The sequence below is a fragment of the Leptosomus discolor genome, chromosome 1 (assembly GCF_034619465.1).
Source record: "Leptosomus discolor isolate bLepDis1 chromosome 1, bLepDis1.hap2, whole genome shotgun sequence".
Lineage (NCBI taxonomy): Eukaryota > Metazoa > Chordata > Aves > Leptosomiformes > Leptosomidae > Leptosomus > Leptosomus discolor.
Window position 1 is genome coordinate 36,614,263 of NC_141391.1, and position 144,179 is coordinate 36,758,441.

Here is a 144,179-nt window from a genome sequence, read left to right on the forward strand (position 1 = left end):
TGTCCCAAAACAAACATAGTATTCAATCTAGAAAATGGAAGCAATGCTGTTCCCATTTGCAGAGAAGGAGTTGTTATTTATATGCAAATTAAAATTAGGCCCAGTAATTCTCTTCCACAAGCAAGTTGGATAAAATGTATAAAGTTTGGTATATTCACTGCCTTTGCCTAGCCCCATTCCTGGAATCATATTACTTGGGTCCTGCCAGATACGTCTGTACTGTTGAATAAAGGAGAGTCATGAAGCAAGCCTGACCCCTTAAGTCCACACTACCTAACTGTGAGCTCACTGCACAAGTCTATTTGGGAATGCTCCAACTTACACTCCTTAAGATGCTATCTGGACATTGTTAGGGAACAGTTTACTTCCTAAAATTCTCCAAAAGGCGATGAGGTGGACACTACACCATGTTTGGTACCTTGTAACCTCTGAAATGATCTGATGCTCCTTCAGAAGACAATCTTTGCAGTCTCAGTCGTCCCATGTTTTTTCGTGTGCATCCCAAGGCATGTAGCACATACTTCAAATTTTATTCTTCCAGTGTTGAGCGGAACAACATAAACCAAACTTTTTATTCCAGGCATACACATCTGATAAAATAGCATAAAAAACTAGGACATAGGGAAATCCCATTAGACTAAGAAGACCTAGGACAACAACGTAGGTAAATCCGTTTTAGAAAGGGCTTAATTAATGTGCCAAGGATTAGACCCTGGTCTTTTGTTTGACAGCATAAGTGTAGCCAAAGACTCCTAAACCAAAACTGCTGATCACAGAAACACTAATGAAGATACAAAGGAGATTTTAACTCACTTACTTGGATGACAAACATAAATTATAATCTTAGATTTTATCAAATGTAAATAATTCTGCATTACTTATTTAGTTACTAAGCTTATAAAGGACAATTGCATTCGAAGAAAAACTACTACTGCTTAACAAAGCCTAGCAAAAACTATCCCATCTAAACATCCCTGGAAACGTTCAAGGTCAGGTTGGATGGGGTTCTGAGCAACCTGATCTGGCTAAAGATGTCTCTGCTTACTGCAGGGCCATTGGACCAGGTGATCTTTAAAGGTCCCTTCCAGCCCAAACTGTTCTGATTCTATGATTCTGTAATTATCTTGTATATACTTCTTTTATATGGGGAAGAAGGACACTTCCTCTCTTTTTAATGACTTTTTTTCTGTAACAAATATTAGTAAAGATAAAAGTACAGTAAAACTTTTACCACCTTCTCTTTCAGTATTTAAACCTATAGAATCAGTTTTTTCAGCTTCTCTCAGTCAGCATGAAGATCCTACCTCCCGCTTTCATTGGATTTGAAAATTTACACTGATCCTCTAAATGCCTTGTCAGCTAATCTGTAGGATATTGGACTATTGTGTACCTAAATGAATAATAAGTTTCAAGAATTAATTACTTTTAAGAGTTGAAGAGTGTATTCTAAGAAATGTAGTGCTTTGCTGCACTACCATACCAAAGGCCTGATACTGTAGTGTACAACGAGGGACTCGGTCTTTATTTTTCAGTTTCCGCAATGATGTAACTTATTGTCTATATTCTGCCACTCTGTTGTCGTTTTTTTGGTCCACTTTTCAAACCCTTAGCGTGAAATATTTAACAGACATATGTAAGCACATCTATAAACTCCTTTGAAGATTTATGTGTCATGAGAGATTAAAATAAAGCAGCCTGTATCTTCTCTTGGGTGAGGACAGATGAAGCTGACGTTACAGTGGGTGCCTGCTATATATAGCCCATCTGACCAGGAAAAACAAGTGGATCAGGCCCTCTGCAAACAGACAGGAGCAGCCTCGTATTCACAGGCCCTGGTCCTCAAGGGGGACTTCAACCACCCCTGTATCCTACTGGAGTGACAGGAATGCAGGACATGAGCAATTGCAGGAGGTTCCTAGAGTGCATTGATGACAAATTCCTCCTCTTCAAAGGTCTGCTTGGAAGAGTCCCATGAGATAAGTGGAAGGAAGAGAGGCCCAAGAAAGCTGGTTAATATCCAAGGACCACTAACTCTATGCTTAAGAGTTGTCCATCCCAACAAATAGAAAGTTAGGTAAAAATGCCAGGCGGCCTATGTTGATGAACAAGAAGACCCTGGACAAACTCATACACAAAAATGAAGAATACAGAGGGTGGAAGCAAGGACAGGTAACTTGGGAGGAATATAGAAACACTGAGAATCCATTTAGGAAAGCTAAAGCCCAAATGGAATTTACTCTGTTCAGGGATGCCAAAAACAAGGTCTTCTGTAAATGCATAGGTGACAAAAGGAGGACCAGGGAAAATGTGGGATGACTGCTAAACAAGATGGGGGCCTTGGTTACATAGGACATGGAAAAGGCTGGGGTAACAAATGCCTTCTTTGCCTCAGTCTTTAGTAGCAAGACCAGCCTTCATGAATCCCAGGTCTCAGATACCACAGGGTAAATGTGGAGTAAGGAAGACATACCATTGCTGGAGTAGAATCAGGTTAGAGAATGCCTAAGCAAACCAGACATCCATAAGTCCATGTGCCATGACTGAATGAACCCACAAGTACTGAGGGAGCTGTCTGACGTCATTACAATGCCATTCACCGTATTCTTTGAACAAACATGTTGACTGGGAGAGGTGCATGAGGACTGGAGGAAAGTGTGTCACTGCTATCTTCAAAACGGGTAAGAAGGAGGACCTAGAGAACTACAGACCAGACAGACCCACCCTGATCTCTTGGAAGGTGATAGAACAAGTAGTCCTGGAAACCATTCAGAGATACACGAAGGACTAGAAAGCGCATGTTAGTCAGCATCGATTCATGAAGGAGATGCCATACTCGACTGACTGGATAAACTTCTAAGATGAAACGGTAGACAAGGCAAGAGCAGTGAATATTATCTACCTTGACTTCAGGAAGACTTTTTACATTATGTCTCCCAAGGTCTTCATAGAGAAGCTGGTGAAGTAAGGTCTAGATGAGCAGATAGTGAGGTGGATCGAAACCTAGTGAATGATGAGGACCAGAGGGTGGTGATCAGTTGCACTAATTCTGACTGGAGACCACTAGCCAGCAGTGTACCCCAGGGGTCTATATTGTTTCCAGTTCTGTTTAACATCATTATGAATGATCAGAAAGATAGGCAGAATGTACTCTCAGCAAGTTTGCAGATGACACCAAGCTGGAAAGAGTGGCTGATATGCCAGAGGGTCATGCTGTGGCGGTGTGGTCCACCCCTACTCCTCCCCTGCCTAAGCAGTAACAACCAGTGGGGGTTGTGACAGCTGCATCCAGCTTACTCTGAACTTTGCAGGACAAACAGCAACATGGTAGCCAAGGGCTGTTTGGAATGGTGAGCCACGCATCTTGCTGGTATGCAAATACGACTATAAGTCAATCATCTTATTTCATAAAGAGTGGATGGCCTAGGACTCGTTGAGCTACCCTCCACAGTAGCAGGCTGAATGCTAGGACCCCCCCTTGAGTAGGAATGCCTCTCAAGGTTACTCTTCGAGGTTTAGAGGAATCCTCACTGCAACAGGTTCTCAATTAATAGTGATTAATAACATGCTAAACCTTGAAATCTTAGCTAAGTGATGTAAAAGGATTGTTTGCACATACATAATCCTTTAGACATAAACCATTGACCAATTCTGGGACTAAGGTTGGATCCAGCTGCACCTAGACTCCAGTCTGAGAAGGCATTTAAAAAGCAAGATGTTCCTTTCTGAACCTTGTGACTCAATGGGAGGGTCTCCCTACCAGTTTTACCTGATCCTGTCCTCTATGCAGTAAATAATCAAGTGTATTTTGCCATCGAATCTTGTTAAACCACTGTCATATTTACCATTGAACTTTGTTAACTCACTGTTTTAGATCAATGAAGTACATTGTTGCTTCTCTTTTATAAGTGGAATGCATTACTCCATCCATGACATGTGCTGCCATCTAGAGGGACCTTCACAAGCTGGAGAAGTGGGCTAATGGGGATCTCACGAAGTTCAACAAGGGGAAGTGCAAAGTCCTGCAGCTGGGGAGGAGCAACCTCATGTATACACTGGGAGCTATCCTGCTGGAAAGCAGCTTTGCAGAAAAGGCTTTGTAGGTCCTGCTGGACACCAAGTGGAACAGTAGCCAGCAATGTGTCCTTGACACAAAAAAGGCCAATGGTATCCCATTCACTCATTACGAGTGTTGCCAGCAGATCAAGAAAGTTGATCCTTTCTCCCTACTTAGCACTGGTTAGGCTACAGGTGTAGTACTGCGCCCAGTCCTAGGCTTCTCGGTACAAGAGAGGCTTGGGCATACTGGAAAGAGTCCAACAAAGGGCCACGGAAATTATGAAGGGTCGGGAGTAACTCATATATGAGGAAAAGCTGAGGTGGCTGGGACTGTTTAACGTGGAGAAGAGAAGGCTCAGGGCGGTTCTTATCAATGTAGATAAATACCTGAAGGAAGGGTACAAAGAGGGTGGAGCCGGGCTCTTTTCAGTGGTGCCCTGTGACAGGACCAGAGGCAATGGGCACAAACTGAAATACAAGAGACTCCGTCTGAATGTCAGGAAACACCTTTATCCTGTGAGGGTGACTGAGCACTGGCACAGGTTGTCCAGAGAAGCTGTGAAATCTCTCACCTTGAAGATATTAAAAATGTGTTTAGACATGGTCCTGGGCACCCGGCTCTAGGTGGCCCTACTTGAGCAGAAGGGTTGGACAAAATGACCTGCAGAGGTTTCCATCCAAACTCAACCATTCTGTGATTCTGTCAATCTCAGCCATAAACACAGAACATATCACACACGTATTTTGTTTTTTTCATCATATTAAAGAATGAATAGTTTTCAATGAACCTACATTTTAAATGGTTACTATTTCAACTGCCTTGAAAATAATTCTGTTTTACAGACACACAGTGTCTGTTTTAGAGACACTCGGTGTCAAATCTCTTTAATTCACATAGCAGGGCATACTATTGATAGACAGTGACACTCCAAACACCTTGGCACTGTGTTGAAGTAAGACTCTCAAGTTACACACAAATACCTTTTCTTGGACTCTACAGTTCCAAGATGCATATTTTGTGTCTTGCATCCACTAATGTTAATCTGTTTGACATAAATAATTTGCATAGCATGTTGCTTAGGAGAGTCAAATATTAGCCATGTGGGACACCAGAGTACTACAATGCTGTCATGCAAAAAAAAATATGATCCATTTCTTTTAGTGTTACCTACAGTCTCAACGTTAGTACAAATATGAACTGTACAATACATTAGGCAATTCTTGATTGAGACTTTTAACAAGTCATATCACTGAGTGATCTCTGTTATAAAGTTTGCAGAACTAACCCAAATTTCCAGGATTGTCATATGTTGTAAAATCAGAGATGCCTAAATTAAACAATGTTTTGAGGTACCAGATGTAGTGCGGAGAAGAAATGTGACTGTCTAGCTTTTTTGATCAGTTTCCTCTCTGTAAATCTTTAGTCAATAATAATGCAATTAGCTTTAGAGTGGGGAAAGGAGAGGATAGGAAGGAAGACTGACAAAAAAGTTCTTCACTTTTTTGTTTATTTATTTATTTTTATATATATATTGCCTTCAGATAAGGATGCTCTTAGTTATATCAGACCTAAACAAAGCATTGAATTTGGCTAATAGTTCCTTAGGAAGCATAGAGTTTAAAACCAAGGCTGATCAAATTATGTTGGAGTTAGTAAGACTCGATGACCCTTATGGGTCCATTCCAGCTTAAGATACCCTGTCCTCTCCCCTCCTCTCCATAGAGTTGAAATGTTTTGTAATGACTGAAGTGGAAATGAATTGTGGGCAAAATTGAAAGAAATTATTCTCAAAATTCTAGGTACATAGCTTAAGAACTAATTATGTGTAACCTCTTAAATGGAGCTAGGGACTAGCTGGAAATGTTGTGCAGGTAATAAAGAAAGTTAAAAGACTGTAAAACAAAACTTCTGGTTTGGTAAAAATTACATCTCAGCTGAGAGGCTAGTGGTATTTTTCATTCATCTAGACTTATCATTTGACTACAGATCTATCAAAATCTCTTATTTTAAGTGTACATGAAATTTATGATTGCTAATATTTATTAAGCTGTTGATTTTTTAGGTTTGTCCCCTGAAACCTCGAATTTAAAGTAGGTAGCAAAAATGCATATGAAAAATCAAGCAACAAAAAAAGTGAGCTATCTTTATTGCTAGAATTAAAATTAATTGAAAAATTAGGCAAGCATTCTTGCGCTTGCCATTCTGCAAGACAGAAGCAAGATGAATAGCAGTTCTGACATCACCTTGAGAAAAAAGTCAAACAAGTAATTCTTTAATATGCTTTTTATCTTCAAATTGTCTAATTTGCATATTAATTAATTAAGTATAGATGGTGCATATTCCCCACAATAAACTTACTATACCATATTCCATTAGCTTAAGGTAGTTTTATTGGCATTTACACTAAAGTGGCATTAAATCATAACAATATTCAACAAGAACACATTTAAAAAATTGTCAAGCCTAAGCAACCATCCTTATAAAATATCTTATACTTTCCAAGTATTAAAATAAGCTTTCCCTCTGCTCAGTCAAAATACATTCTAGTCCTAGCAAACACACATCACATTTTTGTCCCACTACTTCATTAACGAATAACCTGAACACTTTCTATGCCAAGAAAAAAAAACATTTTCCATTGTGTTTGCCACAATTTTTAAAAGATTTTCTCCAATTTACATATCAAAATTATTTCCTTACTTTTAAAGTTTACTTTCCTTAATACTAAGTTACCAGTACACACAAAAGGATAAATATGGTGTGTATCTTCACCTGAGATATGGTATTTCCGAGCTGTATCTTTATACTTGTGACTCAAGGGGGATGCAATGCAGAAAAGAAAATTGTCATCTTCTAAATTACCAATGCCATTATTTTCATACCCAAATTCTTCCTGAAGACCTTTTTGGGGTACGTCTAATTTGGAACAACATCGTTTTAGTTGGTGGAATGCAATGAGGGTATAAACTTGTGTTATGGCTGAAGATGCAGAAATAAGGACATTAGCATATAGACGCAATAAATTTTACATCAAGGGCAAATCAGCTTTCAGATGGCTTTTTACCCTGTTAAAACATTCTCCCCAGGATCCAGATTACTCAATATTCTTGACACTTAATCAAGGTTGGCCAGCATACAGAGAGCAAACCTAAGTGAAATATGTATCCCAGCAATATTTTAGCTTAACACTATCTTCTGCTACCTTGAGCTTTTCAATCTCCCAGCTTTTCTAGGTTACAGGCAGTATTTGATCATTTTCAGCATATTTCCATATCCTATTCTGTTTTTTAAAACATTTTCATAGTAAATTAAATAAGGTATACCACTAAGTCCAACCAGAATATTTAAGAATAGAGCACAACCTGTCAAGAAACAGTAATTTTAAAAAACAAAGTGAAAGAAGATCCTGTCTATTGTGTGGAAATAAATCCCTTTGAACTAAAATAAAAAAGGAAGAAGAAAAGGCAAAAAATAAGAGTTTCATAATCTCCAGGTAAAAGACAATGTGCCTGTTACCACATAAAAAAACTCCAGAACACAGCAGAAACTAGAAATCAAGATAAAGGCTCATTGAGAAACCTGTATGAGTTTTAACTAGAATTAATGTTGCACAGAGACATTATGCATTTGCATGCTTTTTCATCACAATATGAATAAGAACTTCGCAATACCATGGGCATGTCTGTAGTATGCAATTTTCTATGGGGCTGCGGCTTTTGAGAGTGTGGTGTAACTTATGTTTACAAAGTGCAGCATGGTGTAAAGGTGATAACATAGTTGCCTACATCAGTGCAGTATTAATACCACTTTATTTACTTTGAGATTAAATAGCTCACCTATTCTGCTTCTAACTCTAGAAGTATTGGTGGCATTGCTTTTAGGATCTCCGCATTAGGATTGTGAAATATAGGCAGACATGCATCCCACTGCATTCAGCTACATTATTTTTATTTTTTTTTTTAAATTCAGTCAATGTCTCTAACTAGAAAGAGATCATTTCATGCCTGTTTATAAAGGCACATTTCTTTCTGTCGTTTCTCTAGGATTTCACTCAAGTTTACAGCTTTTCTATCTGTAACTTTCCTCATAGATGTTTTCTACATCTTGGCTGTATTTTGGTCACTCCCAGACCTGAGAAGCTCTTCCTGATCTTCATTTCCTTTTCCCACTTCAGAACAATTTAAAGAGGAAAAGGAACTTATACACCATTGTTGCTTTCACAGGTCAGTATTCTAGGTCAATATATTTGATGGTGATAGGAATGGTCAACTAAACAGTCAGACTGTAGAGAGAGTAATTTTTTATTGTGCTAACAATAAATGAAATTTATTTGGTCTGAAATGGTAAACAGATTTCATCGTTATTCATAAGAATTTTGCTTTAAATTTGATGTCTTAATTTTCCACATGGGAAGTTCCTCTTTATCAAAGTTTTAAGGTGTTTCAAAAAATGTTTACACTCCAAAATATGACTACAGAAAACAAAAGTTAACAGAAATTTTCTGCTGTTTCCCCAAGCTAATAAAAATCATGACCAAAATGATTCTCAATAAAATTTGAGACAGAAAAATGCGATGAAAACTTACATCCATTCAACAAGTCTAGAAGATAACTAAAAAAACCTGCAGTTAACAAGAAATCTTCATCCAAAATTACAATCTGGTTTAATTTCTTCCAAAGATAAAGATGGTGTTTCTTGACCAAAACCTCCTTTTTTGTTTTTACTTTTGTCCTCCAGTTCAAACGCATTAGATCTACAGAACCCAGAACTTAGCTTTCTCTCAAAGACTTTGTTTTTATCTCAAATCTATCTTGCTTAAAAGAAATTAAAAATTATGCATAGTGTAAATATTTAAATTGTACTTACAATTTAAGTTCTGATTTCATCACATTAATTCTTCCCAATAGAGACATCTGCTCTAAAGCTCTTCAAATGTCTCATTTTTCAGCCAGCAGAAAGAGGGATCAGGGTAGGAAATGGGCATTTAAGTTTTAAGACATAAAAAGAAGCGCAGAAAGATTAGTATTCAAGCTAAGGCCACAGTACTAGTTTCCATCTTCACATGTTTTTGTAAGAATGTATGTCTTCATACTCTATAATCAGTTTTGTGTAAATTTTTATTTAAGTGTAAAATCTTAGACAACTTTCAGCTTTGAAGTTACAAATGTTGAGATTACATACTTTTCAATTTTCATATGTGTTTTGATCCAACAGTCTTGCTAAAAAAAAAGAAAAAAAAAATCCAAAATGCAGTACTTTCTTTAAAATGTAGGCAACAAAAAAAAACCCACCAAACTGGCCTCTTGTTTTATAGGTAAGAGCCATACCACACATCTATAGCCAAATCTTTCTGAATCATTCAAAAAGGCCAGTAGTTTGCTATTAGGAACCATTATTGTGGTTGCAGACAGCAGTTGGTCTCTTCATTGGTGTCTTCATACTTTGTTGTGAGTTATCTTTACAACAAATCATGCTGAAAACATTTTAATATGGCTACATGTAACTCATGGTTTAATTTTGGCAGATAAAGGTGAAAAAATGTGATTCATAAACAATGTTCCAGCTGTTATCTCAGTGATGTTTCAAGTATATTCCTGTAAATTTATCTTTAGATTTTGAATGACAGCAAAAATTTTCACTGATGGCATAGGTCTGTTATTTCCCTCACCTTGTTTAAGATAAGATCTTAGATCTAGACATAAACCAGGTTAATCACTCTAGAAATAAGACACATATTTGCATGTGATTTAAAACATATTAACAGCCTTGGTTTGTACTGAAGTGACTTTTTTCAAAAGTCTTGCAGTTATTCCATGAGGGGACAGATTTCTCATCCATATCTCTGTCAAGATAGCACTAAAGTTTTATCTTTTAGGTCTTTTATCTTTTAATGGAATCTGTCACCCAGAGTTAAGTACTCAGAATCCCTGGACAAATTATAATTCCTAGTATTCAAGGCAGTAGCCAGAAAAACTGTGAGCAAAGGCATCACCAAAAGTAGATTAGGAGACTGGAGGAAAAATAATTGAAGATATTCTTGCAATCCAGCCCTCCTTCCCTGTCTCCCTTCAGGACTTCTGGGCAACCTTCTCCTAGTTCAGGACTTGTACCAGGCTAATGAAATAATTTCCAGTGCCACCTGAGGGTCTCACAGGGAACCCAAGAGGGCTACAGGATAGAGGTACATAGGACCTGTAAGAGACCTGAACAGTCAGTAAGAGGTGGGAGGAGTAATCTAGGGCATCTACAAGGGCAGCAGGCGTTGAGGTTTGGGCAAATGAATTTGCCTTTCAATGGTGAAGCAGAGATTCAGCTCCAGATTGTAAGTACCTACAACTTTTAAATGACTATTAAATTAACAGAGTTGAGCAGCAACACAGATTTAGACGCTTAAATGGCAGTCACATTGTGCAATTTGCCCTTGTTCTTAATGACAGTGTATGCCAGTAAAATAACATTCTTGGTGGCATTTCTGGCCCTGAGACTAGCTGGCACAGACTGCTGTATCTACACCGTGAAACTCTTGCGTTTCCCAACAGAGAAGGCTACATGCAAACTGCGTCTTGTGCTTAGTTCCTTGGAACCTTCTAAGTCTCAAACCATGTCCGGGATTTGTTTGGAAGAATGATGGTTGGCATGAGGTAAAAACAATTTAACATTATAAAAAACGGTTTTCCAGTTCCTAAGGTTATTTCCAGGCTTTTTTTTTTCTTTTTTCATTTTTTATTTTCTAGTTTGGATGGCACCTTGTAGTCTAAAAAATGAATAGTATTAAAAACATGTTACATTACTAATTAATATAAAAGAACAATTTTTTCAGTTAAGAGGACTGAAAGGTAAATAAGGATTTTGATGCAAATGCCATCTTCATTCTCTCTGATCTGAAAAAAAAAAAAAAAAAAAAGTTAAAATACTATCAGTAATATTACTGTAGAAAACACTTAGCTCATCTCAACATGGAAACATAGGTAACTGTGTGAATGTAGACAGAAAATTCTGTCCTACTTCCCAAAAAGACTGATTAGTACCTATTTGTGCTCAACAGCTCAACAGAGCACTGATTACAGCAAATTTTCATAGATATTTGCTAAGTTCTCCTGAAAAGAAAAAAATCAAAAGGGAAAAAAGAAAAGAACAGAAAATGGGAATCTTAGTATAAGTAGTGGCTCTAGGCAATCACTGGTATATACCAATTTTTTTCCAAACCTATTTCACTGCATTTTTCAGAAGATTCAGTTGTACCATAACATCTGCATCCTATCTGTATTCTGGCTCGATCGGTTTTAAAGATTTTTGGAGTTTACTTTCCCCCACATTGACCAAAGTTTGTAGTTTAAACTAAGGCTTCTGAAAAAGATACAACTTCTTTTTGAGACATTTTAGTTCCTTTTAGTGGTGGCTTTTTCCCATTATACTAACATATAAAACCTAGTCTCTCAACTGTTTTCATAATATTTACTGCTAGCACTCCTGATATTTCACCTGCTTAAATCTTTCCCTCTTTTTTCTGGTGTAACTCCTGGCATCAGTTTCTGGGACATTACATAGCAACAATTTGAAGGCCTGACTTTTCTGACTGGGAGACAAGTGACAAAAAGGTTAAACAGCAGGTGCTGCATAGTATAGCAGTAGACCCAGTGTCAATCCAAAGACCCTAAATACCAAAATATTCCAGTTCAGGAATGACAGATTCAAGGTCAACTCCTGTCCTAGCAAACCCAGGGTTAGACTGCAGCTGACAATGGAATTATGCTAGCCCAGAGGAACTGTGAGAGCAAACTTTGGTATTCAGTAGATCTCTTAAGTCAAACAAATGAGTGAATGAAAGATTTTCATGCAATGAGTCTGCATGTTTAGGAGGTTATGGCAATCTCTCTTATCCATCCCCCTCTCCCTGTGACTGAGCAATGGTGCAAAGAAATCCTTTTTGGATTTCAAAATTTTCACCTTAAGTGAAACGTATATTTCAATCATAATATATTGGAAATCAGCTTTGTGTAACTGATTCAAAATATAGTCTCAGGATACTTTTATGATCTTGGGAATTCACTTCATTGCTATGTGCTCTTTTTTATTATTTTTTTTTTTCATCTATAGAACAGGAAACATGGTCACCTTTCTCAAGGATTCTAATATCGAAAATCATGAAAAGTGCCAAATAAGCAATAAATATTCTTAGACCAATACTGTTTTGTGCAATCAGTGTAAAACAGTGTGAAAAAAAAAGAGGATCTATACTGTAATTTTTGTAATTTATACTTAGGCATCAATATGTTCTACAAGTCTTTAAAAATTACCATGATTATTTCTGTTCTGCAATCATGTCAACTAATAAATTTAATTACAGAATGTTAATATTCTTAATAATTTGCTATAAATAAAATCTTGGGTTTCAGTTGAAAACATTGCTTTATTTTACTGGAACTACAAGAAGTATTATTATTAATGTTAGTGCTTAAAGATATATAATCACATGTTTTTGCTTATAAGTGATGTGGCTTTGCTTAGGATTTTATATAAACTTTCTATGTTTCACTTTTTCTTTCACTTCTTTTTGTCATTATCAGTATGTCTAATTGTCATACTTACTACATATTGATGTTATTGATCAGTTAACTACATTAGATAATATAACTTGGTGACTTGTTCCACAAATGTTTGCAAAGACTTGTTCTACAGAATGCACTGTCTGTACCCTCTCTTAGGCTTTTTAAACTTTTAAAAATTTTTCCTGGAAGGGGTCAATTGCGGAAGGATATGAAGATGCAGAAGCTGGAATTGCATGTTGTATTTACATTTGTGTACATCTGAGCTTTGTTTCTGATAAGGTCAATAGACACAGATAAGAACTTCTAGGATATCGTTCCTCTCATTTTAACAAAGACATTTGGAGTAAGCCACATGAAATGTGTCTTAAATGTTTCCATTTCTTTACACAGAATATAGTGTGGAACTATTTCAGATACAAACATTTAGTTTCACAGGGTGAATTTTAAGGTATGATGTAGTCCTTAGCTTTTCTTACTAGTTAAGAAAGCTACTGCTTTCTACTATGTCTTGATTTTCTTTCATAATTCAGGCACATTATAGGGCATAGATTCTAACAGGAGTGTGAAGTACCTATGAAAATTCTATTCAGTTTACATTGTATTTCAGTTTAAAAAAAAAAAAAAAAAAATTGCACAGATCGTGGCAGTTCTGATGGCAGTAAAACAGTTAAAGAAAGCTTACATAACTTTTTTTGCTAAAAAAAATTCCATGTTATTAACTTCATTAGAATATTCAGTATTAGACTTCCATTTTATTATCTAAGGTAGAATCCATTGCAAAATAATTTCTTCCTGTGTAAAAGTGCATGTTGGAAAGTGCTGGTCTTACAGATTTTTGCTCATTGCTTCAGTTGGTGTTGGAAGAAAGGAGGGTCTACCATTTTTCAGTAGTCTGTGGAGCTTTACACTTACACAGATCAACAGTTTTTCTGATCATCTCTTTATGATAAGAAATTAACAGTTATTTTCAACATATTTGATCAGATGTTATTTCCAAGGTACTAAAGCAAGAGACAATTTAGTTCTAGTGAGGAAAAACAACTAAACAAATAAATAGAATTTTAATATTAACTGATTACTGACAGTATCAGGTCCCTTTCCTCTAAGTGTGCAACTCTGTATGAGTGTTCCTTATGTAAATGATTATGCAAAGTTATTGGAATTTATGGCCATAGTGGATGAGATGTTTCATCTCTGCCAGCATCTTGCTCCTCAGAAGTAGATGGCAACAGAAATGCAGAGAATGAAAATAAGAAATAGGTCAAGAAAATCCTACAATCCTACTGAAATAAACAGCATAGAGACTTCTATGTTGATACGTTCTTTCAAATTGTCATATTTATCTACTAATGAATGTAATTCCATAATTTTGTTAAACTTCCCTTTGAAACAATTTAATTGTAAATTTATGGCCTGTGCAATGATCTTTGGCAGTAAATCAGACTCTATTTAAGCATTTATTTTTTATTTTAGGTATTGTTGCCTGCAAAATTTATTAATGTTCTCTTTTCTTTCTTTAACAAGGAAGGATTACCAATTCTGAATTCAGTGTCTCCATAACATTCATGATTTTACAGATCTCTTGTATGTGCCTTTGCTTGCCTCAGTACCTTACTCTTGGGAGAGAAAACTTCACATTACTTATTGTATGAAAAGATACATTTCTGTCATTGAAATTTTCACTCTATGAAGTAAAATAGCACAAGAATTTTTTTCTCATATTATTTAACCCGGTAAAAGAAATTAAAATTACATTAACACACCTTCAATAAACTTGATTACTAGAGCTTGCCTACATATTCAGTAAGCAGAGATTAACTATAAATGGTTTTACATTTAACAATGGTTGACATATAGAAATAATTCAGAGCGGACAGAACTCTGTTCTTCTAAATTTGTTTTGTTAAAAAATGTATCCCTTTGTTTTCTGGAGAAGAACATTGCATTCCATCTCCAGTCCATCCACTTTCCATTCTCATTGTTTCCCACACAGATTCTTCCTTTAGTTTTTCAACCAGATATTCAGTTTTAGGTCCCAGGTGTAGGGGCAGGGGTGGGGGGAGTAGATCTTACAAATTGAACACTTGAGGGGATTTTTGAATAAAACATCTATTTGAGATTTCCAAAATCATCCAGTCAGGAAAGAGTGGAAAGATGATTGTTGAAAAACTGAAACACATCTTAAAGGTGAACTGGATGGATAAAAGACGGATAGAAGAAAATCCTCCTAGTGACTCTATCCCTCCCCACCATCCATCTTATTGCCCAAAGACAGTCTCAATAACCCTAGGAGGCAGGAATGAAGTGAGGAAAGGTCCCAGATCCTGAAATGTGTAAAACAGTCTCACCTATTTGTAGATGTCATGAGGCAGAATATAATACATTTAGAGTAGATTTTTTAATGGAGTATGCAATCAAGATACTTACATACAGCAAACTGTCCCTAATCAAGTAAAATTGCATAAATTATTTTCATGACTTAGTTATATGGAAAAAATGGAAATTATTTTATTGCAATTGATTGACCTTGTCCTAGAGTGTCACAAAAAATAGATCTTCGCTTCTAGACCACAGGTAAAGAACGTTCTCATGATCAAGAAAGCAAAAGAAAACAATGAAAATAGAAGGAGGCAAAGGATTGATAGATTAAAATGATAGTTGATAAATTTAATCATTAAGTATACATAAATTAATAACAACGATTAAGTACCACAGAGCATTTTCAATAAGAATAATAGTACATGCAAATTAGGAAGGAAAAAAGATGGTTCTGTTAAGAGCAGATGACAATTGTATGTCAAAAGAAAGGAAAGCAGTATAATCCAATCACTTTTCATTTAGTCTAACAAAATCAGAAGGGTATGCATTTAATTCAGCATTCCTTTTTTGTCAGAAGAGAATGAAAATACATGCATACCACTGCATAATTTTCATTACTTTTCATAAGGATAAGAACAATATTAATATTTGACTTGCATTGCAGAAGAAATGGCTCAACATTTAAATATTAACAGAAACAGTATGAAAATAAACTACAGACATGTCAAAAAATTAGTCATTAACATTTTAGGTATGAAAAGATACGTCTGGAAGAAACAGGTTGTATTACTTCTCCTGATAATAACCACTGTGTTGTCTGAAATCATGGTTTCCTAATGTTATAGTCTAATTTTCGAGCAATACTTCATATTTAGTGTAACTTCTATATCTGGATAATTAGCTGGCTACCTCCCTGATTCCTTTAGAGTTTTATTTCAGTGGTGCTTCTCAAGAGAGTCCGTTCTTTAATACTCTTCACAAAACTGGTGTTACGAAATTATAACATTTCCAGGCGGCTTTCCAGATTTGGCTTTCCTAGCTGATATGATTTGAACTTTGGGAAAGGTTCAATTTTATTTGAAAAGAAAGACAAATTAGTCAGAATGCCATAGTCCAGCTTCCACCTGGTCCATCAGTGGAAGGTACAAGGAAAATAGTGAGTGTCCTTATCCAGCAACAGAATGAGTTCGCAAATACCAATATATGAATTCCTGCTGACACAAATAATTTCATTCACTATAATAAAAAACTCCAGGTTTTTAAATTTCTTTCAGAAATGTATACCAAGAAAAAGAATGGTATATCAACAACAGTGTGATTTGAATTCAGAGAAAAAAATGTCTGACACATTTAGACAATGAGACTTCGTGAAATAAGCAAAACATGTTCTTAACATTTGTACAGAAATTTCATCATATTGGTCCAAACTAGCTAATTGGTTGAAATAGTCTAAATATAAAAGCACAATCATCAATTTGATAGAAAATCCAAAGAGAAACTGAAAATAAAGGATAATGATATAGCTTATCTTTTTTGTCAAAATATCAAAATAACTTCTGATGTAAAGGTAACATACTGCCTTACTTAACTAAATAAACAAAAGTTCTTACAAACATAGACTCTAAGAGAAAGTTTATTGAAACCATTTACACATACATGTACACTTAACTCTATAATTTTCCAATAAACAAGATACCACATTTTGAGCCTTTCTGCTAAGATGACAACGAGAGTGTTGTCAATTAACAACAGATTTTGGTTGTGCAGGTTATATCAATAAATGTTGATTGCTGTATGCTTTTGGTTTTTCTCTTTCCTATTACATTTGCTTTGTTTTCCTTCCTATGTTTTCCTTTTGGAATACAGTTAAACTTGCCAATGTGTTTTTTCTGCACTCGTTTTATTTTTTAACTCTGTTTTATAATGATGTAATGTCTCTTCGGTCAATTTGAAAATCTAGAAGTAATAGGAATGAAGATAAAAATGTTGACCATTAGGTATGTACTGTTAAGTACAATTTGAGAAATTAATGATGTCAGAAGTCAAATAGAAAAGGATGGATCTGTAAGTGCTAAGTGGGCAAAACTTTGGCATACTGATATAGACAAGACTTGAGCTTTATTGCTAGAAAAATATCTATGAGTACCTATACCCAGTCTCAAGGTTACAGTGAACAAGGTGAAGATGATGGACAGTGTTGTTAAAGAAATAGTATATAAATCCAGCAAGATGGTATAACTGTGATTGTATACTGCAGTATTTATATGTCACATTGAGTAGTGTGTATAATACTGGTTATCATACCAAAGCAAGAAATACAGTAGCTATGCTTGAAAGTGGCAGGTATTAAAAATTTATAAGAGGCTGAAGAAACTGATTCTGTTTTGATAGACAAAATGTCCTAAATGGAGTTATTAAGATTATGAACTGCTATGATGAAAAATAGCCCAGTAACATTTTAATAATACTGACAATGCATCTAGTATATAAATATATATTCTTATATATATGACTCCGAAAGTCATGATTTTACTGTCTACCAACTCCAGACAGCCTCATCTCTACTGCATCACACTGTTTCAATCTCAGTTCAGCCTTAAAACCTTTGCTCAACTATTGATCCATGTTGGCGCAAAATGAGAACTAATAAATTTAGCTGTCTCATCTGTTTGAATAGAAGACTTGCATTTGGATAAGTTTTATTTGATGCTTTTCTTTTTTGCCTCTATCAATGTATTTCCTATGTAATGATACCTTATAAGGAGTCCGAAAAGCAACATATAAAATTAGTAATTACTTTAATATTGTTGAAGTAGAATTTAGCAGAATTACTGTAAATTTATTTGTATAGTAAAAAAGACGATGGTATCAGATTAACAGAGAATATATAATTAACATACAATAGATGACAACATAGAAATAATATTTAATTAGATCATAGCTTCAAAATAATATTAGAAATGTAACAAGTACTATGAAAGATTTTATTAACATTGAAATAAATCATACTTTTCATGGGAAAATCTGAGATAAAATATTGTATTTCAGAAGTTTATTTAGGTATGTGAAGGAAATTGTCTCCACAGTAAATCAGTTCATGGAGTTAAAATTGAGGGGTTCACAACATTTTTCTTCTGAATATCTGGTTTAGATAGTTATTAGAGCACACAGTAAGCTAGCATTCATCTAATAACCAGCTGCATAAGTTTCAATTTCAGAGTTCCTTTATTTTAAGCTCTCCAGATTTTTAAGATTTGGGATTTCTTATTCAATGTCAAGCATTTTAGAACTTTTGTAGAACAGTATGCATAGCTACAGTGCTATATAACTAAACTATAAATTACATTTTTTTTATTAAATAAGGGAACATGAAATGCTCGTTTTAGAAAGTTTCATGTATTTTTAACCATAAAATTATAAATCCAGCAAATAAAAGGTGAAAAATGAGATATAGCCCTTCTCCCATAACAGGAAAGGGGAACAGATCCTTGCCCTTCTCATTATTTTTCACTGCTGTGACAGCAAAGGGCTTAGCCAGCCAATATCTTGAGAGGTAATACAATGCAGAAGGAAGGAATCCTTGAATAGAGAGCTGTTGAATCAATCAAAGCATCACCTCGCATCACTAATGAGATTATTGTCTAGAATTAATAAGTTTTTCTTCTTTTTAAAGGAGAGTAACCCATTTCACTGCAGACACCTAGGTCTTCTTTTCTTCTCTCTTAACATGAACATGGGGCTAGCTAGATGAAGTCAAGGGCTGACATTAATATTTTCCTTTGATGACTCCTATCTGGGAATTTGGGACTAGTAGCAATGACAATTTTCTAGCCCTTAGAGAGCTTCTGCCTTTCTGAAAGAACAAAAAGTTAATGAAATTAGAGTGTGTTCCTGTCTCATACCACACTAAACCCTCCTTTAGGGATAAAGATTCACAGAATCACAGAATGGTTGAGTTTGGATGGCAACCTCTGCAGGTCATTTTGTCCAACCCTTCTGCTCAAGTAGGGCCACCTAGAGCCGGGTGCCCAGGACCATGTCTAAACACATTTTTAATATCTTCAAGGTGGGAGACTTCACAACTTCTCTGGACAACCTGTGCCAGTGCTCAGTCACCCTCACAGGATAAAGGTGTTTCCTGACATTCAGACGGAGTCTCTTGTATTTCAGTTTGCGCCCATTGCCTCTGGTCCTGTCACAGGGCACCACTGAAAAGAGCCCGGCTCCACCCTCTTTGTACCCTTCCTTCAGGTATTTATCTACATTGATAAGAACCGCCCTAAGCCTTCTCTTCTCCAGGTTAAACAGTCCCAGCCACCTCAGCTTTTCCACGTATGTGAGCTGCTCCCGACTCTTCATCATCTCCATGGCCCTTTGTTGGATTCTCTCCAGCATGCCCAAGTCTCTCTTGAACTGAGAAGCCCAGGACTGGACACAGTATACAGATGTGTCCTCATCAGTGCTGAGTAGAGGGGAAGGATACTTATTTACTGGGATGGACCACTTTTGAGTTTGGAGGAGGTGATCCTTTAATATTAAGCAGCTTTCTTGGGTTCCTCTTCCTTCCAGGGCCGTATCCCATGGGACTGTTCCAAGCAGATCTTTGACCAGGCCAAAATCTGATCTCTTGAATTCCAGAGTTGTGAGCTTCACCCTTCTCCCTGCCCTCAATATCCTGGACTCCATTATCTAATGGTCACTGCAATCTAGGCTGCTTCCATCCTTGACATCCCAACAAGCCCTTCCTTGTTTGTGATTATGAGGTACAGCAGGGCATCTCTTCTCATCGGCTCCTCCATCACTTCGATGATGATCAATGAGCTCCGGGAACCACCTGGACTGCTTATGCCCTGCTGTGCTCTCCTTCCACCCAATAGTGGGGTGATTAAACTCCCCTATGAGGATCAGGGCCTGTGAACATGAGGCTAATCTTATCTGTCCATATAGGGTCTCACCCATTTGTTCTTCCTAGTCCGGTGTCCTATAGCAGATGCAAACTTCAATGTCATACATATTGGTCAGCTCTGTTCTACTATAATAACTGGAACTTCATTTCCATATGCAACTTGATGTATATCTCTCTTTGGGAACAGTGGCAGGAAACCGAATTGGGAGAGTTGTGGGAATAGTCCATTGTTGAATAAAATGAGTATTCAGGGTAAGGGAAGAGAAGTGTGGCTTAAAACCTATTGAGGAGTATTTAAAGCAAAATAGACAACTATAAGGGTATAATTTTCTTCTTGTTGTCAAATGAGAGTTTTCAGATTATTTAGTTCTTTGGCTGCATTTATCTGAGAAACAAATTCTAAGACATAAAAACTGTAAACAATATTCAGAGGCAGAAAGATCATTCCTTTCAACTCTCAGACACTATCAAGTTATAAATTTCTAAAATATATAAACTATAGGTGAATTCTCTAATTAGAATGATCATATAGATTCATCAGGTATTAATACTTATCTTCAAAATCTTTGTTTTTCTTAACTGTTATTTTGGAGTAAATGGTAAGTAACCCTACTATAAATCAATGAATCATAAAATCAGAAGAGTTTGCGCTGGAAAGAACCTTTAAAGAAAATCTAGTCCAACCCCTGGCAATAAGCAGGGACATCTTCAACTAGGTCCGGCTGCTCAGAGCCCCATCCAACCTCACCTTGACTGTTTCCAGGGATGAGGCTTCTATTGCCTCTCTGGGCAACCTGTTCTAGTATTTCACCATCCTCATCGTAAAAAATTTCTTCCTTATAGCTAGTCTAAATTTGCCCTCTTTCAGTTTAAAACCATTACTCCTTGTCCTATTACAACAGGTCCTGATAAAAAGATTTCCCTCATCTTTCTTATAGGCCCCCTTTAAGTACTGGAAGGCCACAGTGAGATCTTCTTGGAGCCTTCTTCTCTCCAGGCTGAACAACCCCAACTCTCTCATCCTTTCCTTATAGGGGAGGTGCTCCAGCCCCCTCATCATCTTTGTGGCCCTCCTCTGGACCCGCTCAAGGGTGTCCATGTCTTTCTTGTGCTGAGGACTCCAGAGCTGGACACAGTACTCCACATGGGGGTCTCATGAGAGTGGAATAGAGGGGGAGAATCACCACCTTTGACCTGCTGGTCATGCTTCTTTTGATGCAGCCCAGGATAGGGTTGGCTTTCTAGTCTGTGAGGGCACGTTGCTGGCTCATGTCCAGTTTTTCATCCACCAGTACCCCCAAGTCCTTTTGCGCAGAGCTGCTCTCAATCCCTTCATTCCCCAGCCTGTATTGATCCCAGCGATTGCCCTGACCCATTTGCAGGACCTTGCACTTGGCCTCGATGAATGTCATGAGGTTTAAACGGGCCCACTGCTCAAGTTTGTCCAGGTCCCTTTAGATGGCATCCTATTCCTCAGGCGTGTCAACTGCACCACTCAGCTTGGTGTCATCTGCAAACTTGCTGAGGGTGAACTCGATCCCACAATCTATGTCGTTGATGAAGGTATTATACAGCACTGATCCCAGTACAGACCCCTGAGGGATGCGACATGTTACTGATCTCCATCTGGACATCGGGCTTTTGACCACTACCCTCTGGATATGACCATCCAATCAATTCCTCACCCACCAAACAGCCTATCCATCAAATCCATCTCTCTCCAATTTAGAGAGAAGGATGTTGTGGGGTACTGTGTCGAAGGCCTTACAGAAGTCCAGATAGACAGTAGCTGTGGCTTTTCCCTTGTCCACTGCTGTAGTCATACCTGAGGAGTCTGTACTGTTATCTTTTAATTAAAAGTCAGTAAAAGGTGTTAATTGGTACCTGGTGACAGGTGCGTGAAATCCTCCTGGCTACCTCTCTGCTATATTGGAATGTAGCAAAAGATTTTTTTTTATTTATTATTTAAAAGATCCTGTAATAAATTTATGAAGGACTTAGCTATTCTTTTTTCACTCTTTCAAAGCCTTTTATGGTGAGAAAATAATTTCCATCCATGTAGCACCTTTTTCCTAGATCCATACCTTTACCCACTTACAGCCTGCTGTCATCAGAGTCACTACAGAGTAAGTGGATTTTCTCCTTTATTGTCTAATATAGAAAGAGGTTTAAGTTTTGGAAAAGACTTTCCATGGAAAGAAGACACTTTGCCAGAAGGTATATCAGGAGACACCACTGTAATGTAAGTTACTTTAAGTCTTATTATTGCAATAAATTTCTCCACAGCATCCCAAGTGAGTGCTTTATTCCTAAATATTCCTCCCAGTTCTCTTTTATTCAGAGAACAACAGCAGTGAATGAGTAAGTCAACTGAAGATCCTAAAATGACAGGCTTAGTCATTGATGCTAACCTTTATGAACCCTATAGACTCCTGTTTAAATATAGCTCCTTAAGGAAACATAAGCCAAAGTTACGATTCCTTTTAGAAGGGACTATTTACTACAGACATAGGAGACATACAGGAGACTATTTTTTTCAGTATTTGGGAATGTCTCATGTAATACTACTAGCTTAGACCTATTGAAAAATAAACACATTCATCAATTTTATTATCAAATGCATCAACCATATCAAAATACAGGCTTTTAAATATGCATATAGAAAAGAAATTAATTACTACAATTCCATTTGGCTTTGGAGTTAGCTTGGTTTTTGGTTGGTTGGTCGGTTGGTTCATTTTTTTCATTGTAAAGTTTTCTATACACAGAATATTTAGACTGGTATGCCCCTGTATAGATATCACGTGTCTAGCTTTCAGACAGAGGTTTGAAAGTCTTGCCCATCAGTCCATTACATCAGAGTCCATTCTCCATTCATATTTGCTTATAGATTTGCAGGTTTTTGCACTTCTGCATTTTTCTCGTCACATATGATTGCAAGAACCAATTATTTCATTAAAATACCATATAGACGGCTATAAACTTGTTCAGAGTTCACATTTAAAATTTTAAACTATGTTTAAACATATCAAGCAATAATTAATCTTTAAAGTCAACAAAAGGCTTTTCATTCATGTTGGTATCTGCTTCTAAAGAGCTAAATTACAGCTATTTCTCCATAGTTCATTGGCAGGATTTCTTTTTCTCAGTGTGAAATAGTAGTTCCTCCACACAGAAGTTTTACACATTTGCCATTAATTTAGGTTTAGATAGGACTGTCAAAGTTAGTTCATACAAATTTATTCATGAGTTGGAAACATAAACTTCTGAAACTATATCTTAAGTTAAAGATCTTTTCCCTGGAGAATCTATGGTAATCCATAACTAGTGTTATTCCTTCTACATAAATGAACTAAAATCCCAGTCAGCTACTGCAGATTTTTTATGTATCAACATCTTAATTTGAGGCAATGGCTATTTTCACCCTAAGAATTCCTTTAAACGTAGAGATAGAGATGACATGCTTCATTACTCAGTCAGGGAAACATGACAATGCTCTAGGACTTTATCTTTCTGTGATTACCTGCAGATACTTCCTGAGGTGATCTAAATGTTGTCACATTCATCCCTTTTCCAGAGATTTTTTTTCAGACTAACCCATGTTCTTTTATTCTTTCTTTCTATGTAGATCCCTTGGAGGAGTGGCTAGATAAGATGCCTGAATCTTTGCAGTGTGTTTGAACATAAGAAATTATTTCTGCCATATACATGTGATGAGTAAAACAACATATTTACAGTCCTTTACTTCTATGCAACCCTTCACCAATATAAAAACTATGTTAGTAAGCACTAGCTTAGATGCTTCTTTTAAAGCATCTATTTCCTTGGTAATAAGGAGTTATTACAGAAGGTATAAAAACCCATGGCATTACAGTAACATTGTGTATTTTGATACATCATTTATATGTGTCATTTGTTAAACTTGGAAATATGCTATATAACCTGGTTTTGATGCCATATGTATCAAGCCAACTCTGATAACTTAAACAGGAGTAATTTCAGGTTTATATTAGAGAAGAAAATTGGTAAGCCACAATAATCATGATATTTTCTAGTGCAGGAATAAGAATAATGAAGAAAGTATTTGGTGACAATTATGTAATCTCTTGTTTGATGAGATAACTTAGTTATTAGCAAAAAGATAAAATAGGATCAAGACACACTATGCTTATGTGACTTAAGCAGAAAAAATGTATAATTATAGCTATTGATTTCAAAGTTAATACATAAATTATTGCACATTATGTGAAACATTTGAGCTGAAGTTTTGCAGCATAACATGCTAAGAAAACTAGTTAATGAATTTAAGTCTTACTTTTATAAATTTCTGAATGCGTATGGTGATGCATATCCTAAAATTAATTACAATAATCAAATGACGTGGCCAAACTCACTATAAAAGTTCCACTTTAGGTAAGATCAAAATCTAGCCATGACAGTGGAGAATAAATAAATATAGTTTCAGCTCTTGAGAGACATTCATGAAAGAATATTGCAAGCTGATGAATAATGCTGAAATTTTATGATGATCTCACTTTAGAAAAAAAAAATCCTGAGAGGAAAAAGAATTACTTGCTGTTATCTTCTGTTCTCTGAACACACTGCCATACATACAATGTGGTTCTCTGGGGATGACTCTCTCTTATTTGTGGCTGACTAAAACAGCCCTCCAATTTTTTAGACACAGTTCTTTACAAGGGAAAAAAGCAAACATTGAGTCTTCCTCCCAACCACAACCACCATTCTCTGTTAATTTTCTATTGTACATGGAAACTACACTTAAAATAATGACACAGAATAGTAGGTGGGAGACGCAGAGTCAACAGATCTTCAGGAACTTCTATTTTTCAAATATAGTTAGAGGACAAAAATAAAAAAGTTTTAAGTAATCCATTTTTTTTACTTAAGAACATTTCTTCCAGAGAGCTTCACTTTTTACAACCAGACTGAAAACTCCCTGAGCAGACTGGTTGAATGAAGTGTATATTTAGTTGAATGCAGACTGAAGCCCTTGCTTTCCCAGTATTTCCCATTGGTACTGTGAGCACAGAGCAGGAGGAATTCATGAGGCTGTGCACTAAACTTCACGCAGAAATCCAAAGGTTTGCAAGAAATGTCATGGGGATTAGAGATCTGAAAAATGTGAGAAATTCAGCATCAACCAAGTGTGCAGATTTTACCTGGTTTGGATTAAACCACCTCAGGGTATTATTTATGAAATCAGACACTCTTCTTGGCATAACAGAATGGTATGGATGATACTTATTTGTTGTTTTAGCTGCTAGACACATCTAGGCTCACATACTGAAGATAGTTTCGATAGTTATAATAAAGACAGTGAAAGAAGTTGATTTTTTTCAATAATACATTGTATGTTTCTACTTAAGTCTCAAGACTACCTTAAATTTATCAATGACATTAAAAAGTGAGACATCTGTAATGCCTGTAGTGCAAAGCTCTCCTAATCAATACAAAGGTTATAACGACACTAGAAGGTGTAATCTTACAAATAGCAAGAACTGGTGGGGCAAGTTGGTCTCCCTATGAGTTTCTCTTAGCACAAACTCTTAGTGTGAAGGTCACCAGGTTCCTGGATGTAGGAGTACAAGTTTTGAAAGGACCTTCTGAACCTGTTTTGGAAGGAATAAAGACAGAAGAAACGCGCATTGTGCAGTATGTCATAAAGAAATGGCTAAAAGGCTAAATAACATAATCTGGACCACAGACCGGGAGCCTGACAGTTACAACCAGCAAAATTTTCTGAAGTAAAGGAGCTTTTACCATGACAGTATGAATCCCAGCACATACAAATTATCCCTATTATGATAGTTCATAGGTCATAAAACCAACTGCTACAAGGAAAAAAATACATTTATTTTGTAAATTTGAATATAAAAGATATTCTTAGAGTGTGCAAGACCCAATCAGACATGTAAACTCTGTTATAAGAGACCTATGGGTTCTAGTTTGTCAGTGGTGCAGAAGTCACAACATAACTAATAGCAGCAACCTGATCAAAGATTTAGTGTTTTTTCATAAACTTGAATAAAATAAAATGGGAACTTTATGGGACTTGTGACTAGCCTGAAAGGTAATAACTGTTATCAACATAATAATTTTCCACCTTCATTTGCAGAAATTTCATTCAAAAAGATGTAGGAGTCCTTCCTATTGACAGTAAAGACCAAAGATGATGCTGGGCAGAGAAAACATGCAGAGTCTGCCTTCTCTTAATTTAAAACACCAAGCTACAAAAAGAAGCATACTATAGGGGTCTACGACCATTTATAATTATGCCTTTGAACTCTTTATCAAAATGTTTACTGTTTCTTCAGCCCTGGAGATACCTTCTCCTCCATTTCTCTCATAATAAAAAATATAAATATTAAGAAATCCCAAGCAAGCTTTAAGTTCTGATTCTTTATTCTTTAAAATCTTACATTGTAGCAAATCTATACTTGATGCACCCTCCCACTAAGGTTACTCAGGAATAACTTTGATTAGTCTTTTTTTTTTAGCTCATTTGTTTTCTATCTCCTGTTTTCTTATGTTTTGCAAATATATTTAGATGAGCTAACTTCCACTTACAGTTTTAATTACAACTAGTACAGGGTCTGCTATTGTGTTTTAGGGTGTTTTTTGCTATAGGATACTATCATTGCAAATATTACATATTATGCAAAGAAAGGTTCTAAGAATTATTTTCTATTTTTAATTAAAAAAATGCACAGTTTGTATGCCACTTTTCCTAGTCCATTACAAGACCTATATTCAAAACTCTTATCAGGTTCTAATAGAAGCTGAAAATCAGGAGCAATACATATTTCCTTGACATTCTCTGACTCTCTTCCTTGCTTTGTTCTTCTCCTCATTCCTCCATCAATATTTAAGAACCACATAGAAGGAGTGAGTCAATAATTAAATAGAAAGGGTATCAAATGCAAGTTTCTGCATCTTCTAACTCTATTTGTGTTGCAGGAACTTTTATAAAATGAGAATTTTAACCAACATTGTTGGGAACATAGTTAAGTTTCAAACTGACTTTAAAATGGCTTCTTTTGTTCCAGCTTCCTCACTTCATTCTGGTTTACTCCATTCTTACTTTAAACTTAAATATTTATGTTACATTTGGATTGGTTGTATGCTTTAATGTTTATTTGTTCCTTTTTCCCCAGGTCTCTAAATGCTTGAAAACCCTTTTCATAGAAGGACAGAAATTTCATGCTAAAACCTTTGAAACCTGATCTTAAAATCATATAAATTAAAACAGGAAGAGATCCGTTGGGATAGATGTGAATTCCACTACTAGCAAAATCCAGATTAGCTTAAAAAACCCCTCACATTTGCTTCTACCTTCCAGACTAAATATCCAATTCAAATATATCTCACAAAAAATGTGGAAAGTGCATGAAGACCAGTTTGTTCCAGAGTCCTCGTGACACAGACATTTGGGGACATCACTTGTAAAGAACTGATGAGAGAAGGGAAGGCATGAAACTGTGCAGGTCAATATCCTTCAACATGAGGCAGTTCGCACTGTTCTGTACAGTGAGAAAGAACTGAATCTCCTTAAAGTTAATAGCCCTTCTGAAATTCTTTCTTGTGTAGCATATATCTGCTGTGCTTTCAGAACCATGTCTGTGCCAAAAGAGCTTAATCACAGAATCACAAAATCACAGAAAGGTAGGGGTTAGAAGGGACCTCTGGAGACCATATAGTCAAACCCACCTACTAAAACAGGTTTGCTTACAACAGGTTGCATAGGACTGCATCCAAGCAGGTTTTGAATATCTCCAGGGAAGGAGAATCCACAACCTCACTGGGCAGTTTGTTCCAGTGGTCTGTCACCCTCGATGTAAAAAAGTTTTTCCTCATGTTCAGGTTGAACTTCCTGTGCTCCAGTTTGTGCCCGTTGCCCCTTTCCCTGTCACTGGGCACCACTGAAAAAAGTCTGGCCCCATACTCTTGACAACAACCTTTTAGATACTTAGAAGTGTTGATAAGATCCAATCTCAGCCTTCTTTTCTCCAGGCTAAAGAAGCCCAGGTCTCTCAGAATTACCTCATAGGAGAGATGATCCAGCCCCCTAATCATCTTAGCAGCCCTCCGCTGGACTCTCTCCAGTAGTTCCCTGTCCCTCTTGAACTGGTGGCCCAGAACTGGACACAGTACTCCAGAAGTGGCCTCACCAGAGCAGAATAGAGGGGAAGAAGAACCTCCCTCGACCTCATGGCCACACTCTTCTTAATGCACCAGGATACCATTGGCCTTCTTGGCCACAAGGGCACATTGCTGGATCATGTGTAACTTGCTGTCCACCAGAACTCCCAGGTCCTTCTCTGCAGAGCTGCTCCCCAACAGGTCAACCCCCAGCCTGTACTGGTGCAGGGGTTTATTCCTCCCCCGATGAAGGATCCTACACTTGCCCTTGTTGAACCTCATCACGTTCCCCTCTGCCCAGCTCTCCAGCCTGTACAGGTCTCACTGAATGGAAGCACAGCCTTCTGGTGCGTCAACCACTCCTCCCAGTTTAGTATCGTCAGCAAATTTGCTGAGGGTGCCCTCTGTCCCTTCATCTAGGTCACTGATGAATATGTTGAATAAGACTGGATCCAGTACTGACCCCTGAGGAACACCACTAGTTGCAGGCCTCCAGCTGGACTCTACGCCGCTGATCGTAACCCTCTGAGCTCTGCCCTTCAACCAGTTCTCAGTCCACCTCACTGTCCCCTTATCTGTCCCACACTTCCTAAGCGTACCTATGAGGATGTGATGGGAGACAGTGTCAAAAGCCTTGTGAAAGTCAAGGTAGAGAACATCCGCTGCTTTCCCCTCATCCACCCATCCAGTCGTGTCGTCACAGAAGGCTATCAGATTGGTCAAACATGATTTCCCATTAATGAATCCTGTTAACTACTCCTGATAACCTTCTTTTTCTCCACATTCTTAGAGATGACATCACCTTTCCAGGGATGGAGGTGAGGCTGACTGGCCTGTAGTTTCCCAGATCCTCCTTCTTGCCCTTTTTGAAGATTGGAGTGACATTGGCTTTCCTCCAGTCCTCAGGCACAACTTCTGTCCTCCATGACCTGTCAAAGATCACAGAATCACAGAATGTTAGGGGTCCGAAGGGGCCTTGAAAGATCATCTAGTCCAACCCCCTCTGCATTAGCAGGATCACCTAGACTAGGTCACACAGGAATGCATCCAGGCAGGTTTTGAATGTCTCCAGAGAAGGAGACTCCACCATCTCTCTGGGCGGCCTGTTCCAGTGCTCGGTCACGTTCACAGGGAAAAAGTTTTTCCTTATGTTAATGTGGAACCTCCTATGCTTCAGCTTGCACCCGTTGCCCCTTGTCCTGTCATTGGACATCACCTTGAAGAGCCTGGCTCCATCCTCCTAACACTCGCCCTTCACATATTTATAAACATTGATGAGGTCACCCCTCAGTCTCCTCTTCTCCAAGCTAAAGAGACCCAGCTCCCTCAGCCTTTCACCATAAGGCAGATGTTCTACCCCCTTAATCATCTTTGTGGCTCTGTGCTAGACTTTCTCAAGCAGTTCCGTGTCCTTCTTGAACTGATAGGCCCAGAACTGGACACAATATTCCAGATGCGGTCTCACCAGGGCAGAGTAGAGGGGGAGGAGAATCTCTCTTGACCTACTGACCACACCTCTTCTAATAGACCCAAGGATGCCATTGGCCTTCTTGGCCATGAGGGCACATTGGTGCCTCATGATTATCCTGCTGTCCACCAGAATCCCCAGGCCTCTTTCCCCTACACTGTGTGAGCCACTCCTCCCAGGTTTATGTCATCAGCAAACTTGCTGACAGTGCACTCTGTTCCCTCATCTAGGCCACTGATGAATATTTTGAATAGTACTGGTCCCACTACTGACCCCTGAGGGACTCCACTAGATACAGGCCTCCAACTAGACTCTGTTCCATTGACCACAACTCTCTGACTTCTTTCCTTCAACCAATTCACAATCCACCTCATTACCCAATCATCCAGACCACATTTCCTCAGTTTAACTCTGAGGATTCTGTGGGAGACAGTGTCAAATGCTTTACTGAAACCAAGATAAACCACATCTACAAGATGATGGAAAGCAGCTTAGCAATAACATCTGCCAGCTCCCTCAATAGTCATGGGTGCACCCGATCTGAGCCCATGGATTTTTGAGTGTCCAGTCTGGCTAAGAGATCCCTAACTCAACCCTCCTCGATCAAGGGGCAGTCTTCCATCCTCCAGACTTCCTCTCCTACTTCCAAGGTCTGGGATTCCTGAGGACCAACCTTAGCAGTAAAGACTGAGGCAAAGAAGGAATTTAGTAACTCTGACTTCTCTGTATCCTCAGTCACCAAGGCACCTGCCTTATTCAGCAGGGGGTCACATTTTCTGTGGTCTTCCTTTTGCTACTGATGTATTTGAGGAATACATCATTAATATAACATAGGCTGTTCACCTCAGTCAATATTTAGTTAAGCTGTTCAGATTTAGATTTTTTAATCTTCACTTATAAATCAGCCTGGTTATATTTTGCGACTCATATATAAACTCCTTCCAATTTGTCAATATCTTTTTGGTAACTTGGTACCCAGAATTGAATATAAGAAGTTTTAAGAGCTTTCACATAACTGTATTATTATTATTATTATTATTATTATTATTATTATTATTAATAATAATAATAATAATAATAATAATAATAATAATAATAACAACAACAATAACCACAACAATAATAATAAATAATTATTATTATCATCACCATTACCATTACAAACATTTTATATTAAAATAAAAACATAGGGCCAAAGTTTTAATAATAGACTTTCATCTGGAATCCACAGTCAATTGCAAGACGAATCAATTGTAGATATATTTGAAACCATTAAATACTTTGTGCTGAGTTACCTTTGTCTAATTACCTGTAAATTAGGTATCTAGGTGAAACCTCTTTATGACAAATGTCCTCTGAGTTGATGCCTTGACACATCTGGATTACCTTTTGATTTGCATCAAATCAAACATGAGCAGAAGAACAGACTAGAAATGAGAAAGTCACAGCAGATAGTTTTAGAGCTGCCAGTCCTATTGTGAAACACAGCACTCAGAAAACGTCTACAAAAGTATTTTACAAAGGCATTTTTAACACCTTTCATACTAATATGTTTAGGATGTGACAGATGTGAAATCTCTTTGACTTAAAGAGTATTTCAGTCACTTTGTAAGTCCTTGAAGGCTGTAAGAATAGCCATGAGCCTGGCACGATTTAATTTTTCTATGCATCTGCTCTACAGGCAAGCTGCAGACAGCTTCTAGGAGTGCCTGGCAACACAATGAGTCTCCCATACATTGTCTAGCAAGTTCTTTAAAAACATTTAAGGCATTTTCTCTTTGTTCAAGAAAATTGTATTCTCATGACTCACCAATGCATTGTGTATACATTCTGGCTAACAGGCCTTCTAAAAACCTTCTATGAAAAATTCATGTGAGGTATGCAAAAGGCTGGTAGAACATTAGTTGGAAAGGGCATTTATAAGACAAGTATTGTTACTGCCTTTTTGTTTCTAAGATTTAAGCAAGAGATACAGCTGATCAGCATACTCCTCTAGGGAACCGTTGTGGTACTCCTATTCCAACAGTTTAGCAAAGTGTCATGGCACTAGCTGGTAAATGGGTAAATACCAAATGTGAGGGAGAGTCCTACAGGTCAATATGATATACAGCAATCCTCTGCAAGCAGTTAGCATGAGAAGTATTGCTATATAAGTATAGCAAAGGTACAACAATGAAGCCTGGCACTACCTAAACTGCTGGATGCTGCAGTAAGTCTTGAAAATGTTTCTGTAAGCATATAAGCTGACAATTCCTGAAGAAAGGTTTGCTGCAAGGCAATGAAGGTATAAACTGAATGAGTCTGTGAAAGTGAGATATGACAGAACATTACATTCTGAGAACAGTAGACACGGGTGGTCTTCGCATCACTAAGATCACCAAACAGAGGCTTCAAGACAAAGAACATTAAAACCACATGTATATAAAATCAGTGTTATTTGGAGAATTTCCAAAATAGTTGCTTCACAGATCCTCTGGTGTTCAATGTTCCATCAAAAAGGAAGAGAAAATTGCTTTGAACATTATTCAATGTGTGGTATGAAGAGTGCTTCTGGTTCTTTTCACAAACTCTTGTAAATCAAAAGCAAAGCTATTAAAGATGATGAAGCTAAACACTGATGAAAAGAAAACAAAAACTGTTTAATGAGAATCCAGCCCAAAGTATTGAGGTTTTTACAGAACCTTTATGGTATGCCTGTACCTAGAAAACATAATCAAATTTAACTGAGACAAAATCAATGACAGGACAGTAGGAATTTATGGAGCACATGATACAAAACAGTCATGGCATTCCTACCTGTTGATGTACACTGCAAGTAAAAGTGAAGTGAGTTTTCAGAACTGGCATTTTTTCAGGGTTGTAAAGCTGAATCTCAGAGATGAAAAAACACTTATCAAGATGTTCTGTTCTTCTGAATTTAAGCTGATCCTATTCCAAATAATCTAGATCAATCAAGATACGTACTGTTCCTGGAATTACAGATGGGATTTCGGTGAGACTTTTTCATTGGAAAAATATAGTTTGAACATTAGATGATCTGATATTAGCTAATCTGAAATGCAATTAGCATTTACTTGTAATTAGGTGCATATGTCAGCAGTAATGTCTCCAAGTTTGATTACTTTTCATGAAAAGTTGTGATTACATGTGGTTAACTACTATTATTTTCTAATGTAATGCATGAGGAATGCCTATAAAGGAATGTTATGCATGAGCTTACTCCTTCCTGCCCTGTATGTAGTCAAAAAGAAAAACTGTAGACAAAGCACACAAAGGAAGACTGCATTGACAAGGAAAAAATAATTTAAGATATTTCAAAATGTTAAAATCATCTCATAATCAGCTAACAATTTCTTCACACATTATTTACTGATGAGATTTTTTTCCCTCAGGATGACAATATTTATAAAACAAAAAGTATTGTAAAAGTTCATTTTTCACAGGTAAGTTTGATGGGATCAACAACAAAAAAATCTGAAGATATTTATCCCTTTTTCTAATGAATACTTCAAATTTTATTCTTATTTATTCAAAAGTCAAGACAAACACTGTTTAACTTGAAGCATGTGAATGCTCCCTTTGATGTGAGTGCATGAAGTTAATCACATGCTCTATTGGATTAGATCATGAATATATATTAACTTCACTGGGTTTCCGGAAAAGGAAAGAAGTTGCAGTTAAAGCCAAGTGGTATAGCTTTATGCTTGTGTATGAGTTCTTTGTGGCAATGTATATAAACCTGAGTGGAAAGTATATTAACCTGGCATATTGCAGTGATGGAATGATATCAGAGGAGTTAATGACATGTTCAAGAATATATACATCTCTTCTGTAGTCTTGCAAACTGTAAGCAGACCTGTAACATCACAAGATCATTAAGAAATCATTAAAATGGGTTAACCAAATTTTTATACATGAAGTCACTGAATGTCAGTGATTTTCTGTTTCTAGATCCAGTGCTATATATTAAAATAAGTTTCATATTGCTTTACTTTTGTTGTTGGACTTTAATATCAATCCTCAATGAACCAATTCCATTAGCTAGAACTAATACATGCATTTAAGTAAGATTTAAGGTTAGAAGGTATTTAGGAGCTTATAATTTTCTTTTTTCTTAAATTCTTAAAAACACATACATCTTTCTGACCCATGGTCAGGTTTGTAGTGATCTCACCATAGGAATACCTCTGTCTTATCAAAATCCAGATAAGCGAAAGGGCTTTCTAAAAACAGCCTTACAATTGGATAAAGCCAATGTTTATAATAAAGTCAATGTTTATATGAAAATGAAAATACAGGAATTTTTTTCACATTTCTACTTGCTCACTGTCTTGCCACCCTTTGAAATTTCTCAGGCAGTTTAAAAACAATTTCTGTAGTATAAATCATCTCCTGTGACTGAGGTTACAAAGTAACACGTAGCTCAGGATTACTATTTGCAGATTTAACAGTTGATAACATACTAATAGAGTTGTGGAAATTAAACCTGTAGCCTCGAAGACCAAATCCATGGTATGGACTTAATCTTCACGTATAGAAGAGACCAAACAACAAAGAACAAATTGTATCTCTTAATGTGGTCTGGAGAGTGTTGTACTCTATACTGACTGCAATGCTGAAAACAAAATTAAAAAATTAGGTTGTATAAGATTATGCAGAAAGGTATCTCAGATGAAGTGCAAATATATACAAGTTGTTGTTCCAAGAAGGAATAAAGTATTTTTTTCTAAACAGTTTAAATAATTTCTTTATTTTACAGTTTTGATCTTCAAATACAGTTTCTGTGTTTTTATTTTCTTGTAGAACGAGCAGAGATGTTTGTGTGTACTCCTTCTTTGTGCCATCATGAGACAACTGCCAGAAAAAAGGCCCAACATTAAAGGTTGAAGTTATATGGTACCTCTGCTTCACAAATAAATATATATATACATTAAAAGAATTCATATATATGCATGTATTTCTGTGTTAATAAGCAGTATCTCACTGATAAGCAGGACATTGTTACAGATGACAGGAGGCTTTGTTGTGACATACACTGCATGCTTTTTTTTTGAATGATACAGAAAATGTAACAGAGTCCAGAGATAAAGAACATCCTCAGTATGTTTAAAAAGATAAGAGTAAACAAGAAACAAATTTCTAAATTGCACTATGTTGTCATTTAATGCTTCCCTCAGACTAAAAAATATTGCAGTCTCATGTATAACAACTTGTAGCCATTGGTAAATGGTCATTGCAGTGTTTCTTCACAGTCTGCCCTTCTGACAGCCCTGTAAAATACATTGTTGAGGCTAGAGAAGTAAAAATCCAAACACTAGCTACATCACTGGCCTAAGACTACACGTCATAAGCAAAAAAGAAAAGTTATCATCCCAATGATTATGACTTCCTTATGTAACATGCACAGTGCAGAAAATTATAGATATATTTGAAAAAAACCCATGGTGTTTAAATGCAGTGTGTAGCTTTTTCCTGTAAGTAGAACTAACTGAACAGAAAGCAATAGCTTTCATACAGTTTTTAGTAAGCCATCCTGTAGAATGTCATGAACTGCTTAAAAACCTTAAATTAGTCTATAGAAAGACAGTAATTCCTTATAATTTCTGTAACTTCTAAATAGATTTCCTATAAACATTTAGTACATTGTTGTTAAATTGTGCCTGATATGTCTGCAAACATGTGCTCCAGAGAGCATACATTTGTGACATTGTTATCTAGATAGAGAAATTACATGAGAAAGGGCAAAAGCATAAGAAACTGGATCAGCTTTTAAAAGTCTATTCTTTGTTTGTCATCAGATAACTAAAACTTAGCATCTGAAATGGACAGAGTTTCCACAGTGCCTAGCTTCAGTAGTCCCCCAATCAAGAGATAATATGAAAGATTTCTAAACCAGAAAATTGTATAAACAAAACTAGAAAGTTTTTAGCAGCCGTTATTGACTACTGTCCTTCAAAAACACAGCCTAGCTTGCTCGGGAGAGTGGACTGACCAAGCTAATAGGGACTGATCAGAGTTATTTCCCTGCGATACCTGAAAATGAGAATTCTGATTCTGTGCAGCAGCTCTTCCGAAAACTTAATGGTCAGTTCTTAGTCCCCAGAATAGAGAGAGTTTATGTTTAATATGGCGATGTCTTAAGCTGTCAATATAGTTCATGAGCGTACTACTCATATTTGCTTTAACTATGATTTTTTTATTTTTGTTTTGTAAATACATAGTGACATACAGTCTGTGTTTTACTGTCTTTCCTATCCTCTGCTGGAAGTTTTTAAAAAAATAAGCCAGCAAGAATTTATGTTCTCTCTTCCATAGGAGATGGGTTTCAGTGACAAATTCACTAATTGGACACAAACCTTATATTTGTAAATTTTATTTTTCTGGAATCAATTCATTAATTATCATGACTTTATGCTATAGCATGTCAAGAAAGAATGTAATAAAAGAGATAGAAAATAAGAGTTTTGAACCTTTTAAATGGTTCATTCCTGAGGCTGTTCAGCTCTTTTCCTCATAAACAGTGCACCATGTTTGCTTTGGTGTATTATCTCTCAGACTCTTTTATTGTTTAGTGCAGTCATTTATTTAAAGGTACTTTTTATATAAGAATTGTTATTGGAGTTTCGCTTCATATGGCTGACTCATGCAGTAATGTGCATGTTTAAAATCGTTGTAGAATATTTCAGGTTTAAAGATGATATTGCATGTCTGTTCTTTGATATGTGACTCTGAGTTCCTCTTTAAAAGTCTTACTTCCCTAGTGACAGGTTTTCAAAGGTGGGTTCGGTTTCTAGTGACATAATTTTGCACATGGAAGTAAACTACATCTGCTTTTTCCACCTTCACAAACCTATTTCTTGTTTTCCAAAAGTCATAGAATCATAAAATCATAGAATGGTTTGGGTTGGAAGGGACCTCAAAGATCATCTAGTTCCAAACCCACTGTCATGGCAGGGACCTCCCATTACACCAGGTTGCTCAAGGCTCCATCCAACCTGTTCTTGAGCAGTTCCAGGGATGGAGCATCAACAACTTCCTTAGACAACCAGTTCCACTGTCTCACCACCCTCAGGGTGAAGAACTTCTTCCTTGTATATAGTCTAAACCTGCCCTCTCCCAATTTCCAACCATTACCCCTCATCCTATCACTACATGCCCTTGTAAAAAGTCCCTCCCCAGCCTTCTTGTAGGCCCCATTCAGGTGCTGGAAGGACACTAGAAGGTGTCCCCAGAGCCTTTTCTTTCCCAAGCTGAACAAGCCCAGCTCTCTCAGCCTGTCCTCATAGTGAAGGTGTTCCAACCCTCTGGCCATCTTGTTAGTCCTCCTCTGGACTTGCTCCAACAGCTCGTTGTCTTTCTTGTGTTGGAGGCTCCTAAGCTGGATGCGGCACTCCAGGTGGGGTCTCACAAGGGCAGAGTAGAGGGGCAGAATCACCTCCCTCGACCTGCTGGCCACACATCTATTTTATGCAGTCCAGGATACAGTTGGCTTGCTGGGCTGCAAGCACACACTGTTGGCTCATGTTCATCCTATCATCCACCAGCACTCCCAAGTCCTTCTCCCCAGGACCGCTCTCAATTCACTCATTGCCCAGCCTGTGTCTGTGCTTAGGATTGCCTTGACCAGGTGCAGGACCTTGCACTTGGCCTTATTAAACTTCATGAGGTTGGTCTGGGCCCACCTTTCCAGCTGGCCAAGGTCCCTCTGAATGGCATCCCTTCCCTCCAGCGTGTTGACCTCACCACAAAACTTGGTGTCAGCAGCAAACTGGCTGAGGGTGCACTCGATGCCACTGTCCATGTCGCTGACAAAGACGTTAAATAACACCGGTCGCAGCACTGATCCCTGTGGAACACCACTTGTCACTGGTCTCCACTCAGACATCGAGCAATTGATCGCAACTCTTTGAGTGTGAACTTCCAGCCAATTTCTTATCGACCGAGTGGTCCATCCAGCAAATCCATGTCTTTCCAATTTGGAGAGCAGGATGTCATGAGGGACAGTGTTGAAGGCTGTGCACAAGTCCAGATAGATGACATCAGTTTCTCTTGCTTTGTCAATTGATGCTGTTACTCCATCATAAAAGGCCACCAGATTAGTCAGGCAGGATATTCTCTTTGTGGAGCTATATTGGTTGCCACCAATCACCCCCACATCTTCCATATGCCATAGCACAGCGTTCAGGAGGATCTGCTCCATATTCTTGCCAGGCATAGGAGTGAGACTGACAGGCCTGTAGTTTCCCGGCTCTTTTTTGCTTTTTTGAAAATGGGGGTGAAGTTTCCCCTTTCCAGTCAGTGAGCATATCACCAGACTGTCATGACTTCTCAAATATGATGGAAAGTGGCCTAGCAACTTGGTCTGCTAGTTCTCTCAGGACCCATGGACTGATCTCATCAGGTCCCATGGACTTGTACAACTTCAGGTTCTTTAGATAGTCACAAACCTGATCTTCACTTACAGTGGGCTGATCTTCCTTCTCCCAGTCCCTGCCTTTGGCTTCTTCAACTTGGACAGTGTGGCTAGAGCCCTTGCCGATGAAGACTGAGGCAAAGAAGTCATTGAGAACCTCAGCCTTCTCCATATCCCTTGTGACCAGTTCTTCTGTTTCTTTCTGGAAAGAGCCCACAGCTTCCCTAGTCTTCCTTTTATCACTGACATATCTATAAAAGCTTTTCTTGTTACCCCTGATGTCTCTGGCCAAATTTAATTCTGTCTGGGCTGTAGCTTTCCTTACCTGATCCCTGGCTGCTCGGACAACTTTATTAAATTCTTCTCAGTCTACTTGTCCTTTCTTCCAGTTTCTGTAACTTCTCTTTTTGTCTTTAAGTGTGTCCAGGAGTTTCTTGTTCATCCACGCAGGCCTCCTGGCATTCTAGCCTGCCGCCTTCTTTTTTGGAACACATTGCTTCTGGACTCAGAGGAGGTAGTCCTTGAATATGGACCAGCTTTCTTTGGCCCTCTCCCCTTCAGGGCTTCATCCCATGATATTTCACTAAGCAGATCCCTGAAGAGGTCAAAGTCTGCTCTCCTGAAGTCCAGGGCAGTGAGCTTGCTGTGCACTCTCCTTGTTGCCCTGAGGATCTTGAATTCTAACATTTCATGGGCGCTGCAGCCAAGCCTTCCCTTGAGCTTCATGTCCCTCCTTGTTGGTGAGAATAAGGTCCAGCATGGCATCCCTTCTCGTTGGTTCCTCTACCACCTGGAGAAGGAAATTGTCATCAATGCATTCCAGGAACCTCCTGGATTACTGGTGTCCTGCTGTGCCTTCCTTCCAACAGATATCCGGGTGATGGAAGTCCCCCATGAGGACGAGGACTTGTGAACATGAAGCTGCTCCTATCTGTCTGTAGAGGACCTCATCTGCTTGGTCATCCTGGTCAGGTGGCCTGTAGCAGACCCCCACTATGATATCACCTTCCCTTGCCTTTCCTCTAACCCTGACCCATAAACTCTCGGTCAGCTCTTCATCCATCCCCAGGCCAAGCTCCATGGACTCCAGCTGGTCATTGACTTAAAGGGTGACACCCCCTCTTCTCTCCTGCCTGTCTTTCCTAAAGGGCCTATACCCATCTATTCCTACACTCCAGTCATAGGAGCTATCCCACCACGTCTCAGTGATGCCTATAGCATCACAGTCTTGTAGACGTGCACACATCTCTAACTCTCCTTGTTTGTTCCCCATGCTCCGTGTGTTTGCATAGAAGTATTTAAGTGGACACCCCATTGAAGCAGACTTACCAGCTGGAATGCTTGCTGGCTGGAATTCATTATCTTGCACTTCATGTGCTTTCTCGCTGGCCTGCGATCCATCTCCGGGGCCAGGGCATTTATTTCCAGCACTACTCTCAAAGTGGGATGGATTGAGGATCCCCTGCCCTTGCAAATCTAGTTTGAAGCCCTCCTTACTACATTGGCTGGCCTTTGTCCAAAGCTGTTCTCCCACCTGCTCTGAGAGATGTACGCCATCAACCCACAGGAGACCAGGTTTCTCAAAGTGAGTCCAGTAGCCCAAGTAGCCAAAGCCCAGGCTGTGGCACCACTCCTTCAGCCATTCATTGGTTTTCCTGATTTTGTCAGCTCTTTCAAGCCCTTTCCCTTTGAATGAGAGGATTGATGAAAAGATTACCTGGTCACTCGAGTCCTTCACTGCTGCTCCTAGGGGTCTGTAATCCCACTTGATGCTCTTTAGATCGCTTCTGGCTGTGTTACTGGTGCCCACATGAAACAGCAGCAATGGACAGCAGTCTGTGGGATGTACTAGGTTTGGTAGTCTCTCTGTGACATCCTTAATCCTAGCCCCTGGTAAGCAGCAAACCTCTCCAGACAGCAGGTGAGGTCAGCAAATGGCCGCCTCAGTACCCCTCAAAAGAGAGACTCTCACTACTGTTACCAATCACTTTTTCTTGGTTGTGCTTGTTGTAATTCAGGTAGCTGATCTAACTGCCTTCCCCAACTCTGAGGCATTGTCTATTTCATCCTTTTTTCCCTCTTCATTCTGCAGAGCCATCAAATGATTCTGCAGGGGCACCTCAGGCTTTAAGGATTCTTCCTCCTTCTGAATCATACCTGCACAAGTGCCCATTCTGCAGCAATGCTGTCTGCCCCCTTTTTTGGGTGTGCCTTTGGAAGAGGTTTTGGCCTTTTGGCCGGAGGTAGTGTTTTTCGGTGTGATGGGTACTGGTTTTGGGTGTGCCAAAACCATTTGATAAAACATACTAGTAAACTCAAACATAAAAAAAACTCATTATAAGTGAAGTGGAAAAGTGGAGGTCAGCTTGAGGGAACAACATTAAGATATATACTGTTAAAATTCAGAATGAATAAATCATTTGTTCAAAGACAAAACACACTGAAGAGTTTAAAGAGGACAATTATAGTCCGCATTCCTCTATCTGGGGAGGGAAGAAAAGAGATTTTATTTTGCCATAATGAAGACAAATGATTTTTTAAATTTAATTCAAATTCTTATAGATACTTTCATTAACTTTAGCTCCTAACTTCAGATTATATAGTATAGCAGGCATTCCAGTCTTCCTTTTTCAGTCTTGAACAGCTTGAGCCAGTATCTTTTAGAAGTTTTCAGAGCTAATGGAACTATGTTGAATTACGACAGTTCAGCCTCCTGCTTTTTTTATTTCATTAACTATTATCGTTGAAATTATTATTGTTTTTATTTAAGAGAGTAGAGAGTTTATGTGTTGGCAATAGCTTGAGTTGAAAGGAATCTCAAATTCCTGGGATTTGTTATGACACTGTGATTTTACTTGGGGCTGACTACGGACTTAAATATTTTTATACATTTGGTCTGTGGTGGTTGGTCCCATGATTCAGAAGGAAACTTAATACTGAAAACATTGCAGTTTTTTCATCTATTCTCTGTATTTACTTTATTCTGAAGAATCTGTGCTGATTTTTCCATTACACACTCACTGACAATTTCACCCACTTTTATTCAATATCAAACCAGTTTTTACAAACACAAGACAAAACAAGTAAGCCAGCGAGATGAGTAATAAGAAAGAATTAAGTGGTTTGCGGGAATAAAAGCCTTCACTTGAAGTGAGGCCTGAAAAGTGAGGATTCATCTACCTCTCTGAAACCTGAGACAGAGCATGAGTACTTGCTGCACATGCACCATGCATCATGTAAGAACCATGTACATTTCCTTGTGTCCACACGTTCCTTCCTCCTTTTCTTTACCCTCCTTTCTCCTCCTGTGACCCAGAATTCGCACTCTTCTTCCCATCGCCCTGAATCAGAATCATTCCCCACTTCAGAAAGCCCTATCTATGCTACTGAAAAAGGTATTACCAATAAAAAACTATGACAACAACCATACCTATAACAATGCCAAACTTGGCCTTTTTGGAAGTTACCCCTTCCAGTCATTTCCTTCTTCATGGAGATGTTTCCCTTTTTTATTTTTTTCTTCTGTTTATGCTGCTTCTCTTCTTTTCTAGAAATATTTTCATCAAACCTGCCTTATTTATATAATATCACTTAAAGTAGGAAGTATCTTTTATCTAATTCTACAAACACTCTGCAATTGGCATATTTCTCTCATATGATTTAAGACATCTGTCATCCTATGCTATAATACCCTTATTTCCATAGTTTCCTTTCTGGGTCTTGATAATTCTTGATCTGTCCCTCTGTCAATCTCTTACAAAAGATTACCATAAGCATTGTGAAATTACCCGTGGATATGTTTGTATTGTAGTTCCTCTACATACTTCTGAGACACTTTAGAAGCATTTATGACAGTGTCAGCCACCCATTGTCCAAACTATTCATCCAGAAGTATGCCTAACTACTTCGCTAATTAGGTAGTTACACAGAAATTCCTTCTGCCTAGTCAGGGTCAATGCTTCAAATGCTGGTTTTAACTCTAAAGCTAAAGTGTTTCCCAGAATAGGGACATTATATTAAGATATACCCCTGCCACCACAGGCAGGAGTCTATGTGGCTCTTTCCTCAGTCAGATATCTGTCTCTCTTTAAGGCCTGACATTTCTTTTGTTTATTCCTTCAGACTCTCTAGACTCCTTTTTTGACTTTCTCATATCACTCTCCCTAACATAAAGTTGCTTTTTTTCTGGAGAAACACAGAATGTCCATGAGATATTGTGACTTTGAAATTGATTTTGTGATAATAATATTGCATTGCATAGAAAAATAGTCTTATAAACAGATTCATTTGAGAATCAAGTATAGTCCATACCAGTACAAAATAAAAGCACTCTGCTCCCCTTTTTCTCTCTATAGCATACAGTCTGGGTAGCAGGAGGCAGGCTGCCACATACAATGTAGACAGACAAATGATTGACAGCATATTTTTAAGCTGATCACCTCAAACACTAGAGCAAAACAATGTTTTTTTCTTTTTTCTTTTTTTTTTTTTTTCTTGCAGTCCTCTCCCATAGGGTATTTTTGAGGTAGTAGAGGATGATTGCAGTAAAATCAGCCAACAGCAATTTCTGTTCAGACTGTGGCTGCTTCTAAGCTTCTCTGAATACCAAAGCAGTTAGCATGGTTTGGATGGAAAATTAGAATAGAGAGCAAAGGGACACCAGCTGCTGAGAAAAGTGCAAGAAACTGGAACTGGCACTCAATTATCTTTGAGACCTCTACTACTCTGTCAAATCTGGATAAAATCAATACATTCAAATGCTACAGGAGTAGGGAAGAGACATACATGCACAGGCAAATGCACACATGGACCTTGCTCCCACAGTGAATATTGCTACAAAGCCAATTTGGCTTATGTGTGCAAGGGATCTTCCATGCTGCTCAAAGGGACAGCACACACAGTGATGAGTGGCCACATCTGTGTTGAAGCCGTAAGGATGTTCACTAGGGTTACATTGAGACATACCTCATTTGTAGTCTGGATGCTGTGAAATTGGTGAAAAAATCAGACAGAAATAAGTTGAAAGGAGTGAACAGTGTAAATTTCATGTATAAGGCAGAATAGATGCAAGGGCAGTAAGGGGAGAAAGACAGATGGAAACAGTCTTTGTTTAAATGTTCATCAAGTACCTGACCAAGAACTGGACGTAGATTTTCAGGCTTATTGAAATCATGTCTAACAGCTCAAAACATGACAAATTACCATTCCTGTACTGAAAACCCTTTTCATCACACCTATATATATATATATATATTATATATATGTATGCATGTGTGCACGTATATTTTGCCAGTTTAAGTTTTGTCTGAGTTTAAAACAATCCTTTCATGGCATTCAATTTTATCTCTAACTTCATACAAAAAGGATTAGATTGACCTGGGTCCAGATCTTCAGAGAATTTTTCTTTCCATTTTAACCTATACCAAGGTGAAAGAAAGTACTATTTTCTCCTTCTTCTCTCACTGTGTTCTTCTCTCACTCTTTTATGTTAAAAAGATTTCCCTTTTCAAATGTTTCCTCCCTGAAATTTAAGACTTGAATAATCTCATTAGCATCTCTAACTGAACCCAGCAATGTAACATTAAAGAAATACTTTGAAGGGTTGGATTTAACTTCTCTGCGTCTGTGTCAAAATTGAAACTCCATTTATTATATGATATGTTGATGATGATGACGATGATGATAATAATTGTGATAATGATTATATCACTTTTTCGTGGTTATCCCTGTGTCCATTTTCCTGTACACTGGAATGGGGTTTCTAGAGCATATCAATAGACAGTTGGAAAAGTACTTAAAGTCTCCTATTCAAAACAAGACTATACCATGAGAGATGAACTACTAATGTCCATTTTAACAGTTCATCCAGTAACTAAGCAATCGATCACTTCAAACTATTTATTTTGCACCACCACCACGACTCCTGAATGCATTTTTTTAAAGCAAGGTTCTTTTGTGAGCTGACTCAAGGATGGACGGGTCAATTTGTCTAACTATTCATCCAAGTGAATAATCCTGAGATGAGAAATATAGTGTGTAATACAGCAAAAGAAGCAGTATCTTCGGTCTGAGGAGACACTGAGCATATTTCAATGGGGTCTTCAATAACAACTGATGAATGCAGATTTTATTTTTATTTTTCCAGAAGTGTTTTCTGCTGTTTAAAATGAAAGGATTTTTTTTTTCTGAATTCTGTCTACTCTGCTTTTCTTTTGCTATGACAGATGCCATAAGCAAGATGTGGAGGGGTGCAGAGTGGAAATAAACATTCCTAGAAGTGAGAAATTATTCAAGAAGCAGCAAGGGAGGACTATACTGTTTCAGTGGATAAGCAATTGGATACTTCTACAATGAAGGCAGAAGACAGAAACAGGGTCATATCTAAACCTTGCCCTGACACATCTCTCAACAGAGGCAGGGATATACAAGTCACGGATCCAATATAAAATTCCTGGTGACTATTCACCAAAGCTAAGTGATCTGTAGTTGTAAAGAACATATTTTTAGAGTTATTTTTATACACATACAGATTAATGTACATAATGAGTAGATACTGCTTTATCCATAACTCTGGGTTCCTGTGGTCCTTATGTTTGCTATTTATTTACTTGTTTATTTGCCTGATGGAAAATTCTAGTTATTTTTCATAAAAAACCTTTTTAATGCATACCCTGGAAAATACAGCACTGATGTATACAGTCTGATGGCTATGAAAATGTGATTATCAACTTATTTTCTTCATAGAAAATAAAATGATATTTCAAAAGATTAATGCTCAGAGTATTGTGAATGTGTACTGTTATAATAAACAATCAATGTTAAACTAATTACCCATTAATGTGTGCTTATAAAATGTATGTGTGCCTCTGTGAATTACAAAACAGTTACTTAAAGTGGTGTCACTGTATTAGTTGCTCAGTTCTGAGCTGGTCTATCATCAGTTAGACTTGGCTAACAGCCACACTCCCTCTCAGCTGTTCACTCACTCCGCATACCCCGAGTGGGACATGAGGACAAAACAGGAAGAACAAGAATGAGAAAGTTCATGGGTCAAGATAAAGACATGACAATCACTTACCGGTTACTGTTGTGGGAAAAAGAAGTCTTGACTTGGAGAAAACTAACTTAATGTATTATCAGTTAAAATAAATGTAATGACTAATTCAGGTAGTCGGAAAGAAAAAAGACAAACATTAAAGCAACACCTTTCCTCCCCCTTTCCCAGGCTTTCCCAGGCTTCACTCCTGCATGTCAGATTCCTCTCCCTCCAACCCAAGGGGTGCAGAGGATCGGGCAATGCGGGGTTGTGGTCAGTGCAGAACAGGTCCTTTGCCTCTCCTTCCTCCTTACACTTTTCACCTGCTCCTGTGTGAGTCTTTCCACAGGTTGTAGGGCAATCTCTGCTCCACTGCCACAGAACATCTCCTTCTCCTCCTCTTCTGACCTTTGTGTTTCCCTTGCTGTTTTTCATTATTTTTTTTTTTTCCCCCTTCTCTGCCTGTGTGGCATTTTTTACTCTTTCTTAACTGTGTTTTCCCTGAGGAACCACCATCTTGGCTGAGGGACTCAGCTGTGCTCTGCAGTGGGTCTGTTGGAGCTAGCTGGAACCATCTGGCACGGGACAGCCCTTGGCCTCTCCTCACAGATGCCACCCCTGTAGGCCACACACACACACTGCTAAAACTTTACCACATAAACCCATGCACTACATATGATAGTGAATAGCATCTACGGCACTGTAAAAAAAAGAGGTATGTTTGCAAGTCTGACACACACGAACTGATGGCATCTGTTCTGTGCAGTCCTCTGAAAGCTCTGCAAACATGATTCTTAATATACACTCCTCAAGGATGCTTTTTACCAGAAAAATAAACGAAAACAAGTAAAGTCATGTCTTTTTTCATTTGCACACATCTACTTTCCCTGTTTATAAGGCATATATTGACAAAGGGTTACATAATAAAGGAATTAAGCCTGACTTAGTGATTTTCAGGAACTATGGAACTATTCAGGGTTGTGTAATCGTATCGAGTATTTTTCATCTTATGTAAAAAAAAAGGAAAGGAAAAATTGTGACACATTGATATATTCTTATTGCTAAAGGATAGGACAGTGTAAAGATTGTAACTAATTGTTCATTTTAATAAGTAGATATATCTGCAATAGAAATCTGCAATTTGTTTTTCAGTTGTACTTGTATTTTCAGTTGTTTTATCAAACAGAAATTCCTGACTAGCAAAAGTCAGGTATTGAAATGTAAATGTTGGTTTAAGCACATACTAATTGTATGTGTCAACATATAGGTAGTCTTTAATTTGTCCATTGTATACAATAGATCCTTGACCAAGTTTCATAATTTTTCACTCAAAAAATTTCACAGCAAAAAGGAAGTAGGAGGAGGAGAGGAAGGTGAATAGGAAAGGCGAGGAAAAGTGTCTCAACTGCTTTTAGAAGCTGTTTGCAATCCTCTGCAAGCACTGAGGCAATCTACATCTATCACCTGTCCAAAAGTACAGGTTATCTATAATCCTATATGAGCCTGATAATGCTAGCTTCCTTTATACAGAAAACTCTCTGGCTGATATAAAATTACTAGAACATATTCCTAGAAAAAAAAAACAAAACAAATGTTTTTTCCCTCTTTCACCATCATTATAGAGGCATGGGTTGGCATCAAGCTCAGAGATCCTAACATACAGAGATAAGTTAACATACTTCTAAGAGTGTGCACACCAGTAGGGAAACCAAACTTTGGTACATTGTAATTATACATATGTAGCAAGAACCAAGGACGAATAGAAGATGATCTCTAAAGCCAAAGAATTGGTGCTGAGAAACTAATGTTTACACAATGCCCGTACAGGGTGGGTCCCCCCCCCGCCTCTCCTTTTCTTTCATTTGAGTAAAAACTAGCTTCAGTTTGCAGTCTGGTCCCTGAGAGGGAATGTTCATCTGCAGCTGGAAGGAAGTAGGTGTGTCCCTGAAGGACATCCTCCAACAGTTTAATCTGAAAGAAATCCAGCTCTGCTCCAACAGTTTTGCTGATACGAACCAAATCAAAATGAGTGGAAACCATTGAGAAATTAATTGAAAAGCACATTTCTGATCTAAACTAAAACAAAAAGTTTAGACGAAAGTTCAGCCTGTAAAATACCTCTACTTGCTTGCACTAAATAAAAGAAAGTTATTTACTTACCAACATGCAAAATCATGTTACAGTGACATGTTACAAAAAGCAAACACAGAGACAGAAATGGTCTGTTTCATGACTTTTAATCTAACTAAGAATTCTAACCATTTCTTTGCAAATTTTGATTATTATTTCTCAGCGTATAAACAGTTCTTCATTGGTATTAACACTGTTCCTTGGTGTTAACACTGTGAACTTCTGAAGCCCATTCATATGTGTAATGATATCTGGGATATAATCCAAAATTTCTAACCTAATTGTTGTAATTATGATGAGGAAAAAAGAAGAGAAGGAAGATAGAAAGCAGACAATAATAATTCTTTTTTCCCCACCCTTTGTCTCTCTAGATTGCCAGTTTTTCGGAGGCTGACTCTTTTTAAATCTGTGAACTGTAATTAGCACAACTGAGCCCTGATCTCAGGTCTCTACTTCCATAACACCAGCAGGAGCAGGCAAGCAAAAGACTTCTTTGGTACTACTCCTACACTTAAACTTATGGACGTACTTAAGTGCTTTGCTGATTTTGACCTAGATGAGGAGCTGGGAGGGAACTTGGTACTTGAGCCGTGTACAGCAGTTGTTGAGTGTCTGTAAATTCCACCTCATTGATCAGCTTATTTCAAGTAGTCATATTATCTCACCATTTACTAATTGATATTCACCCTCCAGTGATGGAGAAAAAAGCTTTAGATGCAGTTTTGTTGTTGTTGCTGTTGAGAATTTTTTATCAATTTTGCTAATTATTCTTCACCATATTTTAGATAGCTACATTACAATAAATGTTGATCAGCCTAGACATTTGGCTGATAAACTCTTGTAACTGTTTCCTCCAGCAACTGAATTTTGTTAAAGTTTAGTAAATTGGGTGTATATTTAAGATGGTCAGCACTCAAACACTTCATTAATAGAGTTGCATGCTTTACTGATCTTAACAGTTGAATGGTATATTTCATTTGTGTTCATTTGCATAATTTGCTGATAAAACTACATGTTTAATCTGTTGACCTTTACTCTGCCCTTATCCCACATTTCAGAGATGTAATCAATGTGCAGATTTTAATGAATGTAGCTGACATCTCAAAGTTTACTTACCCCTTCAAAATCCATTTAAAGCTAACAGCACACTGTCTCATTGCTGTTTGCTGGTGTTCCTTCTCTTCCTGAGATGGTAGACAACAAGTTGCCCATAAGCCAGCAATGCACCATTGTAGCCAAGAAGGCCAATGGTATGCTAGGGTGCATTAAGAGGAGTGTGGCCATGTGGTCGAGGGAGGTTATTCTCCACCTCTACTCTGCCCTGGTGAGGCCACCTCTAGAGTACTGTGTCCAATTCTGGGTCTCCCAGTTCACAAGAGACAGGGAACTACTGGAGACAGTCCAGCGGAGGGCTACTAAGATGATTAGGGGACTGGAGCATCTCTCCTATTAGGAAAGGCTGAGAGACCTGTGCTTCTTTAGCCTAGAGAAAAAAAAGGCTGAGATTGGATCTTATCAACACTTATAAATATCTAAAAGGTTGGTGTCAAGAGTACGGGGCCAGACTCTTTTCAGTGGTGTCCAGTGATAGGACAAGGGGCAACAAGCACAAACTTGATCGCAGGAAGTTCTGCCTCAACATGAGGAAAAACTTCTTTACATTAAGGTTGACAGAGCACTGGAACAGGCTGCCCAGGGAGACTGTGGAATCTCGTTCCCTGGAGATATTCAAAACCCACCTGGATGCAGTCCCGTGCAGCCTTCTGTAGGTGAACCTGTTCTAGCAGAGGGGTTGGACTAGATGATCTCCAGAGGTTCCTTCCAACCCCTACCATTCTGTCATTCTGTGATGCTGAGATTCCTCCCTAAGGGTCACTGTTCGGAACATCAAAATAATCCACATAGATAATAAAGAAGCAATATCCGTATTTACCACAGACTACATCTAGTCCTGGAGTGAAGCATGCAAAAACACTGAGACCCAAATTGCGAAGTAAGGTTGTAAAATCAGCAAAACCAGATCCAATGAGGAAAGAGTGAACAGACATGTGTTGTTATCTTGTGAGGGAGAAAAGGGAATATAAGGTTAAAACAATCATGTGATCGGGGCTTTTTGGGGGCAGCTATTGAGCCGACTGGCATCCGATCAAACCAATCTGAAGCAGGAAAATAAACCTGCTGTTGTTAACACACCAAGGATGCCTGACTCACTTCTGTCAGCACTGGCTCCTGAAATGCTTCCCTTAACGCTGATGATGAGACATCTTGGAGGGGACAGGAGCTGGACGAAGCATCCCTTACAATTTACTTGCTGAGAAAGAACTAGAGTTCACTTGAAAAATGAGTCCTGGCAGAAAGCCCTGCATCAGTGCTCCCTCCCTCCCTTCATCCCTCTCTCTTATTTCAGTCTCCATCTGGGACCAAAATGCAAGAGCAAGAAAGAAATTTTTGGCAAGAGCTATATCCAAACCACTGTCTGTGTTTCAGTCAGGGAGTGATTTTTTTTACAAAATAACTATTTCATCCTCAACACACTTTGTTATCTTCTTTTGGTATCTTCCTATAACCAAAGATTGAAATGTTCAGAGGTCTCCATTCTCAACACCAGTTAGTCCCCTTGCCATTTTTTTCCCTGCTATTTATCACTTATTAAGAGAGGAAGCACTTCTTGATGCTGAAGGCCAGATTAATTCAGAGAGAAAACAGTGAGCATCTGGGAACTGCCTAGTATTAAAAAGCAGCATGAATCACATTCTTGGTACATCTGAGATGACGAGTCATGTTCTACATGGCTCAGAGGAGCTCTGGCTGCAGTGGAAACAGATCCTCAGGGATTTCATTGATTTCCTGAAGACTGGGTCATGGAGCTAGGTCCAGGACAACCGTGTTGTGTTATCTTCAGAATGTCTTCTGTCAGTCTGCTGACCAGTACTATCCTGCTGCAGGTCATATAATTAGTTCTGGTGTGGGAGTCATAAATGTTAGCGAGCTGCCTGTGGCTGGAAAGCCACAAACTACCTACCACTAAGTGTAAGAATGAAACTTTTTGTCAGTTATGGTGGGCATAATGACATTGTTGATGAGATTTATCCCTTTCATTAGTCAGTTTGAATCATGACCTCTCACTGACACCAGTGAGAATTTGCTTTTCTGTTCAAGTAGAGAAATTGCTAGCATAAAATACAAGCTTATGGCTCTTTCAGAGAATCAGGTGGACATTTGCAGAAGAAAGCCACAGTAAATGTTTCATTTTGTTTAGCTGGAGAATCCACTTTGGTTTTTGCACATCTGTATTCCCTCTGAGAAGAAAGTTGTATAGGGAATACTATAAACCAGGAAGCAGATACTGCAAGCCCATCTGAAAAAGTCAATCTAGCCTGTGGTGAGATTTTTGAGAATTTAGTGGAAGTGCATATAAAGAGTTTTGAGAGAGAAGCATACACTGCATTAGAGAAAATCTCAGGAAATTCCTATCATAGCCGAAGCAGCATGATCAGGGGAAAAAGAGGTTGCTGACACAAATTCAGTCCCAGATGGGCAGCCCAAGCCTGGCCTAGCGAGTAGTAATCTGGCTACCCAAGGGCACAAATCGCAACGTAACAAAAGCAACGGGATTTAAAGCTGAAGACACAGAATCAGAGGCTGGCCCCAAAAAAATATCTGAAAGTTGCTGAAATGGAGACACAGAAGCAGCCAAAATTGATGAAAATGGAAAATGTGCTTCAACTGCTATGGAGGCAAGGCAGTGAACAAGGTCCCAGTAGCCTCCACCAGCTGCAGTCACCATCTTTGACAAATTCCATCCACCTTTAGAAGAGGTTTCATATCTAAGTATTTTTTTTGTGCCTACTGAAAGTCTTTGCAATTGACATAAAGCAGCAAAAGACTGTAAAGTATCCTTTTAACTGTGCAGGCAGGAGGGACAAAGCCTATCTGTTTTCAGCACCCTATTTCCACATGAACTTTTTATATTACTATCTGCATAGGGAAAGCTTTATTTGTTCAGTATCACTGATACTGTATCACCAGCTTTAGGAAAATATCTGTTAATTATACACTTTGATGCCATAAAAGGGAGGAATCAGTGGTCAATGGTGAATTACTGATTTTTTCACCTCTTACGTAGTTCTGTACTGTGACAAAAATGAAAGAAGGGAGTATAAGGAACTCACAAAAACTGCATAAGTAAATACAAAGCCTGTCTTACCTATAAACACTTCAAAACTAATTTTCAGAAACAGAAAAAGGGGGGAAAAAATAGAAACTTCATTATGTATAAAGAAAGAGAAGAAAACTAAAACTAATCAGATATAAGCTTAGCTTTCATCTGTAAAATCATATAATACCCAGCATTTATGCGGATCAGCAAAGCTTCTGGAGCCATGATGCCCTATGTTGGCAAAAAGTAAATCTGAACCTCATATTGTCCAGTGAAATGCACAACAGAAACCGCAGTAAATTTTAAGTATGCTTAAGGTGGAGCAAGCCAGGTATTACTTATCAGAAGAGATGTAATCCCAAGTGAAGTAGTAAGAGTTGTTGCTCTGAAAGAAATAGAAAAGCCAGTATTGACAGAAGGATAGCAAGAAGGTATAAAAAGCCCCTTCAAAGTAAGAAAACTGACTGTGAACTATGTGGTGTGGTAAATTACAGTGATAACTGTGTGAATTTCATAAGCTGCAGTGGCAGAAATATTCAGTTAAATTAAAGATAAGGAGGTTTTTGGAAGAAATTAGAAAGAAAAAAAGTTGAAAGTTGGTGAGTTTTATTCATTTGGTGAGACAGTAAAAAAAGATCCTGTGATGAGTGACCGAACTTGATCTTACTAATCTATTTCGTAACTTTTGCTTAAAGTATCTTAAAGGAACTGCTTTTTGAAAACAGGAGTCTGTAGAGAGACATTCGCATGAGGAAAGTTGGGTTGCCAGTAGAGATCCATGAATTGTACGTGCTAAGCACTGAGCTGAGCTAAAGTGCACCTGTCCTTCCACAGAGCCTCTTGGGCTACAGCAAATTTATTATTAGAAATGTTAAGAAACATTTTTACTAATCTAATAGACAAAGTGAAGTAAAGGACTATTGCAGACTGCGGTACATTTCAGAAGCAGAAAAGGACTGTGGAGATTTGTTTCTTTTTATTAAGGAACAGTTCTCTGGAACCAAAATAGATATACTCGATCCATTCTTAAGTGCGACCAAAGCAGGGAAATGTTCATGTCTCTACTTCCTTTTTCTGTATTTATGTATGTCTCCCATATAACATTTACACTGATATTGTCTGTATGTGAATTGTAAAAACATACAGCATACTGTAAATATATATTCCATTTAAACATGTGGTAATTCTTAAAAAAGAAACACTTAGATCACTGTTGTAGTGCACAATATTCCAATACAATAGGATTCCTAAACAGAAAAGGGAATTTTCTCCATTAATGGGATATTTAAAAGACACCATTAATATATATAGGATATGTTAAACAAATCTATAAAAGTCTTGTAATTCTGTGCTTAAGAAAGACCAGAAAATCTTCTGGTAGCATGAATTACCTACAAAATGCTTGGCAAAGTGCAGCACACTAGGCAGCTTGCCTGAATCCATATGCCTCCCAACATATTTATGACAAAGTGATGCACTGTTGTCATTGCGTTTTCATTACAACTAAGAAAATTTGCTTAACTTACCTAAAACCTGTGGGTGTAGTATTCCATATTAGGAAAAAAGAATCCTAAGTTTTAAATTTGAGGTCTTTTTAGTTTGTTTCCTCAAACTGATTATCAAAATACTGTAATCAGTTTAATTATCATACAACATAGTGTGACTACCAATTTTATTGAAAATCCAGAATCCAACTGGATTACCAAAGTGTGCAGCTGGATCCATAAAATATCTAATTGGAACATCAGACTACGTACTGCAACACATAGGCTATATTTGTACATTTTGAGGCACTAAAATCTGCAGCTGAATCAATAAAATATTGTTTATCAGGAGGGGATATGAAAAAAAAAAAACACAAGAAAAATGTGCAAATTAATCATGAAGATGTTTAATGTGAACGGTAAAAAAGGTCAGGCATTATGTAAACACTGTACTGTAAGTACTATAGCATAAATTGAGTAACAAGATATGTGAAAGCAAAACTAACAACATTTGTAAAATAGTGTTTCAGAACACTATGCCAAGCAAAAAATAGCCTAGCAGAAATTTAACTTTGAATCACAGTCACAGAATCACAGAATGTTAAGGGTTAGAAGGCACCTCGAAAGATCTTCTAGTCCAACTCCCCTGCAAGAGCAGGACCACTTAGAGTAGAATGGCACTCCTTTGCTGAATGTCTGTGAAGCATGGCTGCAATGATGCTTTTTGGCCATTGTTAATAAAAATCATAAAGAGAAGGTAAAGAAAAGGATGACTCTTTTTAATGGAAACTTTAGTGATGCCATGTGTTATGTTTGGTTTTCATGGCATAGCTACTTTGTCTTGGCAGCTCACGAGCACAGTCATTATTTAGCAAAATGATGACGAGAAGTGACAACCGGTTTTGAGTTATGTTTCTACTAGACACTGCTGTTGACTGTCATTGGTACGTTGTCTCTATTCATAATTTTGCAACCTAGGATCTGAGGCTAGATCTGAAATCGATGACAGTGTTATGTAAGTCAGCCCAGCTCCACTGAACTCATGATTTACACTAGCAAAGTATTTATGTCAACTGTGGGTCTAGTCTTCCCAACATAAGTCTGAGACATTTCTATGAAGTTTTACTTCCTGCATTAATTTGCATCAGATAAGTGGCAGATGCGCCAGAGTGCTCCAGCTGCTGTGCAGTGATGCAAAGCAGTTACAAACTCAGCTTCACCTGCCAGGTTTGTGGCTACTTTGGCATGTTGCAAGAGTGCAAAGCAAGGAGAATGTATCCATGAATGTAGCCTCATGCCTCCTAAAACTATGTTGCTTTGATTTAAAGATGATTACTCATTCATGTCTTCAAATTTGTTACGTACATACAGTATGATTTCCTTCTGTCTCCTACAAATTCTTTTTTATTCTGAATATACACAATGACTATAAAGATTTCTTTAGATTATAGATTTAAAAAGAATCATACAGGCTTTGCAGATTATACTTGTGTAGGAATAACTCCATTGAAGTCAATGGATTAGAGCAATGAAACTATAATACAGTTACAGAACAGGTAGAGAAACATCAGCAGGGAAATAAAAACATCTATCCACAAACCAGGAATTGCACAGACTAAAAAGAAAGGTACTGAATCTCTTGGAAGTAGATTTACCGTAAATTTGTTGTATCTATATGGTGGACCAGAATGTATGTTTTAAAATGTTTTGTATTGCTTCTTAGATCTAGGTAACTAGAAAACATAAGCTGTATAAACCAATCTTTAGATTAATCGCGGTGTCAGATTTCTGCCAGCATGCTCTTTCTTTTAAAAAATTAACAGCCTTTGCTTGGGCATTCTTGTAATCCACAAGATCTGCATGCTGATACACAATTGTTGATTTCTATAATTTTTTTAAACTTTAATTTAAAGAATCTAAAATAACTTGCAAAAGTTTATGTGTCAACAAGAAATAGTAAAGTATAATTACACCACATTTTCATATATGGCATATATTTTTTGTCCACACAGGATTTCTGTGGAAAATAATATGAAGTTCTTACCCTCTCGGTGTCTGTAACTACATCTAGGGGCTGATACACAGTGTCTTTTCAGAGAATTTTGTCTGTCACTAGAAGAAATTATCCTAGCTCACCAGGCCAAGGCATTCCTGGCTTTGTTCTCACCCTCCCTCACCGAAGCTCCTAGAGGTATTATCCAGGGGTCTGGTGCTACATTAACATCCTGCCAAAATGCAAATATACTACATGAGGATGTGTAACTCATATGCATTATTTTACAAGTGTTTGAGCCTAGCTGGAAAGTACATCAGTTATTAGTCTTGTGGTTCGTCACACTATGAAAGTTATAGGCTATTTGCATTTTGTATTTACTGTATTTCATAGTCAAAGTCTAAGGACAAGACAGTTCCCAGTAAACTGCCTGTTTAAATGAAGAATGTTATAAATTCTGTTTCACAAGCACCTATTCTTTTCATGTCTTGACTGGTAAGACAGCACTTCTCAGTGGTCACAATCTCTATTTGCACCACCAGAATTTGGCTATCAAGCTGGTACATTTCCTTTCCATCTGCTATTCCTGTTCTGTATCTCATTTACTATGCTTCTGCACTTACCTATTTTTACATTATATCATTCTTTCTATCTTTTCTTCTTATTGGTATTATAACATATGTCGCATACCACGTCTGTTTGCTCACTCTTAATTTTTGTCTTTCACTAGTAGTTCATGGATTCCTGACAAACCTCCTGCTGTTGACTCCTGATTTTATTTTCCAGTTATCTTCTGCTTTCATTCTTCATCGTTAGAAGGTTTTAACATTACTCTTCCACCTCTTCTCCTATCGGACTCACTGTTCTTTCAGAATACATGAAAATTCCCTGTGACTCCACTTCTAAACTATCTGGCATTGACAGATACACGTCTCCCCAGATGGTTCTTGTAACATCCAAAAAAATGTTACATGCTATGATATATTTTTTCATGCTATGGAAATTTGCCCCCAGATGGGCTAAATAATGTGATTGGAAACTGGAATATGACAGTTTCAAAAAAAAAAAAACCAATAAAATCCTCCTTCATAATGATTATCTAAAGATTATAAAAAATCTGAAGTCATAGGTGTATCAAATTAAAAAGTTAAATCCTCAAAACTCACACTATGAATTACCTTGTTAATAAAGGTCCTCTGGCACTCCAAATATTTATCACTAGGCATGACCAAAAACTGCCTGACTCTAAGAACACCTAAGACATAGCAGCATTCATGAATTAGGTGTTCCTATCTGCTTGATGAAGTGCTACAGATATGCTAAAAGCCAAATAACTAATTATTCCATGAAAAATACAACTACTTAAACAGGAAGATTTGAGTATTTTTTCCAAGGTGTCCTTTTATATCGTGATCAGAGCCTCTACCTGCAAAGTAGGATGGGCAAAAAAAGATGTAGAAAGTGTTCCTCAGACAAAGAAGAAAAGTTTTCACCACAAAGGGTTTTCCCCTTTGTCAGGAGATACTGACCTTGGTAGCATTATGAAAACTAAGATCTATGCCAGCTTTTAGTTAATGAGAAGAGGGCACTGTACCTACTTGTAGGTGAAGGCTAGGGTTTATAAACTGAGGACTTCAGTCATAACCTTCTATTAAAAATTTCCTGTTGCCTAGCTTATAAGAAATGTTCACCATTTCCTAATGGCTTTTGTGAGCCACTCAATTCTTTGCAGACATGATACAGAAAATTGAAGGCTTTGATTCACTAGGAAATAAGACATACAAAGCTGAGGCACTGAAACAGCTTTAATATTTGGGGAGGACGGAGAAAAGAATCTACGCTTCAGTCCTGATTTGAAGATTTTCAGATTCAAAAAAATAAACAGAAAAAAAATAATTATTTTATATCAGAAGAAATCCTGCTTGATAAAAAAATTTTTTAAAGAAAAAAATCCAAGTTTATGAGTAAGTGAGGAAATCAAATTAATGGAGAACTAAAAAGAGCCTAATTGCTATGTATTTCTAAAATCTCTTACTAAGAGGTAATAGATAGCAAAAAAGAATAAAAAGACTGTCAATACCAACAGGACTATCTGACACTTACTGATGAACTTTCTAAGGGAACATTCAAATAATATATACATATCAATAGGACGGTGACTAAAACTAGGCACAGGGCCTGGTCCAGTCATTACTGAAGCTGGTGGCAATATGACAAAATGTCTCAATGATTTCACTATTCAAAGACCAGCTGTCTGCAGAGCCACCATATCTTTCTGCTGTATTCTGCACTCTCGCACTGTTTCTGTACCTTAGCTCTGTAATATTTACTGAGCTATCACATATCTTTACTGCATCAACTTCTCAGTGAATTCACTCTTCTGTAAGAAAATAAGTACATAGATCACATCGTGCTATACCAGGAAACTAAGTATTATATAGAAAAATATTCAACTAGTTGATGTTCCATAAAAAGAGTGTTTTATAGCAAAGAAAGCCCTCTGAATAAGTGACTGTCCAGATATGCAGTAAAGTGATTTTGTAAGCCCAGTTCCTGTCTTCTGTCAGCACTCAGCATACAACACCAAGCAATAAAGCTTATCTGATAAAGAGGGAAAAATATGAAGTGCTATTGTTATTATTATTATTATTATTGTCATTCTTTGGTGGAAGACTGGATGGAGTTGGTACATGAAGGAGGTTCTCTGAATTAAAAATATTGCCCCTGTACTAGCAAGGGTAGAATGCTAGTAATATCTTGGAGTTTAATGCAGGGACTAGTGAAGGACAAGATTAGCATATTGTAATAAAAGATGAATACAATATATGAAACACATAAAGGAGAAAAGAAGGATAATACTAAAAATTATTAGACGAATTGAGTAAGAGGAAGGAAAAACACCAAGGAGGTGTTAGTTAACCCATTAAGTAATCTAAATCTTTCCAAGTAAAATAATGCCATCCGCATTAAATTGTGTTGTATTAGTTTCATCTTTGTGTTGTTCCATTGCTCTATATCAGTACCTGTGGCACTATGTCTGCAATCTCTAAACACAGATTCTTGCTTAAAGGGGGTTTACCCCACCAATTTATTACTAAACCTGTTCAGAATTACTGGCTTGTCCCTGGGCACATCATGTAGGATAACCTGGTGTTTCTCCAAAATCACAAGCTTCTTTCATAGAGAACAGGCTCTCACCCCTGACCAGATAACATGCAACAGGGGAAAGCACAGAAGACTGTCTCAGGATGAGAGAACAAAACCCCATCCATCCTGTCCATTAACAGTATTATAACCTAGCATGTGTAAGCATGAATACAGCTACTATATACATTCCTCAGACCAACCCATTCATATCTTAGAAGAAATATTCTTTGGTTAAAATCAAAATAAAATAAATAAAAATAATAAGAAAATAAGATGTCATAATACCTTTCTTCAGAAAACAAATTTATCCAAAACAGCAGCTACATAACCTCCCTACAGGTGCCTTCTGGGTAATCTTCTCTTACACTGATAAAAGTAAAAATGGCATTGCAAGCTTATTGCATAAGAATTTGGCATTTCCTGTCAATCTCAAAGCTACCCAGGAGAGTTTCAACAAGGACAGAAGTCTCTTGCAGAAGGAAAGACGCAAATTTCAACATTAAATATATATATTTATTTCCTCAAAAATACATGATTTCTGTTTCTGTCCCTAATGTCCAAGAAGAAAATAATTTCCAAATGATTGCGGTTCAAAAGTAGTATACAGATACTGAGCATTGTAAATAATTCTAACTTAATTGGACTTGCTAAAATTAGCCCTGAAATGGATCCCAAAGAGAAGTAGAGTGCACTATGGAACATCAGAAAAATATCCTTGACAACTAATTTCTCATTTGTATTTTGTACTTCTTTCTTTCCTTCATTTTTAGCTCTCCTTTCAGTAAAGCTGAAGCTCCAAATTCAACACAGCTGAACTTTCATGATGTGCTCATGTGGATTGTCTAAACTAGAACAAGTTCATGAATCAGTTCTTAGTCTTCAATATAAATGCAGCAAAACACAGGTCTTGCTTTCACACAACAATTTAATGTGTTTGTGGGTGGGTTTCTTTTCTTCCTACTGTTAAATCTTTATTCTCTGGTTTTGACATAAAAATTATTTCTACAGAAGCTAATGGTTATGTCACAAATATTATATCAAGTAGTGAATAAATAAAATGACATCTACTAGCTTTGGGGACCATCTGTTAGGCTGGAGAATTATGGATGTGACGATAAATTTAAATTATATTAATTGTAAGCATAACAGGATGCTGTAAGAGGCAGTATAAGAGACTAGTAACTTTCTGATTTCTCTTGTGAAAAGCAGGAAGTATGGCTGTAGCCAAGGGAATTGCAACAACAAAAAAAAGAGGGAGACACATAGCAAAACGAAACAATAAAAAGAAAGAAACATCTTTTGCATAGTCATGGGTATTGGATTATGTATATATTTGTAGATCCTCATTTAAGAAGGCATTTAAGATATGCTGGACTAGAAGTACATACTCAAATACCAGGTAAATCACCAAAATTCGAGAGAGTTTTCAAGAAATTTAAACATTGTAGCACAAACTTTTCCCTTAGAGAGTCTGCTTTCTTAGAGTTGGGCACTTTCACTATTATTAGATGCTTTTGATGCCAGAATTATATAATAAGCAAGTCTTATCACAGGTAAACATAACGGACAGATTTATGCAAAATGTAAATGTGTCATTCAAGAGTGTTGGGGGCAGAATTTTCAAAGAAAATACTGCTGCATAGTCAGGTTATATATGAATGTATGTACTACATGATATAAGTTATTATGTATTGTATATATTCACACATAACCTGTGTCTGAGTTTGAAGCACATCCATCCTTCATGTTTTGAACAGATATAAATACAAAATCCTTAGTTTGATTCATGAAGATGATTTTTCCCTTTTCCTAAATTCAGAGAAGTTTACCCAAATAGCAAAATGTCAATTGACAAACAACTTCAGTTCTGGTTAGTTATCTAAAATGTGGTTAGTAGTCTTCCTCTTTCTTTCTGCTCCTTTGAAAGGCATCAGGTATGCTTGGGTAAGTATTTTCACTGCTTTGACTTAAGCTTTGTAAGAAATTTAAGTCCTGTATGGTTATTGCAATTTATGTTTTACACTCTCTCTCGCTTTCCTACCTCATATATGCTCTCGTATATTTTTCCTGATACTTCTTTGCCACTTCAGGCAATTAACTCAGTTAATTCCATTTCTATTCTCTCCAATTGCATTATTCTCTATGTCCTCCTGCATAATACATTTATGACTTTACCTCAGCTCTTTTCACTTAGATATCTTTTTTTGCACTTACTTCTTCTACAGAACCCATTGAACTCTGTTGACTCTTCCTTCTTGTTGAACTTAGCAACTGTAAAAAGGCAGGAAAGACAGTACTCGTGAGAAAACCAAGGTTAAAATAGCTAATAAAACATCATCTCAGTCATTGTCTTGAATTCCATTTCATTCACATTTTCCTTATTCAGTCATTGTCAAATCCATTTACAGATTCCTCAGAGCAGAACAGCACTTCTCATTCTTTTTAAGACATTCTAACACACTGGAAGTGCCCTGTAAATAATTATAAAAGATATCAGGAATACAATGATTTTCTATGCATTGATTAATATTGTAGTCAAAAGCTGGGGTAAGATAAGATTCAACCCATATCCCAGTTTACTGAGACCTAGACTGGTGACTTCATTTAATTTGTTTCATTGTGATTGAATCAGGTAGTTGGATCTCTCCATTTTTATTTTATTTTAAATTTTTTTTTTACTTGTCGGGTATTCTGATGAAAAACATTTATTACAAACAGTAATGGTCAGGAAACCTGAACAGTTCCAACTCTGCTTTACTAATTAATTTAATTTCAGTTTAAATGAAACCAAATCAAACTGAATTTTTTTTAACAGGTCACAGTAATATTTTGGGGAAAAAAAAAAAGGTACATTTTTGTATGTTTTTTACCTGTGTTGAAAGCTTTCCAATAAACATTTGTATCTAGATTCAGTCCTGACAGAGAATCTTGAAGAAAATCTATAAAAAAAAGTCCCTAATGTCCCAGAAATTTTAGATTATTCCTAAATGTTAGCAGTTCTGCATAACTTTCATTACTTTTTAAGTAATCTGTTGTAGTTTATCATATGTTATTTTTAAATAGACACTGTATTTTAAAGTTGCCTGGGATGACTCCCCATTGTAATTTCTAAGGAAAGTCTACAGAAACTTGAACAACAGAGCAATATAAGATGAGATCTTCCTGTCTTTGTATTTGCTTTTGAAACTTCTTGGGAAACGTTAGGAAGGGCCAGACTTGAATAATTCTATGTGTTCTGAGTCTTCAAAACATCTCTCATTTTAAAAATACCTTTCATATTGCAACAACACCTCATTCTTAGAAGTTCTGGCTGATCCTAAACCTATCAGGAAACATTGCCAGTTTATAGACCGTCCACAAGGTTGTGGTATGAATTAATAGATGCTTATTAATAATAATAACCTAAATGAACCATATACTTTCTAGCAGCCTGGGTAACTAGCTTCCAGAAGGTCTTTACAGCTTTTACAATTAATTAAATCATCCAGAGGCAAAAACAAAACATAACAAAATCTCCAGCCATCAGTATTATATGAACCATGCTGAGAAGCCTCCAGGCTAAGATAAAAAACTTGACGTAGATAAAAAAAAGACAGAAACAAGTGCTGCACTGAAGTATATAGGAATGAATGAGAAATAATTCTGAGTCTCAGTTGCACCTCTTGAGTGATATATAGTATATTGTAAATCAGTCCTAGATTTTTAATTCCTAAGCTGTAAAAAAAGTGAGGATAAAACATTCCACAGCTTTTAATAATAGTATGTTGTCTTATGACTATTTTTGGTGGGACGTTTTTAAGTGACACATTAAAGATTAAGCTGTGTCAGAACTGGTAATTGTATGTTTTAGAGACAAAATGAAGATCAAGAAGTGGGATAACAGCATGCTAATACAAAAGCAGAAGACATCTCTCAGCCTTCCTGCTGCATCGCATCACTATTTTTTCTTGACTCCTTAACCTTTCAGTGCTCACTATGGCGAAACATTAAACTCCCACATGCTTCTGCTGTCCCACTGATGTTTTCCCTTCTCCATATGAGAACTACAATGACAACTGAGCTTCACTGAGTCTTCTACTGTGAAATTTCCATTTCTATTATATTCCATACCCATAACATAACTACAGGAACTTATTGTGGGCTTCCCACATATAATTCACTCCTAATCCACTGAAAAGGAGCCTGTTCAAAGTTTGAATATAACTTGGTATTAAGTAAGAAAAATGGAAGAATGGTGCTTTTTGAAAGCCAAGATTTTTTTTTATTTCAACTCTTCCGTAGAGTTGACAATAGAAGCATGATTTCTCCTTTATCAAATATGTTAAGTAAATGTACTCTCTGGTTCTAACTTCCCCAAAGAGAGGGAGTCACAATTCACTCATTGTTTCATGAATGAGTTTCATTCAGAATGCTATTAGTTCTCCATTGTAAAAAAGATTTCAAAATTCTTTCAAGCTTGAATTCAGCTTCCATCTGCTGCAAGATATCATCCTTCCCTCAAAAGAGGTCTAGAAGATTTGTCTGAAGTTGAATAACAAAAAAAGATTAAGACCATGTTTAAATGTAGCTATGCAAAGTGTGAATATTTATACAAATGTGCAAGAAAGAGAGAGAACACTAACAAGGAAAGAAGAAAGGAAAAAAAAAGCGCAATGTTTAATGACATGCTTTTGGGAGGACTTTGTACTAAGTGGAAGTACACCAACATTAAATGGTGCACTTTGTAACTCTATCAATTAGCAATTCTACCTGAAAGCTTTATAAAAACACTGCCTTTGTTACCACAGTGCCAAGTCAACAGTATGTGTCTCAAGGAAATTTCTATCAGAAAATGCAAGGAGGTAATCACTTACAGAAACATTAAAGTTGGTTAAGTGCCTTCCCAAGAAAACTATTAAATCAAAAATTTTAATGCCAAGATGCACAATATGAATGGGCTGTAGTATCCATCCTGAAAGAACTACCTGTTTAAAAGGTACGTAATGCATTCACTACAGTTTAATTTTTCTCCAACAGTATTTTGACAGTACTAAAAGCTACAGGTCTATGCCATAAAAGCAAGTGAGATGGGAATATTCTATACTTGGTTCATTGTCAAGGTTTTGTAACCCTAACAAATTAATTTCTGGCTAGCTGGCTAAATTAGGTTAATATCTACAGAAAAACAGATATTTTTTACCCCCATAAATCAAAATGATAAAAGATAAAGGATGAAGTCCATGAATCAGGAATGGATTCAGCAACCTTAATTTATTGTGACTGAAAAGTTCAATTAGAAACTTAGGCATAAAATGAGGAAGGAGTCATTTTCACATTATGTACAGCCATCGTATTTGTGGCTTTTTAAAAACATCTGTAATAGTGTTTGCAATAAGCATAAATTCCAAGGGTTCCCATCCTTATGCAGTATTCTGAGACAAGTGTATAAAACCAGTTTGAAATGGAAAAGGTTCAATCTAATTTTTTTCCCCAGGGTTTCTTCACTGTTTGATTAGAGAACGGCCGCGTTCAAACACATTACCATTCTGTCAGCAGCACTCACAGACTTGTACTTTCACTGCATGATAAATGAAGTTTACACAGTTTATGTTGTGTGAGGGCAGTCTAGTGATTCAGTGATGCACATGTGATTTATAAGTGTCTGATTTGGTTAGTCATTAAACACCATGTAGACTTAAGGTTTCAAGAATTCTGTGCAAACGTGGAAACCACATGGGCAAGATCCTTGGGTGGTGTAAATTGCTCAACTATCAAGCACCAGTTTCTACCATCAATGATTTCGCGGGCAGAATTATTTTTTTTCACTTACACATGCTAAAGTACAGACATCTATTAAAAATTAAGCCAGTGTTTAAAGAAGTTTACCGGTTGACACATACTTTCCCCTTACAGTGTGGCTTGGAAAGCAGTACACATGCAAATGTATACAAATTAGATGGTTTGGGGTTTTTTTTGCACAAGCTGTTCATCTGTTCTGTAAGTCGAAGGATCAATTTAGTGATATTTGCAGAAAGTCTCCATCACAGTGAAGGAATCTAGAAGGGTGGTCCTCATACATTTTAGAGGAATATAAGAGATGCCTTGTTCACAATCTAAAAATGCCTAAAAGAGGAGATAGTCCTGATAATAGGAGGCTATTCCACTTGCCAGATAAGGAGCACAGTCAACAACTGAACACTGAATTAGAAAAAATCACATGAGAAATATCATGCAATATTGTAGTAAAAAGTTAGTGCAGATTCTCCATTCTCAACTCCATCTAACTTACTTCAAAGCTGGATGTGTTTCTAAACATTATAATATGGTTCTAAAGGTAGGTGGGCCAAAGAGAACTGGTTAATATTCAAGCACCACTTCGTCCAAGCTCAAGATCAGTGCATGCCTATGAGTAAGAAACCAAGCAAAGGACGCAGGAGATATGCATGGATGAGCAAGGAGTTTCTGGAAAAGCTCAAATGGAAGAAGGATAATTACAGAACGTGGAAAAAGGGACTGGCCACTTGGGAGGATTATAGGAACATTGTCAGAGTATGCAGGGATGCAATGAGGAAGGTTAAGGCCCACTCAGAAGGCTGGCAGGAGATGTCAAGAATAATAAGGGCTTCTTTAAGTACATCAGTAGCAAAAGGAAGACCAGGGAAAATGTGGGCCCACTTCTGAATGACATAGGTACCCTGATGACGGAGGATACAGAGAAGGCAGAGATACTGAATGCCTTCTTTGCCTCACTCTTTACAGCTAAGACTGGCCCTCAGGAACCCCAGACACCGGAGGTAAGAAAGGAAATATGGAGAGAGGAAGAGATTCCCTTGGTTGAGTAGGATTGGGATAGAGATCATTGAGGAAAACTGGACACCCACAAATACATGGGCCCCAATGGGACGCACCTGCGAGCGCTGAGGGAGCTGGCAGATGTTATTGCTCAGGCACTCTCCATCATCTTTCACAGATCACGGAGTACAGGAAAGGTGCCTGAGGACTGGAGGAAAGCCAATGTCACTCCAAAAAGGGCAAGAAGGAGGATCTGGGAAACTACAGGCCAGTCAGCCTCACCCCTGGAAAGGTGATGTCATTTCTAAGAACGTGGAGGAAAAGAAGGTTATCAGGAGTAGCTAACAGGATTCATTAATGGGAAATCATGTTTGACCAATCTGATAGCCTTCTGTGACAACATGACTGGATGGGTGGATGAGGGGAAAGCAGCGGATGTTCTCTACCTTGACTTTCACAAGGCTTTTGACACTGTCTCCCATCACATCCTCATAGGTACGCTTAGGAAGTGTGGGACAGATAAGTGGATAGTGAGGTGGATTGAGAACTGGCTGAAGGGCAGAGCTCAGAGGGTTACGATCAGCGGCACAGAGTCCAGCTGGAGGCCTGTAACTAGTGGTGTTCCTCAGGGGTCAGTACTGGGTCCAGTCTTATTCAACATATTCATCAGTGACCTAGATGAAGGGACAGAGTGCACCCTCAGCAAGTTGGCTGACGATACTAAACTGGGAGGAGTGGTTGACACACCAGAGGGCTGTGCTGCCATTCAGCGAGACCTGGACAGGCTGGAGAGCTGGGCAGAGAGGAACCTAATGAGATTCAATAAGGGCAAGTGTAGGATCCTGCCCCTGGGAAGGAATAACCCCATACACCAGTACAGCCTGGCGGTTGACCTGTTGGGGAGCAGCTCTGTAGAGAAGGACCTGGGAGTTCTGGTGGACAGCAAGTTACCCACGATCCAGCAATGTGCCCTTGTGGCCAGAAAGGCCAATGGTATCCTGGGTGCATTAAGAAGAGTGTGGCCATGAGGTCGAGGGAGGTTATCCTCCCCCTCTACTCTGCCCTGGTGAGGCCACTTCTGGAGTACTGTGTCCAGTTCTGGGTCTCCCAGTTTACAAGAGACAGGGAACTACTGGAGAGAGTCCAGTGGAGGGTTGCTAAGATGTTTAGGGGACTGAAGCATCTCTCCTGTGAGGAAAGGCTGAGCGACCTGGTGCTATTTAGCATGGAGGAGAGAAGGCTGAGATTGGATCTTATCAACACCTACAAATATCTAAAGGGTTGGTGTCAGAAGGATGGGGCCAGACTCTGTTCATTGGTACCCAGTGACAGGACAAGAGGCAACAGGCACAAACTTGAGCACAGGAAGTTCTGCCTCAACATGAGGAAAAACTTCTTTACATTGAGGGTGACAGACCACTGGAACAGGCTGCCCAGGGAGGTTGTGGAGTCTCCTTCCCTGAACTTATTCAAATCCCGCCTGGATGCATTCCTGAGCAACCTACTGTAGGTGAATCTGCTTTAGCAGGGGGTTGGACTACATGATCTTTTGAGGTTCCTTCCAACCCCCAACATTCTGTGATTCTGTGACTCAAAGTAATCATGACTTGATAGATGCAAGTGTTCTGGCTTTGGAAAAATTCCAGGCTAGATGATCCCATTAGTCCTGTGAGTTAAAATCCATAAATACAAAGAACTTCACTTGGAAGATAGAGAAAAAAGAGAAGGAAAGTCCTTTTGCTTCATGTCATGACCTAGACTTAACTACAGTAGCCAGTAGAAATAACTGTGAAGTAATAGATCACCCCTAGGTGGTCTGCAGCACTTTTCCATTTTGTTGCTCACACACAGAGTCAAAGGACTCGACTAGACTAACAATACCTTCTTCCATAATTGTAAAGTACTGGCACCCAGCCTGCAGAGCTTCAATCTGCCTACAAACTCTAGGGCATAGCCCCAATGTTTCAGTGCCCTTGACTTTATGGAAATACACATTTATTGACTGAGGGAATAAAACCATGTAGTTTGCTCTATCTGTATGTTTATCTTAATATGAGATCTACCCTCAGGCAAATATTCTAAGTCTCCAAATATCATCTTCAGCTATATAAATATCTCTTACATAGAAAACCATCAGTGTTTTCAGACAGTTAATGTCATAGATAAGTGTAATAGGTCACACTGACAGGAAACTTATCCAAGGAACTACACTTTTCTTCTTGAGTGCAAGACATGTCTGTATATTAGTGAGAACAACCTATGAATGATCTACTACAAATAAAATCTACAGATTTTTGAATCCCATTCCCATTAACCTGAAGGATTAAGGGTCCTAAAGCAGTCATCAAAATAACCTAAAAAACGTGCCATAAATGTATCATATCTTTCCTTTTTACTCCATGACTAACATTTCCAGACAAATTACTGGGTTTGTTTGGTTTGTTTGGTTTGTTCTGTTCTTCCTCTATATCAAGCACAAAAGCAGAGAGGTATGGTTAAAAGTAGACCAGATATTTCATCTTCAGAACACCTTTAAACATAAATTGCTCCAGGAAAAATGTGTGTATTCACAAGGTATTTTCTTTCATATTCTTTTCTATATTTAGTTCTGGAATGGTTTTTACATATGTGCTTCTGAAATGTTTTATGATAACAAGTTATCAATTCACACCTGCTAACCTTCTTCTAGGCTTTCAGCAGGCCTAAATGAGTCTAGTTTGAGCACAGTAACTTTTCTGCTAAAGTGCTGAGCTCTGGGTTTGGAGTTTGGACCTTTCTTATGACAGGCTGATTACACACAGTGAAGAATCTTCAGATGAATGTAGATGCAAAGGAATAAATTAACATCTCAAATTAAAGCAATCAACATGTCAATATTGCCTTCATATCAACAAAATTGTACTAAATGGAATAAAACATTAGTTATCCATACTGGAGTCTCATATGAGAGTTTACTGTTCCCAGTGCCAGCACGCAAATCACCTTTCCCCAGGATCACTGTGTTCTTGTCCTCCCCAGAATTGCTGCGTTCTTGTCCTCTATGAGCCTTTCTATATTTTCTTCCTACATTTTTTCCTACTCATCTTCATAGACAATGCTATCTTTCCTTGCCTCCCTCCTTTCTACTCTTACTTTCATGCTCAGTTCTCAGCTCTAACAAATTCAGAATTAATACTGAAAAACCCTACAAAAATAATGGAGAGCTAATCTCTCTTTTGTCACCTTCCAGAATCAAGATTCTTTCCAGCCATTGCAACAGTTTTCTTTTTTCCTTATTCTCCATCTGCCCTGGATATTTAGGAGTTGATCTAGGATACATTTAATTTAATTACTCTTGCTAAAATCAGTAGAGCTTACACTAAAAGCAAAACAGCTTCAAAGCATTAAATAGCATTATAGCCTTGTTGAACACATATAAAAGTAAGCATATATTTAAATAAATGTATTGCTGACTTAGCTCCATAGTTTTCAAATCAACAGATTGCTTGGGCCATAAAAAAGAAAAAAAAATCGTATTGCTTAAGGAAGCATTTGTTCTCCTACAGGATGGATCAGTAACTTATAGTAACTTTAACGTATTGCTCACTGTAATAGGAAGCGGCACTAAGTGCAGAACATTTTATTTAAAAGTATTAATCTTTTGACATACGGTTAAAAAAAAAAAGAAGAAATACCGGGAGATCCAATGAAAAAAAAATTAAATTATATTTTACAATAATTTTGCATACACCAACTGGCAATGCTAAAACAAAACTCTTTATAAATATATTAATACTTGAGCTACTCATTTATCATAGAAGTGTCAGACAAGACTCATAAGACTCACTCATGTATTGTGGATGAAGGTCACAGAAAGGCTGGCTTTCAAATGACCTTCTCTGTCCCTAAATTGCTGCCATAAAACTGTAAAATGAACATGTGAAGAATACTATATGATTTTCAGTGGCATACACATCGAATAAGTGATCCTTTCACATCAAATGCAGACTAACAGATGCTTAAGCTGTAACTGGTCAAGTCTGTCCCAGGCTGTTCTATCCATTAATTTGTCTGTCTGCTAAGATAAGGAAGAAAATGGTTCTTCTGTATCTTTTAAGTCCTCCAAAAGGTAAAGTTGGCTGTTCAGCACTTAAGGGGATCTATAAAGAGCTATAGGACATTGCAGTTAGTACAATCATTACCGCAAGGAAATAAGGTCTCTTTTCTGCCTCATGCAATTATACATTTTGTTGTGGAGCCTAAAACCTAGGATACACTGCCTTGTGGTATCTTACACGAATCAGTGGAGACCAGAGATGATCTCCCTGAGAAAAATGATGCTCCTAAAGAACATGCCTAGGGATTATCCCAAAAACCATACGTATGCATCCAGACAGACACGTGTATACTGACTGTGTATTTGGAAGGTGGGTGACTAGATATTGCTACTAGTTTTTGTCCAATCTCTAAAATGTCTCATACTGAATTGAAACTCCTTGGACAAACTAAGACACCACCAACAAGTGAAAAAGAGATAATAAGTCCCTTTGAATTCTAAGTAAAATTTTCATAAGTAAGGGTTTCACAACCTTCTTAAAAACATGACTCCTCCTGACAAAGAACTTCCATCTTTGCCTGGAAAAGGAAGCGCTCACATTTCTTGTACATCTTTTATGTCACCTTCTCAAATATTTGTGTTTAAAGTTTCAAGTTGTCATGCTTATCCTTTGCAGAGCATTGATTCTCTTACCTAGGAGATTATGCACAATTGCTTTTGCAGTTTTGATCATGAGAAGAGTAAAATACTAGTGCCACTTCTCTCATGAATCAGTGAATAACTTTACCCTCATGAGTCACTGCTTCAAGAAAACTGAACAGGGAGAAAAAGACAAACAACAAAAGAGAAATATTCTTATTGGAACTGTCTGCTGTACCTAAATTCAGAAACCTCCATTTCTCTTTCTTCCCTGAACCCTCTTTCCTTGTCTGCCTCCTCCACTGAATGGGCATCATGTATCTGTTTAACAGCACCTTTCTGGGAATTGTAATAACTGAATGGAAAGACAAAAATGTGAAATTAAAGCTTGACTGCACAAATTAGTAAGCATTTTCTAATTAATATTAGTAGGTATATAGGATGGTTCTATCTTGCTGGACTAACTGAAGTAATAGTTATGGACTAAATGAAGAATAAATTTAAAAAAGAGAGAAAAATAATGATGTGCCTGATTTGACAGCTGCAGCTCTAATACCATCAGTGCAGAAAGGAGACTTAAAGAGCTACAGACAAGTTATGATTAAGAACTTCTTAGCTATTTATCACCTTTCTTATTTAGTGTTGCCATATTTGTGGCTAGTTGGGTATGCATTTATGACTGATGCGTAGCATATCAACTGTTTTCACAGTGTATTTATAAAATACTTCTAATGGCTTATAATGGAATATTTTGCTTTCTGATGAAAAGAATAATCCATCAACGCAACAGGGAGAATGGAAATGAGAGAAAACATTTGTTCAGAAAGCTTTTAAATGATGTTGTTTGTTCATGTTAGCATTTTTTTTCCTATCATTATGTCTACTCTTCTTCCAGGAGGACAAAATCAAGTAATTACATAGTAAAAAAAAATACCTTGCCTCACAGTTCACCTGTTACCAGGGGAACTGGCAGGGGATGATTTGCGACATTGCTGAGCTCATGTAACAACAATTGAAGTCCACAACTGCTGTACCTTGAACACATGACAATCTGTACAGTAGGAAAGATTCTGAAAAAGTGTGTTTTCAGCATATAAAATAAAGCACCCCAAATGAGAAACTTCTGGCCTTTCTCTACTCCAACCACCCATTTGTAAGATGGGGTAATACAGCCAAATATTTTACAGGAATACTGTGAAAATACATGCATTATTGTCTGAGGCATACTTGGTTACCATATTGGCAGGTACTATAATTCTCCAGAAGGTAATTAATAATTCAGTGTCCAGGACAAGCTCTTAAGTAGCATGCAGAAACCGTGATGATCAACAGAATGCAGCACAGCTTCTCATTGATCTGCATCCATCCATTCAGGAGACAGGAGATGTGGGAAAATGATCCAAGGACAGGTTTTCCCATGTACAAAACTTGAAGTTTCATAGATAGCTTTAAACTCTTAAACAGTTTTTTAGTAAATAATGCAGTAATAACAATGAGGGAAAACTGAAGGACAGAGCAAAGGGATCTTACGAAGTGCATACAACAAGCAGGAACAGACAAAAAAAAAAAAAAAGAAAGAGAAAAGCTGGATGATACTGTGTGCTTAATAGTAAGTCAAACTGCAATCATTAGAAATAATCATGAACTCCACAGAGTTTTATATGTAATTCTAAAAGCAAAGCAAAATGAGGTCCAGAACGTAGCTCTTTAAAATACTAATAATACACTATTTTAGGCTATTTTTTGTGCCAGACTTTCCTCACAAGTAAGAAGTGATCAACAATATGTACTTTGGTACAGCTTTGTGTATTCATTACGTACTGAAATTGTGTAGGAGTGAAACTTTAAAAATGAAATATGTACAACAACCCACCCATGGTTGATTGGCCTATGAAAATACCATTACAATACCAAAACAGTTTCTTCTTTTCAGGAGTGTAGAGGCAAGTGAACCAGATTATGCTTGGATATCTCTAACTTGCAATTTTAGAATAATTTTTCTGAGCAATGTTCAAATATTTGCCCCTGGATTCCCAAGAATACTAATTTATCATGACAGTATTATACCAAATTTATTAATAGTCCACTTTTAAAGAACTGTAACAACATTATTTAATATTAATGAATGTATGTGGTATAATTATACATATGCTGCATGGTATAGAATCTGCCTTTTTTAATTCTGTCTGGAAGCACTTTGCCCTGTGGACAGATGTGACTATCAAATTCAACGCCTGCAGCACATTTGCTGACCTTCAGCAAGCTCTGACTTTTTTATGTTGCAACATTATTTTGTTTTATTATTTTACCCGAAGAGAGCAGTCTGCAATCAGCAAAGAGATGTTTTTATCTTAATCATTGATCCCATATTCATAAATATTCAGATTTTCTGTCTCCCAGGAACACTGCTCACTATTTCTTGGTATCGACAAAAAGCAATTAAATCATTTCAACCAAAACTCAATACACTAAAGCTGATAGTCTAGTTGTATTAGTAGCATAAGATCATTTTTGTTTGTGCTTGTTTAATTCTGTACAATTCTAAGCTTTAGTCTACAAAGCTTTCACATTAGGTATACCTCCATTTAATTCAAGAGGGATACTTACAAAGTGTAAGACTTTGAATTTGCAAAATCTGGAGGGAAGCATTTTCTTTGTTCTTATTACCAGATTCTGGTAGAGTTGACCTGTGATTAAAGATGTCAGGGACCAAGAAACAAGTCAATACATTAATAAAAAAAAAAAAAAAAAATCAGGCTGAAGCCTGACACCAATATAAAACTGGAATAATGTCATTAAATTTAATGGATTAAAACTGGTACTTAGAAACAATCTGTCCATAGTGTCTTAGAAGGGAAGACAGGAAATTAAAGCACTTTCAAGATCATTTCCATAGAAGACACGAGTATGGAAATGGTCTTTATGGTGCAGTGAATTCGACAAGTTATCTTCAAGTCAGAGGTCTTCAATTTAGCATGGTTATAGAATAAGCTATGTGTATTTTTTGTAAATATATATGCATTAGAATGAGAATGCCTGAAACATAATGATGACTATGACATTGAAAAGCTCTTTCAGAGAGATCTGTTTGCATATTTTTATAATTTCTTCTTTCTTTTTATCTGAGTTTCACACAAATACTAAGAAGAAAACTAACCAAAAACTTAAACATAATAGATATATATTACATAGAATTATGTATATGTAATTTTATAACTTCTTTATAATTTAAGTTATGAGGACACTCCATTGTCAAGTGTTGTGGAAGAGAAAAAGCAAGACTTACATACTTAAATTAGGGTGTTTCAGGTTATATGTAGTGACTTGATTACCAGGACACCGCCTGAAGCAAGAATTTCGTGCTTATCTCTACTCTGGTTTAAGATATTTATGTAGCTGTAAAATTTCAGACCAGGACAAACCTGCAAAATACCTGTACAAATCACATGGTCTTGACGAACATAAAATTTTGGAGTTTGGGAGAGAGAAGGAAAGGACTTACAACACTACAGATACTTTGAATATTTCATATTATATTTCTAAATGTTATTATATGTAATTATTTTAGGTAATACTTTTTCTACATTAAATGTTGTGTGAGAAGGATTATAAGGTTTAAAATATTAAGGTTGTAAGTATCTTAAGTATCTGAAGTAAAGGATTAGTTCCCTCTAAATTTTACATTTGTCATCTAGGAGCAAAGTCGATTTTGTCAAATAATTAATAATGCATATTGATAATAAAACCAAAAACTTTAAGTGTACTGAGTGGTCCAATAGTGTTCCAATAGTCATAAGACACTGTATCTACCAGTACCCCAAAATAATAATCTTCTTTATATTAGGGTTCTTTTTATTATTTCTTTTTTGTCAGTAAGTGTCTTTTGACAGTGAAGCCAAAAGAGTCTAGGAACTAATTCTCCTAACAGTGTTCTTAACCAAACAAAAAATTTAAGTGTGTACTGCACGATCTGCAAAGAAATCTCCATTACCATTAGCCCGCCCCAAGAAAGCAAAATATTATTTCTTTAGTCTGATATAATTATTAGCATTTTCAAATCACTTTAGTAATAATTAAAAACTAATTATTATTATTTTTTACAAAAGATACCTCCTCCTCCTTTCTAACACAATATCACTGCACCACCCTATCTTGTTAGATAATCAATTCTGAATTAGAAATCAGGAAAAAAAAAATCTAATATCACGGAATGTACATATTCTTGAAGAAGCAGTTTAATAGGTATTTAACCTACTATGTGTTTCAGAGACATTTTCTGGACTTCAGAAATAAAGAATTTCCACTTCTCTTGCTACTTTATTCCAAGACTAAATAAACATGATTATTAAAAATTAACTATTTGCACCCATTTACAGAATCAGATAATTGCAGAATGATAAAGGTTGGAAGGGACCTCTGGAGATCATCTAGTCCAGCCCTCCTGCTAAAGCAGGGTCTCCCACAGTAGGTTACCCAGGAATTCATGCAGGTGGGTTTTGAATATCTCCAGGGAAGGAGAATCCACAAATTCCCTGGGCAGTTTGTTCCAGCGGTCTGTCACCCTCAATGTAAAGAAGTTTTTCCTCATGTTGAGGCAGAACTTCCTGTGCCTGTTGCCTCTTGTCCTGTCACTGGGCACCAATGAACAGAGTCTGGCCCCATCCTTCTGACACCAACCCTTTAGATATTTATAGGTGTTGATAAGATCCAATCTCAGCCTTCTCTCCTCCATGCTAAATAGCGCCATGTCGCTCAGCCTTTCCTCATAGGAGAGATGCTCCAGTCCCCTAAACATCTTAGCAACCCTCCGCTGGACTCTCTCCAGTAGTTCCCTGTCTCTCTTGAACTGGGAGACCCAGAACTGGACACAGTACTCCAGAGGTGGCCTCACCAGAGCAGAGTAGAGGGGGAGGATAACCTCCCTCGACCTCATGGCCACACTCTTCTTAATGCACCCAGGATACCATTGGCCTTTCTGGCCACAAGGGCACAATGCTGGATCGTGGGTAACTTGCTGTCCACCAGAACTCCCAGGTCCTTCTCCACAGAGCTGCTCCCCAACAGGTCAACCACCAGGCTGTACTGGTGTATGGGGTTATTCCTTCCCAGGGGCAGGTTCCTACACTTGCCCTTATTGAATCTCATTAGGTTCCTCTCTGCCCAGCTCTCCAGCCTGTCCAGGTCTCACTGAATGGCAGCACAGCCCTCTGGTGTGTCAACCACTCCTCGTAGTTTAGTATCGTCAGCCAACTTGCTGAGGGTGCACTCTGTCCCTTCATCTAGGTCACTGATGAATATGTTGAATAAGACTGGACCCAGTACTGACCCCTGAGGAACACCACTAGTTACAGGCCTCCAACTACACTCAACACCGCTGATCACAACCCTCTGAGCTCTGTCCTTCAGTTAGTTCTCAATCCAACTCACTGTCCACTTACGCCCCAAACTTCCTAAGCGTACCTATGAGTATGCAATGGGAGACAGTGTCAAAAGCTTTGCGAAAGTCGAGGTTTAAAGCTGAGATTTAATTCTATTATAACATTTTTATTTTCTTCCATGTTTCTGGGACTTTACCAGTGCTTGACAAGTGTCCTCATAACTTCAATTGTAAAGAAATTATTGTGGTTTTTTATGGATTGCTCGGATCAAATGCATTTATGTAGCAACAATTTTGCAGGTAATATTGAAACAATTTACTCAGCCATGACCAACCTGCTCTACCAATATTTTTTACAACAGAATTGTACAAAAACCAGAGAGACATCTGGATATAGAAACATGGAATCATAGAACCACTTTGGTTGGAAAAGACCTTTAAGATCAAGTCCAACCATTATCCTAATACAGCCATTATCCCAACCCCACCACTAAACCATGTCCCTAAGCACCATATCTATACATCTTTTGAACACCTCCAGGGATGGTGACTCTACCACCTCCCTGGGCAGCCTACTCCAATCTAAATCTAAATCTCTCCTGGCGCAACGTGAGGCCATTACTTATATAGGGAGGAACGGCCACACAGTGACCGTGTATTCAAATATTTCCACTCTGTTCATTCTGGTATTTCTGAAGCAATAGCTTAGAAACTGCTTCTGACATTGCAATGACTGTCTGGGAATGTGTAGAGGAGCACATAGGTGACCTGTTAATGGAGCAACTGAGGCAAATAGTGCGTGAATCTGTGTGTGAGAAAAAAATAAATTCTTTGCTACTGTAAATGTTCTCCAAATTGGTGTTAGTATGATGCCTACTGATTACCCAACAAGAGTGCCACTTCTGGGACTGTATAGAGGCCATTCTTTGCTAGCTAATAAAAACTTTAAAAGGCCTGATAGTTACTCTGATTCTGGACCTCATTTCCTTCATTACTCATTTTCACCATGACTTTGCAAGCATGATATGGAAAATGTAGCAATAAAAAAAAAAAAAAGAGGGAAAGAGAGGGACAAAGGTTGCATTCTCACATGCAGGGTAGTACCAGAAAAGGAAAAAAAAAGTCTTTTAGTGGTTATTTGTCTGATGACAGGCACAATCCAAGAAAATGAAGTTTTCAGTCTGTTGAGCTTTTTCTCATGAAGAAAACAGCAACAGAATGATAATATCATTAAAATTAGCAGCACTAATGATGTTGTTTCTGATTGCCTAATTTCTCACCAGCAGCGTTTACCAACTGCCCAGGTAATGAATATGGAGTTTGTTCTGGATGTGTTCTGTTTTTTTTTCATTCATTGGACCAATTTTACAACTTCACCAGTAAGACAACTAAAATAGCTACAAATATCTCAGCGTTCGCCAAATTATGTTAATATCCTGAGCAACAAAATTTGTTATACTGTTTGTATATAGTTGACACCCCTTCTTATGTGTGAAACAAAATCTGGGTGCTAATGACTTTCTACAATAGAAAAATGCATAAATACTCTTAAAATAGATTTCACTTATGATAACGTATATACAACATTTTATAGTGAAAAATAAGATATGTGAAATTGTGCTTTACCTATCTAAGCTTGTAATATATATAATCATTGGCAAAATATCTGAAAGCTATAAAGCCATTATGAATTTTTTTATCCTCATAATGTCTCTCGGATGCAATAGACAGGGACGGAAGTAAAACCCCATTTTACAGATGAAAAAAAGGAGTTCAAAGTAGATTATCTTTTATCTAAACTGACACAGCTGATGTGTGGTTACACTGGGAACTATAAAAATCTTAATGGTATGGTCCCTTTTATGGATAAAAACTTCTATAGATTTCTTTTCCTAATTCATAAATATGGCATACAAAAATAAATTACAATATTGAAAAATAAACACAGCAAGAAAGGAAGCAAATATAAATGCTTGATTCGTGCATAGTGCAGATTTTATACAATTTCATTATCATATAAATAGCTCACATATATAATCTTTCGTGCATTAATTCTGATAAATGTTATAGTAAAAATTAAGATTAATTGAGGTTGCTTTGAAAGATTTGCTAGGAGTTATATCTGCAGTACTTTTTAGCCTAGTTACATTATGTTCTGAAAAGTTTCAGTATTCTATTAGTGATTTACGATATCTGCTTACTCGTATTTTTATAGACTGCTAAACTGTGTAAAATTGCTCTTTTCAGTCTTAACTTTTGATGCTTAGAATTCTTTGCTGCTTTTTTTAAGCTTGATTCTTCAGTATATACAGAGATCTGCTAGAAGACTGAATTGCTAAGTGTTTTGGAAATTAATACATGATAGCTGAGAAGAAGCATTAAATCTGCATAAACCTACAAAGGTTCACAGTTAAAATGGGTTACAAAAAGAAATTGAAGGGCAAACATTATTTGTTGTCATTGAAGGACATTAAGTTTTCTCACAGTCACAAAGGTATCTAGGGATATATTAATTCTTCCTTTGGATCTTACACATACAGAAATACTGCATACCCTTCTGTGTAGGCAGAGATTCAAACAAGGCAGCTGAGAGCTGGGAAGAACTTTATCTGGCATATTTAATGAAATACGCAGTGAAACACCAGGAGTCTGATTTTTACTGACTTACACCTGGTGTAGCCATTTATGTCTTTAAAAAACTGAATGAAAAATGGATTTGAAATATAACCACAGCAGAATGTCAGCATTTTATACTCACTTTGCACAGATTCACAAAACTACCTGTTATATATGATAAACTCTGAAAAGCACATTTCAGTATGAGAGCCTCTCATTTCACATCTGTACCAAACATAGCCTTTCATTTCAGAACACATAAAAAGCTTTCTGTCACACTACTGCATCCTGAAAAATCCATGAAACAAACTGTATTTTCAGGTATCCCCTTTTCCATTAGTGGATTCTATCAGAATGTTGTATCTTATTGTCTTTCAGCTGCAGTTCAGCATTTGCAAATTTTCACAACAGGAATTAAATTAACTTAGATCTCCTCTCTCCTGCTTTTACCCTTTCTTCTCCTGCATACTGCCAATTTTCCTTTGAATGTCATCTGCGCAGTTAAGTTGGAGTAGTACAAGCAAACCAGATTTTCTTGTATGGCATTAACCACTCTGCTGCTTTGGTAGTCTATCCAAAATAAGTGGGCATAGTGGATCTTCAGTCAGTAGTGCCAGGCTTGACAATGCTCAGTAATTAAATTCCCCAGAACACTTAATAAATTATGAAAAGCATTTATCCCATTTTCACTGAATAAATGCCATGTCCCAAAGTTAGTGTCATAGTTTAAAATCACAAAATAGCATATTAATGAATAGGGTTATTCTTTGTTGTTACTTTACGCTCTTTAGAATTCTGTAATGCATATCATGCAAGTGTTCCTCTGGGATAAAATAGCAATAAATCTTTAATAAACTATGAACAACATTTCACTCTGACTGACACTTTGCTACGAAAGTATTACTGGATATATTATATTAAAAATAAACAATGAGGAGATATTATTAAAAGTCTGCCTCTTTTTCCAGATATCTGTCTTATCTTTGAGTTTGCTTGGAATTAAACACCAGTAAATCTTTAATGAGATATGAATGAATATACCAATCACCTGAGAGTTATTGACATATCACTATCCATAGAATAGTATCTTATTAAACTATTGCAGTTCATTCCTTGATAGGCATCATATATTCAGTATTAATAATGCATGAGCATTTTTAATTCATTTCTGTTGTTACACCCTGTCCTTACTCCTGCAGCAACATTATTAAAACTGATTTTATAAATATCATTTTCTCAAGATACATATGTTAAGTGTGACTGGTACTGAAGAGTTGTAAATGTAGCTGAGTCTAAAATTCCTAATTTATTACTGATAAATAATACATGGCTTAACAAACATAATAATAATATACTTAAATTGTTCTTTCTACCAGATTGACCCAGAAGGAAGGAGAAAGCTCTGTCTTTTACAGGTCTGACCTACATTTGTAAATTACTAATTTGCAAAGATCAGAGAGCTACGCAGGTGTGAATGCTGATACTTTCCACTTTGACATCTGGCTTCTGAACATTCTCACTGTAGTACCATCCACATCTTTCTTACACTGCCACATGTCAATTGCTGTTATACTGAAGTCATGGTTCTAATCTGATTCAGAGTACAGCATCCCTCTGAAGACAGTGAAAACTCCGTTCCCTTTGGCTTCTGTCTTCATCTGACACAGTGCCACTTACAATTGTTTTCTACCAGACCAAAACACTGAAAGGTTCTGCAGTGACATTGCCCTGCTGTCCTCCCAAGTCAGTCGGACAAGCACATAAAGCAGCACTGGTTAGAAATGAGACAGTGTGAGAACTGCATTTTGTCAAGGGAGATTTAAACCACTTGGCAGAATTTAAGGTTCTGCAAAATGAGGGAAAAGCTGCCTCTATATTCTGCACTATTTGACTGAACCCATGTCCAAATATTTTTTTTCTTGATCACTTGATGATTTTACTTCATTAATTTCAAATTACTTTACAGTTACTAATGAATGATTTCTTGTGAGATCTGTGCCTAGCAAGTAAAAGGTAAGTATCGTTTCCTGAAATCACTGATAAGGACACTGAAACTCGGTGATACGTTGTGATTAGCTTGTATAATCCCTGGTAGTCTCTGGCAGGACTGGAACACTTAAAAGATACTGTTTTTTTCCAGAATGCATCTTGTATTTCATGTTTCTATAGAACATTTACCACCCTTTTACCAATGTACTTTAAATAGAATGACATTATTAAATGTAGACATGTTCTGCTAATAATGATTTTGATAATGGTGATATTTAGGTGTTCATCTGGAGTCTTGTTAACAGTTGGTTCCCTATTGAGCTCCGAATTTCGAACATATGACAGAAGGATTTTGTAAGGGTGGAAGGTTATGATCAGTGGCTAGAAGTCTAGATGGAGGCTAATCACTGTGGTGTACCCCAGGGGTCAATACTGGGGTCATTGCTGCTTAACGTCTTTGTTAATGACATGGATGATGGGACAAATGCGCTCTTAGCAAGTTTGCAGAGGATATAAAATTTGGGGGAGTGGTTGATACACCAGACTTACACTGCCTTTCAGAGAGACCTCAACAGGCTGATGAAATGGGTTGACAAGAACTTCATGAAGTTCAACAACAGGAAATGTCAAGTCCTGCACCTCAGGAGGAGTAACACCATATGCTAACACAGGCTGGGAGTTGACTGGATGGAAAGCAGCTTTATAGAGAAAGGCTTGGGTATTCTGGGAGACAACAAGCTGACCATGACCTAGCAATACGCACCTAAAGCAAAGGTGGCCCACAACAACCTAGGCTGTATTAGGAAGGTTGTTGCCAGCAGGTCAGGTAAGGTGATCCTTCCCTTCTCATCAGCACTGGAATACTAATTTCAGTGTAAGAGTCATGGACATAATGAAGCAAGCCCAGTGAAGGGCCATGAAGTTGATTACAGGATGGAGGCTGAGAGAGCTGGAACTGTTCGGCCTGGAGAAGGCTCTTATTTATACATACGGATAAGAGAGCCCTGAGGCTGGGACAGAGCAAAAAAAGATGGAGCCAGACTCTTCTCAGTGACAGGACTAGAGGCAAATGACAGAAACTGAAATACCGGAAATTCCATTTAAACAGAAAAAACCTTTTTTTAACTGGAGGGATGCTCAAGTACAGGAACAGATTGCCAAGAGAAGTTGTGGATTCTCCACTCTTAAAGATATCCAACACCCAACTGGACACGGTCCTCAGCAACCTGCTGTAGCTTACCTTGCTTTGAACAGAGGGTTGGACTAGATGTTCTCCGACCTCAACAATTCTGTGATTCTAAAAAAGAGCAAGCAGGTGGTAATGAAACTAACTTGAACAGTGTGATACACAATAGGAATAGCATAATTGTTTTCCTTAACTATGGGATATAATACGAATTGCAGACACAGAAATTGAGAGAGAAATTGTCAGTCGCTGCAGGGAGCTTCTCCAGAGCCAGCCTGGCCTGCAGCAGAGTGGCAGATCCTGGCACACAGTGGCTTTTCCTGAGACAGGGAAATGCCAGGGCAGAGGAGAGACCTGCCAGGAGCAGGCAGCTCCCACAGAAGATGCTGACAAGGCCTGATGCTGACAAGGTGCTTCCAGAGCACCGCTGTCGAGATGCTGAGAAGGGTGCTACCAGAGCAACCGCAACCACCCTCACTCCCATAAAAGGCAGCCCTGAGGAATGCCAGCGACCAGGGCGGGCAAACACGGCGTGGCACAGCAGCCAAGACTTGGGGCACCAGTTTGTGCAGCAGCTTGCGTGGGATGGCATGCAGGAAGGGTGCAGTCACCCTATCAGCTCAAGAGATGAGTTCCCTTGGTGGCCATCACCCCCTCCAAAGAAGCTTAGCTATAGTGTCCATGAGACAGAAGGCTCTGTCCTCCACACTTGCAAGAATGGATGTAGTAACCCAGAGAGAGCTCCCATGAAAACATGCAGCTCTCCAGGTCTCAGGCTGCATGCAGGGTGTGCCAGAGCCTGTCACTGGTAAGGGGTGGCAGTAGTGAGAACAGCAGTATGCAGTGTGACCAGGTGGACAACCTGCTCAGCCTGGTGGCAGAAAGTAGAAATGTTAAGGAGCATCAGGGATTCTGAGAGACAGAATGATGGGACCATGCTCTACCCTCCCTGAGACAGAAAGAGGAACAGCCAGCAGAATAAACACAAGATTAAGAGGATCCTCCCCCCACCAGACTGAAGGCAGTAGCTTAAAGGAAAGGAGTGAATGGAGGCAAGTCCATGCTTGGGGTGGCAGCAAACCCCCTCCTTGCCTACCTCACCTTCCCAGGTGCCTCTGTACAATAGGTATTAAACTCTGGGTGTGGAAGGCCAGTCAATGGATGATGTGGATGACAGTCCATCTACACCAAAGGTGTTACCAGGGACAGAAAGGCCTACCCCTGTATCACAACCACCTCCACAAGGAAGAAAAGATGGTTCATAGTTGTAGGAGACTCCCTTCTGCTGGGAACAGAGGGTCCAGTATGCCAGATAGACCCATCCTCTTGGGGAAGTCTGCTGCCTCTCTGGGGCCTGGGTTAAGGACATCACTAGGAAACCCCATATCTTGGTACACCCCTTGGACTATTACACATTACTGCTCTTCCTTGTGGGTGGTGATGAAGCTGCAATGCATACTCATCATGATCAGTATGATCAAAAGAGACTTCAGGACCTTGGGATGGTTGGTGAGGGAATCAGAGCACAGGTTATTTTTTCCTCTCTCCTTCCAGTTGCGACCATGACATTTGAAGCAACAGACACACCCAGTCTATTAATACATGGCTCTATGGCTGGCGTCACCATCACAATTTTGTGGGTTTTGATAATGGGATGGCCTACATAGCACCAGGCTTGCTGTCATCAGATGGGATTTACCTTTCCCAAAAACGAAAGAGGGTCTTTGGTCAGAGCTTTAAACTAGACTTGAAGGGGAAGGGGGATAATAGCAGGTTTGCCTCTGACAAGCTGTGGGATGGCATGCCAAGGTTAGACGGACAGGGTGCTAGTGAGGGCTCGCAGCCTGTTGCTCTGAGACATGCTGGGCACACCTGAAGTTTTACGGAGAAGAGCCAGGGGCTCCTGAGGTAACAGAAGCCAACAGGGAAACACCAGTGAAATATCTCAAAATAATTAAGGGGTGTTCCGCTAAGAAGATGACATGTCCGACAGCCCAGCTGAAGTGCCTCTACACCAATGCAACAAACAGGAGTTGGAAGCCACTGTGCTGCTAGAAAGATACAACCTGGTTGCATTTACTGAAACTTGGTGGGACGAATCCCATGACTGGAGTGTGGCAGTCGATACCTACAAGCTGTTCAGAAGGGACAGGTGAGGAAGGACGGGCGGAGTCATTGTCTTCTCCATCAAGAACGGGACAGAGTGTGAAGAGCTGTCTCTGAAGAACAGCCGCAAGCAGGTTGAAAGCTTATGGGTAAGAATTAGAGATCAAGGCAACAAAGGGAACTTTGTGGTTGGTGTATACCACAGGCCACCCAATCAATGGGATCCTACGGACAAAGCCTTCTTACACCAGCTACAGAAGGCTCCATGCTCACAGGCTTTTGTCCTGCTGGGGGACTTCAATCACCCCAACATCTGCTGGAAAAGTAACATGGCGAGATGTAGGCAACCCATGAGACTCCTGGAATGCATGTGGATAACTTCTTAAGCCAGGTAACAGATAGCCCTACCAGAGGGGATGCCATACTGGACCTGACGATCACCAGTGCGAGTGAGCTAATCAGAGTGACGTCAAGATTTGAAGCAGCCTGGGCTGCAGTGATCATGCACTGGTGGAGTCACGGTCCTGAGGGACATGGGTCAGGCAAAGAGTAAAGTAAGGACCCTGAATTTTAGGAATGCAAACTTCCAGCTCTTCAAGGAGCTGGTCAATGGGACCCCCTGGGAAACTGCCCTCAGGGACAAGGGAGCAGAACAGAGCTGGCAGATCTTTAAGGACACTTTCCATAGACCACAAGAGTTCTTGATCCCCAAGATCAGATAAGAAACTGGGAGAGCAAGGCAAGACACTGGTGTGGTTGAGTCAAGACCTGCTGGTCAAATTAAAGAGCAAGAAGGAAATGCACAGGCAGTGGAAACGGGGACAGGTATCCTGGGAAGTGTATAGGGACAGTGCCCAGTGTAAGGATGGAGTCAGGAAGGCCAGGGTTTGGCTGGAGCTGAACTTGGCGAGTGATGCAAAGAATAATAAGAAGGGCTTCTACAGATATGTCAACTAGAATAGGAAGGTCAGAGAAAGTGTACCTCACCTGATGAACACAACTGGCAAACTGTTAGCAAAAGATGAGGAGAAGGCTGAGGTACTCAGCGACTTTTTTGCCTCAGTCTTCACTGGCAACCTCTCTTCACACAGCTCTAGAGTGGATGGACCTCAAGGCAGGGACTCAGGGAGCAAAGTCCTTCCCACTGTAATAGAAGATCAAGTTTGTGACCACCTGAGGAACCTGAATATACATAAGTCTATGGGATGCATCCCAGAGTGCTGAGGGAATTGGCTGATGTAGTTACCAAGACACTCTCCATGATATTTGAAAAGTCATGGCAGTCAGGTGAAGTCCTTGGTGACTGGAAAAAGGAAAACATTGCACCCATTTTCAAAAAGGGTAGAAAGGAGCACCCTGGGAACTACCAACCTGTCAACCTCATCTCTGTGCCTGGGAAGATCATGGGATCATGGAACAGACCCTCCTAGAAGCTATGCTAAGGCGCATGGAGGACAGGGAGGTGATTTGAGAAATCCAGCATGGCTTCACTAAGGGCAAGTCCTGCCTGACCATTCTAATGGCCTTCTACAATAAAGGGACTAGATCAGTGGAGAACAGAAGAGCCATAGATATCATCTATCTGGACATCTGTAAGGCCTTTGACACAGTCCCCCACAATATCCTTCTCTCTAAATTGGAGAGAAATGGATTTGATGGATAGGCTGTTTGGTAGGTGAGGAATTGATTGAATAGTCATATCCAGAGGGTAGTGGCCAAGAGCCCGATGTCCAGATGGAGATCGGTGACAAGTGGTGTCCTTTAGGGGTCTGTATTAGGACCAGTACTGCTTAATATTTTCATCAGGGACATAAACAGTGGGATCGAGCACATCCTCAGCAAGTTTGCAGACGACACCAAGCTGAGTGGTGCAGTCGACACACCTGAGTGAAAGGATGCCATCTAGAGGGACCTGGACAAGCTTGAGAATTGGACCCATGTGAACCTCATGAGGTTCAACAAGGCCACGTGCAACGTCCTGCACCTGGGTCAGGGCTACTCCTGATATCAATACAGGCTGGGGGATGAAGGGATTGAGAGCAGCCCTGCTGAGAAGGACTTGGGGGTACTGGTAGATGAAAACCAGAATATAAGCCAGCAATAGGAGCTCACAGCCCAGAAAGTAAATCGCATCCTGGGCTGCATCAAAAGAAGTGTGGCCATCTGATTGAGGGAGGTGATTCTGCCCCTCTGCTCTGGTGAGACCCCACCTGCAGTGCTGTGCTCAGCTCTGAAGCCCCTAGCATAAGAAAGACATGGACCTCCTTGAACAGGTCCAGAGGAGGGCCACAAAGATGACCCAAAAGCTGGAGAACCTCTCCTATGAGGACAGGGTGAGAGAGTTATGGTTGTTTAACCTGGAGAAGAGAAGGCTCCAGGCATGATTTATTGCAACCTTTTGATACTTAAAGGAGACTTATAGGAAAGATAGGGGCAAACATTTAGCAGAGCCTGTTGCAATAGGACAAGAATTAACGGTTTTAAACTAAAAGAGGGTAGATTTAGACTAGGTATATGGAAGAATTTTTCAAAGTCCCTAGAGCTGAACACAGTACTCCAAGTGGGGTCACATGAGATGGAGTAGAGGGGGAAAATCACCTCCATCGACCTGCTGATGTAGTTGCCATATACATTTCCCCCTATCTGAAAAATCCACAGTAAAAAACTTAATTATTACTAGGAATAATTTCTTTGAGTATGTGACATCACATTAGCAATGAATAACACATGACTATACAGTGTCTTCCCAAACCACCTGCTAGGTTTAGTTGCTAAGACCTAGACCTTACCTGCATGTGGATACCCAAATAGCGGGATAATTTAACAGAGATAACAAGTTATTAATTTGACTGCATCCAGTTTCAACAGACAAAATATCATGTGTACCCAAGAAAAAGACAAAAGAGGAAGAGCAAGGCTGGAGTTATTCAGAGCCTTATTTTGCCACAATGCAAAAATGTGTCACACTGGGTGTAGACTCATGACTGGAGATACACAGCAGAAGAGGCAAGCTCAGTTGGTTTAGTTCAGATGAAAGGAATAGGAAAGAAAACTCTGTGTCTGTCAAAGTCTGAACTAGCCAGTATAGATTCACAGTGTAGATAGATGTCAAGAAAGAGATGAATTAAACCCTAGAAATGTCCTGAGAATTTGTCTTCATTGGTTATTAGAGATGTCTGAAGTTATGCAAGATATACACTTGTACTTTGCAGACAGCTAAAATTCAGTAAGGTGATTCCAGTGAGATGCACAGGACTTGAGCAAATCTATATGTCTTAAGATATTAATATAGAGTTGATAGGTGGACTTGTGTTTGCAGGTGAGCTTATCAAAGCTAAGGGAAAGTACCAAAGGCTGGTCCTCCTGAGTACCTGTGGGGGCTATACTTCTTACAGGAACATGAATGAGAAATGAAGATTACTCCAATAGTCACTATATTAATGAATGAGATGAGACTCAAGGTTAAGACCTTGCTACAAATCAGAGAAAGAAGATACTTAAATGTACACAATTTTGCATTTTAGGTAAATGCCTCAACTCCTAGGCTTTTGAAATATTCTCACAAAAAGGAGCTTAATACCATTTTGATGCAAAAGATGACTGGCAAGCTGCATATCAACATACATATGTAAAGAAACCAAGTTATATGTTTGTTGCTCATACTGTGTAGCTCCTGAACCACCCTGGATCAAACCTGGGTTGGATCTGCTCTTCCTGAGTGTGGTAAGGGGGACCGGGACCAACAATGAAGCACAGCTTCTGCAGCTTTTGGCCTGCAGGCTGTGTCTCAGATGGCTGAGCAGCAACGATACAAAACAACATATATTGAGAGAGGCAAACCGGTCTTTGGGTGTTTCTTAAGACCTTTTAAATGAAAAACAGATTGAAACTGAGAAGCACTCAGGTCATGAAAATATCCCTGGACAAAACCAAAGCAGCTTTGAGATCTTTTAAGGGGTTTTCTCAGAGCCAGCTTCATTCCCAGCATTTGTTCAGCATTACATTCCACCCTGTTATGTGCAGACAGCATAGAACAAGTTTAAATTCATTATCCATTGGATTAAGACAAATAAGACACAAAAAATTAGCAAACCAGACAATTTTATTGAATTTATTGGTTGCAAGCGCAATTGGCAGACAGCTTGCTGTACAATTGTATTTGGTAGCTTGTAAGGGAGAAAGGAGAGGAAGCATTAACTCATGCTTTGATCTTTTCCTTATCCTCCTCTGTCACCAGAAGCCTCCAATTGTGAAAGCCATTCCTGCTAGCTCTGGTACTTTGAAGGATTATGTCCTTTCTCTTGTCACTTCAAAACTGACTTTCTCCTGGAAGGTTTGGACAAAGATAAATCCTTGCTAGGAGAAAAACTGAATGTGTTTTGGGCAAGCCACTTGACTCCAGGAAAGATCTTGGTCTTGGCTTTTTCTCCCACTGAAAAGGATCACGCTCAGCAGGGTGAGCTCCAAGAGCTCTGGTACAACTGCCATGTTTGCCTGCAATTGATCATCTGTAGCCATTTCCTTTCGTTAGGTCCTTAGAAACATCAAGGGATTTAAAAGTCCCCTAAAGCAGGTCAAAATAGAGCATGGATTTTAGGAAACTTGGCACCATTAAACCATACAACTGCTATCTTGCATAATGTGTATTCTTACTACCATTTTACACTTTTCCTGCTTTATTAAGCTCCTTTACAGATGGCTTGAACACCCAACCAGTCTTCTGGTGCATTTGGGACCCCTCTCACCACCCACACATTCAGAAGCCTGTAAATAGCCTATGCAGCAATAAGAGCTCTGACCTTACGTTTCCCTTTGGGCACTAACATAAAATAAACAAACCACTGCAACAGCAGCATAAGTATTTATGAGTCCTGCGCAGGAGTCATACTCAACATAAAGAACAGTATTTCAGTGAAACACTTCAGATCATACATGTTTTGTTTTATTTCCTTCCTGATCTTACAAATAAGCAAATCCTTTTTTTGTTATGTTCACACTGTATCACAGTTTGAAAAACATTCAGCTAACTTGGGGAAATCTCGAGCTGCTCCTGAAACGCTTCTTTTGGTCTAAAGTTTGGATATTCTCTCACTTGTATAATCAAATGTCTATCAGTCAAACCTCTCACAGCTTCACTTATCTAATTCAAAATATGTCTCTGCTTCTGTTTTCACTCTGCCTGTGTTAAGCCTCGTGTAGTAGTCTACTGGCCACATTTGCAATATACATGTCTTATTTCAAGTTTCTGCTTTATTCCCAGCAGCTGTCATAGTTTACCATTTCTATTACAGTAATATTTGTCTTCCTTTAGTGATTTTTTTTTTATTATATCCAGTTAGTGTACCTATACTTCACTATTTTCCTATTCCCTCACTACTTTGATTGTTATTTTGCCTTCTCCTCCCCAATATTTACCTTATGAACTTACGTCTTTCTTCTGTTAATACGTGCTTCCATCAGAATTTCTCTTTATTTTTGTTTCCTTATATTTTTTTTTCCTCTGGGATTTAACTTATTACTTTTGTCAGGTATTTACATCACACTCACTAGTTGTCTCTTTTATGTGTTGGTTTTAATATTTATGTTGTCTTGTCTTTTTCCTTCATGAGAAATCCAATAAAGTCTCTTTTCTGCTTCTCATATTGAAACGTATCTCACCACAGTATATAGAAATTTATAGCGATGACACGGCAGCTAGTAGCTCAAACTCACTGCTCGTTTCAACTAAAACAGTGATGAAGTTAAAGGTTTCAGAGACAGAAGAGCAAATGTCTGTACCACAATCTTGCTGCCCTCAATATTACTGTTTTTAAGTACATCTGGAACCTGAGGTCTTTCCAAGAGCAACCTCTTTGTATATCAACACATGGGGAAAAGTGACAGGGGGAGTATATTCAGGGAAGAGAAGAGCTACATCCATTAGAAACTCGGAGGTTTTCCTCTTGATAGCAGGTGCCTCTGCAATCTCCTCTCCTGTCATCCCTATTCTCTTACAGTCCCAAAAGAATAGAGAACATGCCCTCTTTAATGAAGAGTGTGGCAGGCTCTGTGGACCTTGCTCTGGCTGAAGAAAGTGTTTCATGTTCTCATAACTACTGGAGTTAAATTAAGCCCAGTAATTAAATACTAAAGCTCAGTGACTAGTGCACCTGTAGAGATATGTATGCTTAAATCACAATTTAATCTATAAACTGCAGTATTTGCCTTGTAGAGGAGAGGTAGGATAATTTTCTTCTTTTCATAGGTCTTCTAAGCCTACTCTCTTCATTATAAAATAACACTTACCCTTTCGAACTTACATTCCTTGATGTAGCCAAGGAATAATTTCCCATTTATGTACACAGGGTAAAGATCATATTATGTTCTCCTTTGCTATTCTCCTTTTTCTTTCATTAATTCACTCTTCACTCTCACTCACTTTTGCTTTCTTCACCTCCTTTCTCTATTTTCAGAATGCCAATAGAAATCTTACTACTGTGAGAGGACTGTCAATCTGCTAATAGGTTCAGAACTCTGCATCAGTCAGGCAAAATGTTCTATCTCTTCACGGTGACTCAGGAGGTCACCACCACATCTCCAAATATCACCAGTTCCAAGAAACTTTTAAATAAAAAACAGTCTGTTTGAGAAAAGGAGCTATTAAGAGATTTTTAAAAGCTGAAGAAGTATGAGAATTCATTTTGTACTGGAGTTTGCAGCTGGGTTATGGGGAAACCGGAGATTCAAGCCAGTTCTTCTACAACTTTTTATTTTCTGCCAGTGGAAAACTGAGTAACTTGAACTATGTGCTGTCCCAAATCAACTGCATATTCCTCTTTCAAAAGAAGTTTCATTTTCACTTTGTTGGTGTCAGGGGGAAGTGTTCCTAAAAACATTCATAATGTGTTTCACAAAACAAGTCTGACTAAATTTTGCCCTCTCATGTACGTGCCACCCAAATTTTGAACTTCTAAAGAGGGTACGTTCACCTCTGTGCCCCTGTATTGCCTCCCACTTAGGCTGCAGTACACTTCCACAGCTTAAAAAGACTTTCTCCAAAAAGAGTCATTCAAGCGACTTACTGTTAGTTCAAGTCAAACCAAAGTAGTCTGGTTTTGTTTTATGCTACAAGAGGACAAAATGGTGGAAGAAAAGCAACTACAGTTACTGTACTTTGAATATGAAGAGGAAGGCAATGCCAAGATTAACAGAATGTGGAACAGGATTCTGCAATCCATCACTACCTTCCTCTCAGCTGGAGGTGGGGCTGTCGAACAGATGTGTCAGGATTTCTGCAGAGAAATGAGAAAGAACCTGGACAAACACAAAAGGAAAGCACACTCCACTGAAGGGTGTCTTGAGAGACGGCAGTTTGAGAAGGACTTTGCTATGCCATTCAAACCATCCCCAGTCAATCAGTCCCTAGGACATTACCTAGTCATGTTTTTCTATTTGGCACAGGGTACAAAGTATCTGAGAGAAGCATCACAACAGAAGGCATTTTATCCTTCTGCGTATCAAGTCTGTACAAAGTGAAATGAAAAGCAGTCTGATTCCCAGTATTTTAAGAAGTTTTTATCTCTGATTTTGATGTATGACACACAGCCTTCACACTGATTGTAGATTTCTGTTTAGTCCCATGGACATAAGTGGGCCAACAAGGTTTTACGAACCATGTCACCGTAAATTCAGAAAGAAACTATATATGCAGAGTATATAGAACAAGCTCACAGAAACATCTCAAGGCTTCCTCTGTCAAGCTCAAGGATGGACTGGTTCTTTTGGTTTTTTACTTGAAGGCAATATGCCTTCAGAACTAGGGAACTTTACAAGAAGTAGCAGGTCAAGGTTAATATAGCAAGACACTGCTAAAGAATTAAAACACCAACTTGCAATGTATTGGGCAAATTGGTATGGTAGGTTTTGTATATTGATTACATATATTGCTATGTCTGGAGTCAAAGATTATTCAGGAAGTTGATTAGAAAATGTACCTTTCAGCCATATTGCTTTCAGCTTATCTAAACCTAACACTTCAAGCCATGGCTATGCATAACGAGGCAGAAAGGTATTTCTAGAATTTTATTAATTTGCTTCAGATAGATGAGTTTGACTAAAAAGTAAAATATTCAAATATACATCATCTTGGTCATTGCTGTGTGCAGTTTTCAAGCACTTGTTATGTCTTTCCTTGCAGAAGCTTGGCTTTTTCTGGGCATGACAGAAATATGAACATACGAAACTTCACAAAATATGTGAATAATTATTAGGAGTGGAAGGTGGGAGGGGGAATTTAATATCACTTCTGTATTTTCTTTCAGAATATGAAAGGGACAAATGACAGCAAAAGAAAGCAGTCTCCCTTGCTGGATTAGTAATAACAGTCCCAGTAGGGTGTAGAGTCAGCAACTTGAAAACTCTGGAAAAGCAGAGTTCAAAATCTGAGTATTACAATATTTCAGATTAGGCTATTAATTTCCTGCCTGGAAGTCAGTATTTCTTTCTGCCTGACTCCCTGATATGGAGTACTTTCCAAATAGTATCCATCTGATTAATGATAGAATTTTTTCATCAATGTAAATAACCAAATTAATTGTGAAAGCAGGATTGTTGTTATCTTCAGGTAGTAGTGGTATTGGATATATTACTATTTGCACATCTCTAGAACCAATCCCATTATGTATAAATTGGAATTTGATTTAAGTATCTAATTTATAAATCTAAGACTTTAAACCAAGACTTTGATTTAAATTTCCAAGCCATGATTAATAAATCTGCCTAGTAAATCAGTCTTTTTCAACAAACAAACTGGGTTTCATAAAATAGATCTTAATACCTAGAGTATATGAAATCCTGACTTATAAATCACAGATATGACTTAAAATCAGTCATATTGCTTATAAATCAGCAATGCTACTTTAAAAAGTGCCAGTTTCTGAAAAAGGTACAAGACAAATGTTCCTTACTTTATATATGTACATTTAATTTAGGTATTTAAAGTGAAAGCAATTATAAAGCTGCTTCTAAAATGGTTATTTGAAAAAAAGCACCTTAAAGAAATGATAGAGCAGAGGGGGAATTTTATTGGTATTCATAAATGTGCACCTTGCCATTTGTAACTGTCTTTGTACTCTCCCCTCTGCACAGGCTGCCTATCAGAGTTGTAGTACGCTGTCAAGATTGTTGCAGGTCTGAAGCTTGTTTTTCTCCTGTTTGTTTTTTTCAAATATGCCCTTGCCAGTGTCAGAAGCAAGAGATGGACTGCTTTAGTTTATTCATTCTCAGATGTTATTTTAGAGGTTGGGGCTAAACCACAGTTTACAACGTCCAACTTTGAGTAGGTGAAAAAACCTGAGAGAATGAGATTAACAGATTCTTAAAAATACTGAAAGCAAGAAATGTTTCTAATATGCTTCAGTGAGTTTCCACTTCTCTTGCGTTTAGTTGGAGCATTTGTGAATGATCCCACACCCTTCAGTCAGCTATTCAAAGAATAAGTAAAATACCAACAGAGTTTTAGAACAACTTCAGTGTATATAGGAAAACTCAGTTAATTCTTTCCCTAAAGCTCTTAAAGGTTTAGGTTTGGTGTGATTCGGTTTTGCATTTTGCGTCACGGCTTTTTTGTTTGTTTTTGGTATTGTTTGTTGGTTTATTTTTGAGGAAGGGAGAGCTGCTTTTTCAGTTAGTAGAAAATAAGTGTGTAAAGTACCATGTAAAACTATAAACTATAATTACTTCAGGTCAAATTCGTATGAGCTAAATATAGCCATTAACATTCTTTCACCACTGTTTCTTAAAGTTTTGTATACTAATTTTCAACTCTTAAATGTTATAAAACTCCACACAGAGAAGCAGATATTTTCTTTCCTTCCCCCCCATATAAACCCATAACATCTCCTGCATAGCTCAAAACTGATGATTTTTTCATTTGAGACAGGAAAGACTCAAGTTCTCACCTTCATTCCTTCTGTACTTCTCCCATGCTGGACCAGCACCCTGACCAGAAGTATACTAGAGGGAGTAACAGAGAAAAACAAATGACTTTCAGTTTTCTCTGCTTTAGTTTGCATAGGTATTATATTAAAATATAACCACTGCAAGGTTTAAAATATACTCCCTGACAAAAGTATATCTTTGGGACAGACACATATGGTCTACTTTAGCTTTCTCTTTCTCTCATTTCAACAAGAATTCTTAAGCAGTATTTCTTCTTCTCTGTGAGCAGTGTCCTGAATGGAAATGTTTATATTGATTGAGAATTTCTACCAAAAAAATTTTGTCAAAAACCCCCACATCCTATCAAGCTTTACTCTAAAGCATAATCCCTCCCACAAATTTCTTTTTCTTCCTTTCATATAACTAAAACTAAAAAAAAAAAAAAAAAAATTGTTCTGATTTTTGGTAGATTTTTGCCACAGTATTTAATCTGTCAGCTTCAGCTCTTCATATCTTTTTTTTTTTTTTTTTTTTTTTAATGTCCAGGAGTGTCCTTACACAGTGAGGAATACTAATAGCCAAGTTCTCAGTTTACTTTGGTCAGTCATTCCTGGTTTTGTAGACGTATTTGTTGGTGTAATATTTTTTCTGCAATTATAATCAAGGAGACCATGTGTAAAGCTGATATTACTATCAACTTGGAACTAAAGAAACAGAATTTAATAGGCAAAGTTTAACCATCTAAATTTTTCTATTTAGTGTGATGATATAGTCCTGTTTACTCTCACTGTGATGGTGCAAGGACATAAACAAATCTAAGTTTTTAAGACACCTCATTAACCCAACAGAGACCTATACTGACAGAAAAAAAACACCTTTCATGTTTTCCATGATCCTGTTGCTAAGGCACACACAAAATACCATAAATCTGCCCTTTGTGTGTGTGAATGATCCGCGTGCTTCCAGTTACTATTCTTATCCTCCCTATGACTGTGTTCCCTCTGTAAAATGTAGACCATAATGATGGTTTATAATTTTTTATTTTATATTTTTTCTTAAACTCCAGTCTTTATTTTATCCACTTTGGGGTTTTGTGATCTGTTTTTTCAATATCCAAAGTACGAGTAAATGTCTTGCCCAGGTCCCAGATACTTTGGGCAAATTGCCTTATAAAGCGGATTTCTGGTCACAGTTGCCTCTCTAGTTGCTACAGGAGAGACAATAAATAGCAGTAATCCTACACTGTGGGTTTGTTGGGGGGGGGGTTAATGAATTTTGTGTTATTACGGTCAGAAATCATTTCCTGTATCAATACACCACACAACAAAAATAAATATTGTGAACTTGGGAAAGAACAGAGAGGAGCAAACACAAAGCAAATAAAAGGCAAGAACACCACTACAGTACTTTGTAGGATATGCCCATGTTACAACATCGGTGTTAAGGTACAGATGCTGAAGAGTGAAGGAGCTGCTGGGAAGAACTTGACTTTGATGCTGTGGATGTTTTGGAGGGTTTGCTTCAGACTGAAGGTAGTCTCTCCCACAGGCTGAATGCACATCAGCAGGTAGGGTCTGTTGGGTGCACTCCTGCCACTCAACTTCCATTGTACTTTCACTGATGAGGAAGGAGCTTCATATGTTCAGAGATTAACTCTCCAATGCTAACCAAGGCATGACATATAGGGAAAGAGATTCACTTTCAAAAGCAAATACTGAGTATTTGGCTGAGTAAGGACCTTCTGCTCAAACTGAAACACACGAGGAAAATGAGCAGGCAGTGAAAGCAGGGACACACATTTTGGGAAGAATATAGAGATAGTGCCTGGGAGTATAGGGATAGGATCAGGAAAGCTAAGGCACAGCTGGAGCTAAATTTGGCAAGGAATGTGAAGAATAATAAGAAGGGCTTCTACAGATACATTAATCAGAAAAGAAAGACAAAAGAAATTGTACACATACCACATGCACCCCACACTGCCGATAAAAGAGATCAGACCTGGTGACAATTGACAAGGAGAAGTTTGAACTACTCAACAAATTTTTTTTGCCTGTTTTCACTGGTAATTGCTCTTCCCACATCTCTGAAGTCCCTGAATCTCAAAGCACAGATTGAGTTAATAAAGTCTCATCCATTGTCAGAGAAGATCAGGTTCAAGACCATGTGAGGAACCTGAACATACATAAGTCTATGGGATCTGATAAGATGCACCCCAGGGTCCTGAGGAAACTGGCTGATGCAGTTGCCAAGCCACCCTCCATCATATTTGCCTGGCAGTCAGGCAAAGTCCCCAGTGACTGGAAAAAGGGGAAACATCACACCCATTTTTTAAAAGGGTAAAAAAGGAGCTACCAATCATGCAGCCTCATCTCTGTGCCCACTGAAATCATGGAAAAATCCTGCTGGAAGATGTATCAAAACATATGGAAGACAGGGAGATGATTAGAGAGTCAACACGGCTTTACCAAGGGCATATCATGCCTGACTAGTCTAACGGCCTTTTACAATGGAGGGGCTGTGTTGGTAGATAAGGGTAGAGCAACTGTCATCTACCTTGACTTCCATAAGGCCTTTGACAGGCTCCCTCACAACATCCTCATCTGTAAATGGGACAGGTACGTGTTTGATGGATGGACAAGTTAATGATTAAGGAATTGGCTGAATGGCCACATCCAAAGAGCTGCAGTCAATGTTTCAATGTCCAAATCAAAATCAGTAGCAAGTGGTGTCCCTCAGTGGTCTGTACTGAGACCAGTACTGTATAATATCTTTATTAATTATAGAGTCAGTGAGAATGAACACACCCTCCCTGATACCATTCAGAGGGACCTGGACAAGCTTGAAAAGTGGGCCCATGTAAACTTCATGAAGTTCAACAAGGCCAAGTACAAGGTCTTGCACCTGGGTCAGGGCAGTCACTAGTATCAATACAGACTGATGGATGAACAGTTTGAGCAGTTATGTGGAGAAGGACCTGCGGATATTGGTGGATGAAAAATTTTAATATGAGCTGGCAACATGTGCTCACAGCACAGAAACCAAATCATATCCTGGACTGCACAAAAAGAAGTATGGCCAGCAGGTTGAGAGAGGTGATTTTCCCCCTCCACTCCACTCTGAGACCCCACCTGGAGTACTGCATCCAACTCTGGGGCTCACAGCACAAGGCAGCCATATTAGAGAGGATCTAGTAAAGGGCTACGGAAATCGTCAGAGAGCTAGAACACCTTTGCTATGAAGAAAGGCTGAGTGAGTTGGGATTGTTCAGGCTGGATAAGAGAAAGCTTTCAATATACATGTTGGGCTTATAAAAAAGATGGAGAAAGAATTTTTACCAGGGCCTATAGTGACAAGACAAGAGGCAATAGTTTTAAACTGAAAGAGGATAGGTTTAGGTCGGATATAAGGAAGAAATTCTTTACAAGGAGGTTGGTGAGACACTGGTACAGGTTGCTCAGAGAAGTTGTGAATGCCCCATCATTTAAAGTATTCAAGGTCAGGTTGGATGGAGCTTTGAGCAACCTGGTCCAGTGGAAGGTGCCCTTACCTATGGTGGGGAGGGGGTTGGACTAGATGGTCTTTCAACATCCCTTCCCAACCCAAACCATTCTATGATTTCATGCATACAAAACTAGAGATTATCTAATGCAATGTTTTGCCATGCCTCTGCTTACAGTTACCAGTCTTAGGTGTCACTAACCAGGGTGCTTCCCAGGGGGTCTCCCAGCATTCATCTCCATGCATCTCTGGGATCTTTCCTCACTTTCAGGATCTTTCCTCCAGCCAGAGCAAAACCAAGATCTTCACCACCTTTTGAGGCCACTTCTTTCCAAGGCCTTGTCTTCTTTTTCTGAATCCTTTTTTTTTTTAGCACCGGCCCTTCTGTTTAGCATTCTAAGCCCCCAGTTTTCCCTGACTAAACAGTCTGTATTCAAAAGCACAACACATGATCAGCTTCCTAATTGATCATTCTCTCTCATGTCTTTTTATTGACTGAAGTAGTTGGGATGTGTTAAGTCTGTTTAGTTCATTGTCTACACTTAGCCTGTAACTGGGGCTAAACTATAACAGTTTCTTTCTCACCTGATAACCCCTCACCAGCCAGGAAAAGGAAACAGGAAAAAGAGGAGAGACCCATGGTTTGAAGTAAAAAGAGTTAATGAAACAGCACTAATACCAACAAAGGTACACAAAATTATACTCAGCCAAATGACTACACAGCAGTTACAATCAACAGGAAATCAGTCCTCAGAAGCAGGGAGAAGCCAGAGCAGGACCCCAGACAAGCATCCCCTCCTCCTCAGCAAACCTTCCTCCTTTATAATGAATGACCATGACATTATGGTATGGGCTACACCTGTAGATAATTCAGGTCAGTTGCCCTGTCTGACTCAAAACTGCTAACAATCTGCCTAGCATGGCTAGCCTATGATTCTACCCCAGCCAAATCAGGATATGCATGTGTTAAACAAATTTACAACCAGCACGTACTAGTTCTATCTAGCAAAGAGCAGGCTTTGTTTGGGAGTTCAAAAGTTCAGTTTTGAGTACTCACACTCGCATACATATATCCAGTTATCTGCCTCCTGTTAGCATTCAGTTTAACGCCTATGACACAAGTACACCACCAGATAGAATTCACTTTAACATCACTTCAAGGAATGATACAAGTAAATATCTTCTAGCAATGGGAATAATTCAATTCCCAAGTGAATGAAGAAAAAGTTACTGAAGGTCAAATAGCTGATTCCACAAGTGGAGCAAGATTATTGTTTGGGAAAAAAAATGTACTGTGGTATAAAAATGATAACAGTCATAAGTCAGAAGACGAGCTTTGGGTAAATGTTTGAAATACATGTATTTATGCTGTGAGAATAGCACAGAAGATAACGCTTATGAATGAATTGGAAAAAAGAGTGCTTCAAGGTGAGCCAAAAAAGATTTTGCTGAAAATTTAAAGGCCCAGAAAGTTTTAAGAAAGAGGAAGAAAAAATCGACAAAATGTAATTATCATTGTGCGTTTATGTTTCTTATGTCAATTCTCATTTCACATTGGTCCTAAAACAGCTGAGACAATGAGTGCTTCTTTCTAGAAGATTGATTGCTGTCAAGAATAAAAATTTGCCATAGGTAGCAAGAAAAAAAATTCCTTTACCTAATGACTGTACTTTTTCTTATCACAGAGTAATATCTACAAAATGTTTCATTTGGATTGAAACTGCACATGAACTACTCGTACTTGATTTTTGAAAATACCTGGGTTTTATTATATGGTTTATTAACCATATCTGGTTTTAAAATATACCGTGAGAAAGAAGACAGACTTTTTAAAACAGCAAAGGTTACTTGTCTATGATTTTGGATTTAATACAGCTCTACATTTTCACCTACTTTTTCTTTTTTTTTTTTTTTTTTTTTTGTACTATCTCTTTGAATAACAGGTCACACAGTGACTCAGAAACTGATGGTCTTCTTAAAATGTGCTGGAATTTTCCAAGGAGTAAGGACTACTGGTTTGGTTACAAAAACTTTAGTGGATTTACACCTGTTATTAAAATAATCTCCTCTCTACAGTATCCTGCTAACTTCAGTGGAAAACTTGTCCTTGCAAATTTCATGCCAATAGAATTCAGTGAAAGATGGAAAGTTTATCAGAATTAAAAGTTACCAAAGACCATTATAGTTTTATACAATATTAAATCCTGCTGTATTATCACTGACAAAAGGTTCAGTTGTGTATTTATAAATGTGTAAAATTGTTATTCTAAAATGTAAAAGCTGCTTCAGTTAGATGATTGATTAAAAAAGGACAAATCAAAACCCCAGCCATGACGGAAAACAATAATTAACCTCAATAAGAAAAGTCAAATCTAAGCAGATGGAGGAACATATGCTATCTAAAAAGTAGATGTAATTTGCTGTGAAGAGAAATCAATAAGACCTAGAATTTCAGATCCTTTTTTTGTTTGTGTTTTACTTTAGATAAATCACAAAATGTTGTTACAAATATGAGCACAATTTCACCTAGTAGCCTAGTAGTGAAATCACAAAATCACAGAATCACAGAATGTTAGGGGCTGCAAAGGACCTCGAAAGATCTTCTAGTCAAGCCCCCCTGCCAGAGCAGGACCACCTAGAAAGGTCACACAGGAATGCGTCCAGGTGGGTTTTGAATGTCTTCAGAGGAGACTCCACAACATCTCTGGGCAGCCTGTTCCGGTGCTCTGCCACCCTCACAGTGAAATAATGCAATATGTCCAGGTAGATAAGGCCCCAGCTGCAATGAGCCTTAAATGGTGCCTTTAAGTGTATTGCTGAACTGAGGACAAAATAAGGTAGAAAAAGATGTTTCCTGTAGCTAATTACGGAGAGCCTGTCTTACCTATCAATCTTATCTTCATCAATATTTCAATTTGAACACATTCACTATAATTTACAGCAATTGTTACTTAAAGAGTATTAAAAAAAAAAATTTTGTCCAAACTGGATCAACTTTGCAGCTACTGATACATTATTAAGCAAGCAAAACAGTGACAAGAAAAAACAAAACAAAAATCTCACCAAAAAAACCCAAAAGCCACAGCAATAGAACCCACAAACAAACAAACAAACAAGCACTAAAAAACCCCAGAACCTGTTTTCTCCTCATTTTGAACATTTTTTTTCACTAATTCTCTGTTGTTCAGGGGAGTGGAACGATGTTTTATCACTACTTAAAGATGCAGAGTCCAAGTTTGATCCCACTAAGATGACGAGAAAGGGGTTGGGGGTTATGTCTGTTTTTCAGTCTTTATTTTCTAAAGTACTGATTCTGTTGAAAGAGAGGGAGAAGACCAAAACAGATGAACAACTAATCAAAATTTCAACTCTATCTTGGCAAAGATTGTGAATATAGATTGTTCTGTGAGAAGGAGGGGATCATAAAACACTTCTGTATCAGTTGCAAAAGCTTAGAGGAACAAGAAATACTGGATATGTTAATTCTTGTAATTTAATTAACACTAGTGATTTTCATTACCATCCTCCTCACACTTAGCAGCTACACATTCATCTCTCACCTCCAATGAGAAATGTATACCTTTAGGAAAGAGATTAAAAAGTCAAGAGTTGGAGCCCTGCAGCCCATAGTTATGGGCCCATGCTGATTCCAATGAGCAATTAGAAACAGCCCGTGTTATGTTACCCTGTGTACACAATTTTATGAAGTGTATAAATCTTCCTTCAAAAGATTCACAGTGAAATTATTTGTGTGGAGTACTTCTCCAAAGCTAGCTTCAGTGTTCTATTAAATAAGTATTGAAAATTCCTTTGCAAAGGGTCATAACACCTTAGCATGATTCAGTGTTATAAACAAAAGTACCAGAATGTGCAGTTCCGAAACTATTTGAAATCAAAGAAATTCAGCATTAATCAATAAAGTTATGAGCTCTGTACAGGAGTTTCAAACATGTTTTTTCTCCTATGTGAAACAACAGAACTGGCATCACTTCATATATCAGGGTAATTTAATCTCTGCGAACAAGCTAGATAAACACACTTTTCTTCTTTTTCTTCTTTAATCTTTGTGAATGGAAGCATAAAGCCACTCTGAGACATGAGACTGTTTCCCTTTACCTGATACTTTACTTTATGGGACAAACACATGGAACTAGAAGGGGCTTCCTAGTTTAAAAATTTCAGATCTTTGCTATCACAGATAATTGTCACATACAATCCATTCATAAAATAATCCATTTTAAGAATAATTAGTAGTTTATTTTGCACTGCTACTGCTAGAAAGCTATTCCAAATCCCTATTACTCTATTTCTTAGAAATTAGTTCAGTCTTAAAGCTGGGACTGCATTTGAATGCCTTCAAATAACATGCAAAAGGCTAACTTGCTGTTGCTGAAGCAATTTATTCTATTTCCCATTTACCTCCGGGTATTTTTTCAGATTATTCTTTCTTGCAAAAATTGGTTTTAAGGACTTCTGTATTTCAGCTATTTTTCTACCATTTCGTGTCATGAGCTCCATAGCATTATTAAAAGAAAAATTGCTGCCAGGCCAGGAATGGTATGACTCATGTATGCTGGGGATTAGGATGTTGTGTCTGATCTAGGCACCTGGTAGTCTATGAATTTTGTTCTCACCTGGCATAATTCATATTTTTCTCTAGAAATATTATGCAATCTACCCTGTCCCCATGTCTGACATTCTAAATGCAGAATGATACAATAGGAGTAGTTCCTTATTCTGCCATTCTATTTGAAAAATATAAAACAGTAAATAATTTTTTTCTCTGACCAGCAGCCCCAGTCAGAGTTTACATTTCAACTTAGTTTAACACTTGGCTAAGCCAAAATCCATTACAACTACACAAACACAGTATTCTCTACAGAATCTCCCAGAAACTCGACATTAAAGGAACGATTTGCAAAACGGTGTCCTGTATTATATGGCTACAGTCACAGCTATGCATTTGCATCGACATCTTTCACAAACACCATTTGCAAATTTCCAGTGATATCAATGGTATTTTTAGTCTTAAAGGACTGCAGAGTCAACTTTCCTAACCACTAAGCAACAAGATCTTCATCTCCTTAACAGGGTACTTGGAGTTTTGTGGCCTAAAATACCTAGAAATTCCATCAATCTGAATATGATTTTAGTTGCATAAACAGGTTTGAAAAATGCATTTTAGTTTTGTTTATATTTGATGTATTTCTGACAGTGTATATAGAAGACTTCATGTACTGGAACTCAACTTCTCTTCTACATTATCACCTAAAAGTTAACAGGGACATCCAAGTGTTTCAGAAAAAAGCAAAGTCTGAAAAAAATAGTGTCATTGTGACTCTACTGAGAAGTCTGTAAAGAAAAAGACAGAAATATAAAATAACTTTTAAAAATATTTTTCCAGTGGTTAATTGCTTTCATTTTAGAACATATGCTTATATCATCTCATTTTAATTTTTCTGGCTGCCCTTTTGATCCAGTGATTCTCGCTCCTACTTTGTCAAGCAGATCAAAGAACTCTCTGGCACTCAGTACTTTCTCACTGCAAAGGTGCTTAAACATAGTATTCAAGGCAGCTTTCAATCTTGTCTTTGCTAAGATAAATAGACAATATTTTTTAAGTTTTACAATATAAGTAATTTTCTTCAGCTTGAATGACTTGAAAGCTTTTTTTTTTACTTACTTGCTGTACCATCTCAAATTTGTCAATCATCTTTAAGAGTCATGATATCACAAGTCTATGCAGAAATCTGGTACTAATCTCACTTATTCTGTATGTGGAGTTAAAAGCTTTTTGTTACTTCCTAAATTATATTCTTAAACAACGGACTAGGCTTTTGGCACAGTATGATCCTGGCAACACATTTTTAATTCCTTGCACATATCACTGCATTGAGTGTGCCTGGCAAGGTTTTGGTAGCGGGGAGGGCTACAGGGGTGGCTTCTGTGAGAAGCCTCCCCTGTGTCCGACACAGCCAATGCCAGCCCACTCCAAGATGGACCCACCACTGGCCAAGGCTGAGCCCATCAGTGATGTGGGTTAGCACCTTTGGGATAACATATTTAAGAAGGGAGAAAAAGAACACGCACAACAGCAACTGAAGCCAGAGAGAGAAGTGAGAATATGTGAAAGAAACAACTCTGCAGACACCAAGGTCAGTGAAGAGGAAGGGGGAGGAGGTGCTCCAGGTACCAGAGCAGAGATTCCCCTGCAGCTCCAGGTGAAGACCATGGTGATGTAGGCTGTCCGCCTGCAGCCCATGGAGGTCCACAGTGCAGCAGATATATGCTTGCACTCCGTGGAGGACCCCACACCAGAGCAGGTCGATGCCTAAAGGAGACTGTGACCCCGTGGGAAGCCTGCACTGGAGCAGACTCCTGGCAGGACCTATGGACCTGTTGAGACAGAGGAGACGATGCTGAAGCAGGTCTGCTGACAGGACTCGTGACCCTGTGAGGGACCCACACTGGAGCAGTCTGTCCCTGAAGGACTGCACCCCATACAAGGGACCCACACTGGAGCAGTACATAAAGAACTGTGGTCCATGGGAAGGACTCACATTGGAGAAGTTCGTGGAGAATATTCATCTCCCACGGGACGGACCCGACGCTGGAGCAGGGGAAAAGTGTGAGGAGTCCTCCCCCTGAGGAGGAAGGAGAGGCAAAGACAATGTGTGATGAACTGACTGTAACCCCCAGTTGCAGGGGGAGGAGGTAGGGATAATCAGGAGTAAAGTCAAGACCAAGAAGAAGGGAGGGGTGGGGAGAAGGTGTTTTAAGATTTGGTTTCATTTCTCATCACTCTTCTCTGATTTGATTGGAGTAAATTAAACTAATTTCTCCAAGCTGAGTCTGTTTTGCCCATGATGGTAATCTGTGAATGATCTCTCCCTGTCCCTATCTTGACCCACTAGCCTTTCATTATCTTTTCTTTTCCCTGCTGAGTTGAGGAGGGGGAGTGATAGAATGGCTTTGGTGAGCATATGGCATCTGGCATCCAGCCAGGGTCAACCCAGCACAATCACCTGTAAAAGCACTTTCAGCATTTTCGAAAATAGAACTCCTACTCATTGAGTTGTTCGTATATATTGGGCTTTCAGTGATCCATACTAGTTAAACTTTAATTTGCTGCCAGGATCTTTCTAGAGTAAACTAATGAGTTACCTCTAAAGCAAAACATGGGTGTGATTCTGGAAAGATTGCTCTAGAAACAAGCCCCAAAAGGTGGCATAGATGAAACTGCACAACTGCCTGCTTTGTCCTATGCAGTGCTATAGCATCCATTAACTCACCTTCATGAACTCGTGCACATATATAGAATCATAGAATCATAGAATTATTGAGGTTGGAAAAGAGATCATAAAGTCCAACCATCAACCATACTCTACCAAGCACAACTCTAAACCATATCTCCAAGCTATACCTTCAGTTTCACACAACAAAAATATTAGCCTGATAGCATGCAGTATAGCTCTTATGTTGATTAAAACTGAAGGAAACTTACACATAAAAAAATAATTTTATCCCTCCCTATAATGTAAGCACAATTAAAACGGGCAACTTCTAAACAATTCAGGGATCATTAATGGGAAAGGACATCGTTAACATCTGCCTTAGGAATGCTTGTTTTCTCATATTTGCCACAGACAAAGATATTAAAAGACAATCAGATTTTCCTAGAGAACTCCATTGGGAAGGAGTTCAAGAATGTTTTCCCAATTTTTTGAGAAGGGCTTTTCATTCATTCATTCATTCATATATTGTGTGCTACATTGATATTACATAGCACTAATTTTTAAATCAGAATGTCATGTCATGCTGTCAAACATCTGATAAATGTCTAATATTATTAGATATATGTGCCTAACTTTATCAACAAAATTTTTATTAGCATCAAGGAATGAAATAAAGTTTGACAAGATCCATTTTCCATAAAAATGTATTAGCACATAATTATATCCATGTACTTTATTCCTCAATCAATTTAATCCCATTGAAGCTTCATAATTGTTTTCCTTTGGATTGCTCCCAGACTAAATGTTACATTTACCCGATCATGTTACTTGTTTTCTTCATTTGTTTTTAATCAGCATAACAAAAGACCTCTTTGATTTCCTTGATATACTCATATATATTCAGAACATAGATAGAAAAGCCACAGATCTCCTTAAGTTACCTTTTCTTGGTCTCTGACAGTAAGGTAGACTTTCATCAAAGTTGTTCTGCTTGGCCATGGAAGTACCCTGTTTTGTCTGTGTAAAGATTTATTTTAAATAATGCATATTTTTTTATTTAGATTGAAAAATAAACCCAGAAAAATACTTTATTTATCATTTCAATTAATTCTGGGAAATTAAACCTTCTGAAAAGCAAAATAGATACACATGAGCAGATTATTGCTTGACACTATCTTCTGTATTAAAGTCAAGCCACCATCTTGTTCCCATATACAAACTAATGACTTTTATTCATTTTCCCGTCCTCTCAGGCTTTGCTGAACAAGTTGCAATTTATAACCCTAACATTGCAATCACTCACATCACCTCTCCAGATTCCAGTAATACCACTCACATCAAATTTCTTCTAATTAATAAGGAATTTGAGTTCCTTATACATGTTTTCCAGATGCCTAAAACTTCGCAATAAACAAGCAAAAAACTTCACTTGCTTGGACAAATTACTTCAATTTGCTCACAGCTGGCAGAGTTTGCATCTGCCCCTCATTTTTTACATTAAATTAAATGAGTAGATTTTATTTCCGGTTAGGATCAAACCTGCTATTTCAACCTGATGATATTTAGTCTTTAATTTGTATACACCTCTCCTATGTACACTATGTATGTATATATAGGTGGATCAGCTGGCTGTGACATGATCTGAAAATTCAACATTACCTTTCAAGTACAGCAATATAAATTCAATATAAGGCAGAAAACCAAACTGTTTTTTTTTCTCAAATGTCATAGTATTCATCTCTTTATATCTCCTACTTCAACAGATAGCAAGCACAAGATAGATATTTAAAACACAAACTTTCATCTTCATCTTCAATTCACGTAGTTTCTCTTTGAAATTATGCCACATATGGAACATGTGCAAGGTACATCCTGATCTGAGGCTCCAGCAAACCACCAACAATGTACATTTCACTGAAGTAAATTGACTATTTTAATTGAAGATTTCTTTTTTCTTCTTTTACCTTTTTTTTTTTTCTTTTTAATGAAAATGGGGGAATGATGGATATTTGGTGTTGAAACCACATAAAAACCCCAGAACTTTGAAACCTCATTCCTTCAAGGTTTCACACAGTGCTCTGGACCGCTGAGGATGGCATAGCTGATGGAATTTAAAGCGGCCTCTGTGTAATCCAATAGTCTTTTTGTGCTATGATCTTTTCCTAAAGTCAATCCAAAGGGAATATGAGAAATTCTCACTCTCAACCACAGAGCCTGTCTTCTTAAATTAAGCTGCAGAGAATTGTGCTTCCAGCTCTCAAAGTCCCCCATTTATCCACCATGGAAAAAGCAAGGGGCTGTAAAACACTTGTCATCAGAGGAACAGGCAGGCAAGGGCGGATAGCACAGCTGAGGAGTGGCTGACGCACAGGCGCTGTAGGTGTCTCTGCCAGAGAAGAAATTCAGTTGCAGTTCCAACTTAGGCAGGCGGGAATAAAATACAAAGATAAAAGTAGAAGGAGAGTTTGAAAGCAGCAGCTAGGTGGGAATCTTGTGTGCAGTCAAGAAAAGAAGTACCCTAAGCAGAAATGAAAGTACAGTCTTGATGGGGAAGACAAGGACCTTGAACATGACTAAAGGGATGGTAAGCAGTGAAAGAATTTTAATTGGGGAGTTTCATGGCCTGAGCTTCAGGAGATAAAACTGACTTTCACAGCAGCATTCTGGAAGGATTTAACAGGAACAAAGCAAATAGCCTGGCTTTTATCATAACCTGTGCAATGGTTAAATGGAGTTTTATGTATGTCTGTTATCCTTAGCTTTATAATGACTTTTTAAAAGACTTGGGGAGAGGTCAAAAGAGAGAAAGTTTCTTCTGTTGTATGTGAAGAATATATTTTGGGGGACAGAAGGTTATCTTTCTAAGCTGACCACCAGAGCTAAAAATATTCAAGATTTGAAAACACTGTCCAGCACACAAATGAGGGCCCAAGTAAACAAAGCAAGCTCAGCACAGAGGATAATAAACTCCTTCCAAATTGTATTAAAATCATAGTAGATCATGTTCTTGTTTTATAATCTAGTCCTGCCAAAAACACACAAAAAAATCTGGACCTCCTTTGCTAAAGTAGTTCTATTACTGACAAACTCTTGAATTTGTTCCCTGAAAGCCTATATATAGTGTGTTTGTCATTTAAAAATGTACATTACCTTTTACTCTGTAATACTAATGGGTTTTATACTATTCAAGAAAAAACTTCCCTACTCATGACAATACACAGATGTAATAGTCTACAATGGCTGTGAAACAAAGGCAATACTGGAATTTCAAGTTAATTAACAGTCTTCAGGTAGTTCACTGACTGAATCTTACAATTATCATATTAATACACCCTATAGTTAAGGATCTCTACTGTAACACGTTTGACTTCCTAATTCATAGCTTCCACAAGCATGCTCACGTTTCAACCTAGAGCAATTTTATTATGGATGATTTCTTAAAATCAAAAGGCATTTTAAAGTAAATTCTGGCATTATCTTCACTGTGACAGCGCAATCCAGAAAAAAAAAAAAAAAACCACAATTAATTAATTTGTTACATTATCACTATAGAGGGCCTGAATTCATAAAAGGTATCTTTGTCAGCGTTACAATGCTATCCATTCAAAGGTGACAACATTTTGGAAATATTATGCCTACAGCTGCCCTTGTTATAAAAATGACTAGCAGGCAGAGCTCACCTTCTTTATAGGCTTTGAAGCCTTTGAATCTCATCTTTGTCTCTCATATTGGGCTTGCCCTGACAATCTTAAGAGAGTATTGTGATTTTGTTTCAGAGTTCAAATATATTTTGTGTTGGTTATTAAAAATAACAATAAGCAATCAAGCAGTCAGCAGTTTGTATATATTTGAATTATAAGAAAGAGATACCTCTGCATCCAATGTAACCAGGATGAGTAATTATTCTTAGAGCCATCATATTTTTGTTTCCATTGTAAAACTAAATCTGATAAACATCCAAGTCTGATCCATTTGTTACTGATGTTCTGGGATTTGGGTCTGATCATAATAAAGCTAGGTAGCAATTTACAGGGCATTCTTTAAAGTACATCATGTATTTGAGGACTGACTCATTGAGGCCAGAAGTCAACAATAAAATTGAATCCCAAGTCTGGTGAAGTAAGTTTTGCCATGGTCTGCACAGTGGGTGCAGTCCTGGGGTAGGCAGAGACAGCAATCTATATGAAGATATGTTAAGGCTTGTCTGCCGATAATGCATCCACCCTGAAATTTACATCTGGACCAATGTGAGGCTTCACTAAATGCTATTCCAGTTTCAAGCTATACAGGTAAATGTAAACCACTACCTCTAGGGATACTTCCTTTCTGTTTTACTCATGTATTAAATATTCAGGTGATGAACATAGACCATTTGAACTGAAACCACCTGCCAGTTTAAGCTGTGTGTGGGTTAAGCAAGCCCTATACAGTTTTACATTAGGACAGAAGGTTAGCAAAGCATTCAGACAGGTCTCAGATAGTACAGCACAGTACATGTACAGTACAGTACAGATGTACAACCAGTACAACAGGTGCTTGTACATCTCTCCACACACTTCAACTCCAGTTTGCTTCCCTTTTATTAGAGGTGGTTTCCAGGTCCTCATAGGAGAGTGACAGTGGGCAGAGAGTTAGAAAAATAATTCAGCTTGCATTAACCACATAGTGTAGACACAACTCAGACTGCAATGACACATTTTTTACAGTCATCACCACATACATTTTACTCATCACTGTATATGAGGGTGTCCTACCAGTAGCTGGAGTTTTCAACTAGATGAACTACTCCATCTCACAAACTTCTCATTCTGCTAGAGACATGGCAGAATTTGAGAACACAAATATTAAGAAATTAGCTCCAGACCACTGAATGTCTTTCCTGAAGCTGCTATCATTTTCAGAATGGGATGAAAATTTTGGACTCCTCCTGTACCTCTTCAAAATAATATTGTGTTGCCAAGTTGCTAGAATTCAGAAGACTCTTCCCTGAAGAATAAGTTTCCATTTTCCTCCTGCAGTGACAGTACTAATAATTTTAGTATTAACAGAATAAAAAAGAAAGAGACCTGATCTATTACAAAGATCCTCTCATGCTAGTCCTATCACAGGAAGCTGTTCACCGTCAATGTGACACCATAATCTCTGACTCATCCTAGCACTATTATATGACAGTTAAATAAGGTAAGTACAGCAGAATTGCTAGAAGGAACTGAAGTGTTATTAACTTACTTCTTATTACATTAACCATAACAGTCATTCCTGAAGGATTATGTATATTACAGCCATTATCTGAGACATTAACACCCTCTTCCTGATGGAGAATTCTCAGTTGTGTCTGCTACATGCTCCCCTCCCCATCATTACACACCACTAACTACTTCCCTTCCATCTTTGTTCTTCTTTCTTCTGCATATGAAAAAAACACACTCCATTTACAACAGAAATATCTCTCTCCTAATTGAGGTTTCCAGAGAAGCAAACTGAGATAATTTAATTACACTCCAAATAGTTACTCTACCTCAAACTGTTCAAATCTCTTTAAATCAAACCTCACATAACCGATGGAGAGTGAATATTTTTACAAATGTAAATAAGTATCATGGGCAATACATACCTCAGACTAAGCTTGACAAATGAAATAAAATTTAGCTTTATAGCTCACTTCTTTAGACATAGAGCCAAACACAGCATTCATGATCTCAGAAACAGAAAGAATGTCCTAAGCATAACACTGTGTCCACCAATTTTGAAGACTAGAGGATGCACACAAGTAGTTCAGCCACTTTTGGTCAGAAAAGGAACAAGTTTGACAGCATATAAATTGTACTTTGCCAGAATTAGATTAATCAGCCTTCTTCCAGGCAATTAGCAGGTGTTTCTGTCTATCTGCATACTTACATGCCCTCTATTAGCACACTCTCTGAGCATTTCACAGACTTTAATGAGCTTGTCTAATGCAGATGTAGAACCTAACCTGCATCTCATCAGTGCAAGATAAGCGAGGCGAGGCTAAGAATGGTCCTTGAAGGAACATCAGTGTTGAAGGGCTAGTCCTCAATAGAGGGCATACAAGTTTATAAGTCTTGATCAGTCATGGTTATTCAAGCTCCCTTCGATTTTTCTTACAGAACTAGAATGTTAGTAAAGGGGTGGAGACCAGAGTTTAATTCTAAGTAAACTCTTTAGAAGATTAAGTTAGCACACAGCTCACCATGAACTTGAAAGTTCAGTGGCACTAGGAACATGGTTCTGTCTCTGTTTTTGCAGATGTACAGAAGAAGCATATCTACATAAGATGCTCACGCTACATCAGATACAAACTGTCATAATGTTCTGCCTACAAGGGTACTGCGATTAGCAATTGGAGGAAGGTAAGCAGATTGAGGAGACAGACCAGAAAGATCGAATAAATGTTAATTGAAAATAAATGATTCTCCTCTGCCACCCCCTAGGTTTTGACACTTATATAAATTAATTAAAGTTTGTTGCCAAATAGAGTTGCTATTATATTCACTTTAGTTTTATGCAATGTTTGAATATGAGCACCTCTGTGACTTTTGTGGGAAAACTATTTCTTTCTGTCACAATCATAAAAAGAGCCCCCTAATCAACAAATGATTATGAAGAATTTGGTGATCTCCAGGCTAGATTGCAGCTCTGTGTTGCACTTAAATACCTATATCCACACAATTTCAGCTGATGCGGGTAGGGAGAACAGCATTTTCTGTGGACAGGCAAAGGGTATTTCTGACTTCATCTGTCACTGAAAAGATGGAAATACTTTATAGAAATTTGTTTCTATATTACCCTTACTAGAAGTTTCTGAAGGCTGATGATGTCCCACAGGATAAGATGCTATACGAACACACAACAAAGAGATGTAAGAAAGCAGGCCTAAGGCCATTGTGGTTAGCTTGTGAAACTGTCCTCTCAGAAGCATAAAGATAAATTATTTCCTAAAGAAAGATTGAAGAAACTTTCCAGCCAAACGAAAAATGAGACATGGTTCCAAAAATGTGAAACCAGAAAAGGTCTTTCCTGAATCCTTCTCCTTTTTCAAATGAATCCTGTCAGATAATGAAGGTAAAAGGTGGTAGATGCAGAAGGTAACAGCAACCAAAAACCAGTAGTGGTTTACACTGGAGAAAGAAGAAGAAACCTGAATTAAGATGCAATGATGAAACTGTCACTGATAGGCAGGCTAAAATTAAGAAAATCTGAAGCAAATGAAAAATACACAAAGAATGTCATTTACAATTCTGGGAACAGAAAGAAGAACATTAATTTGAAATTGGAGGGCATGTCAGGAGGCAAGAAGAAACAAAAAATTGTCAAGCCTGAAACAGAAAGTAATTAAGGAACCATTAACAACAGACCGATACGAAAAAGTGATTACTAAAAGGGTACACAGAAGTTTGTTTCCTATGTCTGTAATGGGTAGGACACCCAGAGATACAGTTGTCAGAATCTATTACTATCATCTGGAGAACCCCACTCTTTTGGGATAAGGAGACATCTTTTTCACAGATTTATAACACACTAATCTTCTAGAACCTCTTAATAGTGACATTTGAACAGAAAAAAGAGCTGAAGAGTAAAAGTAATGTGGCATTATTTAGATAGAGGTGAGGCCTCCCTTTAAATTTCTATTTGCTTTTGACAGTTTTACCTTTTATAGTTTTTACCTCTTACCTTTTAGCTATTACATGAAATTAGGAGGTGCTCACAAATGGCAAAATGGCTATCACACAAAAAAGAAGTGACAATAAAGACCTGTTTTGAGGTTTGTTCCCTTTTTATAATTCCACTTAAAGGCAACCAACAAAGGAGAAAAGAAAAAAGCAAAGGTCTTGAATCACTGTAAGCCTGCAATACTGCAAACCCAGAAGGAAGCCACAGTCTCATCAGTCTTTTTCCTAGAGATGCACTGTGAAGGGTCAGGAAGCAGGAGGGAGAACTTGTTTGAGGGCAACTATTTGAAACAAGCTCTCAGGGTCTTTATGCTGCCCAGAGTTAACACAAGAAGTGAGAGTTCTCAACCCATTCATTTTAGGTAAACCGCTGAAGATGCATTTTTACGTAAAGATTATTTACATTGAAGACTGCAAATACAAATGAAGTGTAGATCAGATGATGGGATATTATAAATTAATTTTAAGTTCACGTTACATTGGGTGTCTGAAGCTCAAGATTCTTATGTGAAAAGCTCAACTGTAACCACATAAGTATTTTACTTGATATGCTGTATACTTTTGAGGTACTTCACTCAAAACTCCACCAAAGACAGGCTACAAAATATAAAAAAGGAACACCACTGTAGTAGTACAGTAGGGGACAAAATGGACCTTGATAAATAGCAAAAAAATCACAGTAATATCTATACTTTATGATGTTGAAAGTCCTTTCTGTAGGACGGTAAGGAAAAAAAGCTAGTGAAAAAATCCATAATGAATGTGTTTCAGAATATTGCTTGGGAAAACAGTCTGGAATTTTAAAAAAAGCAGACATGGATATAGTGATTAAAATTACTAAGAATAAAAGTATTAAAGCCTGTGAGAATAAGATATGTTAAGAAATGGCACAAGTACAAAAAAGCGAGTTCTTTGCAGTCCGGATAATTGTTAATTTTTTGACAACGGTACAGCAGAAACACGGTTTTTACCAGAGCACTCTTTTTGAAAGAAATAGGATTATATTTTATTACAACATATATCAAGATATACCTCTACATGTAAGAATAGTGACCATGAATAACCTCATCAAATTTATCTGCAGTAATATAAAAGACCTTAACAGTATAATATAAAGGAGGAAAAAATAGAAAAAAAACTTGCAAAGTTCCTAGCAGACATCAGGAGACACATTTCAGAGACACAAGAACCATTAATCAGAGAAAATTGGTTTAATCGGGCTTCTTCCTTCTTGTACCCTTCTAAAAAGAAAGAAGATGGTGTAACACCAGACAAACATAACTCACCAAAAAAAAAAAAAAAAAAGAAAGAAAAATAAAAGGATACGAAATAGCCATGCTAGTTCGACCATTGGAGACAGCGCCTCAAGCCAGTACAAGCAGATTTTTATGACAGTTTCAGGTGTAGCAAAGTCTGGCCCCAGAGCTTTCACATTCTGCTCGTAAAGCAGAATTCTGCAGCATCTGATGCAGCTGTTGTTCTCCAGATGTCTATATGCAGACTTGGGTGTGATATGTCTGCCTGACGTAGATGTTTAGAAGTTAGATAATCTAAATTTTAAAAATAATCATAAAAGCGTAACTTTCCACTTTGATCTCTTTTTATTATCAGTCAGAAGGAAGAGGGCTCTCCAGAGGTTATTTATGTCCTCTTGGAGTAATTATGTAACACAGGCCATGAGAGCACTTTATATGTAGACTACTAATCTCCTTGTGTACATTTAAGGTGGATGAGTCCCAACAATCATTGTAACTGATAGAATTTGACTGTTTTCAGGATAACAAAGCTCTAAAGGCATCTCAGAGAACATTATTCTGGTTGGCAGAATGGACCTGGGAAAATCTTGCCCTTTTTATCATTCCTTTGCTTTTAGGTTTTTAGTAAATCTATGATAAATGATTTCTTAAGTAAACCACTGAATACATTAATACAGAATCCTTCTCCTGCTCCTTCTTCATTGCAAAAGTGAGTATTCCTGGCCTTCTTCTTGGACTTTTTAGGCTTCTTCAATAAACACTGATTCAATAAATAGGACCTGCTGGTCCTGTTTCCAGTAAGTACATCATTTAATTTCTTCTTGTGAACTTGAAAGGATTTTGACGTCTTCCTCCTCTTAGCTACAAAGAAATTAACTGTATTTATTTCCTTATCAGTTCAAGCTCCCTAACGTCCAATTTGCTGGGGATGCTCTTTAAACTACCATTCCCAGAATGCTTTCCTTGTGCCAAGCCACATATCTGCCCAAGTGAACTCAAAACAACTTCTGAATGTGTAAACTGGGTAATTCCATTTCCTGCCATCCAATTCGCACTTGCAAATGTCAGTTTGCCTGTAGAAATGCAGATTCTTACAAATGTAATATTTGCATCTACACATGTTTTGAAAATTTGCCTCTAGGCCGACAAGCACATTAACCCAGAGCAATTTTTTCCTTTTCTTAAAAGCAAAAAAGTTACCAAACCTTCAGATGAAAGGGACACTTCAGCTAAAGGTCAGGAAATCCAGCTGTAATTTGGCTTTAACTAGTGCTTTAGATCTCAACTTTAAGTTCTAATTAAAGATTGAGGTAGAAGTATGAAATTCTAATGAGAAAGCTGTAGGCTATATTTTTCAGTGTTACATCATGTTCTCTGTTATTTCTAAAAGCAGAATAGCATTTTTGTATACATAGCATAATTTGAGGGCTTGTTTTTCTCACAAAGAGAAACACAAAAGTTCTATGAATAATACCTGACTACCGATATGCAAGAAAAAACCAAATCAGCATATTCTCTTATTTAATTATACTTTTTCTTCATTTTAATTTTTAAACCAGCTTTTGGAAATTCCAGACTAACCTTTATTTGTAGTCACAGTTTGTTCTTTTCTGAAGGCAGGGAAATCTAATCTCAAAGTCCTGTTGAGATTCTTCTTGTTTCATGCCCTATGTGCTGGCTAGTAGTCTAAAAAAAAAGGCTATGTTTGCCATTAAAACTTGGCTCTATGCTAAGAAAAGTAATTACAAAACTGTTAGCTGGCATTTCAGCATTTGCATACACAATGACCAAGCCCGACTAATGCTGGCCACTTTGTCCAAGGCTCATGCAGATTGTTACATATTCCTTCCATTGGCTTTTGGGTTTGTGTCTGTTTTCAGGCACCTGTTGATTTGCTAGAAATGCAGTCTACATTCTCCAATTAATCAATCCCTGAAACCATAGAATCATAGAATCACAGAATCACAGAATGGTTTGGGTTGTAAGGAACCTTAAAAAACATCTAGTTCCAACCTCCCTGCCATGGGCATACACACATTCCACCAGACCAGGTTGCTCAAAGCCTCATCCAGTCTGGCCTTGAACACTGCCAGGGAGGGGGTAGCCACAGCTTCTCTGGGCAACCTGTGTCAGTGTCTCACCACCCTCAGGGTGAAGAACTTTTTCCTTATATTTAATCTAAATCTCCCCTCTTTCAGTTCGAAACCATTACCCCTCGTCCTATCACTACACTCCCTGATCAAGAGTCCCTCCCCACCTTTCCTGTAGGCCCCCTTGAAGTACTGGAAGGGCGCTCTAAGGTCTCCCTGGAGCCTTCTCTTCTCCAGGCTGAACAACCCCAACTTTCTCAGCCTATCCTCTTAGGGGAGGTGCTCCAGCCCCCGATCATCTTTGTGGCCCTCCTCTGGACCCACTTGAGCAGGTCCATGTCTCTCTTTGCATTATATGCATTATACAATCTATATGCATTATATAATCTAATAACAGAGAAGTTACATCATTTAACATTTCTATGTAGAGATCTTTGTTCTACCTTTGTCACCTGCCTTTGTCATGTAGCTCAATTTTCTTTCTTATTGCTTTCCAAATATTCAAGGGCGAGTACCCTGCGTTCAAATTCCCAATTGCTGTAGCAGTTTTTAAATGATGCTTAAATGATTTGTAGAGTCTTACACTCATGCATCGTATCAAGAAAGTCACATTTTACCATAGTCACTTTCAATATCCTAAATACATTCGGATAGTTTGCTTCTTGGAAGTTGAATGACTAGCTGACTTGCCCAGATCATTCTCTCAGTACAAATACAACTGTGGATTTCACTCTGTCTCAGAAGCAAGAGCCATAAAATCCTCTATTTTGAATTACTGCAATCTTGAAGAATTTCATATTGTTCCAATCATACTAACAACTGGGCATTATTTTCTGACTAGTAGTTTAATTCTTTGACTTGCGCCAGGTGTACCTGGACAAGGAATACGTCTTCTTAACATTCTATCAGGCTTTTGATTCACTGAAATTAGCACACAGTTCTCTTGATTCAAAATTCCAGTTTACACTACCAGTGTCAGGCATTTGTTCCTTGTGATTTGACCAGTACAGGATACAATCTGTTTTTTGCCCTGTTTCACCTCTTTCTTCTTTCTGATTTATTTGGAACCCTCATGAAGTACTGGGCATCCCTTCAAAGAGGCAAAAAAACCCCCCTGTAGCATGTTGACAGACTTTGTTCTCCTAGGTTATGAGTTACTTTCATCCCTGTCTGATATCTTTGCTGCCAGAAATTATTTTCCTGAGGACAAAACATCCTGCTGCTGGAGTCTTGATGATATTCATTGTAGTTGTTTGAAAGTACTCAACATTGGCTTCTTCACAATGATTTCCAAGGCCCTGTAATCAGATTGCATGTCCAGCTTGTGCCTGAAGCTGAACGGCTAGAATTTTTCTGTTCAAAGAAGCACAGCTAGTCGTTGTTTCTCTACCTAAACTTTTGATTGTTCTGTGATTGTTATTACTCCATTGGCCAATCACTCTTTAAAAGACATAATTTTGTAGCTTGCGATGATTCAGTTGCTTAAAAATTAAGGAATAATAAATCTTCTTGACTTTTTTTTTCCTTTTCCCCTGAGTTCAGCATCGTGTTATTGCTGTTATCACAACAGTTCACAGGATTTTAGAGGTATGAGAGGACTCCAAGAGGGCACAGAACATAGCAGGTCAGAGGGACATTCCCAGTTTCACCAACAAGATCTGCCATGCCTCTGTTATTATGCAAAGAGTTCAAAGAAGAGAGTAACTACGAGCAGTGGATAAGGGTCAAGTCAGGGATTCTTTGAAGGAGCATGATCCATGAAACCTGACAGACTGCATCCAAGAGTGCTGACAAAACTGGCGGATGTTGTAGCAAAGTCACTTATCATCTTTGAATGGTCATAGAGATAAGGGGAACTCCTGTATCGGGAGCTTTGCAGAAGATGTCATATTTGAAGAGTTAGCGATCTTGGGCAATCCATGTCTGCTCTACCAGGCCTTGTATTTTAAGCTTAAGCAGCTCATATGTTGGCATGGCTAGCTACTGTAAGGGAATCTGCTGAAGTGCCCAGTGTCTGCCTGTGCTGTGCTCTGATGGACATTATGAAAGAGGTAACATCATAACCTGTCATAAGAAGATATATGTTTTATTTGTTATAAAAGGTAAAAGGCACCATGGCAGGAGAGGGACATTGAACCAATCCACAGATGGGATATGTGCAGCATGCTGTGGGAAAATGTGGTCTGTCCAATACTGCATGAAGCAGGGTTCGCAGCATCTGAAAGTATGTCAGATTTACTTGCTATCCACATTTCTAGTCTATCTTATTAAAACAGCTATTTTATGATGCTCCTTGTTGCCTTGCCTTTCTTACTGAGATTCAGAAAGAACCCTGCACCTCACCTCCCACCCCAGTGCAGGAAGGCCCCCAACAACTACAGCATGGCAAATGCTGCACACACCTTTTAAAAATGCCAAAGGGTAAATATAGAGAACTACATTCTTGGCAGCCTCACTTCGGTCCCTGGGAAAATCATGGAGTGAATCCTCTTGGAATACATTTATGAGCAAGTGGAAGTAACTGGGAACAGTCAGCAGGGACACACCAAAGGTTTGTCTTCTATGATAAAAGGGATGAATTTGTAAATGAGGGGAAAGCAGTGGATGTCATTCACCTTGACTTTAGCAAGGGTTTAAACACTATTTTCCCATGTATCCAAACTGAGACTTTATGGACTGAAAAGGTGTTCAACTAGGTGAGTAAAAAATTGATTAGATGGGTAGGCTCAGAAGATAGAGATTAAAGGGCTGCACTATTCCTGGAGGCCAGTAACAAGTGGAGTCCTGTAAAGGTCTATCTCGAGACCTCTTGTACATACCATCTTCACTGGAGACAACAGAAGAAAAGACAACATAGTGGATTCATCAAGTGTGACACTGAAGTATGGAGGACAAGTTGATATATTTGAGAGAAGAACGGCCATTTAAAAGGACCAAGATGGTCTAGAGGAAGGACTGGGTTGACAGGAATCTCTTTATCAAAACAAATGCAGTCAAGTATATGGGAAGTGATAACTTGCAGCAATACAGGTTGTGGATTCCCTTACTGTGGAGCAGCTCTGCTGAAATGGACTCTGTTGAAAAGAACATGTCAGCAGTGTGTCCTCGTGACAAAGATCCTCAGATGTGTTAACAGGAGCACAGCCAGTAAGGTGAGGGTTATCCCCCTGCACTTAGTACTCATTAGACCACATCTAGAATACTGCAGTTTTGGCTCTCCAATACAAAAAAGGCACTTATAAACTGGAACGAGTTCAGCAGAGCAGCACCACAATGCGTAGGGGTTGGAGCACTTGCCCAGTGAGCAGAAGTCAAAGGAACAGTGCTTGTTCAGCCTGGAGAAGACAGCTTTCAAGCAGACTTAACAGCTTCCCTCCAGTACCCATGGTTATGTTATTCAGAAGACAAAGCCAGGCTCTTCACAGTGCTGTATGATGGGAAGATGAGAGACAAGGAGCATAAGTTGAAACAAAGAGTGTTCAGACTGGATGTAAAGAAGCGGACAGTCCAGCTACAGAGCAGGTTGCTCAGGGAGCTTTTGTAATCTCCATCCCTGGGCACTTTTAAGGCTTAACTGGAGATCCACAGGATCTGATCTCACAGCTGACCCTGCTTTGAACAGCAGGTTGGAATAGAGACCTCCTGAGGTCCCTTCCAACCTGAATTATCCTGTGATCATATGAAAACCCCACCTCTCTTAATGTTCCTCAATCTGGGATTTCTGTAGAGGTTTCAAATTTCTCTGCTTTCTTCAACTTTTTTTCAGGTATTTCAATATTCTGCTCCTGATACCTCTTCAGGGCTATTCACAGCTTGGTCCTAATGATGCCAGTTTCCTGACACCTTCTGCAAAATAAGGAATCAGCCATAATCATGCTATTACATAAAAGGCAAAATTGTAGGCTTCTAGGCCTTGAATGGACTTCAGCCCAGCAGAACCTAAAGAGTGATTCAGACGACCAGCAAAAAAAAAAATCTTGAGTCATATGTCTAAACTTCTAGGGCTATTTGAGATGTCCTAGGCTTTCCCAGCTAGCATTATATTAAGCTTCAGAAAAGCACAGGTCTTCAGTAATCCTGTCTGCTGGTCCTAGGGTATGTCTTAGATACCTAGGGTATGTCTTAGACACCCTGTACTACTCATCTGTGTTTACCCAACTAAATCAAGCTGTAGTTTTTATGAACAATAACAGGAGCTTAGATATCTTTTTTGCATTTGAACATCTGTGTGTATTCATTAAATTTAGGTGTCTCCATGTGAAGCTGACTCCCAGAATTTTCATCAGATCAAGCTCTCATTATTGCACTAATATAGTGGAGACAAACCCAAATGCCTATAAGCTTTTTGTATACCACATATACTTTACCAGTGATTCTTCTAACATAATTGTAATATTTCTAATGTTTAAATGAGCAACGAGTAAAGCAAGACAGTTACTGTGTGTCTTTGGATCCTTAATACGTTTTTAAAATTACGGGAACTTTTTCCTAAGGCTATGTCTGCACAAGGTAGGGAATACAGTGTAGAGGGCCTGTCCCTGTTTGAAATTGGTGTGTTCGCATTACTGCGGTGCTGCATCCATCCAAAAGACTAAGTCATCTAAATTGCTTTCAAGGCCCAAGCGAACACTATGCTACATGGATGTAGTAGTTCAATGCAGTGAAAGCTTCAGGGAATACATTGACACTATAAATCATCTTGGATCCGCAGCTAGTATAGTGCCCTTTTTACGATATAAGTAACAACTGAGGAGGTGAAGGTAGATATTTTCTGAGATGTTACTAATGCTCATGTCAATAACACAAAAAACATAGTATTTTTTAAAAATATACAGTGAAAGATTTTAAATGCATTTTTATGTGCAAAAGCCAGAAGTGGAAATGAAACAAAGCCTCTCTAGATGAAAACCAGCAGATTTTAGAGTCTTCACTATGGTCCCTGTGCTTTGCACTTCAATAAGGTAAGCCAGAAATTATTTAAATGCTGTTAAAATAACCAAGATTGTTTTTATGAACATATGAAATATAATGTTAAAATTGTCTGCTAGTACTACCAAATGACATTGACATACTTAAAAGAATCCAGCAGAGAGCTATCAAAATACCAAAGGAACACATAAAGTGCAAGAAGGGTCAAGGAGAATTAGGTTTCACGCACGCAATCACACAGAATCAAGGTTTTGTTCAACCTTTGGAAGACAAAGAGGAATTCTATTGCTGTCTACAACTGCATAGTGGGAGGGTGTAGATAAGGTGGAGCCAGATTCTTCCCAGTACATGGAACAGAATCATAGAATCATCTAGGTTGGAAAAGACCCTCAAAATCACTGAGTCCAACTGTAAACCTAACACTACCATGTCCACCACTAAGCCAAGTCCCTAAGCACCACATATACATGTCTTTTAAATACCTCCAGGGATGGTGACTCCACCACTTCCCCGGGCAGTCTGTTCCATTGTTTGATAACCCTTTCAGTGAAGACATTTTTCCTAATATCCAATCTAAACCTCCCCTGGCGCAACTTGAGGCCATTTTCTCTTGTCCTATCACTTGTTACTTGGGAGAAGAGACTGACACCTACCTCACTACAACCTCCTTTCAGGGGTACAGGGGCACAATCACTTTCCTACTCCTGCTGGCCACGCTACTTCTGATACAGGCCAGGATGCTGTTGGCCTTCTTGGCCACCTGGGCACACTGCCAGATCATATTCAGCCGGCTGTCAACCAGCACCCCCAGGTCCTTTTCTGACAAGCAGCTTTCCGGCCACTCATCCCCAAGCCTGTGATGCTGCATGGGGTTGTTGTGACCCAAGTGCAGGGCCTAGCACTCAGATGGATAGATCAAGAAACAACGGACATAAGTTGCAGTTGAGAAATTCTCACTCTATATAAAGAAGAATGGTTTTACCATGAGGGAGAACAAATATTTTAATAGACTGCCCAGAGAGACTGTGCTATTTCCATCCACGGATAAATTCAAAAGTGTGGTCAAGTTCCTTAATAACCTCTTCTAACTGGACATGTTTTGACTAAATGATATCTATAGATCATTTTGAACTCATAGTATTTTATGATTTTATGAAATTTGTGGCTTAGTTCACAGTGCAGTAGGAAGCACTCCCAGGCTGAAATTTGGCTGTTGTAGACGATTGCAAAATGGATGATAACTGCTAGGAAATAATAACACCAGCATCCCAGTGTAACACTGAAAACTGAGAAAAGTAACTGATGTTAAAAATGTACTGAAAAAATTTCTAAGGCTAATCACGAATTTGTAGCTCTAATATTCACTTCTCTCAGAAATGCCTCTTATAAATGCAGTATATAACAACTCCTAGCATATACAAATAAAAAAGCACTTTTGATCATATGGTATTGATATATTTTACAAAGAAAAAACAGTTCCTTCATTTCAAAACATATTCGAGACACAGTAGTATGTTTTCCCTTTTTAAAATGAACTGTTTGTATTTGGGTTGGGGTTTTTTTGTTGATTTTATTTGTCACACACCCCCACGCACTCCCCCATTGGTACATGACCATTTTGTCACCAGAAGGAACAATAAAAAAGTTTTATTTAGAAGTGTCCTTAGAGTTTACACATATTTGGTGGTATTATTTTTATTTTAACTTTGATAAGTTGCAACTCTGGTTTCAGTGTTTTTGTTTTGTAGTATAGAGAAATTCAGAACTTCAGAAAAACAACTTTTTTTTTTTTTTTTTTTTTTTAATGGCTGGACAAGCCCTCAAATCCCTTTGTGGAATAATTAAGCATGAAAACCCCAGGAAGGAGCACCTTAACAGGTGCCCTTGCTAATTTACAGAAAGTTTGCAGGTATTTATCACTATTTTTTCAACATAGCTAACACAACAAAAAACACAGCCTGCTGATTTTTAGCCCTGAAGATTATAGAAGTTGTAAATGCTTGCTTCAATTAAGATGGAAGAGGTGGTTTTCACTTCCTGTAGTTATTTCCTCCTTTAGCAGTGATTAGTACTGCATAAAAGTCTTGTGATACCTGAAGAAGTAGAAAAGGAAAACAATGGCTTTGAAACAGAAGAAAAAAAGTCCTGGATACAGGAGAAAGTAACTGCAGTCATAATTATTTTTCTTTTTCTGCCCTCATCCAATTTATGTCCCATAGTAGTTGCAGGTCTAGCAGCAAGTAGCTCCTAGAAGTTCAAGAAAACCGTAACGCTACTCTTGCAAAAACATCAGGTTTATTCTGCAATTATGCAAAACACTCATTGCTTCTTAGAACAGAAGAGCAAATTCAGTAACTTCACAGATGGAAAGGTTTCGCACAAAGGTAAATCTTTACAGACTTGTGTCCTAATCCTTTCTTTTAAACCTGAAATCCAACCTGGTAGATGTATTAATTGATGGGAGAGAAAAGTAACTCCATCTCCCCCACCCCCCACCCCCCATCATTACAACAACTGGCACCTAGACAAATAGGTCCCAATGAATTCTCTCCAGGACTACATTATGCAGTTTCTCCATTGTCGTGGTTTGAGCCCACCCAGCAGGCAACAAAGCACCCTGCAGCCACTCTCTAACCCCTACCCCGTCCTCTGAGGGATGAGGAGGAGAAAATACAACCGAAAGGCTCCAGGGTTGAGACAAAGGACAGGGAGGGCTCACTCACCAGTTATGGTTATGGGCAAAAGACAGACTCAACTTGGGGATAACAACATACATTTAATACAAACAACTACCACTATCAAGGAAAATGAGAGATACAGCCAGGTCTTAAAAACAACGCACTTTTCCCCCACCCTTCCCGTCTTCCCGAGCTCAGCTCTGCTCCCTCTTCCCCCCCCCCCCCTCCCCCCAGCAGCGCAGGGGGACAGGGAATGGGGGTTACAGCCAGTCTGACAGAAAATGTCTCCACTGCTCCTTTGTCCTCAGAGAGGGCGGGCCTCGCGGTCCTTCCCTGCTCCAGTGTGGGGTCCCTCTCACGGCAGACAGCCCTCCACCCACTGCTCCAACAGGAGTCCTTCCCGCGGGGCCGCAGCTCCCCAGAACCGCCCCAGCGCGGGTCCCTCCCGGGGCTGCCGCCCTCCCACCGACGGGCGGCTCCAGCGCGGGCTGCCTCGGAGTCACGGCTGCTTCGGGCCCGGTCCCTGCTCCTCCGGCCTGGGGCCCTCCGCGGGCTGCAGGCCAACCTCTGGGCCACCGCTGATCTCCAGGGGCTGCAGGGGCTCAGCCGCCACCCCACCGTGGGCCGCAGGGGAACCTCTGCTCCGGCACACCTCCCCCTCTCCTTCCTCACTGACCTGGGTGTCCGCAGGGCTGTTTCTCTCCCATCCTCCTCCTCTCCTGTGCTCACCAACAAAAAAACATGAACAAAGACCTCGATCAACCCCTTCTTTCACTCTTAAATAGTTATTCGCAGAAGTGCCTATTGGCCTGGCCTTGGCCAGAGGCGGGTCTGAAATTGGAGGCAGGGGAGCTTCTCAAAGCCTCTTACAGCAGGCATCTCTGTAGCAAACCCCCCCCCTGCCACCAAACCACCACACCCATTGTCAGTAATGTGTTTCATTTTATACTTTAGAATCATAGGGACATGACATTAGCTGGACATCTGCCGCTTGCCTCCAGGTAATGTCATCCGCATCTAACCCATGCTTCACAGGTGTTGGTCTCACTCAGTCTTAAAAACTTGCAGACTTGACGATTCCACACTTCCATGGATAATATTTTCAAATATTTATACATCCTTACTTCTATGTTTGTTTTTTTTTACTAAAATCTTATCTAAATATTTCAGTTGCAATTTAGACCTATCCACGTTGGAGATGGAGAACAAGAGAGTATAATCGTCTTTGCACAAGACTTTGTGATATTGAGTATCTTTTATGTCCCTTTCTTCTCCCCTGGACTGCTGTAGAGTGAACAGAACATTAACATAAATGAGGAAGTTGATAGAATGGAAGATTTTGAATATGTCCCTGTACAAGTCATTATTATTTTTTCACCAGTTTGGCAGTAAGGAAAGTCAAGGGCTATGTTGGACACAAAATAAGTATAATTTTTGTTGTAGGAGTTGAAATATGAGGCATAGCTTTTACAGGAACACTAAAACATTATTCGTATTTTTTTTCCCCCGTTCTTTAAGAATGTCTGTTTCTTCTCAACTTCTGCTGTTACTCCCTTTCTTTTCACCCCCCATTTGTGTTTCCTGCTCAGCAACATCTCTCTTCACAGTCTCTGTCTTTAACCTGTCCTCAGTCCCTGTTACCTTTCTGTTTGCTAAACACAGAACCTCTTTCCTTGTCAATTTTGTTTCTTATTCCCTTCAGCTTCTTTTTCTAACAATTCCTATTCCTTTAAATTCTCTTGCACGTGGTTTTTGGTTTGTTTTCTTTTTTCCACCTCTCTGCATGCCTTTTTCATATCTTTTCTTCTCACACACATATACTTACTCCCTTGAAGACTAAGCTAAACAGAAGAGGTCATGCCTGTGGGGGCATGTGGAATATAAGAGCATCTGGTTCATTAAGGTCATCAGATGAAGAAGCTTTTCAGGTCAAAGGGAATAATAACAAAGAAAGTGATAAACAAAACACATGGAGACACAAACGTGATAAGCAAACAAATAAGGGAGACAATAAAGGGTACCAAAACTCCTCAAGCACTAAATGATGGGTCATTAAGAAAGTATTAGGTACAACTTTGAAGAGGGAAAACGCCCCGGCTTTGTAACCTATAAGAAGAGGCAAAAAAGGTGAACATGATCATTATGGTTATTTGAAGGGGTTCTAGGGGAGTATGCAAAACCATTAAGGAATAAGTAGGGGAATGGTCATAGGTGAGGAAAAGGGAAGTATCAGGGAGGGAAAAGGCAGGGGGAATAGGACGAAGGATAAAAGGTTTGATAGTATGTAAGTAGGCACTGGCCAATATTCTTGTCTGCCTGATCAATACAGTCTAGTCTATCTTCACCATTTTCTGTGAAATTTCATTCTCTTTCATATGCATGAGTGCTGTAAGATTTAGATGCCAGAATATGGAGAAGGATCCATGCATGACAGGTCTCACAGCTCTGTATGCCAGGCACTGGAGGGACCAGAGCCTAAGTCTCTGCATGCAAGAGTTTTAAGGGTCAGTAGCTGTGTAGGGGTCTCGATGTGTTTATATTTACCCCTAATGAATTTAAGTTGATGTCCATGGATGTATTTATGTAATTCACTAGGAAATTTCAAGCTGGACTAGCCAGTTAGAAGGAGGAAAATGTGCATCTGGAAAGGTTAAATATCTTTATAAGGGAGTGCAGGTCCCTTATATCAGGGCAGTGGTATCAAATGGGTGGAGAGTCCGTGATGGTATTTATGTGGAGTTGTGACCCACGAGTGTGGAGTGCCTGTGGGACAAGTGTGTGAGTGCTGCATGTGTGTAGCGAGTACCCAGCTGGACCAGTCCATGAGTTGGGGACTCATGGGGCAGGTAAAAGGGAGCCAGCTTCTCAACAGGGGTGCTGGGTGGGCAGAGGACTTCGGGTGCTCAAGGGATCCAGGAATGTATGTGTGCTTGTGAAGCTGGAGTGTGGTGTGTGTGTGCTGCACTAGTGACCTTCTGCCTTTGCCAGCCCACGAGGAGGAGGGAACGTGGCTGTCCATACTTTTATGTGAGTTTTATGTTTGTTTAATGTGATCCCTGGCAGTGCTATATGTGGATGCTGTGGAAGGCAGTGCCCTTCGTGTGGCCATCCATGCGACAGCCTACATAAGTGACCTCTATAGTGTATGTGTGTGCACTCGTCTCCCAGGGGTGCACACTTAACCTTGCTACTGTTTTTAATTTTTTCCACATTAACATAATGAAGAACTTTTTCGCTGCAAGGGTGACAGAGCACTGGAACAGGCTGCCCAGAGAGGTTGTGGAGTCTCCTGCTCTGGAGATATTCAAAACCGGCCTGGACACATTCCTGACTGACTTACTCTAGGTGGTCCTGCTCTGGCAGGGGGATTGGACTAGATGATCTTTCGAGGTCCCTTCCAACCCCTAACATTCTGTGATTCTGTGTTTCGCTGTTTCTGTGATTCTGTGACTGGCCAAACCTGCAAACAGGAAAGCAGCAGCCAGCCATGTCTGTCAGTCTAAGATGGAGAGACCTAGCTCTGCAGGCACACCCAGCTGGGCTCCAGCACCCAGGCAGGAGGAAGCCTTGAGTCCCTGAGTCTGCTGGAGGCCATGGCTTCACAAAGGCCTTAGGGAAGCACCTGAATATCCAGTGCCTGGGTCTATCTTCCTTGATTCCTCAAGTTTAGAAATGACAGCAGCCAGGAAAATGTGTAATTGCAAAAACACTTCTTACAGTAGAGCTTTCTCAATAAACTTTGAACCTTCCAACCTGAATGTCTGGACCATTAAGACAATTTAGGGAGAATAAGAAAAAAAAAGAAGGACTAACTTCAGTTTCTGGAGAAAGGCACCTGTAGATATTTTGCAATTATTATCAACAGTGACAGTGCCTTGTTTTTCTTTTGCACTTCCACCACATACTGACTAGGGTGATTGTTTCAGTGATTTCTGTTTTGCAATAAATCTGAAATTATTTTACTTGTCAGCATGCTGACAGGAATAGCATGATGACACAGAAACAGTGACAAAACAAATCGGCAATAGATACTTCAGGTACCTTTGTCAGATATGAAGTATGCGGTATCCAGCAAATAAATCTATTAGTTCTTAGTAACAACAACAACTGACAGTAAGACTAAAAAAATCCGACTTCTTGAATAGGTAGGCAAAGCTTTCTGAAGGATCTGCAGAAAGCATTGTATGCCTTTTGCCTTGGGCTGGACATGGCAGCAAATATGCATAATGAATATGGGATGCAGGATTGTTTATTCCATTACATGGAGCCTTCAGGTCAATTTGAAAATAAATTTAGGCACTAGAGTTGCTGTAGGAATATTTCTGATATTTTCAACAATACAAGTCTTGAGTAAAGCTACACATATTATACACATGTTTGCTGGACTTCATCTTTCAGGACATATGAATAGAAGTGACCCTGAGTAGTGTGGCAGTGCTAACAGTAGCCCATGGTATGCATCTATGTGTTGACATAACTTGTTTTATTTACAAAGTCCTCATCTATCTGATACAGTTGTGTGTGCAGTAAGGACATTTTGTAATTACTGAGCAGACGTAAATCTCAAAAATATGAACATATTCCTTGAGAATTTCTTTATCAACACACAGTGGATACAGACTAAGGAATGTTTAAAAGGAAAGGATATACTAACACAAGTGAGAATTTTCTTTCCTGTACTTTTTTGTGGAAGGATAGCAGCTAGCAAGAGATGAACGCAAGTAATATAGTTGCAGTCTATTTTGTTGGGGCAGTGTGATCAAACATGCTTACAATGCAAGTAACAGAAAATCCGGAATTTACTGCCTTAAAAACTTCTTAGTACTGTTTTATTCAATATATTTGTGCCTAGTGGTACAGCACTTATCTGAGATCTAACTGTGATCTGTAATTATTTATAATATTCCCTTTAAGGTAGCAATCTAAATTAAAATTACTAGCCGGAAGGTTTTTTTAAAAGAGCAACCCTAACCTCCTTAGAAAATCGCAGGCATATTGATATAACTAGTTCATCACACATTTTCTAGCACCCTAAGGCATACCAAAGTCTTTTTTCCTTTTTCCTTTTTTCTTTCTGTTCCATTTTCATATAGGATATCGTTGAGCATTTTTCTACTCTTTCGTGAAATTTTCAGGAATATAACTCTTTTCACAGTTTCAAATTGTAAGCTTCCATATCAATTTTATTTGCTTGTTTATTGATTTCTTACTTTGTGTAAAGGCAATGAAATGTGAATTTTGGGAAACCGCAGGACACTGGTAAATTTTTATATTCTGTTGCACACAGCAATGACTCTTTTATTCCCTTATTAACATGAAGTTTTTCTTTATTACCACTTGTAGAAAGGAGTATGATGAAAATCTGTTGCGAATCTCTAGTCTGGTTTGTCGCTCAGCAGGGAAATAAATAAATGTCTCCAATAACTTTATCCAAAGCATTTTCTTTGGTAAACACAATAAAGTACACATAGAGACATGCAAGCAATGAAATACCAGAACATCTGGTGAACTGCAGGTGGGCCAGGAATATGAAGTCGAAACAGGTGCAGAAAAGCAGGTTTTCTGATTCTGAAATTGTATTAGATGCTGGTAGGTTTCTACATATGTGAGGCAATGACCTGCATGATTTCCACATAGGTTAGAATCACTAACGTATCACATTCAAGAACATATTTCATGAGAGGATAGAGCTGCAAAGGAAACAACTATTACAGTTTTACAGAAGTTTTAAATTTTAATGTATATTTTAATTACAATGGCTGTGGATGTTCCAATCTCCTCATTCCTTCCCTCTGTCTCATTCCCATAATATCAATGCTTTTATATAAGCTAACTCTGATGTTGAAAAATTATTGTTTCGAAAGTAAAACTACTGTTACTTAAGGTGCCTCTACTCTTCCTTTTATAGTACAGGGTTTTTTTAATAGTACTCAGTAACAAGTATTGAGGGAAAAAAAGATAACTCTTAGTAAAAGGATGTTTCAAAAATCCATTAATAATTTTAAGATCCCAAACCAGGACCTAATGCTTCCTAATCTCTTTGACAATTTTGTCCACCAAGATTTATCTGAATCCTTTAGTATTGCAAAATAGGACTGTAAAATATTTCAGGAATAAGAGACTTCATTTTATGTTGTGTATTTTAACCTCACCTAGAACTCCAAGCTCCTTTCCATGACTCCTTATATTGTTTTACTTCTAATAGGCTTGATAAATCAATGAAAGAGGCTTAAAATTTTGGTGGGTCTGACTTGAATTTATTTGGATTTCAGTTGTCATTTAACTTCTATAGCATAGACAATACATACATCCAGATACAGCTTGGCCACCTTTTGTACAAAGATACCCACTGCTTTATGTTTTTCTTTCTATGCTCATCATACTATGTATATTACCCCAAGCAGTTTAGTGAGAACAAAGTGCACGGAGATATTTCTGTATCACTTTCCTACTGTTTGTATGGAGAAGCAGGTTTCAAACTCAAGGTTTAAATTTGAACAAAAACCAGGAAACAGGTATATGAATTCAAAATGAAAAAAAAAAAAAACAAAACCAAAAACTAAATCAAACAAAACATGTTTACTTAACCTACTCACTGTTAGTTACATAGTTAACAGTTACATGTGCTAGACCAACCACTATAATCAAAGAAATCTGACTGTCTATTGTATGATGAATGCCATTTGCTTATTCACTTTGCTGGTAGAGGTTTTTACCCTGTTGTTCATTTTTTGCTTACTATATCAAAACAGTAAATCTGTAGACTGTCTTAATACGTACAGTTGTTCCACTGGTTTCTAATCAGTTCTGCTTCAAATTTCTTTAGTTCTTCCATTTGGAAAATAATATTTGCATCTCTGCTATTACCCTCAAGCTGTTTTATTTTCCCCAAGAAGGACATGAGCAGGCTCTGACTGCCAAAGGAAGCTTGGAGACATTTTTGCATTACCACTTCCTAAGGATTATGTTTTCCACTTGCCTGCCAACAGACAGTATTACAGCCTCATCTGCCTGATGCTAATAGCTCAAGTTATCCCAAATCTGCTGAGCTTACCAACTAATCCATCTTTAAGTTGATGCACCTACAGTAGCTATTAAATTGGCTGCCCAATTGAAGTGGGAACTATCAGAATGGCTGTCTTTGCCCTTCCACTATTTGTAGGCCATAAACCGAGCATAATTTGACCTGTTTTCAAATAACTGCACATATATCCACTATGTACACAAAGCTTGCAGACCAGCCTTATTATGTAGCACACTTAAAAAATGATGAACACCAAACCAATCATCAGTAAAATCACTGAACAGCAATTTATCAACATGTTCGCCCTGAAAGTCTATTTCAGCCTTAGCATCCCACTAAGAACAATTAAAACAGATGAACAATTATTATTTATGGTGGTCATGAGACAGTTGCATGTTATTTTAAGTTGCACATTAACATTTAGGTTAAACTAGTTCACTTTTTTGGATAAACTTATGAGCCCAAACTTGAATCACAGGTACAGCTGTTAAACATACTTTTTTCAAGGAAGGAGGGGGTCCCTGTCGGTATGCTCCACAAACAATAAGTGAAGAGACCACCCTTTCTAGCAGTGGCGTTTTTCCTTTGCCCATTATGTTAGTGCTGCTTTCATTTGTATTTCAGAATCTGTTTGAAGACTTTAATACTCAAACATGCTGTCCCGTCCCACTCTGTGGGTTTTGGGGTAGTTCAATCTTTTGTATCCTCCCTTTTAAAGGGGTTTTCCTCTGCACAGCAGAGACCCTTTGCTTGGCAAAGGTAGAGAGTTAATAACCCTCTTTGGTCAGTAGATTGGCAGAAATAACACACTTCAGTAGTAGTAATGTTTCACAGATCGGATAAAATAATATTTCACAATTCGGATAAAAGTATGGTTTTCCCTAATTCTATCTAATAATGTGGAGAGAGGAAAAAAAAAAAAAAAAAAGAATGAAAAAGGAAAAGAAAGAAAGAGAGAAAGAAAGAAAGAAAGAGAGGAGGAGACATCACCACTTCTGGGGTCCAGCGATGTCTGGCAGGTCCGGTCTGATCTTTGGTTCTTTGGTGGTGCGTGCACACCTGTGTCTTGATTATTGGTATTTTTATTGTCCCTTTCTATTAATATTCATGAGTGCTGTTCACTTTATCCACTTCTCACTTTTCAGGCTAAGTAGCTAACAGGCGCAGTATACAACATTTTGGAGTTCTAAGGGGGTTCTGTTCACTATAGATAAGGGAGTGGGCCTACCCAAGTCCAGAAACACCCCTCTTCTGCAAGGTTTGTCTGTTTGGATAGGGGAGGTTGGGTAGCTGCTCCAACTGAAGCCCTCCTTTACTGATCACCCCAACTCTCTGAAGGGAGAACACCACTCCACCCTCCTACCTTTGAGGAAGGAGCACTACTTCACCTTCACAGGACTTGTTCCCTCCCTGAAGCAGGCTGTACTGCAAAATAGACTTTTTTTTTTTAAGGCTAATACATAAAACTTGCACTGTAAACCAGGATTGTTCAAGATACATACATAAAAACTGCAAAACAGATTGTTTAAGGCAAAAAAAATCAGACTGTCCTTCACACATGCTACAGTATTTCCTTCCCTTCTTTCAAGATACACACCAGCCTGTGTTCTCCTGGCCCTGCTGTGCCTATGTAGTCTATTGTGAATCCGACTTATACCCCAACCAGTGTGAATGCTTCCGCCTCCTGGAACGCAGTGTGAAGGTACACAAGTTGACCCAAACATCTATACACAGTGGTACAAAGACTGTCGGGGTAAGTTTCCACTGCAGAGATGTCACATTCCATGTCTGCATCCAATATTTGTGGCAGTTACAGTGCAGAAACACAGGCTTGATTACTTTAATCAGTTGTTTTCCAGTTAGCTGTGGGAGAAACACTTTACTTGATCTTTCTTTTCGTCTCAAAGACCGTATTAATTTTCCATTGTCTTCCACCTGCTGGAGGGGTCTCTATCCATTCGCTAAACAGGGAGCCTAAGAAAACCCTCTTTAAATCCATATCATCACATAGAATACTTGTTTGGTGTTCTAATTCTCACCTTATTTAGATTGAATCTATACAAACTAAGTCCAGGGATTTAAATGAAGTTTCTTCTCATTTAAACTTGTGCAACTCACAGGTATGTCAGGAACCTCAAAATCAAAATTATTCTTATCTTAAATGCACAGACTTTTTTTTTTTTTTAGTGACCAGGGGCATTGTTTCCTTCCATTAGTAACTGTAGCTGCTGATGGTCCTACTTAAGATTCCTGATGGCAGCATTTTGCTGTGCAAGTCACCGATACCTCCACATTTCTCTCAGAGTGACACAAGGTCTTAACTCTAAGGATACAAATCAAGGTGAGAAACCTACTTTGCTATAATTGCAGAAGTTCTGATCATTATGTACACCTCTGCCAGGAATTAATTTCAGTTGCCTCTAAAAAGCTGGGTATCTAATGGCTTAAAGAATGCGAAATTGTTCAGAGCTGTTAGCTTTTAACATAGATGACTTTACTTATGAGCCTGACCCCAGTCCATTACACAGGTTTTACGTGTGATTGGAATTGTGCTGTACTACTTTTTGGCTGGAAAGACTACAGTTTACCTTTTCCCTTCCTTCCCTTCCTTCCTTCCTTCCTTCCTTCCTTCCTTCCTTCCTTCCTTCCTTCCTTCCTTCCTTCCTTCCTTCCTTCCTGTGTTCAGCAATCAAGTATTCTGAATGACAAACGATATTATATCAAGGATAATTTTAAAGACATTGTAGGCAATTACACAGAAATTTGTATGAAAGTCAGTGTACAGTAGCACTCTAGGAAACAGAATGTTTTCAAAAGGGCTAGGATCCTAAAAGTCTATCTTGCAGTATCAAAATAAGGTAAATAAAGATCTTCTTAACACTTAGAAAACTATTTTATAACTGCCGCGCCCCCTAGATGTATGTCATGATGTTGACCCAAATCTGGTTCTTTACCCAGTGTGCAAAGCCGATCCACACACAGAGTCAGGATATATGATTTATTATGGTTCTGCAGACGTGAATGCTAGGTGACAAACCGCAAATCTAGTGCACCATTAGTTCAAACAACAGCAGTTTATATACTTTACAATAACAAATAAAAAATATCTAATTGGTTGTTACATGATTTTGTCACCAAAATCAGGAATAAACCTCCTAACACCAATGTAGTATTAAAAGTCAGGCATTCTTTTATTGTGGTGCCGAATGCACAGGGGATCACTTTGTCCAGCATGTATGCCACATGTTGTATCAGCCAAAGCTTATATCCTGTTACATACATAGGCATTAGATTTCCCAGAAAGTTTATATATATTCATTCTATTTCCTGGAACTAGTTATCATATTTGCATAGTTATTACACGTGAGGGCTGGGTCTCTGAGGGACTTCCAAGGTGGTCTCTGGTGGTCATTTAAGAGGCGTCTTTTAGTGTCCTTTCCATGAACTCTGAATTCTTCCATATATGGGCTTATCTTGTCTCATCTCTCTGCAGATTCCTCAGTTTCCTTATCTTGGTTTCAACTGGTGTTGAAATATCCTTGATTGTGATCTTGTCTGAGGCTCCTTACAACAATTTTACATAATGAAAATCTTTATACACACACTCCACAGATTACCTAATTGATTATACTAAGGCGGTCCTACATTTACATACTGGTTATGCACAGGTGAGTGTAAGTTTTAGTATTAAAATCACTATAGGTTATGTGGGGACATTGACTTTGCCCCTTGTCCAAAACTACCCTTGATTTATAGAAGCAAACCATAGAAAACCAAGGTGGATAGGATGCTGTTGTCTTCAGGTCCTGTTCTTAATTATTGTATCCTATGTCTTGGTTACTATTTCACCTTTTGAGTTAAACTTTGGAGTTATTCCATCTTTTGATCCCTGAGACTTCCCACTTTCTTACCATGATTCTAATTTTTTGTGCTACGAAAGGTGGGAAATTGCTGTTCTAGATGAGGCCACCCTTCCAAATTTGCTGTCACTGATACTGACCACTAGTGGATACTCAGGGTGACAGCATAAGGAACAGGGACATGCTAACTGAATATGCAAGTCAGAATACCAGAATACCAGTCTGCCCTTCTTATCAGTACACCCCAAAAATAATGAAGGATTGCATCCATACAAGAAACTGCTCATCTTTGAGCTTAAACCTTGAGGAAGATAAACTGTACCTGGTAACTAATCTGAACATTTTCCCACCAAATGCTCTTTAAGCAAGAATATAGAACCTTTGTGGAGAGGTATTTGAAATTACTGTGTGGGAACATGCATGGGAATGAGAGTTAGAGAATACATATGCTAGGAGAGGAGATATAAAAGAAACAATTAATATCGTGGAATTTATATTGAACATCAGACAAAATAGCTAAGTATGCAAATATTTTCTGGAAGCTAACTGAATTTTTTTTATTTTTTTTTTTTTTTAATTTAAAGTATCAGTTGACCAAACAAGCACCTAAAAAATCTAGTCCTCCAAGAGACAGGAATTGTTCTTATAAAATTGCTCTCAATTAGAATATTAAAATAAAAATTCCAGATAAAACAGTTTTCAATGAAGTTAAAATTAGGATTTTTTTTCTATTAAACTTTAGACACAAAGAGAAAAATGTTTCTAAGTTATCCATTAGGTAAATTAAACATATATAGTTCAGATACAGATAATATTATTTATTAATCAATTGGGTATAATATATATACATACATAAATATTGTAAAGATAATTCTGAGAAGACTCATAAACTTCCCATGAATATTCTGCAAACAGTAATCACTTTATTCCACTGTAATTATAAAGAAACTCTGATCCTTTTTCTGGCTCCCAGCTATCACAGCATGTGAACACCTTACAATGTTTAATGATCTTTATTTCAAAACACTGATATGGGATGAAAATGCTATGTTTTTGTTACAGATTTAGTAAAGGAAGTCTAGGGCATATGATCTTTAAAAAAAAAGAGTGCCATGGCTTTGTCCCAGCCATACTGGAAATCTGTGAAGCAGCCTGCCATCCTTTATAATGACTAATCACTGGACTACATTTTGTCTCCATCTCTTTGCTTAATGGCTACATCTCTCTCAGAGCTGGGCTCTCTCTGAGGTGAGGATGGACCCCAGAATGTATCGTCATTGCCAGCCTATTCAGGAGATAACCATGGCTGAGCGCCACCGAAGACTGATCTGCACTGATAGGCACACAACGAAACTTTTTTGCAGTGCCTGTCTGAATTGGAGCAAGGTCTAGCCCACGATATTAATTTCTCACTTCCAAAAGAATGAAGAAGCCAGTAAATCTTTCAATGAAACTGGAAATAGTGCAACTCTGTTCTACATAGATGTGTGAAGTAGAAGTTCAAAGGTTATCACTGAATCATGGCCTTATATAAAATCAGTCTGCTACCATGTCAGTATCATATGGTAACACTTTAAACACTTTATTTAAGCATTTCATTTAGGAAACAATTACTGTGAGTTTTTGTCTAATATAATTAATAGGTCAAGCAGCACTTATTAAGTCTTTAGGCATTAATTAACATTTAAAAATTATCACATATGACACATTAATTAGATATCAATCACTTATTAGAACTACTGACATTTAATAAGCATTTTAATTTATACCAAACTATCCTGCTGTACATATCTTTCCAAACTACAAGTACCTGCAAACAGTACTTAAGGAGTTTAACATGTTAACTCTTATTTTGTCTTTGTAATTATCATGTACATAGGAACCTAATTTATAACTCATATACTTTTATCATAAAAATATATCTACATCTTTTCAGTTCACTAACAAATGACAAAATTTTGAATACAATGCGTAACATGCATATTAAAATAATTTTAAAAACATCAGAGGCATTAACAGTATCTTTGTCCTTTTTCTGTTTCAGATTTGAAGTTAAATCCTCTTCTGAATCTACTGTCTTCTCCTGAGGAAATACAAATGTCCAAGTGTTAATTGCTGACCTCTGTCACCCCTTAATTATGCATTCTTGTGTCTTCTTTGATGCTTCTTTGCATAGCTATCTCCTATTTTCAAGATCTTGCCATTAGACACTTCACAGGTATGATCTCTCTCTTGACCTAATTGCACTTATTATCAGTCAATTTTTATAATACTAACTAGGTACTTAAGTTGACATACAAAACCCCTACAGGGTGCCCAAACTTTACAAGACTAATGTCCACGTTGGCAGCTTGACAAGAACCAGAGAGCCATGTTTCTTCTGCGCATACTTTTGCATATTTTTTTCCTACTAATATATGCACTAACCCATAAGATTCTCGTATATTTGCAACTTTCCTGAACACATAGAAATCACCTGTTTATTCATCAGATGTTTCTTGTCTAATGTACGTCTGTATGATGAATTAAGGTGGAATTTTAGCATGTGCAAATATGGACACTTTCCCAGCTTTCTCTGTACATGTGCTTGAAATAGTATTGGGCTGGGTCATCTGGAAGAGGAAAGCAATATAGCAGTAATCTGCAGCAGGGGCGCATGGGGTCCTTTAAATATGCACCTCCGTGTGTTGACAACATCCTCATTTATCTGACTGCCTCTGTTCTGCTCAGCAAACAGCAGCATCTGGACCATAGTTTGCAATGCTATCCATGTGAAGCTGCAGCCAGAGGCACAGAAGAATGTAAGAGCGTGAGTCAACCATATGAGTTTTACCTGCAATGCATGAGACTTGGCATTTCTGTACCACACCTGTGATGGCTTAATTGAGCTACCACAGATGATAGCAACAAGCAGTAAAAGCAAGCTTTCCAGGTGTTCTGGGGATATACATGCAAGTACCCATACTGTCATCTTTCATTACAGCTGTTAGCCAGATTAAGATACCAAACATAGGATAACGTGCTGCATTTTCACCTTTTTCCTCGCAGTTTTGACTAAGCTTCATGCAAGTACTACACAATTGTTCTGGTGAGAGTAAGAATCAGATCAATAAGGAATGAAAACACTATAATTCCCTTTTTTTCTGGTGGAAAATGAAAAGGCAGTTAACTTGAAGGCCAGTTGTGAGGATGTAATAAAGAATAAGACCGGTTTGTAATGAAGTATGTGTATGTATGTATCCATTGCTCACTAACTAACTAGCCTTTAGAGATAAGAAGGAAGCAAAATTAGCCAAATGAAGGACACCAGGTGGAATCCTCCAATCAGACTGTGGGGCTCAAGGAACACAAAGGACTGAGCAGGAGAGCTAAGGAGGGAAGCTAGCAAGAAGTCGTTCTGTGAATTGGAAAAGACCCAGGATGGTACAGGGCATGTGCGGCAGGATGAGTTCAAGAATTTAACTATGAGGAAGACTCAGATCTTCATCCCCAACGACCACCAAGGACCACCAATAGAGGTGTACCTTGGGCGGACTGAGGCGGGACTATGGGAAGAACTTATGTTAATGAATTCCTGGGATAATTAGAATAACCCAACCTTTTCTTGGAAATGTAACAAATATGTATAAAAGCTGTAAATATAAAGCAAGAATCTTAACGCTTGCGCATGCACGTATGGAAGGAGCTATGGCTCGTGCTACCCGGCTCCGCAATAAAGAATAGCTGCTTATTAACACTTAGTTGTTATTAAGATTTCTCCAATTCAAGGAGACCTTGCAATAGAGTCTCACAACACGTATGTTCTTTCTTTAGACACATCAGACTTGGGGATCTGGAGTAAACTAGTTTCCTAGGATCTCTCAGTAGTTCATGGAGAATGATGAGCCTCTGCAATGAATAGATCAGAGCAGAAACAGAACTTATTTCTCAAGTACAATCCATAGCCCTTAGTTAAATACCTTGACTCTCTGTACAATGTATGAGGAGGATTAAATGGGATTCACAACAGACAGCATGCTGTGCAAGGTTTATATTATAGAGAAGGTCAAGATTTAAATCTTGCACTTGTGTCAGACCAGGTTTACAACTCAGAAACCTCTCCTGCACTAATGCAACTGTGTCCCTCCTTTCAAAATAACAGGCACCTCTTTCTTGTAAAACACAGAGGTCAGGGGATGGTGTTCCTACTATTTAAATAGGTTTCAGACTGAAGGGATTCAAATCCATGTAACTATGTGGCTGTGAGATGCTGAGGAATCTTTTCATTTTGGCATTGCGCTACTTCACAGAAACAAATGCAGAACTCATTGGATTAGAGGGAAAAGTTGAATCCCAGTTGTCTGCTGAAGAGGACACCTACCTCTTGACCCCATCTCCAAGGGCTGTTACAGTGCTTTATAAATCAAAAACTGAACAAAGCCACAATCAGGCCTAGAAGCCAAGATCAAAACTTATCTTTTAAAATTTTAACCCCTACTGAAATGTCACTTAGGGTGCTTGCTCTTTCCACCGCCGTGCATCTGCTTGGCAGAACTCGTTGCCTCTTGACATCAGGAGATCCTTATTTTCTTCTTTTTTAAGCCCACATTTAAGACTGATTTGTTTTCATTGACTTTTAACTGACATTAGCTAATTATTAACTCTGCAGGATAGATTAAATTTTAATTTTAATGTCATTGTAAAACACCATGAGCTGCCTCAGCATGATAAGATGCTATAAAAGTTTAAACTGTTGTTATAAGTTAGCCACCTGTTCAAAACGTTAAAAATCTACAGGTTTAAATCAATCACACTGCTCTGGATGCCCCATCAAGGCTAATGTTGATAAATTATACTCTTAGCTCTTAGTTGATATAGAGTCATTATTCTCCAGAATAGTAGTATATTGGACTTTATTTTGTAGAGTTTTATTTGGGATTGCAGTGCCATTTTTCAAAATCCAAAATACACTCCAATGTGTATTTTCCAATCTGTTAAATTGTTCAGAGATTTTCCTGGCTAAACAGTACCTTTGTGGTTCTATCTGGTGTAAAAGACATATGCTAGATGTGTACTGTACCAGAAGTTGTTCCTGGAAGTACTGTGGAATGGTAGAAAGGCCTTTCTTCATACAGTTCTTGCCACCTCGGGGCCAAATCAGAAATAGATAAAATGACATATAGAAAAAACCCTAAACCCTTCTATCTCAGGAGACAACAGATGAATCTGCAGGCTAGAGCAAATGAGATTTCTGTCTTAGGCATGGTATATAGGTAGGAGAAAATCACTTATTTTGGATTTTCTACCTATAAAACAGGGCTAATATTTTTCCCATGCCTATCTTGTCTCTTCGCATGGTAAGTTCACTTGGATAAGTACTATTTCTTATTGAAAGCAAGAGGGTTATTTCTATAGCTCCAATAAAGAAAGGCAGCACACTGAGGCTGCATATTTTAGTAGATTTAGTTCTGCAGTCAGGGAATTGACTTTACTACCTCCTGTTCTTCTTGTGCTCAGAAAAAGTTTGTAAGTAAACCAAAAGGCAGAGACTTCATGATTTTATTATAACTGAAACAATCTTCAGCAGCCCTGCAGCTGAATGACCTCTTCAGCTCATTCATTATTTTCATTTAGATGAGTATAAATTCTTTCTACCACCACACAAAAAAGCTATATTGTCTGAGACAGGTGACAGCAGACTCTTCAGTTTCCCTTTGTAACACATGCCTGCTGATTCCTAGAGTAGGAATTCAGTGAAAGGCTCTCCAAAGAGATACATTTTAAACTTTTTTATTAAGGAGGGAAAAAAGGTGAAGGAGTATTTAGCTGACTGCATGAGACTTAGCATGGGTTTACCATCCATGCTCGTCTAGGACTGTGCTTCCTGCGTGCAATGTGCATAGGATACTAAGAATCTGTGCCCTGACAGTGATTACTAGTGTCAGTGTAGCTGCTAGATGACAGAGGGACAGGAGACCACACACAGGTCCTGAGGTTAAGGAGGTACGAGGTTTGCATCCGTGCTGCTGGAAGCGAGCTTACTGTAGAGCATGCTCCCTGTGCCCGTATGACATAGTTTTACACTCTGCATCTCTCAAAGATCTGTGTGTTGCTCCTATGAACACAACATGTAATTACTATTTTTGTGGATTTTCAGTTCAAAGTGTTTAAAAAAAAAAAAGTGAAAGCCATGATACGTCTTTCTGCTTCTGAATGCTATTCTAATATTTTAACAAACGGGAATATATGCTGCATGTCATGAGGTGTCCTATGAGTTGTTCAAGTGTTATCTTGTGTTGCAAGACCCAGAACATCATAAAGACAGGAACAATCAAGGAGAAAAGAAAATCAAATTATAGTGTCCAAGCTTTCTCTCTGGGACTTTTATTCAACAAAATAAGACTTTCTTAATTCTGACCAAAAATCAGTGAAGTTAAGCTTGTACATGATTTACAGAATGTTTAGGTTGCCGGGGGGGGGGGGGGGGGGGGCAGGAATCCTTACTATTGAAACATGCTTTTTTCCTAGTACAGACAAGTCCTTGGGAGCTTTGAAAAACTTCAGTGTATCTTTCTTTAGAACTGTAATTGTTGTTTGCCTCTTTCTGTTTGGAATTTCTTCAGTAACTTAGCAATGGAAAGGTGAAATGCTGTTTGGCAGGTTTTTTTCACAGATGTGTGTGGAGTATTTCTGTCCGAGCATTTCTTCACAAAACAATTTTGTGTAAGCTACAAGAGATATCACAACAAAGGGGATTATGGAGACCTGACATACTGTGTCATCTGTCATTTCTGACAAATGTAAATGCAAGAACAAAATCCTAGGTAGAAAATAAGAACATATGAGTCAGGGTTGAGTGAAAGGGCATCAAAGACTCTGGTTTCAGACTCTTTTTCTTTATTTCTGTTTTGGTTTGGGTTTTTTTTCTGATTTATCTGCATAGCGTATTTCTTATTCTGAGTTTTCCTTGGATGTGAATTTATCTTCTCTTTTAAAGAAGCAATATAGACCAGCAGTGCCTGTGAAAGTCTGTTAGTACAGAAATTACATATTATGTTGCAGAGGGTAGTTTCTACATCCAACAGCTTGAGAGAGGCAAGGTGGAAGCTGCTCCATGTCCACAGGTCTGACCAGTAGTGAGGATGCACGTGTGTTCTTTGCAGGCACACACACCAAGCACACCTATACACCATGTATATCCATATATACATAGCCAGCCATACAGATCACAGACAGACACACAAAATACCCACACAAACATAGCACCAATGGCCTCATCCCGCTCCCCTCTCTGGCTGAGCAGGATGGAGGTCCACTAGTGAGAACAGACACATACATATGTACAATGTGTATCCCTGCAGCAACTGGGCTCAGACACTCTGTCCAGTAGCTGCCTCTGGATCCTCATCTTACCAGTTGCTGGCATCTGGACATTCAAGCCCCCAAGGCCGCAGTCCCACTCCTGTTGCTGGTACAGACTGTTGCATGAGCACACATGGTTGGTGAGTACTTCACTGGTCCCAGTGACTGATCTCCCTATGCTGTCATCCGTAGATACACAGGCTGGCCCTCTGAGACCCATCCACCCTGTTGCTCCCAGTCACTTCACCTAGCCACCAGCTAGCTTGGCTCGATCCTCACTAGCAGTCCCACACTCCCTTGCACACCTGCACTTGCTCCAGTTGCTGCACCACAGACATATGGGCGTCTATTACTCCTGGTCTGACTCCAGTTGCTGTACTCACACCCCCATACACACCCTACCACCCTCCACCCCCCCATATCCCCACGCACCCATACATACACACTGAATAGAGAGCCAACACCCAGGACAGAGTCAGAAAAGAGTTTAATAAGAAGATAGGACAAACTGCGCTGGCCAGGCACAGGACATAGCTAGGTAAGTGTACAGACTAGCCAGCTATTTACATGTGACCAGCCCTTTTTATCCCCCTAACCCTCTATTTCCCACACTTGTTCCTCCCAAAACCACCTAACTCCCTCTCTTGTGGCTCCCTGCCCCTTCTGTCCCTTCTTCCTCTAAATATCCCATGATGAGTCCTGTGCCATGCTGATCTGCTCTTCCCTTGCATCCCATAATGTATCCCAGACCCCTAGGCAACCAACCCGTTAGTCTGAACGGTTATCCAGAGAGCTGCTCCAATAACTCTTCATGGTGGACTCCATGCCTGGGCAATGGGGCTGAGGTTCTGCTGGGACAGCCCTGGGAGGGGGCTGTACAGGGTGTTTGTTCCTCAGTAATCCTTAGTTTGGGTTCCCACTTGCCGTTCTGCATCCCAGTGCTCCTCTGATTTTTGCAGGTGGGCCTTTGATGAGCCGATGGCCCCTTTTGAGACACCCTGGAGTAACACAGTGGGCTATTATTTGGTCTCCCTGTTCTGTCATTGTCTTTCTGAGCTCCTTTGTGGGTAGGCAGATGAATTTTATCACATAACCTAACAGTTTTAGCCCCCTATATTAACTTAGTGCTTCCTGGAGACCTTACACCCCCAGCTTTCAAAATTTCATTTGATTTATTGAGTAGTTTCAGTCTCAGTATTTAATTGGGAATAACTGGTTTACTCTCATTCTCTGACGAAGAGGTATAAATGTCTTCCCTAGCTATGAAGAAACCTTTAAAGTAGTGACCGGAATTAAATTAACTTTTATAACTATGCATTCAGAATCCATATAGTTCTTATCTCTTCAGTTTCCAAGGATCATGCTGTCTGAGTACTCTTTAATATAATTTTCTTGTCTGAGGTAGAATAATTTATGCCCAAGAATTTCTGCAGAGGTCGTAAGAAATGGCTACTCTCATCTTCCAGCAGAGACTCAAATGAAGCAGTTTGCCCTATGCTCACCAAATGTGTACCTTGAGATCAGGCGGGTGCTGGATGCATATCTCTGGTATCTGAGTGGAGAGAATATGCTCCCTTTGAATCTGTAGGACTCAGCAGAAATATTTATCTCCGTTCAGACCAAAGAAGCATCAGCATCTGTAAAACAGATTGACATTATATTTGCCAAACCTTTGGGCAATAAGTAACTATATCTGCACACACCCCTCATCTATCTTTCATGAAATGTTTTATCTACTCTAGAAACAGCAGATTTTCAAGTCCCATTGGCATCTGGGCTTTTTTTATTAGATATATTTGTACTATTCCTTAATAATTACATTTTGTGGTTGTTTTTTTTTTTTTTTCTTTGACAGACACAGCCTTGGTCATCTATGTAGGGCACCCATTATCTTTAGGAAAGCACTCAGACTTTCAGAAGGTAAAAAGCAGACAAACATTATACTGAGAAATCTGTTAAAAAAATAATTTAGCAGTGGCCATCTAAACAAGACTGTCGCATGAGTAAAATCTTGTACGTTTTCTGTTGACATTTGCAGAACAAGCTGGGCAGAAATTAAAAACTGAAAAAAATTATATGCTATGCAGTAAACTTTAGAAGAACTTTTAGAAAATTATCCATTGAGAATGTAAAAAAATTCTAATATGTCCGTGTTCCTAGATGAAATCCCTCACTTACGTGGGTTGTTTGCTGTCTGCTGCTTTTGCAGCAGCACAGAAAAAATACAAACGAACCTCATTATCAAAAGGCACTAGAAAGTTTAAAATTTATATTTAAATACAGAGAATGAAAAACAGTTCTTCAGTAAACCTGTGCATCTATCAGGGATAATGTTTTCTTTTTATTTTTTGATAGACCAGAAATCTTCTAAATAACATATTATAACTGTATAAAATTGAACTGGAAAAAAGTTGTTTCAAGGGTCATCTATTCTGGGGTTTATTTAACCCATTCTTAAAAAAATCGCTAATATAAATAAACAGGTCCTCTAAGCAGTAGCTGTCTGCTTAGTTAGTAAGAAAGAATTTTCCTAAGGGGAATGACTTCTTACCTAAATTGTTGGGGTCTACAATGTAGGGGTCTGCACCCTATCTAAGCGATTAAGCCCTTATTAAGCCCCAAGTGAGATAAGTGTTTAAGCCCAGAGAGTGAACCGTCTCACTCTACATTTCACTTCTGCATACGGTCAATATAAATGCAGCCTGGGCGCAGTTCAAATGCCACATGTAGGTATTCAATATACTATAAACTAAATTCCTGTGGGGCTGGCAAATATGACATGGTACTTACACGGATAGTGTGACTGTAGACAAGGAACTGAAGGTCTTGTGAAAGTATCCGAGGGTACTTTTAAGAATCTGAGAGGGCACTAGACACCTATGCTCAGGTAACTTTAAAATATGCTCTCATTTAAGCACTGGATAGAACCCATCCGACTTGGCCTAGTGCATAGGCTATTACCATGCTGTATGCTCTGTCCTGATATGTTTTAAGTCATTTTTTCCTCTACATTTAAAGAAATAAAATTGTAAATGAGATACATGAAGTAAACTTTTCCTCTCTATTCAGCACTGATAAGAACCTCAGCCAGAGTACTCTTTCCAGTTTCAGGCAAGATAGTTTAAGATAAAGGAAAAGTGAACAGAGCCCAGTGGATAGCCACAAGAATGCTTTGGTCCATGGGAGTTTTATATAAAAGGGAAGTTTTGTGAAGAAAAAAGATAAAATAAATAGAAATACATAAAAGTAACTTCTCACTAAAGCATATTTTTCCCCATAGATTCCATTGTGCTTTATGATCACTGGAACGAAGATAAATTGGCTTAATTTTTAGCAAAAAAAGTTTTAAATTAGAATTTAGGACTTTGGAAATGGTAAGATTTTGTGCACAAAAGTGTGCTCCCAAGGAAGATAATGGAATCTCTTTCACTGGACATTTTAAATTGTAGTATTAAAAAAACCCCCTAACAGATATTTGAGATTTTTTGGTTCTAGCCAAATACTTCTCATTCATTTTTTAGAGATGATGAGATGGGTATTTGAGGTCCCCACAATCCATATTTCTGTAGTTTGTTAAGTGATTACTTAGCTTTAGCTAGCTTGAAACTAGTTTTCCTAGCTTAAGCTAATCCTCCAAATTCTCCTGACAGTGAATGGCAAGAGAAAGGCAAATCCTGCGAATGATTCAATCCACATGATCACAGGCTGGGTGAATCACTGTAGCTGTGGCTATAACTGTATTCACCTGCAGAGATGCCAGAGTGTTAAAGAGGTGAAGAGTGAGATCCTGATCTGAGACAGGTCAGGACTGTGTCCCAGTTTTGTGTACCTAGCCCCAGAAAATAGAAGTTCTCTACAAGCAGATGTAGCCTGTATCTGTCTGTTGATTTTAAAGGAGACCAGACAAATAGCTTAGAATAATTTTTGAATGTGAGAAAAAACTTGCATTTTCTGAGTGCAGGAACTTTATCAGATCAATACCTTTTATAAATCCTGCTTTGCAAAGCTGAATAAATAAACTGATTTCCCAAAAGAACAGAGGACATCCTTTATGTCCATAGGTTACTGTTTTAGGACGTTGACTGGCAGACTCAGAGGAATTTTTTCACAGAAAACCA